The sequence below is a fragment of the Gymnodraco acuticeps genome, unplaced genomic scaffold, assembly GCF_902827175.1.
Source record: "Gymnodraco acuticeps unplaced genomic scaffold, fGymAcu1.1, whole genome shotgun sequence".
In the NCBI taxonomy this organism is placed as follows: domain Eukaryota; kingdom Metazoa; phylum Chordata; class Actinopteri; order Perciformes; family Bathydraconidae; genus Gymnodraco; species Gymnodraco acuticeps.
This window is the reverse complement of record NW_022990295.1, coordinates 4,847,615-4,991,793: the sequence shown is the minus strand read 5'-3', so window position 1 is coordinate 4,991,793 and position 144,179 is coordinate 4,847,615. Positions and strand designations below refer to the sequence as shown.

At 41.1% G+C, this 144,179-nt stretch overlaps 6 protein-coding genes across 15 annotated transcripts; 3 read left to right on the top strand and 3 right to left on the bottom strand.

The window, feature by feature from the left end:
* Nucleotides 1–42,670: 42,670 nt before the first annotated feature.
* Nucleotides 42,671–46,567, top strand: LOC117550167. Of its 2 annotated transcripts, none has more exons than XM_034222517.1 (6): nucleotides 42,671–43,144; nucleotides 43,625–43,758; nucleotides 43,915–44,062; nucleotides 44,519–44,767; nucleotides 45,484–45,751; nucleotides 46,204–46,567. In XM_034222517.1, the coding sequence occupies exons 1-6, from the start codon at nucleotides 42,786–42,788 to the stop codon at nucleotides 46,399–46,401; spliced, it is 1,356 nt and encodes a 451-aa protein (XP_034078408.1). In that variant the 5' UTR covers nucleotides 42,671–42,785; the 3' UTR covers nucleotides 46,402–46,567. The 2 variants fall into 2 exon arrangements, with proteins under 2 accessions (XP_034078408.1, XP_034078409.1); XM_034222518.1 differs by having other exon boundaries at nucleotides 45,484–45,725; nucleotides 46,204–46,423.
* Nucleotides 46,512–51,683, bottom strand: LOC117550165. Of its 3 annotated transcripts, none has more exons than XM_034222515.1 (13): nucleotides 51,406–51,683; nucleotides 51,201–51,281; nucleotides 50,774–50,977; nucleotides 50,375–50,613; nucleotides 50,154–50,266; nucleotides 49,558–49,766; nucleotides 49,254–49,451; nucleotides 49,074–49,160; nucleotides 48,536–48,786; nucleotides 48,064–48,192; nucleotides 47,720–47,860; nucleotides 47,312–47,423; nucleotides 46,512–47,123 (listed from the first exon to the last, which is right to left on the bottom strand). In XM_034222515.1, the coding sequence occupies exons 1-13, from the start codon at nucleotides 51,467–51,469 to the stop codon at nucleotides 46,903–46,905; spliced, it is 2,049 nt and encodes a 682-aa protein (XP_034078406.1). In that variant the 5' UTR covers nucleotides 51,470–51,683; the 3' UTR covers nucleotides 46,512–46,902. The 3 variants fall into 3 exon arrangements, with proteins under 3 accessions (XP_034078406.1, XP_034078405.1, XP_034078407.1); XM_034222514.1 differs by having other exon boundaries at nucleotides 51,201–51,320; nucleotides 51,406–51,661; XM_034222516.1 differs by having other exon boundaries at nucleotides 46,512–47,081; nucleotides 47,339–47,423; nucleotides 51,201–51,320; nucleotides 51,406–51,661.
* A 4,319-nt stretch (nucleotides 51,684–56,002) lies between these two features.
* On the top strand, nucleotides 56,003–64,919 carry LOC117549897 (sodium/bile acid cotransporter-like). Its single transcript, XM_034222021.1, has 6 exons — nucleotides 56,003–56,133; nucleotides 60,420–60,851; nucleotides 60,942–61,146; nucleotides 61,491–61,669; nucleotides 64,282–64,481; nucleotides 64,598–64,919. The coding sequence occupies exons 2-6, from the start codon at nucleotides 60,448–60,450 to the stop codon at nucleotides 64,660–64,662; spliced, it is 1,053 nt and encodes a 350-aa protein (XP_034077912.1). The 5' UTR covers nucleotides 56,003–56,133; nucleotides 60,420–60,447; the 3' UTR covers nucleotides 64,663–64,919.
* Nucleotides 64,920–65,021: 102 nt separating this feature from the next.
* LOC117550173 (sushi domain-containing protein 4-like) lies at nucleotides 65,022–71,679 on the bottom strand. Of its 3 annotated transcripts, none has more exons than XM_034222520.1 (10): nucleotides 71,435–71,679; nucleotides 70,657–70,798; nucleotides 69,806–69,997; nucleotides 69,426–69,617; nucleotides 68,901–69,092; nucleotides 67,860–68,051; nucleotides 67,402–67,596; nucleotides 67,176–67,308; nucleotides 66,708–67,090; nucleotides 65,022–66,633 (listed from the first exon to the last, which is right to left on the bottom strand). In XM_034222520.1, the coding sequence occupies exons 2-10, from the start codon at nucleotides 70,772–70,774 to the stop codon at nucleotides 66,608–66,610; spliced, it is 1,623 nt and encodes a 540-aa protein (XP_034078411.1). In that variant the 5' UTR covers nucleotides 70,775–70,798; nucleotides 71,435–71,679; the 3' UTR covers nucleotides 65,022–66,607. The 3 variants fall into 3 exon arrangements, with proteins under 3 accessions (XP_034078411.1, XP_034078412.1, XP_034078413.1); XM_034222521.1 differs by having other exon boundaries at nucleotides 67,456–67,596; XM_034222522.1 differs by having other exon boundaries at nucleotides 67,501–67,596.
* Nucleotides 71,601–109,136, top strand: fsip1 (fibrous sheath interacting protein 1). Of its 4 annotated transcripts, XR_004569583.1 has the most exons (11): nucleotides 71,604–71,991; nucleotides 72,077–72,134; nucleotides 72,224–72,393; nucleotides 72,510–72,591; nucleotides 72,668–72,757; nucleotides 73,400–73,539; nucleotides 73,745–73,861; nucleotides 80,719–80,880; nucleotides 94,925–95,077; nucleotides 96,681–96,909; nucleotides 108,443–109,136. XR_004569583.1 is itself a non-coding variant. In XM_034222524.1 (10 exons), the coding sequence occupies exons 1-10, from the start codon at nucleotides 71,836–71,838 to the stop codon at nucleotides 108,551–108,553; spliced, it is 1,236 nt and encodes a 411-aa protein (XP_034078415.1). In that variant the 5' UTR covers nucleotides 71,601–71,835; the 3' UTR covers nucleotides 108,554–109,136. The 4 variants fall into 4 exon arrangements, 3 of the variants coding, with proteins under 3 accessions (XP_034078415.1, XP_034078414.1, XP_034078416.1); XM_034222524.1 differs by lacking the exon at nucleotides 96,681–96,909 and having other exon boundaries at nucleotides 71,601–71,991; nucleotides 72,513–72,591; XM_034222523.1 differs by lacking the exon at nucleotides 96,681–96,909.
* Nucleotides 109,137–124,657: 15,521 nt separating this feature from the next.
* On the bottom strand, nucleotides 124,658–133,223 carry LOC117550137 (thrombospondin-1-like). 2 transcript variants are annotated; one of them, XM_034222475.1, is made up of 22 exons: nucleotides 133,070–133,223; nucleotides 132,889–132,972; nucleotides 132,032–132,591; nucleotides 131,827–131,905; nucleotides 131,574–131,663; nucleotides 131,369–131,478; nucleotides 130,942–131,067; nucleotides 130,426–130,519; nucleotides 130,151–130,324; nucleotides 129,880–130,056; nucleotides 129,612–129,785; nucleotides 129,240–129,520; nucleotides 128,936–129,154; nucleotides 128,738–128,845; nucleotides 128,218–128,377; nucleotides 127,988–128,106; nucleotides 127,565–127,799; nucleotides 127,206–127,433; nucleotides 126,849–127,120; nucleotides 126,651–126,748; nucleotides 126,407–126,546; nucleotides 124,658–126,310 (listed from the first exon to the last, which is right to left on the bottom strand). In XM_034222475.1, exons 2-22 carry the CDS (start codon nucleotides 132,950–132,952, stop codon nucleotides 126,303–126,305), a joined length of 3,516 nt encoding a protein of 1,171 aa, XP_034078366.1. In that variant the 5' UTR covers nucleotides 132,953–132,972; nucleotides 133,070–133,223; the 3' UTR covers nucleotides 124,658–126,302. The 2 variants fall into 2 exon arrangements, with proteins under 2 accessions (XP_034078366.1, XP_034078367.1); XM_034222476.1 differs by having other exon boundaries at nucleotides 130,151–130,321.
* Between the last annotated feature and the right edge of the window lie 10,956 nt (nucleotides 133,224–144,179).

Sequence of the window (144,179 nt, the reverse complement as noted above, 5' to 3'; positions counted from 1 at the left end):
GATGTCATCGGTCCCAGTCTGCACACTCACCAAAGTCACAGTTTTACACGGGCATGGTTCCAGTGGTTCCGTCTGTGTGGCCACAGTCACTGACTGCCCACGTTTAGTTGTGTGTGCCTCCAGTACCTGGGAATCATCACTTGCATCATCAGCACCTATGCAGGATGTATCTTCTGTCTGACAGGACAACAATCCTGCAGCAGTATGGACAGCTCGTTTGACCTGAAACAAAACAATATAAATATGTTACAGGTTAAGGTGAACTAGAAATATTCAAAAATCATGACTATGATAAGTTGGCCGGAAAAACCCCATCGCCACTATTTACCAATGTGATTATTCCATAATGGTAAAATAAAGAAACTGTTCATAGAAACCTAAGAATTAAAAGAACGTGATCGAGCCACCACAGCCCATCAGAGAGCAAACAATCAGCCTGAGCTCCATGGAGATGCCCTATAATTATGTAGACCTATGTGTATTTCGGCCGTTGGAAAAAAAATAGGAAAATATTTGTTTTTGAAGACTATTTAAGCAAACTCTCAAACTGTTATTACTCAGAGCAAAATATATTATTTATAAAGGATTGTGTTATTATTAAGCACATGTTCAGAAAATACTCAAGCAGGGCTAAGGATGGGCAGTCATTTTGATGAAGTATACTCCTACCACATGTACCAGTGGAAGAGAGAGAGGGAAACAGAATTGATGCGTTGTTTTTAAGCACAACAGTTGTGCTCCGGTAAATGAATATAGGCAGATATATCTAGTGACAAACGCTATGCATTAATTAATTAGCAAGCGATAATTAATTAATTGGTCGACTTCCATGTCACCAAACAACCACGCTCATTGAGAATGCATTATAATATTTATTTTTAAATAAAAAAATAACTAATTGACAAATGACAATGATATAAGATTATATCTATATGTTAAAGTATTATTAGTATTGTTATTATTTCTGAGCCACTGAAAACCCAAGTTTGCCTGGCTAGTTTAGAGTCACCTAGTCTCCTTAGATGGTTTGTGACGGGGTGTGTTTATCGCACAACCATTGTGCTGTAGGCCTATTGAACGGCGCGGCCAAAACGAACATGGCGCGGCCAAACTCAACGCAGCCCATAAGAACAGGCTGGGATACTGGGGTTGTCTAATTTTATTTTGTTTAATACTTGCAATTCCCCTGATAAATTAATAAGGTCACACTGTGTCAGTAAATACATGTGTGAGCTAGTAATCTGGTAGTGCTGCAATATTTACCTCTCTCTCGGCAGCTGAAGCAGCTCGTTTGGTGGCTCGAACTTCACGTTTGTTGACACTGGTGTCATTGTCTTACGCGGCCGACGTGCTGGGACGGTCGGTGTTCCCGACTGCATAGGATGAGAAATCGAATATTGTGGAAACAGATCCTGGCTTCAAATCCGATGTTTTGTATTGAACCAGGCATCCAGACTCATCAAACCTCATTTTGTGGACATAATCGTCATTTGTAAAGTGTTCGCTGCACACACGTGCGTACTGATTCAGCGGCGGATCGGACCGTTTGATGGAAATAACCCATGCTTTGAGCAGCTTCTCATCTTTTAGTGGAAGCCTATGGAAATGTACTTCTTCCTTCTTTGTATAAAAACCATTTGTGCAGCCTGGGGCAATACAATACGCTCCTGACGACGACCGTTTTCTTTTGTTGGAAACCACTGGTGCATTGTGCGGAAGTTTATGAAGAGAATTATGCAGAAGATGTGATGCAGCATATTTTTGGTATATTCATTTTAATCTCACCAATATATAAGAGGTGTATTGCATCATGTTATCCCTAAATATATGTGTGGGTATATACATTCCTGTGTATTAATAGTTGAAGGAACAAAATACATTTTTCCTCTTAAATATAGAGAGGTTTTTTATAGATTCCTGAAACAATGTTCCCTTTTTCTTTAAAGTAGATTAGCGCAATAGTCTTTTTCTTTCACTTTTACCCTTTTCATCAAAAGGGTGCTTTAGGCTATTTTTGAGGGGTAAAATGCAGAATTACTTGTGAGTTCTGTTTTGAGTGAAAAGATTACCCTTTTGAGTGTTTTTCTTGGTTAACCATTAGATATAGTGGCTAAATTCGTTCTAAGTTAATTATGCGCATCCTGCAGGCCTTGAGAATTTAGTCACACAGTTAAGAGAGACAATGGTCCTTTTAGACTAAGGGTGAGCTTACTTCGGGTGAATAAAAGTTCAGAGATGATTGGGGGGGGTATGAAGACAGTTAGGCGTTGTTGGTGAGCTAGTTCTGAGGATGTCATGGGATAATGACTGTTTTATTCCTAACAAGTATGGCTTTCATAAAGAAACACATGACTTGGGTGATAAGATGTGTTTTGTTGTAAAATGGGCCCGTTTGGTTTTCTGCTGGCCAGCGCTGGGTCACTGTGACAAAGCATATTTTGCGTCTGCCAATGAGAGGACCTGAAAAGATGACCAGCTGACCTCACCCCTTCCTTCTGTCTTCTGGTATATGTTCTGTCGATTCCTGAGTTCGGCCTCTCTTCACATGCTGTCAGGACCGGAAGGATCTCCGCAGCACGCGAACCAGGGCAGAAGTGGGCCGGCTACTTCTTAAAACATTACAATATGATTTTAGTATATTGTATTATATGGTATTGTAATGTATTATAGTGCATTGCATTATTACCTTTGATAATTAAAACAGATTGTTTAAACTGGTATCTGGGTGTTCTCTGTCTGATTTCCTTCCTGTTATGATTTTAAGCAGGACTCGTCAAAACGACACGCGGAGCCGAGTGGGGTTGTAAAAACCTCAAAACTCCAACAAAGTGGTGACCCCGACGTTTACGAGTGGGCGTTCAGAGGGAGTCACATCAGCAGCCAGCGGACGAAGCTGTCCAGGGGTGACACCTCGAAATACTTTCTGACAACTAAAAACAGAGCTCTATACAAAATATCAGGTAAGCACGGATACCCGTTACACTCAAAATCTGTGATTTGGCTATATTCAAATTTTTTAGAGTTGTCAGGAATATTTCTCAGTGTCTAGTCTTCACGCTAAAGATAATGCAATGCATATTTTAGCATAGGTAGGTAACTAACTAATAATAATAAGATTAATAAAGCAACGGTTAGGAACCTCGTGGATTTTTCAGAATCGCACGACTAACTCGTTAGCTCCACGTGAAGCGATGAGGACTGTAAGATGAAGGTGAAAGGCCCCGTGCGTTTTTTTCAGAAATCGATACGGCTAACTCGTCGGGGGAGTTCAGTGGTTTCTAATGATTCCATCCAGAACTAAATTGAATAATGTTTTCCAGTCTCATAGGAGCTGCAGTTGCATTATAAGTGAATCCAAGAGTAGATACGCAAATTTCAAATAACCATTTTGAAAGGACCGGAATCTCGTTCTCTTGTTCTGTGGGGTTAAATCTATCTGTGAAGTAAAAACTTCTTTGCAGCAATGTTGAGCCAATCATGAAATGAGTGAAACTGGATTCGCCTGTCAATACACTGATATTTATTGAGAGCCTCAGCAGCCGGAGATCATCCTAGTTTCACACTGTCCTTGTGCTCCACCAAGGTAATCTCTGAACCAAAAGACACAAAACATCTAACCAACACGAGGAGAGGCGGGCTCCCAGAAAGCCCGCGTATAATCAATAGCCGATGCGAGACAATGGTCTGCTTGTCTCAAAGAGATGCTGCCAGGTCAACCCCCCACGGACATAGGAGAAGCGTTTGACCTGTGACCTCAACCTACAGAAGAGTCTCTGACTGACTACAAGCAGATGTTTGCAGTATCACAGATTCTATAAAACAATAAGAAACTCTATAAACAGATCAGATGAAAATATTCTCTTACAGATTCACTCTTTTTATCAATCTATTGATAACCAATTAACACTAGTCTAAGAATATTTCAGTCAATACTTAAAATCAATAAGCGTCTTCAGAGTTGGGTGGGCTCAGATACATTCATTACATTAAAAATAGAACAAGATTGAAAACATTTCAATCACCCTGATTGAACACAGTCAATCATAATAAAAATCATCTCTCTTCAGTGCTTGGCATCTTTTGTCAAAAGGCACAATAATAAACACATGAAATACAACAATATTATAGCAAAATATATGTTTAAAAAATAAGATATTTTATCATTTATCACTCAGTTAATCTCATTCATCAAACACAAATTCTAAATCATCTTACATCTCAAAGATTTACTTTAAGGCAATTACTTATTAAAACACAATTAGAATTTAGGATTTATAATAAATCCAATTGAGGTATTAAATCAGAATCATGAGAGATCCAGCTAAGGTTCCTAGTTAAGGTATAAATTCACAGTGATGAATCGATCAATCTGTAATCTGTAAAGTTACAGTGTCCTCAATCTTTAACATTACTTTACGTTTACTTCATTACGCTTTATTCAAGAGTAAGGCATGATATTTAATTAATTACATTACTTCAACTATCAATCATTATGTCATTTCAAAATCTGAAGGGAAAGCTAAACAATTCTCAAAATGTTTAACAATCTGAAGAATCAAACATTTTATTGTATAACAACCTGAAAAGGAAAAAATCAAAACATCTGTTCTTTATTCAGAGCATCAACTGAGATCAACATCAAAACATCTGTTTTACCTGGTAATGATTAAGGATAGTAACATTGTCTGTTATAATATTAGAAATATCTTATTGTTCAATACCTTATAAATCTGAAAATATCAATTAATTAATTAGTTTAGTGTGAAAGTGTAATCTGATAAAATATATTTATCACCACTATTTAACACATCTGTTCATTGGGAATACAAAAACAATCATTAATTGTACATCTGTAATCATCTGGTCATTCAATTCAAATGTTATCTTTGTACGAGAGCTAGAAGACATGTTTTCCTCCTCTCTTTATGACACAGAATGTCTGGTGTGTAAAGGCATCCTGATACTGTAGATTAGCACTGAGGTGCTGATTGGCTCAAAACTCTTCTTCATCAGAGCGCCATATCTCAATCCCCCCCAATTGCTCTGCTTTTGTGGCTCAATTCAGTGAGCGCTTTATGAACTCCCAGTGAAACAGAGGCTCATCTGCCTGTATTCCTTCTGCTATCTGCTTGAGAGCAGTGCACCTGCCTATTCCAAGTGGCACATCCAGATGCCCCCCCCTGTGATGGGAGAGGTTATGAAAACATCTGCTCCTCCAAGAAACATGAAAACCTTGTATGACGACCTCTGAAACCATCGCTCGTCCTGCGAGCGAAAATGAAGAAGCATCCCATCTCATCAGAAAGTTGAAGATTAGAATCCTCTCATCTCGAACGACCTCCTTGCCCGTGGATAAGTTGCTCTCTGCAGCCGCAGAGTGTGATCCTCTCTCTCTGACCCTTGGCCTTCAGAGCTCTCCTAGTTATTGGGTTAACACTTGATAGGGATGTTTTCCTGAGTGCAGACAACTCAAGGTAATGGATTAGCACATTATCATTCAATTACAAAAATAGGATAGGCCCCCTCAGAATGATTTGGGAGCCTTCCTGAGACATGCACATTATAAATGTAAGGTTTGTGTTAGTCATTTAACATGCAAGAATCATATACTCATCAGTCCAAAGCAGAGAAATGTTATTTTAAGTTAAATGTGAGCTAGTCCCTGTGGAATAACCCTTTCTCAATGATTATAAATGTTATATTAATTCACCATTTACCGTTTGATCAAGGATTAGTTTATCAGAAGTACATTTCCTCTTCCATAAAACATAGGTTTGAGAAATGAATGTTCCAATATGAAATCAATTTCTCAATTTCTCAATATAATTTGACTCTTCCCCTCTTTTCTTACATATTGTCACATATGAAATAATAACTCAGGAGTCTATTTAAGCATGGTATTGTCTATATAAGCTATTAATCGAGAAAACTCAGAGTGAGTATGCAACTCGCAAATATCTCTCCTCCTTCCTATCCCTCTTTACTCACTTTCCCATCTCTTTCTCTCTTATTTCTGTTAGATATGAAGGAAAAACATACAAGTCCATGTAAGCATCTGAGTTACCACCGTTACCAAACGGTGTGCCGCGGCACACTGGTGTGCCGTGAGGCAAGTCCGGGTGTGCCGTGGGATTTTTTACTTGTCCTTTGGTGTGCCTTGGGCACAACAAAGTTTGGGAACCACTGGCATAAATGATAGTGGGCGTCTGAGGGTGTCATTACTGAGAAATGTCAAAGAAATTCAAAACCTTACATTTTAAAACAGGTTTGCATTCCTCCACTTAAGGTGACGTTATCATTGGAAACAATAAACCGAACTATTTTGATGTAGAATTTATAAATTGAATCGTTAGAGCAGAACAAAATGGTTGTATTGTAGCCTGAGTTCCGTGCAGCCCTAGTTTCAACAGGTGTAAACATGGTCCATATAATGTGAATACATGCAGAAGTAGACAGTAAGAGGCCCCTGACATCGTATTTGTTAAAATAGTAGGGGCTCTTCACTCTGCATAGCAGTATGAATAGCCTTAAAAAAACAAACAACCCACTCCGTGGTAACGAGAGTCATATTTCTGACCCATATGCCCTAAGTGAAGCCGTTAGTCTCATCTAACTGACCCAAGGGTTGGTGCTGGTGTGACAGTTCCAAGTGTTCAGAGCAGACTTCTAGCTTCCAGTTCATGGCTCGGTGGGGGGGAGCAGACCCACGTGAGACAGTGTCAATGGCTGTATTGTTCAGTGTGAGGAGCGTCATTCTCTCTGGGAGCAGGAAATGGTGTCCATTCTCGGACCAAACCATTAATGTCATGTAGAGCAGCCATAGCATCTCTGTGACTGCACTCAGCCGGACTGTAGCAGGGTAGAACTGGGTAACTCTTAGTGAAGCTGTCCAACGCCATTAGACAAAATGGAACCACGTGCTAACAAAAGGACACAGGGTCATCAATGTCTCTCTTTACCATTGGCCTAATCATAAACAAATTAGTGGGAAAAATGTGGAACACTAATCCATCATGTGGAATGTTGAGTTAATTTAAATAATTACTTATGGGTTGAAATCAAATTAACATTAACATTAGAACCAAAGTCAGTTAACAAATTGGACTTGCACAGATCAGTAATCAATACACCATTTTTCCAGCTCCGTGATGAAAACGATAACAGGCAGGGATGCAAACTTGTCATCAATAAAATATTATTGGGGTATGGACAGGGTTGCTAACTTTGGGTACCTGGCTGGAGTGAGATTTTGATATCATGGGTTTAATTACACACATGCGCACGAAGTGACTGCTATCGTGTCCGTAGCGGGACCTTAGCATATATTTAGGATATATATATATAATATATATATACAAATACACAATATTGGACACAGACTATAAAGGGCACACAGTTTCATTAAATAATGAAAGTCAAACACATGTTTGTTTCCACTGTTTTATTGTGTGCCTGTCGCGATAAGCAACTTATTGACTTATCGGCTCCCGAGTATTTGCGATATTTGCGTTGGGTAATCTATGGTAGGGCTAACCCATACAGTGGTGGGGCTCAAATCAGTAGTTGAAATGTAATTACATACACGCTATATCGCCCCCTTGTCAGTGAAACGCCACGCGTGAGGTTTAGAATATTTCCCTGTCTCAATCCTAATTGAACTGTATGAAATTAAAATAAAATAAAAACATTTGTCTTGTAGTAAATAAAAAGGCGACCTGGAGCCAATCCTGCCATTTCCTCACAAGTGAAAGAGTTGACATGCTGAAAACCCAACCCCCGCAGGGGGTCTGGGGGGATTCTCCCCCAGGAGATTTTTGAAATACTAACATAAAATACACATTCTCTCTTTTAGAGGAAAAAATAAATCCATCTATAACTACGCGACATATCTAAATGAAGCTGAAACTGCTGCTCCTCCCATAGGGAAGAGGCTGTGTGAATTACTTCGAATTACTTTGAAATTACCCCATTGTTCTTTGTGTCAAAATGGAAGGTTTCTGGGTACTCAGATCTTGTTCTTGAGTACAAGTAGAAGTACCAGAGTGTAGGAATACTAAGTTACAGTAAAAGTACTGCATTCAAAATGTTACTCAAGTAAAAGTATAAAAGTATTGTCATCAAAATATAGTGAAAATAGCGACAGTAAAAGTAGTCGTTCTGCAGATTGGTTTATTCCAGAATACTATATATGATATGTTTTATAATGATTGATCATGAAAGTGTTCTCAAAGCTCGTGAAGGTGCAGCTAGTTTGAATGACTTTGTATACTGCAGGGTAGCTGGTGGATTTACTCCAGGTGGAACTAAAGTCTGATTAAACACTTGATTAGATTTCACATCATTCATCCACATCTGAAAGTAACTAAAGGTATTAAATACATGTAGTGGAGTAAAAGTACACCATTTACCACTGAACTGTAGTGGAGTAGAAAAATAAAGCAGCAAAACATTTTAGATACTCAAATAAAGTACCAGTATCAACAGTACTGGCAAAATTATAAACTGACTGTTGCAATTAGATGTTCCTCTTTGTGCTGTGGTCATAAAACCCCCAATGGGTCGCGCCGTGGTCTGCTTCAGATTATCTTCTCCTTCCAGAGGTCACGCCTGTCTCTGACCCCGTGTCTTGCGTTTTATTTTATTTTCTTCTTCTGCAGCACCAAGCAGAGTATAGAAAAGGATGTTGAACTATATTTAAAACTGTAATTGAACTTCAACTCATATCCATTATCTGATTCCAGTGGCCAGTTGGAAACAGATAATGACAAAGTTTTCATTTTGCATCAATCGTGCAAAAAGGTTCAATCACCATTGTGTCTAAGTCTTGTCTTATCTGCTTTGTTTCGGAATGTGTTCAATACATTAGGTTTTTTTATTTTCATTATTACCATACAATACATAGATTAAGAATAAATGAAACAAATAATACAACATTGACCTATTTGAGCAGACAGATGACCCGCAGTTATGCCTCTGAGGTTCCCGGGTGTAAAACAGAGGTTTTTTTGCTATTTATTTTCCTTTTGCGGAAATTTAGATTCATTTTACCTTAGCTGTGGACTGATTCATTTATTAGTTGTTACAAAAACATGCACAAGACGGCAGGTATACAAACAAACACGAAACAATGATACAAACAAACATGAACCCGCAACAAATATCAGGTGACAGCTAAACTCATCCAGTTTAATTTTAATCCGAATTAGGGAAACTTCAGCGGGGGTAGGGAAATATCAGTACTTATTTTTACTTATTGTTTTTTTTTAAATGTATTTATTTATTTTTTAAACAAAATCCAATTCAATAATCCGTACATTTATTAAACACAGTGTGAATGTAATATTCTGCCACCACCCTTCCCATTTAATAGCTCAATTTAGTTATTGAGCTTATGGTGTGATTAACAGAAAATACAAGTCTGTGTTGTTAAACATTAATTCAGTTGATGAGCAATAAACTACCTTATTCTCAATCAAAACCACTATGCAAATGTAGTGGTAAAACTGCTCAACCGACCGAGAGCAGAGATATTAATTAATTTAATTAATTCTAAGAACGGAATCTGCTGAAGAGTAATAACCACATTATTCTCAATCAACAACCACTATGCTAATTTAGTGGTGCTCTGCCCTCCCCGATCCGGAGAGGCAGAGACTTTTAATGAATTCAGTACCCTTTATTTTAACAACAGCCAAATTCAACAACCCCTCAGTTTATGAAACACAGCGTGACGTAATATTTCGTATCACGTTTCCCGTTAATAAGAGTTCTGTTTAGTTCCAAAACTCATAATGGTGCGATTTAAGAAGATACGACACTGTGCTTTGTTTATCCCCGTGTGTGCTGCTCCCCACAGGGGGGAGGGGAATTACCCACACCCTGCACCCGCAGCAGCAACAGGAACATTTCGAGGCGAGTTGATTTAACTAGTTAAACCGTTGAAATCTCCAGAATTCGGCGATTCGTTTCAGTACAAATCTTTACATTGCTTTTAAACCGAAGTTCCACATTACTGATGCCCTCTTTAAGGTCTCTCCGAATATTTGCCGTGCACACACACAGAGGAAACCAAAAATATTGCATCTATCTGTTCCACAGGTAATTTTATACCGTCAATCACAGAGTCTGGCGAGGCAATGTCAAAATATAGATTTGAAATTACACTCACCAGCTCGACGATTTGTTGGTAACTGTTCGCGACGCCAATTGTGAAGTAAAAACTTCTTTTCAGCAATGTTGAGCCAATCATGAAATGAGTGAAACTGGATTCGCCTGTCAATACACTGATATTTATTGAGAGCCTCAGCGGCCGGAGATCATCCTAGTTTCACACTGTCCTTGTGCTCCACCAAGGTAATCTCTGAACCAAAAGACACAAAACATCTAACCAACACGAGGAGAGGCGGGCTCCCAGAAAGCCCGCGTATAATCAATAGCCGATGCGAGACAATGGTCTGCTTGTCTCAAAGAGATGCTGCCAGGTCAACCCCCCACGGACATAGGAGAAGCGTTTGACCTGTGACCTCAACCTACAGAAGAGTCTCTGACTGACTACAAGCAGATGTTTGCAGTATCACAGATTCTATAAAACAATAAGAAACTCTATAAACAGATCAGATGAAAATATTCTCTTACACTATCTGGCCAAACGTGACGATAAAGAGATTATGTTATCTGTTGAAATAAACATCGCACCATAAAGCTGGATAGACTGTACGGGGAATAATTTTCTGTGAATAATTACTAATAGATAAGGGAGAAAAGTCAGATAAAGAAATGCGTGGTCACCAGGGGTTAAAGAAAGCCCCCCTTTTTCTTCACAGCTTTCCTCTAATTGCTGAAGCAGCAGCCCGAAGTGTGACTGCTTGTGCTTCTTCTCAAAATGCCTCAAAAATGGCTGCTGAGCGTTGAATTTAAAACAAGGAGTGAATAATCAACGACTGGTCTGAAGTTGGAGTGAATAACATTGAAAATTAATAGATCAATGTGTCGTAGATATTTAAATAAATAAGAAACTATAATTTGTCGTTTTTAGCATAGTTTTTGTGGGATGCAGTTACGTCACATTGTGGTTTTCATGAGAAGTTTTGAGAACTGATTGTTACTATTGCATTGCATTGTGAATTTTGTGGTATTTGTCATTAGGGAGTTTTTGTAATATCATTAGTAGACATTAATTGTGTTTTTGAGTTTATGAAGAAAGAGTAGAAAGTAAACAGGAGGGATCTGTTAATGTTTAAACATGACAGAGGTGCTGCACGAGGCTAAAAGCCATCTCACACTGTTGGCTAAACACAGAGAGGTGATTGATGAGAGAAGCTTGTGCAGGAGCAGCTGCAGGGCACAGAGAGAGAGAGAGACAGGAGAAGTAGATGTTTTGGAATAGTTCAGAGAGAGTAAAACTTATATAAAGTTGACTACTAGTCTGAAGAATGTCATATTGTTTTGTGAGTGAACATGAAATAAAAATATATTTACTAGATAGAAGAACAACATGCTTATCTAGGTTGACAGAAAGCTGCTATTAACCAGTTTCAGCAGCTACTGTCCTATCTGTGTTCCAAAGAGAACATACGTTGCATTTACAATTCCTATTAGGAAAGTTCACAATTGATACCATTAAAGATCGTTTTGGATTAATAGGCCGTGTCTGTCATAAACATTCGTGCTCAGATGGAATAAAGTGTTGAGATGTTCTCAAGAGTGGGAGTTTTCACAACGCTTTTTAGTTTGTATTGAAACAATTAAGTGGTAAGGACAGAAAAACTGTTCCGTGATGATTTCTTTAGGTTTTAGCTTTAGTAATGGAGATTACATTTTGTGAGGAAACTTTTCCACCAATAATAAGGGTTCAAAAATATATATTCATTAACTGTAATCAGATTACTTGTTTTTCAAATATAGCGCTAAATACAGTTAGTTTTGTGTTCTGTTACAAATCTAACCTGCTTGTAACACAACTTAGATAAACAATTTGAAAAATAATATAATAAGCAAGTGGTTAAGGAGGTTTTCCTGTTTGGCTCATTTGATTTAGAACTGAAGTAAGGAAGAATAGTGTTTTATGAGAACTGTCATTCCTCATGGTTTTTAAAGATAAATCATCAGTTTGTTTGGACTTTGATGTAGAAATAGGATCATGGTGGAGAAGGAAGACCTTTTTTGGTTTCAAATTAAAGAAGATTTTAAAGATGAAGTTTATTTTATTTTTTTTCTGACTAGAATTTTAGAAGCAGGACTTCAACTAGACAAGATATTTTACAATGTGGTTTTACTACTTTTAATGGAGTAAAGAATCTGGGTAGACTACTGCCATTGGTTTGTTTTAACATTCACATGTTTCAGCATTCCTGACCATATGGACACTCAGCCGTTTTATTTTGTAACCCTTTGGGGGAGAGATTTAAATTTAGTTTTTCTCCAGTTGCTGATTTGCTGTGATTATAGCAGCACTGGATAGTTGCGCGCCACCTTTGGGTTGTACTCTGAATCAGTGTGTTGGTGAAGAGTTGCTCACTACAGAAACAGAAGAACTGTGCAAAGAACGCATCTCTGAGGAGGGTTTGACATTTTGCTTGGGCCTTGTTGCCGAGGCAACAGTGGTGTGAAGAGGAACTGCAGTTTTTGGGGATTCCTGCTGTGCAGAGGACAACGTGTGTCTGCTGATTGTACCACATTGATCCAGAGGTTCCTTCCCCCTCAGGACATCCCAGTGCAAAACAAGAGTTTCATTGATCCAATTCACTACAGCTGCAGAAGACAACGCATCACTGACTGTTCACATTATGACCGGGCTTGTCTCAGATCGTTCAGACTCTGAAGAAATTATGCGATGATTTTACAGCATAACTGTGCAAGAGTTTTCCAGAGGGTGGTGTACAACAATAGGTTTAGTGTTTGAGAAGGGAGGCTGATTGTTTAAACGATGGTCTGGAATACTGAAAAGATTAAAGTTTAATATCCTTGTTTAGCAAACAACACATCTGATTATTAGGTCACACCTAATAATCTTGACATATAAACTAACTATGAGTAAAAAGATGAATGGATTTTATATCCTAGAGAGGGTTAGTTATGTTGCGAATACTTCACAAGGTATTTGCTAATGTATTTTGAAGAACAAATAACAAGGACACAAGTCCAATTTTGTTTTGTTTTTAGGTTAAATTGTCCATTACCAAAACTGTTCACCTTATGTCTAGATTTGGACTTTGATGGTAAGGGAGTATTTAGGCTTATTTTTATACATCTGACATTTTCAAATATGTTGGCTATTCACTAGATAGACATTGGTTAAGAACTTTTCTGAAGATTGAATATTTGTTCCATTTCTAAATATTCCTATTTAAAAAGTAATTTTAGAGTAAAGAAGACTGATGCTGTAATTGGACATAATGTGAGGCCTTCAATCACCCATTGTAATGGTGCATATTATTGACGACTAATAGGGAGGAGGGGTCACTCGACCCACCCTGCAGTGGTTTTTAAAATCTTATGCAGCTTCACAGGAAGCGCACGGCACCAGATTATGAGTTTGGAAGACTAGCGTCACCACCTCCTAATGGACATTAATTCAGTTAGTAATTAACTGACATTTAGAGATGTTAAAGAGTAAAAACATACCTACCATAAGTGATAATTCCTAAATTTAGCTACAAACCATTGATGAAATGACTTCTGTTTTTAGAATCCTTGATAAAGGAAGGAGTGATTGTTACATATTCGGACACCCAAGGTTCCACGCACTGTTAAAGAGGTTAACATTGTTTTTAAGTGGACCAGATTTGAAGATAAATGAATATGAGTTATGAAATACATAGCAGAGCTTTACAGATCCTAGTAATGGTTTGACTCAAGATGATAATTATGTGCACAAGTTTCTGAAATAGATCTATTAGACATTTGAATATAGATTAGGTGTTGATAAACTGCAGTAGTAGTACAATAAGGAAGTGACATTTTTTGGCTAAACACTTTTCGGGGAATGTGGGAAGCAGCTGTCTCAATGAAAAGTTAGAGATATCTTGAACATTATAGTTGTAATTGTGAATTAATAAATGATGGCGCTCCATATATACATATTTGTGTAGACAAAGGATACTGGCCTATGCTGAAATGTCAAAGTCTCTGCAGAGCACGACACATGGCCAAAAAAGACTGAGACCAACTGACCTTTGACCCTGACCGACAGTGTAACTTGACAAGGCACTGTGAATGACTGACTCTGGGGTGGACCTGACCAAACTTGACTTTACAACCTGACAGTGTGAGTGTGAATGTGAGTGTATGTCTGCATGTGATCAGTGCAACTGCATGATTTAAAACAATGACTAATCAAGCATGTTTTTGGACTAACACATTTTTCTGGGCCTCAATAACATTCCACAGAATTGGAAAACCGCACTTGTGCACTCCCACAGGAGGTGGCAGTTTGCAGAATGTGGAACTCAAACTAAAACATGAAGATTCTGTTTCTTTTAGGACTGAAGGATGGAGAGAAACACTTCATTTCACTGGAGTGTTTACTGTGGAAATGATGGATGTACATTTGGGAAAAAATGTTTGATATTTTCTTATAATCCATTATTACCTGAAGGTTTTCTTCCCATACAGGATTTTGGTTACACATGAGTCATGTGTAAAAAGGGGGAGTGTACGGCTGCCCCAACTCGATTGTTCAATCTGACCATTGATTGACGGTTTTAGAATTGACCTGCTCCATATCTGGGGATAAGATACTGTTTGATGAATGTTGACATGTCTCTAATATTGATTGAGTTATAAAAGGTAACACAGATGCAGAATCAGTGGCCAAGGGGCTACTGTGAGAGATGTAATTCCAGAATGGAATACTGAAGAAGTTGACCTGTGAGTAATGTTTCAACAGGTATAAAAGTAACTGAGGTTTGAAATGTAGAAAGAACATATTACAGTTAAAACTAAAACATAGTAATGTAATGAGACATAATTTAATTTAGACAACATCATGTAACTAGCCTGGTAAAGAAGTAAAAGCCATAGACTTTATTGTTTAGGTCATTATGAGGATATACATTTCATCTAAATTTATAATAGAAAGACATTTGATGACAGTTTGTTGGAATTCTGTATTCATTTTTTCAGCGTGATAATATCTAAGCACTGACAGGTAGAAGCAGTATCACCAGGAAATCATTCACTTTGTTAGCATCGTGATTTTGGTTGTTTTTGAATCCATAACATTAGTGTGTTTCTTTACCAGAAACATTAGCAGTTCATATTATATTTGGATTTTAAATAGGATTTCATTTAAAAATAAACACAGATGCTTGTCAGAAATTCAGAGCTATTGAAATATGTTATTTAGTTTACCTAAAGATGTTGGGGTTCTTATTTAGTTGGCACAATCCAAGTACTAAGATTCTGAAGCTGTACTGGCAGATAGGAGGTCTACAATTAATTTAGAAAACCTGTTCACAGACGGCTGTTGTTTCAAGACACCCCACCAACAGGCTCCAAGTGGGTCAAAACAGCTGAGCGTAGGCTTGAGGGAGTTGTATCAGATTTCTCCACACAGGTTGCTGGCGCCAAAAGGGGGACCCGAGAAGCACGAGGCCGACACAGCGGTGTTCGTCTGGCTGAAAGTCATCAGGACAAAGTGGCTCAACCCCAGGCTCTCCGGCCCCGACCGAGTGACCCAGAGGACATCCCATGCCGTCCGCCTAGAAGGAAAGGGGGACAACTGGTACCACTGGAGCCAGTGTGCGGTCGGGAAAACCCCTGCGAGGACCCTAGACGACATCAGGACAGACCTGGCCCTCGTCAAGGCAGTCGACCCGGGAGGCATCATCAGCGGGCCGGAGAAGGAGAATCGGGAAGACATCTCTCCAGCATCGACCCGGAAGCCGCCATCAGCGGGCCGGAGGAGGAGGAGGAGGAAGACATCTCTCTAGCAGGCAGCCCAGAAACTGCTGTCAGCGGATCGGGGGGACAAAGACACGGCAAGCCAGGACGGCACAGGGGACTTGTCGAGGCAGCAGAGGAGTCTACTTCTCTGATCAGTTCCACCCGTGAAGGGCTAGCCGCATCTCCCCCTCCCTATCAGCTGCCCCTTGTTGGCGTATTCCTCTGAGGGGGGGGGGGCTGATGATTCACCACACAAGGAGACTGCACTAGCACCCAGCTGCCCCCTCATGGTTCCTTCACTGCCATGGAAAGTGGTGTTCTGTCTCCATGAAGGTTTCAAGTACTCTAAATACCAGCTTCGGATGGATTTATACAATGTTTGGGGGACGGACACAGTAGAAAAGAATGACAGTGGGTATATGTTTCAAAATGCCTTGTTTAAAGTTTATCTCTGGAGAAAGAGATAAAAAGGGGGAATTGCGGAAGTTTATGAAGAGAATTATGCAGAACATGTGATGCAGCATATTTTTGGTATATTCATTTTAATCTCACCAATATATAAGAGGTGTATTGCATCATGTTATCCCTAAATATATGTGTGGGTATATACATTCCTGTGTATTAATAGTTGAAGGAACAAAATACATTTTTCCTCTTAAATATAGAGAGGTTTTTTATAGATTCCTGAAACAATGTTCCCTTTTTCTTTAAAGTAGATTAGCGCAATAGTCTTTTTCTTTCACTTTTACCCTTTTCATCAAAAGGGTGCTTTAGGCTATTTTTGAGGGGTAAAATGCAGAATTACTTGTGAGTTCTGTTTTGAGTGAAAAGATTACCCTTTTGAGTGTTTTTCTTGGTTAACCATTAGATATAGTGGCTAAATTCGTTCTAAGTTAATTATGCGCATCCTGCAGGCCTTGAGAATTTAGTCACACAGTTAAGAGAGACAATGGTCCTTTTAGACTAAGGGTGAGCTTACTTCGGGTGAATAAAAGTTCAGAGATGATTGGGGGGGGTATGAAGACAGTTAGGCGTTGTTGGTGAGCTAGTTCTGAGGATGTCATGGGATAATGACTGTTTTATTCCTAACAAGTATGGCTTTCATAAAGAAACACATGACTTGGGTGATAAGATGTGTTTTGTTGTAAAATGGGCCCGTTTGGTTTTCTGCTGGCCAGCGCTGGGTCACTGTGACAAAGCATATTTTGCGTCTGCCAATGAGAGGACCTGAAAAGATGACCAGCTGACCTCACCCCTTCCTTCGGTCTTCTGGTATATGTTCTGTTGATTCCTGAGTTCGGCCTCTCTTCACATGCTGTCAGGACCGGAAGGATCTCCGCAGCACGCGAACCAGGGCAGAAGTGGGCCGGCTACTTCTTAAAACATTACAATATGATTTTAGTATATTGTATTATATGGTATTGTAATGTATTATAGTGCATTGCATTATTACCTTTGATAATTAAAACAGATTGTTTAAACTGGTATCTGGGTGTTCTCTGTCTGATTTCCTTCCTGTTATGATTTTAAGCAGGACTCGTCAAAACGACACGCGGAGCCGAGTGGGGTTGTAAAAACCTCAAAACTCCAACAATTGCAGCGCCATATTGTTTGCAGCTGTATTGAGCTTTGGCCCAGGAAGCCGTACCCACACAGTGACGTCACTGGGAAAGTCCTGGATCGATGGAAGCGCCCAAGGTCATTAGGCGCGTATTTCAAAAAATAAATTCGCGTATCTCGATCGTTTACTTTGGAAATAGACTAGATAAATACATTTCCTAATGGGAATATTGTCGCATGGAAAGCAGTTTGAAAAGTGTTTCCATTTCCCTTTAATCTATTACCTATCAACACAGATATCGGCAAAGCTATAGGCAGGCAGGGCCCCGGCATGTCCTGGGAAGAGTTGAGAGTGCCATACGCCCTTGAGCCTGCCCTGGCCCCAGCACATATCAGTAAGAGTTTGTTGCATTTTGTACACACACATCCTTATCAGGCTTCGGAGACTGCAGATGCTTTCTTGATGAAGACGGGGGAGATGGTGCGCGTCTCCGCGGTGATTTTGGTGGGCGTCGTTGAGGAGCGGGGGTAAAGGACATGCTGCCAGCCCTGCGTATCGCCTTAGTTTGGTTATTGAACTCCAGGAAGGAATCGGTGCCAACCCTCTGTATCTCCTTCATGTGATCTCCAGGAGGGTGGGCGAGGGTGAAAGGGTGAACGGAGTATCCTCAAAGGCGTTGACAGGGGGGGGGGGGGGGGGTGACGGGCAGTGGAGACTCCTCCATGTGTCTCATAGGTCTCCCATAATCAGAACATTCCTCAGGAGGGTGCAGTGATAATTCTTCAGGGTTTTCTGTGCGATGTGTTGTGTCTTTCTCCTGTTTTGATTCCTCTTGCCGCTTGTCCTTGGCAGAGGGACCAGATTGATGACGCAGGCAGTTGAATATGTTAGAGATAAACAATTTCACTCCTGACTTGTTCAGGCAAACTCCATTTGCCTTGAAAAGATGTCTGCGATCCCAGAAAAAGTTAAAATTGTCAATAAAATGAACAGAATGGTCAGTACAGGCCGTTGAAAGCCAGGTGTTCAGTGCAAACAATCTGCTGAATCTCTCCACTCCTCTTCTGACTGGCGGTAGAGGGCCACTGATGAACACCTCCGCATTTAGAGAGCTGACAGTTTCCAACAAACATTTAAAGTCTTCTTTCAGCACTTCTGACTCTTGTTTCACAACATAATTTGTTCCAATGTGTAGTACCACATTCTTCACAGTCGGATGTTCAGCCCCAATATGCAGGATCTTCTCAGCCAAGTCAGAGACCACATCCTTGGGAAAACAGAGTACTTTGGTGTTGTTCTTATTACACAGACCTTTTACATCTCTTACAGCAGAGTCACCCACAATCAGAGTTTCAGGCCCAGTCGTTAGCTTTCCCTCTAGCCTTTTACTTTTGGAGTAGCTATTAGTCCTTACCCTGCTGTGTGAAGAGGAAAGGTTATCCAGGCCATCAGAAAGAGATCTCCGGTTCTCGGTCAGCGGAGCGTATCTGTTCTGGATTGGCACACTTGGTGGTTTAGGAGGATTGTTTGTAATTCTCCCTTTAGCAGCTGTCCACTGCTGTTTCCTAGTATGAATAGGGGTTGAAGAGGCGCTCTTCCTGGGTGATAACAATGCAGGCCAGCCGATCGCATCACAGATTTCAGAGCGCTGGGCTCTGCCTGTTATCCGTCCTCCCAAATCCCATGGAAATGATTTACTCTTAGGCTTTGCACCCAGAGAGTTCCAGGGAGGACTACCACTTGTAGATTTATTACTCAGTACACAGCCCTCCTGTTCCTTGGAATCCTTGTAGCTGCTAACTAGCTGTGAGTTAGCATACCCTTCTCCATTATTTTGCAACACTGGTAAAGTGGTGTCATTCCCACGACATAGTCCATTCCCTTCCACGTTAACTTCCAACCGTTGCATTTTCATTTCCAACACAGCCATCTTCTGTATAAGTTTTGTGGAAGTAATCTGTAGAGAACGGAGGCATTTTGCTACCAACTAGCTTAAGCTAAATAGCATGCAGTAGCCTACCAGGCTTTAGCTGTTGCTAGGCCACGCTACTGTAAGACTGAGGTCGTCGTAAAAATGTTGAAATATGGCTGAAACCCTCCGTCTATTTACGAAGATGAACTGTCCCAGTGATAAGTTAATGTCCAGGAGCCGCTGCTCGAAGTTTTCAGAGAATAAGAATAGGAAAATCAGCATAAAAAGTAAGCAGAGGCAGGAGAAAGCAGAAAAGCGTCTGCACTGTCTTAGTTAGTAGTAAGGTAACATGAACTAACCAAAATGTTAAACAGTAAGAGTAGTCATGATGGTAAGTATTTTGTGAAACATTTGAAGAGTAGCCTATCGCCCCCTCCACCAGGTACTAAGGGGGCGGGAGGTAGGCTAACACCACATTAGCATCGGCGATCTTTTCTACTTAATGCTATCTGCACAAATGGTTAACATTAAACATTAAAAGATCAGGCAGTTCAGAGAGAGTCGAAGGAAGGCAGGCAGATAGGCAGCTTTGCATGACATTCTTCTGGACGTGTTTCATTGTGATGATAGTGAGGGTGAGTCAATCTGTTTGTTGGAAAGACAGTAGTTGAGTGATTACTGAGAGAAAATTATTAAAAGAGATAATTATTCAAAGTGTTGTTACTTTAAAGTGTTGTTACTGACCTTTTTCTCTTTTATTTTCTTTACCTCACCTGTAACTGCTGAGACCCTGAGGAACATGCACACTGGACTGACCTGCTGTGGCAACCTGATTTCCACTGTACGTAATAGTATTTGGTTATTGTAAAGGAATATTTTAGTCTTGTTAAAGTATATAGAGTTTAGTGACTTGTCCTCGGGAATCTGTTTAATGGTTAAAGTGTATTCCTGCCTGTAATGTGATCCATAGCTTCTCAGGAAGACACAGGTCAAGAGGTCATCTGATGTCTTGTGGGGGGAGAAGCTTGGCTCATGTGGGTTTGCAATGCAACGAGTCTTTGTCTCGACATCTGGCATGCATTAAAGGAAAACCCGCGTGTTTTAGGGCCCTCCTCTTCTTACATATAGATGGGTTCTTGGCGTTTTTGTCTTCAGAGTTGGCTGGTATCTTACATGAGAACTGTAGTATACTGTGATCTCTCCGGCCGTACGAATTCTCAATAAATATCAGTGTATTGACAGGCGAATCCAGTTTCCCTCATTTCATGATTGGCTCAACATTGCTGCAAAGAAGTTTTTACTTCACAATTGGCGTCGCAAACAGTTACCAACAGATCGTCGAGCTGGTGAGTGTAATATCAAATCTATATTTTGACATTGCCTCGCCAGACTCTGTGATTGACGGTATAAAAATTACCTGTGGAACAGATTTGTAAGATTTGTACTGAAACGAATCGCCGAATTCTGGAGATTTCAACGGTTTAACTAGTTAAATCAACTCGCCTCGAAATCTCCCTGTTGCTGCTGCAGGGAGGGTGTGGGTAATTCCCCTCCCCCCTGTGGGGAGCAGCACACGAGGAGAAACAAAGCACAGTGTCATATTCTTCTTAAATCGCACCATTATGAGTTTTGGAACTAAACAGAACTATTATTAACGGGAAACGTGATACGAAATATTACGTCACGCTGTGTTTCATAATCTGAGGGGTTGTTGAATTTGGCTGTTGTTAAAATAAAGGGTACTGAATTAATTAAAAGTCTCTGCTCTCCGGATCGGGGAGGGCAGAGCACCACTAAATTAGCATAGTGGTTGTTGATTGAGAATAATGTGGTTATTACTCTTCAGCAGATTCCGTTCTTAGCACTTGTACAAGTATATATGAGTAAGAAGGCACTCATATTAAACAGATATTTCCCTACCCCCGCTGAAGTTTCCCTAATTCGGATTAAAATTAAGCTGGATGAGTTTAGCTGTCACCTGATATTTGTTGCGGGTTCATGTTTGTTTGTATAATTGTTTCGTGTTTGTTTGTCTACCCACCGTCTTGTGCATGCTTTGTAACAACTAATAATGAATCAGTCCACAGCCAAGGTAAAATGAACTAAACTTTAGTTATCTCACCAAAAGTAAATTACTTGAGAAAAAAAATGCATGATGTAGGGATGTAGAGCAAAATTATACATTGTAATCTAAATTTCCGCAAAAGGAAAATAAATAGCAAAAAGCCTCTGTTTTACACCCGGGAACCTCAGAGGCATCACTGCGGGTCATCTGTCTGCTCAAATAGGTCAATGTTGTATTATTTGTTTAATTTATTCTTAATCTATGTATTGTATGGTAATAATGAAAATAAAAAAACCTAATGTATTGAACACATTCCGAAACAAAGCAGATAAGACAAGACTCAGACATAATGGTGATTGAACCTTTTTGCACGATTGATGCAAAATGAAAACTTTGTCATTATCTGTTTCCAACTGGCCACTGGAATTGGAGAATTGATATAAGTTGAAGTTCAATTACAGTTTTAAATATAGTTCAACATCCTTTATTAAACTGTTTCAAATTATTTCTAGTCAAAATCCCCTCCTTTTCTTTACTCTGCTTGGTGCTGCAGAAGAAAAAAATAAAATAAAACGCAAGACACGGGGTCAGAGACAGGCGTGACCTCTGGAAGGAAAAGATAATCTGAAGCAGACCACAGCACGGTGCGTTGGGGGTTTTATGAGCCTGAGCACAAAGGAAGATCTAATTTCAGCACTCTTTCTATCTGTATAGCCACTGGTGTAAAGTAACTAAGTTCATAAACTCAACAAGTACTATACTTGGGCACAATTTTGAGATACTGGTACTTTATTTGAGTATTTAAAATGTTTTTGCTACTTTATTTTTCTACTCCACTACAGTTCAGTGGTACATGGTGTATTTCTACTCCACTACATGTATCTAATACCTTTTAGTTACTTTCAGATGTGGATGAATGATGTGAAATCTAATCAAGTGTTGAATCAGACTTTAGTTCCACCTGGAGTAAATCCACAAGCTACACTGCAGTACACAAAGTCATTCAAACTAGCTGCACCTTTACCAGCTTTGAGAACACTTTCATGATCAATCATTATAAAACATATCATATATAGTATTCTGAAATAAACCAATGATCTGCACAGTGACTACTTTTACTGTCGCTATTTTCACTATATTTTGATGACAATACTTTTATACTTTTACTTTAGTAACATTTTGAATGCAGTACTTTTACTGTAACTTAGTATTCCTACACTCTGGTACTTCTACTTGTACTCAAGAACAAGATCTGAGTACCTAAGCTAACGTTAGCCAGAAACCTTCCATTTTGACATACAGAACAATGGTAAAGTAATTCACACAGCCTCTTCCCGAGGAGCAGCAGGTTCAGCTTCATTTAAATATGTCGTGTAGTAATAGATGGATTTATTTTTCCTCTAAAGAGAGAATGTGTATTTTATGTTAGTATTTCAAAAAATCTCCTGGGGGAGAATCCCCCCAGACCCCAAGCGGGGGTTGGGTTTTCAGCATGTCAACTCTTTCACTTGTGAGGAAATGGCAGGATTGCCTCCAGGTCGCCCTTTTTATTTGCTACAAGACAAATGTGCTTTTTTTTATTTCATACAGTTCAATTTGGATTGAGACAGGGAAATAATCTAAACCTCACGCGTGGCGTTTCACTCTCCAGGGGCGATATAGCGTGTATGTAATTACATTTCAAATACTGATTTGAGCCCCACCACTGTATGGGTTAGCCCTACCATAGATTATCCAACACAAATACTCGGGAGCCGATAAGTCAACAAGTTGCTTATCGCGACAGGCACACAATAAAACAGTGGAAACAAACATGTGTTTGACTTTCATTAGTGAATGAAACTGTGTGCCCTTTATAGTCTGTGTCCAATATTGTGTATTTGTATATATATATTATATATATATATCCTAAATATATGCTCAGGTCCCGCTACTGACACGATAGCAGTCACTTCGTGCGCATGTGTGTAATAAAACCCATGATATCAAAATCTCACTCCAGCCAGGTACCCAAAGTTAGCAACCCTGTCCATATCCCAATAATATTTTATTGAATCACACAAACGACCTATTTTGGATTCAAAACGGCAAATTTCCCCAAAAGATGACAAGTTTGCATCCCTGCTTGTTATCGTTTTCATCACAGAGCTGGGAAAATGGTGTATTGATTACTGATCTGTGCAAGTCCAATTTGTTAACTGACTTTAGTTCTAATGTTAATGTTAATTTGATTTCAACCCATAAGTAATTATTTAAATTGACTCAACATTCCACATGATGGATTAGTGTTCCACATTTTTCCCACTAATTTGTTTATGATTAGGCCAATGGTAAAGAGAGACATTGATGACCCTGTGTCATTTTTGTTAGCACGTGGTTCCATTTTGTCTAATGGCGTTGGACAGCTTCACTAAGAGTCACCCAGTTCTACCCTGCTACAGTCCGGCTGAGTGCAGTCACAGAGATGCTATGGCTGCTCTACATGACATTAATGGTTTGGTCCGAGAATGGACACCATTTCCTGCTCCCAGAGAGAATGACGCTCCTCACACTGAACATTACAGCCTTGATACTGTCTCACGTGGGTCTGCTCCCCCCCACCGAGCCATGAACTGAAAGCTTGACGTCTGCTCTGAACACTTGGAACTGTCACACCAGCACCAACCCTTGGGTCAGTTAGATGAGACTAACGGCTTCACTTAGGGCATATGGGTCAGAAATATGACTCTCGTTACCATGGAGTGGGTTTTTTTATTTTTTAAGGCTATTCATACTGCTATGCAGAGTGAAGAGCCCCTACTATTTAAAAAATAGGCCTAATGTCAGGGGCCTCTTACTGTCTACTTCTGCATGTATTCACGTTATATGGACCATGTTTCCACCTGTTGAAACTAGAGGCTGCACGGAACTGAGGCTACAATACAACCATTTTGTTCTGCTCTAACGATTCAATTTATAGATTCTACATCAAAATAGTTCGTTTTTATTGTTTCCAATGATAACGTCACCTTAAGTGGAGGAATGCAAACCTGTTTTAAAATGTAAGGTTTTGAATTTCTTTGACATTTCTCAGTAATGACACCCTCAGATTCCCACTATCATTTATGCCAGTGGTTCCCAAACTTTTTGTGCCCAAGGCACACCAAAGGACAAGTAAAAACAAATAAAAAAATAAAATAAAATAAAAATAATCTCAAGGCACACTTATTGTAAAAAAATAGCCCTTATAACACGTGTTATCACTCATATCATGTAAAATATCTGTAAATGTGCATAATTATTTACTAATGCCAAATAAAATGTGACAAAGACAACTATATTACGAAATATTTCCGAAATTAATTTGAAACTTTATCAAATTAGGCTTCATCAAAGCAGCAACACACTCATTTACACCAGACAGGTCACAAAATAGAAAATGAGGCAAAGGAAACTGAGCAGAAATTCAGCACAGACAACTGTCAATGCAAGGAAGCTGCATTGTCCATGGTCCTGAACTACAAATTACAAATTATAAATGTATTACTTTAAAAAAAAGTAATATATTACACTACTTCGTTATTATCTACATAAAGTAACTCGTTACTTTACTCGTTACTTTACTCGCCGAGCACGTACAAACTGCGCATGCGTGAGTGGCAATAACTTTCCTTACCAGCAGGCGGCGGTAGTCAAGCCCCCAGGAAGTGCGCCGGACTCAGATGAAAATATTCGTGCTGGCCAAACGGCGGTACTACACTTCCGGTTTGGTTGCCGGTCCCGGAAACACTTTTCCCATTGACTTACATGGGGAAAGAGTGGTCTGTAACTCGTTGGATAATTTTTTTAACTAAATAAACTACCCAGTATGAACACTTGTATAGCCCTTATTAAAAACATTCGTTCCTCAAGTTGTAATTTTTTTTGCTAATAACGTTATTCTGAGAGTTATTTCCCTCTGCATTATGAACGCGCATCTAATCCACGGGACCGCGCAGCCCGGCACGTTCATGTTACGTGTCCCGACCAATCAGAGCACACTGTGCTCACAGGGAGGGTGGGGCTGGAGCTATTGGAGCTACAACGAGCCGTTAAAGGCAGAGAGTGAAATTCAGTGAATACACGTAGTTTACAGAGATGCTGTATGAGGAACCAATGTGAGTTGCGTTTATCTTTACCCATGGATGCACAATGGGAACGGATCCATATCGTCTTACTGCCATCCCACGGAGCTGTAATAATGGATATATTGCACATGTTTGCTGTAATTCATTGTCATACTACATGGGCTGTATGATTAAATCTTGTACCGTAAATGTTGTATTAAATAGAGTTAATATTACCGATATCACTAGATCATTACTAGCTAGCCGCTAGCTGCTAACTGCCGCCTCGTTCATATCAAATCCATGATAACAACAATCCATTACCATGCTGTCATGAACGCGCGGTGCTGTTACGTGTACGCAAATTGACGTGCTTGATGTGAACGAGCATTTTGGTTAAAGTTGCGCATGCTCTATGAGTGCACATACGGGTACTTCTCAGGCATGCTGGGTAATCTGTGACGTTTCACTCTTTCAAAAGTTGGGCCATTTTATCATCATGCGCTAATGAGCAGCTCTCATAGGAATGAATGAGGCCCCGCCTCCCACGCTGTATCTAGTTCTTATTGTGCATCCATGGCGGTAGTGTGTATTTGTCATTCAATACAGGCAACAACCGGAAGACAGAGAAGAAGAACAGACTGCGTGATATAAAAATAATGGGCATACCTCCACCCCTCGAGAGTTATCGCTGACTCAGCCATGTTTATGCAGCACTGTACGTGGAGATGTGGACGCGCAAGTCGCGCAGATTACGTACATATAAACCTACAAAGTACTGATATAGTAAATTTAAAAAATAATTATTTTTGTGTAGTTGTATATTGCAATAATAATGTATGGTTGTCACAAAATCCCACGGCACACCCGGACTTGCCTCACGGCACACCAGTGTGCCGCGGCACACCGTTTGGTAACGGTGGTAACTCAGATGCTTACATGGACTTGTATGTTTTTACTTCATATCTAACAGAAATAAGAGAGAAAGAGATGAGAGTGAGATGAAGAAGAGAGAGGGATGAGAAAGAGATGGGGAAGTGAGTAAAGGGAGATGAGAGTGAGATGAAGAAGAGAGAGGGATGAGAAAGAGATGGGGAAGTGAGTAAAGGGAGATGAGAGTGAGATGAAGAAGAGAGAGGGATGAGAAAGAGATGGGGAAGTGAGTAAAGAGGGATAGGAAGGAGGAGAGATATTTGCGAGTTGCATACTCACTCTGAGTTTTCTCGATCAATAGCTTATATAGACAATACCATGCTTAAATAGACTCCTAAGTTATTATTTCATATGTGACAATATGTAAGAAAAGAGAGGGAAGAGTCAAATTATATTGAGAAATTGAGCAATTGATTTAATATTGGAACATTCATTTCTCAAACCTATGTTTTATGGAAGAGGAAATGTACTTCTGATAAACTAATCCTTGATCAAACGGTAAATGGTGAATTAATATAACATTTAGAATCATTGAGAAAGGGTTATTCCACAGGGACTAGCTCACATTTAACTTAAAATAACATTTCTCTGCTTTGGACTGATGAGTAAATGATTTTTGCATGTTAAATGACTAACACAAACCTTACATTTATAATGTGCATGTGTTAGGAAGGCTCCCAAATCATTCTGAGGGGGCCTATCCTATTTTTGTAATTGAATGATAATGTGCTAATCCATTACTTTGAGTTGTCTGCACTCAGGAAAACATCCCTATCAAGTGTTAACCCAATAACTAGGACAGCTCTGAAGGCCAAGGGTCAGAGAGAGAGGATCACACTCTCCGGCTGCAGAGAGCAACTTATCCACGGGCAAGGAAGTCGTTCGAGATGAGAGGATTCTAATCTTCAACTTTCTGATGAGATGGGACGCTTCTTCATCTTTCTGCTCGGTGGGCTCAGGCAGACAACTCTGCAGGACGAGCGATGGCTTCAGAGGCTTCATACAAGGTTCCATGTTTCTTGGAGGAGCAGATGTTTTCATAACCTCTCCCATCACGGGGGGGGCATCTGGATGTGCCATTTGGAATAGGCAGGTGCACTGCTCTCAAGCAGATAGCAGAAGGAATACAGGCAGATGAGCCTCTGTTTCACTGGGAGATCATAAAGTGCTCACTGAATTGAGCCACAAAAGCAGAGCAATTGGGGGGGGATTGAGATATGGCGCTCTGATGAAGAAGAGTTTTGAGCCAATCAGCACCTCAGTGCTAATCTACAGATAATTGAGTTATGGCGCTCTGATGAAGAAGAGTTTTGAGCCAATCAGCACCTCAGTGGTAATCTACAGTATCAGGATGCCTTTACACACCAGACATTCTGTGTCATAAAGAGAGGAGGTAAACATGTTCTTCTAGCTCTGATACAAAGATAACATTTGAATTGAATGACCAGATGATTACAGATGTACAATTGATGATTGTTTTTGTATTCCCAATGAACAGATATGTGTTAAATAGTGGTGATAAATATATTTTGTCAGATCAGATTACACTTTCACACTAAACTAATTAATTAATTGATATTTTCAGATTTATAAGGTATTGAACAATAAGATATTTCTAATATTGATTACAGTTGATACTCTGAATAAAGAACAGATGTTTTGATATTGATTACAGTTGATGCTCTGAATAAAGAACAGATGTTTTTCTTTTTCTTTTTCAGGTTGTTATACAATAAAATGTTTTATTCTTCCTTTTCAGATTGTTAAACATCTTGAGAATTGTTTAGTTTTCCCTTCAGATTTTGAAATGACATAATGATTGATAGTTGAAGTAATGTAATTAATTAAATATCATGCCTTATTCTTGAATAAAGCGTAATGAAGTAAACGTAAAGTAATGTTAAAGATTGAGGACACTGTAACTTTATAGATTATCTGTTTAATCTGATTACAGATTGATCGATTCATCACTGTGAATGTATACCTTAACTAGGAACCTTAGCTGGATATCTCATGATTCTGATTTATACCTCAATTGGATTTATTATAAATCCTAAATTCTAATTGTGTTTTAATAAGTAATTGCCTTGAAGTAAATCTTTGAGATGTAAGCTGATTTAGAATTTGTGTTTGATGAATGAGATTAACTGAGTGATAAATGATAAAAGATCTTATTTTTGAAACATATATTTTGCTATAATATTGTTGTATTTCACGTGTTTATTATTGTGCTTTTTGACAAATGATGCCAAGCACTGAAGAGAGATGATTTTTATTATGATTGACTGTGTTCAATCATGGTGATTGAAGTGTTTTCAATCTTGTTCTACTTTTGATGTAATTAATGTGAGTGAGCCCACACAACTCTGAAGACGCTTATTGATTTAAGTATTGACTGAAATATTCTTTAGACTAATGTTAATTGATTATCATAAATTGATAAAAGGGTGGATCTGTAAAGGAATATTTTAGTCTTGTTAAAGTATATAGAGTTTAGTGACTTGTCCTCGGGAATCTGTTTAATGGTTAAAGTGTATTCCTGCCTGTAATGTGATCCATAGCTTCTCAGGAAGACACAGGTCAAGAGGTCATCTGATGTCTTGTGGGGGGAGAAGCTTGGCTCATGTGGGTTTGCAATGCAACGAGTCTTTGTCTCGACATCTGGCATGCATTAAAGGAAAACCCACGTGTTTTAGGGCCCTCCTCTTCTTACATATAGATGGGTTCTTGGCGCTTTTGTCTTCAGAGTTGGCTGGTATCTTACATGAGAACTGTAGTATACTGTGATCTCTCCGGCCGTACGAATTCTCAATAAATATCAGTGTATTGACAGGCGAATCCAGTTTCCCTCATTTCATGATTGGCTCAACATTGCTGCAAAGAGGTTTTTACTTCACAGTTATGGTATATTATTTATATACATCAAAGGCACAATGCACCCCCCAGAGACACACATGTATTGAGTGTGATATTTTGCGTAGGTCATCTTTACATACTAGAAAACTGTAGGAGCGGCAACTTGTTTTGAAATTGAATTTTTAATATCCGATAATAAAGTTGATCTGTTTTCTTTATTCTTCTCTCTTCCCAGCTCCATCCATCAGCATTCTCTGTTCCTGCAGGTCCTGCTTGCTAATCAATGCTCATATTTTTTTGTCCGGCTGTCACGGACCACTATTGCGGTAAGCATGTTGTAACTTCCGGTTGTTGTCATCTCCGGGTATCCCGTGTGCCTGTTCTGTTGCTGATAGCTTATTATCTTAACTTAATCGATCGTTTTAAAACTCTTGATCACGGCAACTGCCTGACGTTGTAATCACACGGTACTACAGCTTAAGCACTCACAATTCTCCTTCTCTTAGCGACTGTAACTCCACAGTTGCCTACACTCTTTTCGGGTTTGCTAACGGTATCTACTTTAGCTTGATAGCTAGCCATGGCTCTTTCCCCACCCTCGGGTGCTATTTCCTGCTCTAACTGTCTCATGTTTGGTTACTTCCCTACCTCCTTTACTGGTACCGGTAAATGTGTTAAATGTAGTATAGTTGTTAGGTTGGAGGCGGGAATCATAGCCATAGAAGCCTGGCTCCGCATCTTAGAAAGTAACTCAGCTACAGTAAAGCCCATGTTAGCCGGTGCGGAACGGCAAAAGGTAGCTCCTATTAGCCGTCCCCCGGCAACTCCCGAGCAGCAGGGAGACTGGGTGACTGTTCAGAAGGGGCATAACGCGAAACCCGCAGGTCCCCACCAACCCGTTTACGTGTCTAACAGATATTCCCCACTCAGCGAGACACCCGCTGAGAAGCCAACTCTGGTTATTGGTAGCTCTATTATGAGACACGTGAAATTAGAGACCGAAGCCTCCACAGTCACATGCATTCCGGGGGCCAGAGCGGGCGACGTTGAGGCGCATCTTAAACTGCTGGCTAAAAAAAAAACGTAAATACAGTAGGATTGTTATTCACGTCGGTGGTAATGATGTTCGTATACGCCAATCAGAATGCACCAAACTTAATGTGGAGTCGGTGTGTAGTTATGCTAAAACAATGTCGGACACCGTAATCTTCTCTGGTCCCCTCCCCAATCTGATCAATGATGACATGTATAGCCGCATGTCATCATTTCAGCGCTGGTTGTCTTGGTGGTGCCCAGCAAACAATGTGGGCTTCGTAAATAATTGGACAGCCTTCTGGGGAAAACCTGGTCTGATTAAGAGAGACGGCATTCATCCTACTTTGGAAGGTGCAAATCTCATTTCGGCAAACATTTCAGGGCTTTGTGGACTTAATCCATGACAAACTGGAGTTGAGACCAGGAGGCGGAGTCGCAGTCTTACACGCTTCTCTGCGCTCTCTCCTAGGCAGTCATCCATAGGAATCCCGAACCCAATAAAATACCCAATATTAGCGGTGTGTGTGTCTGCCCAAGGACAATTTAAGGTAAAACCTAATAGAGGTGTCATACATAATAACCTAATAAAAGTAAATGTAACAACTACTACAGTGCAACAAAACAGGAATATTAAATGTGGTCTCTTAAACATAAGATCTCTAGCATCTAAAGCAATATTGGTAAATGATTTAATATCAGATTATAATATTGATGCTGTCTCACTGAAACTTGGTTGAGATATGAAGAATATGTCAGCATAAATGAGGCCACTCCACCCAGCCATATCAATACTCATATTGCCCGAGGCACGGGCCGAGGAGGTGGAGTTGCAGCAATCTTTGACTCAAGTTTACTTATCAATACTAAACCAAAATTAAATTATACCTCCTTTGAAAGTCTCGTTTTTAGTCTTACGCATCCGACCTGGAAAACTTTGCAGCAAATCTTATTTGTTACCGTGCACCAGGTCCTTATTCAGAATTCTTATCAGAATTCTCTGAGTTTTTTATCAACTTTGGTACTTAAAACAGATAAAGTAATTATCGTAGGTGACTTTATCGTCATGTTGACGATGATAAAAAATAGCCTTACTGTTGCATTTAACTCTATATTAGATTCTGTTGGTTTTCGTCAGTGTAAATAAGCCAACCCACTGCTATAATCACACTCTCGACCTTGTTCTGACTTATGGTATTGAAATTGAGCAACTATTAGTCGAACCGCATAATCCTGCTTTATCCAACCATTTCTTAGTAACTTTTGAAGTACTGTTACGAGACTACAAAGCATTAGTCAAAAGCTAATGCAGCAGAAACCTATCTGTTAGTGCTATAGCCAAATTTAAGGAAGAGATTCCACCAATACTTAACTCGATAGCATGTCTGCATGTAAGGGAGGAAACTTATACAAAATGTACACCACCCCAAATTGATCATGTTGTTGATAGTGCTACAGATGCGCTGCGAATAAAATTAGACTCTGTTGCTCCTTTGAAAAAGAAGAAAATAAAACAACATAGATTAGCTCCATGGCATAATGCCGAACCCGCAAAATAAAGCAAAAGTTGAGACAACTTGAAAGGATATGGCGTTCCACTAAACTTGAAGAATCTCGTTTAATTTGGCATATTACTCTCAATGAATATAAGAAAGCACTGCGTAAAGCGAGAGCAGCCTACTACTCTTCATTAATAGATGAGAATAAGAATAATGCAAGATTTCTTTTCAGCACTGTAGCCAGGCTGACAGAGAGCCACAGCTCGATTGAGCCTTCTATTCCCATAGCACTCAGTAGTAATGATTTTATGTGCTTTTTTAACGATACAATTGTTACTCTTAGAAACAAAATTAATGACCTCTTGCCTTTGACCAGTATAGTGTTATCAACAGCTCCCGGAAACGTAAGTTCTAATATTACACTAGATAGTAAACTAGAATGCTTTTCAGCCATTAACCTTGAACAATTAAATTCAATGATTCTCTCTTCTAAACCATCAACGTGTATGTTAGACCCAATTCCAACTAAGCTGTTGAAGGAAGTTTTTCCATTAATTAGCACTTCTTTATTAAATATTATGAATATGTCTTTATTATCAGGCTATGTTCCACAATCATTCAAAGTAGCAGTGATAAAACCGCTTCTTAAAAAGCACAATCTCGATCCAGAGGTTTTAGCCAATTATAGACCTATTTCTAATCTTCCGTTCCTCTCAAAAATTCTTGAGAAAGCGGTCGCAAAACAGTTGTGTGATTACGTAAAAAACAATGATTTATTTGAAGATTTTCAGTCTGGCTTTAGAACACATCATAGCACAGAGACAGCTCTGGTTAAAGTCACAAATGACATTCTAATAGCCTCTGACAAGGGACGTGTCTCTATTCTTGTTTTGCTCGATCTCAGTGCTGCATTTGATACTATCGACCATGATATCTTATTGCAAAGACTAGAGCACTTAGTTGGCATACAGGGAACTGCTTTAGGCTGGTTTAGGTCCTATCTATCTGAACGCTCTGTTTGTACGTGTCAATGATGAATCTTCCACGCAAACCAAAGTTAGCCATGGAGTGCCACAGGGCTCAGTGCTCGGACCTATTTTGTTCACATTATATATGCTTCCGTTAGGCAATATTATAAGGAATCATTCTGTACATTTTCATTGTTATGCGGATGATACTCAACTATATTTATCAATCAAGCCTGATGAAATTAATCATCTAAATACAATTCAAGACTGCCTTAAGGACTTAAAAACGTGGATGACCTTCAACTTTTTGATGTTAAACACGACCAAAACTGAAGTTATTGTACTTGGCCCGAAGAATCTACGAAACAAATTATCTAAGGATATACTAACTATGGATGGCATTAATTTGGCCTCCAGTGAGACTGTAAGGAATCTTGGTGTTATATTTGATCAGAATTTATCCTTTAACGCCCACATAAAATCAATTTCAAGGACCGCCTACTTCCATCTACGTAACATTGCAAAAATCAGGCATATCTTGCCTCAAAACGATGCAGAGAAACTAGTCCATGCATTTGTTACTTCAAGGCTGGATTATTGTAACTCTTTATTATCAGGGTGTACCAAGAAGTCAGTCAAGTCGCTTCAGCTGATTCAAAATGCTGCAGCTCGTGTACTAACCAGAGTTAGGAAAAGGGACCACATTACTCCTGTTCTGGCTGCCTTACACTGGCTACCTATAGAACACAGGATAGAATTCAAAATTCTTCTTCTCGCCTACAAAGCCCTTAATGGGCAGGCGCCATCTTACCTTAAATAACTCATTATACCCTACTGTCCTACTAGGGCATTGCGTTCCAAGAATGCAGGGTTGTTGGTTGTTCCTAGAGTCTCTAAAAGTACAATGGGAGCCAGAGCCTTTTCTTATCAAGCTCCACATTTGTCGAATCAGCTTCCAGTTTGTGTTCGGGCGGCAGACACCCTATCCGTTTTTAAGAGTGCACTTAAGACCTTCCTTTTTGATAAAGCTTATAGTTAGGGCTGATTAGATTCAGCCCCTAGTTTTGCTGATATAGGCTTAGTTTGTCGGGGGACATCTTACTTCTTCCTTCTCTCTGTCTATACCTGTGTACTCTCATGTTCCGATTAACCCAGCTTCCCCAAATTTCTTTCTTTTTGGTGTCTATATACGCCGGGATCCGGAGACATGGATGATCCTGCGGTCCTGTGTCCTGCATCGCGAGCCCTGGATCTTGAGTCGTGGCTGTGGTCCTGGATCATAGGTCCTGGATGGATATTCTCGTGGATTCATCTTCCTATTATACACACATGCATTTCCAAACATTTGGACTACCTATGTTGCAAATGTATTATCTTTTCAATTTACACACGGCATCTATTGCACGTCTGTCCGTCCTGGGAGAGGGATCCCTCCTCTGTTGCTCTCCCTGAGGTTTCTCCCATTTTTCCCTTTAAACTGTGGGTTTTCTTCGGAAGTTTTTCCTTGTACGATGTGAGGTTCTAAGGACAGAGGGTGTTGTATTGTCATACTGATATTTTGTACAAACTGTAAAGTCCACTGAGACAAATGTAACATTTGTGATATTGGGCTATATAAATAAACATTGATTGATTGATTGATTGATTGATATTTTTTTACACAATTACAAATAAAGTCAATGTATTGTATGACATGAAGTTGTGCTTCATTCTGAGTCAATAATAAATTCATTCTGCCTTCATTCATTCTGCCTTCAACTGCACAATGATTGTGGACTGCACCGACATCCATGTAGCTGCCCCCCAGTAAGATGAACCAAGCAAAGAGGGTCACCATTGTTAGGGAAATTATTGTCCTAGACTCCTAGATATGACGTACATGACCAACCCTGACGTCTGTTTATCTCCTTTAAGGAGATAGGCTGCTTCAGCCATAATGTTATTGTTCCCATTCTGTGACAGGACAACCCTAGGTCACAGATGGTCTATTGTTGTGGGTGCACTGGGACACTTCCTTCTTTGTTGTTTGTGGACTCCAAGGTATGAAATCTTCGAGGCCATAAGTGACGGACGCAAGTGACTCAGTGTGCCCAACTGTCTAAGCTATCTTATCAAAATATGTTGATTACTCTCTGTGAAACCAGTTAAATGGGCTAACAAGAGAGAGGCGCTCCAGAATTGACGTGGCCATTCTCCCGTGCAGTCAGATCGTGACTGCTGTGACTTGTGATGTGAATCCTCCGGCCGAAACTCCAAATAAACTCATCAGTGTTTGACATCAAAGCTCCTGCTCTTCCCGTGTCTCTTTCCTGAGTCGGTGACTCCCACTGCATTGCTACACAGAAGTTTCCCTTACAACCATCATGCCCAAGGACATCCAGCTGGCCCGCCGCATCCGCGGAGAGAGGGCTTAGACTGACCTGAGACCAGCACACCCAAACACAACGGCTCTTTTAAGAGCCACCTACAGTTTCAAAGAGTTGCAATCCTACTTATTATAATGATTAAACTGGTTCATGTATCACTTAGTTACTGAACCGTGATGAATGAAAGAAATTAGTGAGGTAGTGGTTTACTGAAGTTACAAAAGACATTAATATATGAGTAACAGGTCAGTGTAAACACAAGCTTCTGTCAATTATGGATCATTCAAACTATTTATATAAAAATATGTAATAAAGTTCTAAAACAAGTATTCGGTATATTCCTTGATAGCTTTTGGAGAAGGTTGTTTTTAAGTTTACTAAAATCTATCGTTTCAACTGTTTCACTTTATAAAAGGGAACAGGTGAGTAGAGCATAATTGAGTTTCTTATTCTGTCAGTAAATTATCCAAATGAATGTTTTTCATTATTTTAGTCAACCCTAAACAAATTGATTGTTACCTTTTTAATAATGACCTTACATGGTCGGCAAAGTTAAATTAACTTCAGAAATCAAATCTGTTCTGAGAAAAAAATAATAAATGTTTTAAAGATAGGAACTTGCCATCCCCACTGAAAAACAGTCCGTAGAGATTTAAAAGCGTAGTTGTAGTTCAGTCCAACGTTTCATTTGGATTCATTTCTCCAACAGTCAACTATTTTCAGAAAGAATATATATATTTTTCAAAGTCAACTTTATTGTCAATCTTACTCAATTTGTGTTTATAGACAGAGAGATCAAAAATACGTTTAAATAAAATAAAATTATAAAATTTACAGATATGTATACAAATATATATATCCTATATACACCATCATGTATAATGATGGTGTATGATGTAGAAGGAAGTGTGGTAGATAACAAGTAAATATAGAGTTACATACAGATCCATGTTACAGCAAAAGATGGAATAACTAAGAAATGAAGCTTAGCGCAAGTTCAGACAGGAAGACCTATCACTCTGTATTGCACGTCATGGCAATACTCGCTCCCTGCACTAAATGACAGGGAGCGCCACTCCTCAGCTAACCTATCACTCCCCTCCATTTACAAGCCTAATCATCGCACCTGTTAATCCCTCTATATATGCTCTCCCCTTTCCTATCAACTGTCTTCCAGGTGTCAACGCGCAAGCAGCAGCAGGGCTTCGTCCAGGCTCCAGGCTTCGCAGTCTCGCGGATTAAGCTACAGGCGGCGTCCCCCAGTCGGCTAGCGGTTCCAGCCGGCCGCCCCGCAAACCCGGACGCGGGAGGAAAAGACAAGGAAATCGGGCTCCACGGAAGTTCCTCCGGCTAATGGAAATGGGCTACTTCACGCAAACAATTGACGCACGCCTTCAGTCTCTCAAGAGGGCATCACCGGCATCAGGGCCGCTCAAATGCGGCGCTTCCGGCTTCACGCGGAACGGGTCCTCATCGCATGCAAAGCTTTACCCATTGGCTTCAACCACAAACCCTCCTGCAGGCAAGCAGGGCGTAAGCTACATCCCATTGAAGCTACTTCCTCCTGCGCCTCACCTCTAAAAACAGGAGTCAGGGTAGCGCTGGCAAGAGGCAGTTGCAACAAATTCACGAGATGTTTCGTATATCGTTATGACATTTGGGTCATCCAGAGTGAGATCGCTACCCCTTTGAGAGAGGGGTGTGGCGCGTGCATGTGTGCGCGGGCATGGTATGGTAAAGCGAGCGGGATACATGTTTTCTAGAAATAACGAGGCAGCAGAAAAAAGAAGGTCTGTGATCTTTCGAAACAGAAGAGCTAAATAAATGCAACGACTTCCCAAGAAGAGCTCGCCTCTCTCCAGTCTTTCCGATAAAATGGGTTATTGAACCCGAAGCGTGTTGCTTCTGCCCTGGGAGACGACAGAGAGTCATCCCCCCCGTTTCCTCGACTACGGTTTGGGAGCCGACAGGAAGTTCAACACTATGCATTGCTACCTTTAGTTCAGGGTTAGGTAAGTCCCAGCAGGCAGTGTTGGGTGTAACGTGTTACAGTATGGAGTTCAGTAACGTATTACTTGCATTACTAATGCAGTTCGGGTAATTACTACCCATTACAATGCTCAGTAACTAACGCAGTTTCAAGCTTCAACACAGTGTTACCTGAAATAAATGGCGTTTCGTAGGGCTTCTTTTCCTCAATGACCAAGTCGCTGCACATTATCCTGTTTATGACACGACCAGATACTAAATAAATTAGGAATTCACTCCTAATATTAATTTAATGATTATTGACTGAATGTCGCACCAACGGCTGTATCTGCGACAACAACATCTCCTCGGCAGTAGGGGTGCAACAACTAATCGACTTAATCGATTACCAAATTAGTTACCAACTAATTCAGTCGTCAATTCATTGGTGACGTCATCACGTGTGTTTTACGCGCCATTAAGTTCCAACGTATTGGTCTTTTATCGGTACCGGAGACATTTATAAAATATGTCATGTATTATTGCTAAAAAACATTATATCGCAGTCTTAGTGTCGCCAACTCGTTTCTAATATGCAAAGACAACAAATGCGTCTATGATGTATTTTCGATCAGACGAGATCTCTCTCCCCCGTCTGTGTGCGAGGGGGCGGGGCAGTTTACACACACGCAGCTGCTACATGCAGCGGAGCACACTGCGGAGATGGCGGAGAGAACGCGCTCCGAGGTGTGGTTAAACTTTACCTGTCTCGATGTGGAGAATACTTGTTACCATAGTGCAATAAGAGTTTAGCATGTAAGGGCGCACGAGCAATTTGTCTAAACATTTAGCAAAGTGCACCGCATGCAGACTGAGGAATGTACCGGGTTCGACCGTCTTTCTAGCAGCTCTGTAGCCCCATCCACGAGTAACGTTTCCACGTCAGGTGTTATGTATGCTAGCAGCAACACACGGAGTTAACTACATTATACAAACATGGGTTAATGATTAGAGGTAACTGAGTTATTTAGTTTGTTAAAATTTCAGCTATTCTGTTTACAATCTGTCATCAGATTATTTAATACGATTTGTTAAAGGCTCAGGGCAATCTCGATGACAAAGGTCAATGTTCCCCCCTTTCTACGCACGGAGATAATGTAATCTTAATAGTGTGCAGGCCAAGGCTGGCTCTTCAAAGCAGATATTAACGACGCGCTTTAAAGTTCCCATCATCGTTCAGCGGAACTCTTTCAGCCTTAAGCGGCAGTCAAGTAAGGAGAAACTACGTGTGCACCGGCTATTCGGGTAAATAATATTAATAGCTGTCTCTCCCCAGTTCAAATCACCCACTGCTCAGGGAGATCTCCTCATGCGTTGCCTTTACGCATCTAGTGTTCAAATACAACATTACTAACCTATAACTCCGCTCAACTTGGAAAAGAGAAGAAGAAAGAAGAAGAGAATCCTCCAGGAGCACAGCGTTCCTAATCATGGAGGAAACTATAGCCCAGTCACACACCTGGGAGTTCCTAGGCATCACATCAAGCTCATGTATTAACGTTCCTCTAACCAAACTGCGTGCATCCGCATAAACGTCTTCAACGACAGTTGCCTCTTCCTCATCGGGGCAACCGTACTTTACATGCGGATATTCTTCGGCACGCCATCATCTCCCGTTTCCTGGACGTGGCATCCGCCGGCCTCACGACGACCGGCGTTTCTTCCCCGACTTAAGGACTGCACCCCGCACATCCTCCGTTTTGGGGGGGACATCTGCATGAGATCATCCGCATAGCAGCACACTCAGATTTCCAACTATTGCTACACATTTATTATCACACCTCGCTGGATCTAACACTAGCGTCCCTCAGAAAAATAAGTCAATCTAAAAAGCATCCGGGGCCTCTTAGCAGGAGTGCAGTTTAACGTTCGCTGTTCCGATCCCGGCTTCCCAGCCTGTTTGCAAACCAGTCAGTCAAACTCATCCTCAAAGGTCTCATTAAAACTTTTCCCCTCGTCTTAGACCGGAGACGCCCTATTACACTCTCCACTTTACGCCTCATGCTCTCCAAACTTAGAAGTGGGTTATTCTCCTCTTATATCAATTCACTACTCAACGCTCTATTTCTCCTAGCTTTTTATGCCTTTCTTAGACCAGGTGAATTTACCACAGCTTCCCTTACATTCGATTCCAATCGAGACGTCAGCTTTCTGACATATCCTTTCACGCTAGCCACTTTAGCTTATATCTTAAACACTCCAAATGCGGCGGCGCCTGCTCTGTCATCGCCGCCCGCATCGACTCCCAGTTCTGCCCTTATACATCCATGATCAAATTCCTACAGCTTAGACCTACCTCTAATCCTCTCTCACCATTATTCCTTATCTCAGTGAATTTTCCTTTAACTCAACGACAGTTCAATATCTATTTAAAACAAGTCCTCATTAAATCCGGGTTATCACCCCTTCTATACACGGGGGATTCCTTTAGAATAGGCGCAGCTACTTCCGCTGCTAATCAAGGTGTCTCATCCTCATCCCTGAAACAACTCGGACGGTGGTCCTCCTCCGCTTTCTCATCCTACATTCGCCCTGACCTCAATGCCGTGCTGGCTATCCAAAGGTCTCTCCAACCTTAAATTGGTACGTATGCATATAACTGGTGGTGGTGCATGTCAGCACGTATGTCGCCCCGCGGTTCACGTTTATTCTGCATATCTAACCCTGTACGTCCAGGTTGTAAAACCTTCGGGTCTGTATAATGTGTCCCTGCTAAGGCAGGTTGCCCCGCACGTTCGGGAAGCCCTGCACGTTCCGGGCGCTCCGCACGTCGGGTCGCCTGGTGCGTCCCGCACGTCGGGTCGCCCGGTGCGTCCGGGATGCCCCGTTCGCCCGGGATTCCCCGTTCGCCCGGGATGCCCTGTATGTCCGGGATGCCCCGTACGTCCGGGATGCCCCGTACGTCCGGGATGCCCCGTACGTCCGGGAAGCCCCGTATGTCTGGGTCGTTAACCTCCGGTCCGTATAATGTGTCCCTGCTAAAGTCAGGTTGCCCCGCACGTTCGGGAAGCCCTGCACGTTCCGGGCGCCCCGCACGTCGGGTCGCTCGGTGCGTCCGGGATGCTCCGTATGTCCGGGATGCCCCGTATGTCCGGGATGCCCCGTATGTCCGGGATGCCCCGTACGTCCGGGACGCCCTGTATGTCCGGGATGCCCTGTATGTCCGGGATGCCCTGTATGTCCGGGATGCCCCGTACGTCCGGGAAGCCCTGTTTGTCCAGGAAGGATGCCCGGGAGGCATCAGATGTTTAAATTCTCACATGTATTAACCTCTCATTTCCATCCGTAGATTTCCACTGCATCCCACAAGGTAAGATCCTTCACGTTCAGTACTTCATACTTCATTCTTTTGGGGGTTCATCGGAAACGGTTCTTCCCTTCCCGATTGATATCCTCCAAAACCTGGGCCTAATCGCCAAAACACATTTCATTCACTTGTTATAAACTGTCATCATTATGTTTCATGTATATAATGTGACCGATAATAAATATGTATTCCATACATCACGTCTCTCCTGATTGAAATGAAGCTTAGCGCAAGTTCAGACAGGAAGACCTATCACTCCGTATTGCACGTCATGGCAATACTCGCTCCCTGCACTAATGACAGGGAGCGCCACTCCTCAGCTAACCTATCACTCCCCTCCATTTACAAGCCTAATCATCGCACCTGTTAATCCCTCTATATATGCTCTCCCCTTTCCTATCAGCTGTCTTCCAGGTGTCAACGCACAACCCTCCTCCACCCCTTCGCCTCCTGCTTTCAACTCAGGGCCAAGCTTAACCTTCTCCCTTCCAACCGGACCTAACCACTTATCACTACCACCAGTGTCTAGACCCAGGGGGGTTCATCGGAAACGGTTCTTCCCTTCCCGTTTGATATCCTACAAAACCTGGGCCTAATCGCCAAAACACATTTCATTCACTTGTTGTAAACTGTCATCATTATGTTTCATGTATATAATGTGACCGATAATAAATATGTATTCCATAAATCACGTCTCTCCTGATTGAACAGGGTTCATACACTTTTTCACCAATGACTTTTCCATGACTTCTCAATGACCTTTACCTAATTTTCCATGACCAAAACATTTTTACCACTGAAAATGGTTTATTTTAACATGGAACAGGAAAATAAGGTCTGCATATGAAACATGTTGAGCCTATCTAAAACAAATCAAATAGTAGGCTTACTAGCTTCTACACGCTAAAGCAACTGTAGTCAGGGATGCAAACTCATCAGGTATGAAAAAGGTGACAAGGATCTGAGCCCCCGACCCCACGGAATATCGGCTTTAAAATGAGGAATAACAGAGGATTTTAGTAGTCAGAACAACTAAAGCTGCAGGTATTAATAACAGAAACGCCAAAGAGTCACATCTAATAGAAATATATAAAAGCATTTATTTTAATTGTGTAGCAGTCAGTTTATAATTCTGGCAGCACTGTTGAGCATTTTGAAAATGTTTTTTCATGCCTCTGTGCAAAGCTTAGTCTTTCTATCTGTATAGCCACTGGTGTAACTAAGTTCATAAACTCAACAAACTTTTTAGTGTCAGGATGGAACACTACAGAATCTACCTACGGGTACAAATAAATAACCTGAACCTTAAGGTACATGGTGTACTTCGACTCCACTACAGTTCAAAGGTACATGGTGTACTTCTACTCGCTACAGTTCAGAGGTACATGGTGTACTTCGACTCCACTACAGTTCAGAGGTACATGGTGTACTTTTACTCGCTACAGTTCAGAGGTACATGGTGTACTTCGACTCCACTACAGTTCAGAGGTACATGGTGTACTTCTACTCGCTACAGTTCAGAGGTACATGGTGTACTTCGACTCCACTACAGTTCAGAGGTACATGGTGTACTTCTACTCCACTACATGTATTTAATACCTTTAGTTACTTCACAGATCTGGATGAATGATGTGAAATATAATCAAGTGTTAAATCAGACTTTAGTTCCACCTGGAGTAAATCCACAAGCTACCCTGCAGTATACAAAGCCATTCAAACTAGCTGCACCTTTACCAGCTTTGAGAACTATGGAGGACGGAACATGACTTAAGTATAAATAAATAAATGTATGAAGAAATACAGGAATAAATAAATAAATACGTAAATAAATAAATAAATACAGGAATAAATAAATACAGGAATAAATAATTGACGAAATAAATACAGAAATAAATAAATGTTGAAATGAATACACAAATAAATAAATAAAAGAATAAATGCATAAATAAATGCATAAATAAATATGGAAATAAATACATCAATGTATAAATAAATAAATAAAAGTCGAAAATAAAACAGAACATACGTTATTATATATCTTTCATTTATTTCTACATTTACGCGACATACATTTATTTATTTATGTATTTATGTGTCCGTATGCTAATGAGGTGGGCGGTCCTAACCTCAGTCTGAAGCAGGATTGGTTACAGGAGTGTGTGATCATTTCTGGCAGAGGGCTCTACTACTAACGCCTGGATAACCGCGCTGATTCGAATGCAGGAGCTTTACTGTTTAGCCCTTATCTTTATACATCCATGGTTTATCCACAGTTGTAAGGTTTATTTATGGATATTGATTTAAGAGCCATTGGAGATCATTTACGATCATTAGCGGACCATTTAGAGAATGGAGAACCAAAAGACTATGTCCAGTTTCGTGTGGAACGATGTATAGAGGACTTGGCTCAGCTCGACATGGATGTGGATGTTAACCCAGCTGTGTTTGAGAGTCTTCAAGAGGTTGCCCGCCAACTTGAAATCCTCTCGGAAACAGAGGAGGCGACCCTTGGGCGTCCATCTTACATGTTGCCCCTAAACGTTATTGAAGCACATCTTCGTTGGGGCCACACCGCTGGGGACATCGCGCAGGTGTTCGGGGTGTGCGAAAGAACAATTCGTCGGAGGATGACACAGAACGGGATACGGTAGGTTTAATCCGCATTCTTTCACGTTTTTTGTCTGGATTTCCTTACTTTTATTGTTTTGGCGTAGGCTATATCAGTGTACACATTTGTTAGACGCATTAACTTGTGTTTAGTAATGATAACGTTTCATTAGCCTACATTTTCTCCATCCAAATTAGCCTACTTGTTTACATATTTATTAAAATGGTAATAGGCCATTTATATGTTGAAACCAATACATCAGATAGACATGTGTCGGGGCAAAGATACAAACATGCTTTGTACACAAAGCAAAGGTACCATTACCTCAGACATGATGTAGGCCTAATAATAGTAATGAGGTTTAAGAGACCAGCTCATTTGTTTCAGATGACACCTACATCTTTCAATGCAGGTTAGTACAGAGCAACACACTCATTCTGATGTGTTTTGATTGTACAGTGCAAAAGGTGACTATTGTTTATTGTGACTTACTATTGTTTCGTTATTTTTGATGATCAGGGTCCAAGATCTATTAACTCTGTTAGATGACAACAGTTTGGATGAAACTGTTACCCAAATTCTACAGCATCATCCCAACTCTGGATACAAAATGATGGTGGGGTACCTGAATGCACGAGGGATACGCATACAAAGTAAGGGATTGTTATTATTATAATAATCCTCCATGCAGTGTTTTTTTTTTACTACTTGATAATGAATCACATTATTCTGGCATATTTAGGAATGCTTTACTTTTCATTATGTTACTTGCAGTACACCATATCTCTGCATTTCCCCGAATATAACAGGACAGCGTGTCCAGGAATCCATGCGGCGTGTTGATCCAGGTGGAGTCTTGATTCGCACTCTGCAGCTGAACCCAAGAAGGCGTAGGAAGTACTTTGTACCAGCACCGAACAGTTTATGGCACATCGACGGAAATCACAAACTGATTAGGTATAGTATAATCATTAACACTCAAGCATTGCTCAAACATCCACTTCACTACAGTTACAAAAGATGGGACCATCTAAAGTGTTCTTATAATCAATCAGCTTCAATGCAAACCAGACTTCAAGATTCAAAGGCTATATTGTCATATGCATGATAGCTTTTTTTATTGGTTGGTTATGAAAATCTGAAGTCTCAGTCTCCTCTAACAATGCAACATACAATATTCTGTAGACATAAAAACAAGTTAAAACACTGCAAGAAGAAATATAAATGAAATGTATCAAATGATTAATTGCACCAAATTCCTCTGCATGCAAATTACTTTTACTATCAAAATTAAGATGATTTATGTTTTGTAATTATAACTTTTAGTAGGATAAGGCACCTTTTAAAATGTGTAAATGTCTGTACATACATTAGTGGATTGACCTTAATGTGTGCCTATACATATCCCTTTAGGTGGCGTTTTGTTGTGCATGGTGGTATTGACGGCTTTAGTCGTCTCATCGTGTACTTGAGTGCTGCCACCAACAATCGGGCAGCAACAGTTTTAAGAAGCTTTTTGGAAGCCGCCAATGTCTACGGTGTGCCATCACGTGTGAGGTCAGATAAAGGTGGAGAAAATGTTGACGTTGCACGCTACATGGTGGCAAACCGAGGAGAGAACAGGAATTCACACATTGCTGGCAGGAGTGTCCATAATCAAAGGTACCTTAAACTTCAAGTCAAACTTTTATCAAATTAAGTCCTTGGTAAAGATTGCAATGTCAACTATATGTCTTTAGCTATTATTAATTGTATTTTTGTTCGTCTTCCTCTGTGAGATAAAACCATAGAACTAAAAAAGTTATATTTCTATAATACAAACACTATAATTATGACACCAACTGTATAATTTGACAAGAAGGATAACAATATTTTTCAAACATCTATTTAGTGGAAGTCCCAGCACGTTGCATGACCGGGCAAATTACTGTTGGAACTTGGATTTTGAATGTATTTTCCAGTCAAGAGAACCTTACATTAATATTGAACAACAACAGTTAATGTGGCATAAATATGGCATTAGTCCGTCTTTTTTTATACATCCATAGTATGTTCAGCTGATATATTTCCTGATCCAGTTTCAACAAAGCTTACAGTATAAAAACCTCACCCAAGTTTGATGAACTTTGCTCAAGCAAAATGATTTTTGCTAAATCCAATTTCCAGCTTTTTTCCAGAGGCATTATTGTGCACTTGCCACTTAATCAGGAACATTTTCCTATTGAAATCGGCAAAAATGTTAATACTTAGCTTCTAATTAATGTAATTCAATTCTAAATTTACTTACCATTTATGGTAGGTGAAAGGTGATATTTGTAAGTTTTTTTTGTTTTGTTCACTGAGCAGACTAAATATTTTCCTTCCTTTTTCCTCAAAAGGATAGAAAGGCTCTGGAGAGACGTTTATGTAGGAGTGCTGGATCTCTTCTACACAATGTTTTTCAACCTAGAGAGAGAAGGCCTTCTCAATCCTGACTGTGAAGTGCATCTCTATGCTCTGCACTGGTGCTTTGTGCCCCACATACAGAAGCACCTGCAGTTTTTCCAGCAAGGCTGGAACTGCCACCGACTAAGCACTGAGGGAAACCGGTCCCCACTGCAACTGTGGACTCGCCATGAGCGTGAGGCCCAGCAGGAACATATACAGGTTTGATTGTATTCAATAGTTTTATTTTGACTTTGACTTTACTTTCCTACATGGGACCATGTTAACACTAATACCCACTTTTTCTGTCATTACACAAACTGTTTAAAACAAATAATACAAGTGAGTATAGTTTCACAATGTAACAAATAGTGGCCTGTTGTCGAGGAAACTGAATGTGATGGAATTATTTTATTCTGCATATCATCGGCACTTTAAACACTTCTATGAGGTATTCCTAAAATGCTGTGATCAACCAGAACAAGCGGTTAAGGAAGATAATGATACATCAGGGCTTTCTGCTCTCTAATGATTTGATTGATGTCAGCTGTTCATGAGACATTAATCAGGAATTCCAGGAGATGATACAAAACGGTTATATAAAATGAATTAACTGACAAATATATTAAAACTTTGATTTTGGTTGACTCTAACTTTAGCTCTTGCAATTGCAGGTTGACATTGAGTTTGGAGTTGACTGGACTGGACCATGTGCTCATCGCCTGCCTCATGTTATGGTTCCTGAAGTTCAGCTGCAACGTTCACTGACTGACCAGGAAGTGGAAAGACTTCCAGACCCTGATGGCCCTCTGTCCAATGTGTGGAATGTCTATGTACAAACTGTGGGCTTATTGACTGAAATGCTACAGTAAATGTGTGTGTGTATCAAAAGTCTGTTGCTGTGGGAAATGTAGTCTTTTAAAGTTTCGACTAGGACGATTAGGTGACAATATTTGACTGAGTTACATGAAGACGCTGGTACCAAGATTCAGTATATTTCGATTTTAATACAATAAAAATTAGATGGTAATGAAGTTACGTTCAGTAGTCATTTGAAACATGTGTTGCACTGAACATATGCTTGTTGTGAATCAACACTTACTGTAATGCATCAAGAAATATACATTTGTTACAGTTAATGAACATTTTGTAACGAATATCAATTTAAAACTTTGAAAATATATAAAGATAAACATGCTTTCTTTGTTATGTGCAATAACAAGGAAAGCATGTTTATCTTTATATATTTTCAGTGTTACACAAACTGGCCGGAGTATAGGCATTAACTGAGTTTTTTTTCCTCTCTGAAAACATACATTTTTGGCCGGCCAAACAAAAGACAACAAATCTAGTACTAAGGTGTGTCCGTCTCTTCAGACCATCCCGAACCCAGTTTCAGTGCTCCAAATAGCAGCAAGAATGTCCCTTTCAAACATACAGTACTCTTTGTAATGTCCTGGAAGTTTCAGCTGGTGAAAGCATGTGGAAGAGCTGGGGAAGTTGCTCTCCACCACGGTCACATCCAGGCCATGTCTAGGAAGCACATTCCATCCTATCCAGAACTGCACAAGTTTCCCAAGGATAACGGGAGATGCTTTATAAAACAGAGAATAAATTCATTTTATTATAATTGCTTTCAGTTAATAGTTAAATAACAATAATGTTACTTAAATTACGCCTTGGATTGTTACTGTAGCTTTAAAGATAAAAACAGAGGAAGCGCAGCTTTCGTTATAATAATTACAAACTTTCAGTAAACAAAGCTTGAAGACGTTGTTTTACCCATCTCAATAAATGTGCGCAGGAATCCTGTGAGCCTACAGGAATCCTCCAAAGAGACTTCACTGTCTTCATCCTCATCCTGTGTGGGCCAGTTTATCTTCTCCAACACCATCTGACAGATTTCGTTTTGAAAGGAGCCCAGTGAAAGCACAATAATAAACAGAACATACAAGAAACTGCAGGTTTTGCTGTGTAGCAGCAGAGTAGTCTAAAGATACAGTTGTTCTATTGGTTTAGCTCCTTTTAAGCAGCAAGTAGCATCATTTCATTTCAAAATATGTTTGCGTAGGTGAATGTTTGTTTTAATAAACTTAAAGCAATGTAGGTCTGAGAGTAGTAAATAAACCCAATTTCTAACTCCTGTGAGTTAGGAGGAAGGATTTGACTGAGCAGCATGAGATCACTTACCCGTGGTGTGCACTGCAAATCAGATGCTCTTGGAAAGAGAAGGGGAATCGTGTCTTTCCTCTCCGTCAGCAGAGGCCAGATCAGTGTCTCTTTTAAACCCCTTCGTAACTGCTTGACTTGTCTGGAGGTTCTTCCAAGGACCTGCACAATATTTGCATCACAGTAGAAAAGCAAAGCAGCCTGATTGATCTAATAGCCCAATAAGCATGTTTTAATACACTATTAACATCCAAATATGTATTTAACAAAAAAGCTCAAATGTGATATGCCAAAATGAGGTCCTACTTCAAAACTTCAACTCTGATTAGTCAGTCTGATTCATATGACCTGTTAAGAATACTCACAGCATGGAGGATCAGTTTATCAAATAGCCATCTCCTGTTGTCACATGTGACTAGAGGCAAATCCCAGGACAGTGCCAACTCATTGATGAGCTTTTTTTCTTCTGATGATAACTCTGCTGTTCCCTCCAGCTAATAATGGCAAGTAGAATGAATTTGATAAGAATCGTTAATTTCTCAATACTTGTATAAACATTCAACTTTGATACAACATAAGAAGTTTAACTTATAATCAGCATGTTAGTTGGTAACCTGTAAAAGCTATGTTTTGTCAAAAAACATCTTATAGGAGGACATCTGTAAGTGTTCTAATGATATTTAATATATCAGTGCATGGTGTTTTATAATGCTTCAGTAACTCCTGCTGGTGCAAAGTGTAGCCACTTGATGTTAACAGTATCTGAAAGTAGATCAGCTAAATAAATAATATCCAAAGGTTGAATAATAAAATAGGTTAGAAAAACATTGAACATACCAACTTGATTGTCTCACGGATATCAAGGTCAACACAGTCCTTAATATCTATTGTGGCTTCTTCTGGGGATCCACCAAAGAGCACATGCAGGACAGCTGGGCTCAGTCCACCTAGGCATGGCCCATCATGGAGGAATGAATGTCCAATCATTCGGCCAGCAACAACAAAGAAGTCACTCTCCAAAAGGAGATGAGAAGTGGAGGGAATCAGATGATCTTGTTCTCCTTCAAAAAGAAGAGTTCCTCCAGGCACTGCAAATATAGGAAAACAGTCAAAGTAAATTGATAGTAAAGTAAAGGACATAGATATTCAACTATCACAAAGCATTAGTAAAGGAATGATCAAACCGCCACTGGATACTGGTTGATCCTGTAGAAACCTACATGTTCACAGCAGCTACAATCACATCAGGTTTTAGGAATACGTTTTGTTTTCTGGGGTTAAGGGACAGATCTGTGTTCAGCCTGGAACTGGTACAAAAACACACATAACTTAGTGGCTGAGACCCAGCGATCAGCCATAGTAAATATTTACTTACCAAACTTCATCTCAAAACCAGCCTGAAGTTTTGACATGATGGTTGCAAAGAAATGCCGAGTCACACCATCACCAATGGCTGGATCTCCTTAAAAATGTAAACACACACTACAGACATCAGTTTAACGAAAATATGGTTTGTTCATTTTTTTATCTTGGATTTTGTTTGTAACCGAATTACCCTTAAGTGTGCATGTCAAGGGGCAAGCCCACTCAACATTTGCCTTCTTATAAAAAGTAAGGACTGCTCTTTCCCTTTCCGCTGCACTGTCTCCAAGATCCATAGTAAGACACAAGGATTTTCCAGTTGCATGCTGGCTTAAAATGTCTTCTTTAAACATCTTTGCTGCCTCTGTGGGATCTGGTGCTATTCTCCAATCTAAAAATAGTTTAAAAGGTTTCCAAATTAATATTGGATCAAGTGAAATGTAGAGAGCAACAACTTATTGCAATACATGATGTACTTAATAAAGGATGTTACACACCAGAGAAGCCACTTTCCTCAGTGGGATCGATGTCAACTACCTCAGGAGAAGGCAACATTTCCTGAGGTGGCACCGAGTGTCTTGTGTTCCTGGCCCTTGTTGTCTCATTTCCCTGTGCTCCTGTGAACGTGCTTTCAAATCTAACTTGACTTCCGGAGGCCCTTTCAGTTGTCAACTCAATCTGTACCTCACCGCTGCTCTGTGATGGTCTAGTGTAAAAAGAGGTTATTTCTGTTATTTGGTCTAGTATACTTTACATTACATATCACACTCTAGAAAAAGATGGGCATATACATAGAATGAAAAGTAAACCAAATGTTACTTTTCCTCAAAACCAACATCCAGAATGTATATCTTTCATATTTAAATGTATTATAGAGGACAGCAGAATATGGTGTTACAGAGGGATTGTTGGAACAAAAAGTACTAATATCTGGCCCCATAATTATAAAACCTCAGATGTGCTGATATGTCAAAAATATTTTACATCCATTTGCAGCATCCCACAGCCTTATGCTTATTGGTTATTGTGTGTCTACACATGCAGTTGCAGTGTGCCTGGCGAATGTGATGTTTAGTTCTGTAGAGAGTAATACCTCGTGCAGTTATTGCTGTGATCCTTGATTCTGGAAAAGGGGAACTCCTCTCCACAGATGACACATTTCTGATTTGGTCCAATTAACACGTTGTCGCCTTCTGATCGACATGCCTGTAAACAAAATAGTTTTAAACTACATCACAAGCGAACAATTATGTTACTGTAAGTCACAGATTCCACTTTAATATTGTGACACCACTATAGAAGTGAGGAACTTACAGGGTCCAAATTCAGGGTTCTTTGCATTGGTCTAATGAAAACCGTAGAATGGCCAATCTGGGTCTGAGGGTCCTTCAAATATCTGACATAGTAACCCTCATTGGGACAGGGGATCACAATCAAGTGGCGACTTCTCGTAGTGCCAGATATTTTTAGCAACTCGAAACCGCCACCGTTCCGCAGTTTTGGATAGGCATCCATCAAGAATTCGAGGAATTCATTTGAATCTGTATGGCTGCCTAGAAATAGATGATACACATAAGAGATCTAACATAAAGATAATGTTATGATTGTAAGGGTAACTCAATATATTTATATATCACAAATGTACATTTACCATAAAAAATAGACAGAAAAGGAAAGAGCGATTGATAATCGTCATTCTAATGACTGACAGACCTTTAAATGTGAGCCGTTTTTCACCAAAGCCAGCAGCAGCGAGTCTTTCTTTGGCGTATCGGTTGGGGACTAAGGCTGCATTCTTGTCCTCAAGGCAACAGAATAAATGGGTATAAGAATGCAGGTGTGCAGGACCAGAAAGGGTTTGCCGCCCTGCCGTCCTCCTCCCTCCCATGTAGGGGCCAAACAGTCTTGAAACTTCGGCTAGGATCAAGTTAAGAAGATAAGCAATATTGAGTGCAAGGAAATAATGATTCAACGAGAATCCAGGGGGGAAATGTTGGTTAGCGTTAGCATCACACACTATAAATATAATGATCCCTTCAAGCTGGTGGACAGAAACTGAATCAAATAACTTGTCATTGGCGATATAAACTTAGTAAACTGATCGGATTTGCATTACAAATAATTTGATGCAAAGACCTACCGTCCACTGGGTGTCTGGGAGTCCCGTTATGTAACGGATGAGGAGGAGGAGACGAAACTGGCGCGTTAGCGGTCCTTGGTGCTGCACAAAACATAACATAGCGCCACATTGGGTACAAAACTGTACATTGGCATTTTAACACACAGATCAGTTTTTTTACATTGTCATATCAGTCTTACACTAGACCAAAACATGAGTCACTTACAGTTTTCAAGCTGGTTAGCCGCATCCCGCAGAAGGTCTGCCAGCGCCCTTCCAGCCGAAGCCATTATTAGCGAGTTGCCGACAATGTACACAGAATGTACAGATGTGACTTGCCACGAATCTATTGCTTCTGCCTGGCTCCAACAATTGGCGAATCCTGCTTCAGACTGAGGTTAGGACCGCCCACCTCATTAGCATACGGACACATAAATACATAAATAAATAAATGTATGTCGCGTAAATGTAGAAATAAATGAAAGATATATAATAACGTGTGTTCTGTTTTATTTTCGACTTTTATTTATTTATTCATTGATGTATTTATTTCCATATTTATTTATGCATTTATTCTTTTATTTATTTATTTGTGTATTAATTTCAACATTTATTTATTTCTGTATTTATTTCGTCATTTATTTATTCCTGTATTTATTTATTCCTGTATTTATTTATTTATTTACGTATTTATTTATTTATTCCTGTATTTCTTCATACATTTATTTATTTATACTTAAGTCATGTTCCGTCCTCCATAGAGAACACTTCCATGATCAATCATTATAAAACATATCATATACACTGAACAAAAATATAAATGCAACACTTTTGTTTTTGCTCCCATTTTTCATGAGATGAACTCAAAGATCTAAAACATTTTCTATATACACAAAATAACCATTTCTCTCAAATATTGTTCACAAATCTGAAAAAATCTGTGATAGTGAGCACTTCTCCTTTGCCGAGATAATCCATCCCACCTCACAGGTGTGGCATATAAAGATGCTGATTAGACAGCATGATTATTGCACAGGTGTGCCTTAGGCTGGCCACAATCACGGGATCAAAAGATAACTTTTCTCTCTCCATTGACTTCAATGTATAATTTTCCGCTTCCGGGGTCCCATGGAGGCTCCCGGAAAGGGAGGGACTTCGCCTCTCTATATATTACCCGGACAGACCAACGAGGAAACTGATGGCCGACGTTAGATAGACTAAGAGAGATGCTACAAGCTAGCTTCAACTTAGTTAGCCTTGTGCATCATTTGCATTCTTTCACACACACATACGGGTATTGGGCCGAGGGCGACACCGTACTTCCGGTATCCGCCATTTCACACGAGGTGCAAGCAGAATATCATAGTCTATTGCCTTAATCAATATCTAGTCAACTCTAAAATACCACATATATTCAATGGCATGATAATATTATTGTGACAAGTGGGGTATTCACCTGGTGTTTCCAGAAATTAGACGTAGATGCAGCCAAAATCGACGAAGGCCACTTTCGAGGGTCGTTTTTCCATACATCTGCAGGCAGTCTGTAAGGGCAATCCGACAACCCACACAGCTCTAGTTTACGCTGGTAACGACCTAGAGCACACCCCTCAAGTCCAGAGATGTAATGTAAAAAACATGCAGCGATTTCTTCGGTGGTTAATTCAGAAAAAAAACCTAGTGCGCTCTGCCTGGATACGTTAGCTAGCTGTTTATATTTGCACCTCCAGGATATTTGCACCTCTAGGAAAATGGCGTATTTATATATATATATATATGGCGCGCGTTGCATTGTGGGTAGCTCGTGACGTCACTGTGTGTGAAATAATTTGTCCCCCGCAAACCGTTACGGTACTCAATACTACTCAACCGGGTCAGAGTTCGTAATATTACTTGAACTGACATGCTATTTAATAAACGGCTACTTATTTTTGCAGTGTGCATCACGTATGCATGTCCATTGGATACTGTTTGGAAAATAACATTGGACAAACACACATTATATAGAGGACGACCAACTTCAAAGGTTGATTTAAACGAATGCCGCCTTCCGCGCGCTGTTCTTGTTAGTACTTAGCTAGCAAACAATAGCCTTCTCTGCTAATCATGCACGATGCTAACGTGAAACACAAATGGGCTGCTTAGCTCACATTAACCAGCTCTGACATTAACATACAACTGTCGCCGTGACGCTTAACTCATTGCAGACAACAGATAACAATTATTAACAATATGGAGCTAAACATCATAGTGCTTTACTCTTAGCTCCTATGTTAGCTACAGCTATCATCAGTAACCGACTTCCAGTGAGTAATAGATGAGAACAAACTTAAATTCCTTGTCTAACAGTGAAGCAAGCAGACAACAAGTCTTGTGATGAACCTAAAAAAACGTGAACATTTATATGTAGGACATGATAGACAGTAATATCTTACCTTCCAACATTTCCACATACCAGGAGGGAGGCGCGAAAGAGAACCGTTCATCTGGCCGCAGACGCATGCGCAAAGGGGCAGTGTGGGCCTAATGTCTTCAAGTAGATTTTACCCAGATTGTTTGTGTTTCAGTTGGTACTGTCAGAAATTAGGTAGTGTAGGTAGAATTTACCCATTCATATACTAACAATGCTCACTTATATACCTTGAGTACAATTTAAATGATTTGCTTGGATAATATATACTACCCCCTGTAGAGGGAACTTCTGTGTAGCAATGCATGGGAGTCACCGACTCAGGAAGGAGACAAGGTAGAGCAGGAGCTTTGATGTCAAAACACTGCACGTCAATTCTAAAGAACTCTACCTCAGACCCATGTATTTAACTAGTTCTGAGAGCATCATCAAACTGCTGCATAACAAGATAAAATCATAACACCTCTATCAGCTGACGTCAACAGGCAGGAACATAGAATCATAACACCTCTATCAGCTGACGCCAACAGAAAGGAACAGGGAGACAGAACACTGAGAGCACAGCAGCCAAGGTTACGAGGTGCGTGTGCTCAGTCAGGACAGTTTGAACTGATAAACTGGGTCAAAGTTATGGGCCTTGGAAAATATTCCACAACACCCCCCATCCTTTTTTATAGTGTATCTACGCCGGGATCCGGAGTCGAGGCTGATCCTCTTGCTGTAGTCCTGTGTCTTGGATCCTCTATCCTGAGTTCTGGATTAAGTCGTGGACTTCGGGTCGTGGCTGAACCTGTCTCTGCAGTCCTGCCTTGGGTCTCGTCATGCTGCTTCCCTGATGGCTTCCACAGGATTGTAGCTGACATCCTCGTGGATTCATCTTCTTATTACACATGCATTTCCTAACATTTAGTCTATATGCTGTAAAATGTATTATCTCTTCGATTTACACACGGCATCTATTGCACGTCTGTCCGTCCTGGGAGAGGGATCCCTCCTCTGTTGCTCTCCCTGAGGTTTCTCCCATTTTCCCCCCTTAAACTGTGGGTTTTCTCATGGAAGTTTTTCCTTTTACGATGTGAGGGTCTAAGGATAGAGGGTGTCATTTTTCTCATACTGATATTCTGAACAATCTGTGCTGTTGTATTTGCTGTAAAGTGTCTCTACTGTAGGCTATTTTTATTATATGTACAGCACTTTGGCTTGACCAAAAATCGTTTATAAATGTGCTATATAAATAAAACTTGATTTGATTTGATTTGATGACTTCCTCACCTGTGCAACGGGAAAAGTCCATCAATCCAGCAGTAAAAAAACTTGTGAAATGGTTGTGTTTTTGCACACAGAATACAATCTGTATTATATTAAATGATGATGTCTAAAAATACATCTTAATAAATTAAATAAATTGGGAGAACCAGGGATTTATTGTGTGTTTCCTCACACAATTAGGTTTTCCAAATGCTGTCCACAAGTTTTAATGTGTCAATCAATAGGGTTATGGAACTATCACAGACATACTGCATATCGGAATACTTTGATTGCCTTTTACACAATTGATTCACTTGAATGGGAAACACTTTTAGATGGTGATATTCAACACAATGCTTGGATCAGTTACATCTGATTTTCTACGATTTTCTATGAATTCTAGGATTCAAATGTATAGCTGTAAATTATATTTATCCTCATAATTTAATATTCTCCGTTTGCTTTTTATCAGATGGAAAATATTCATAAATACTTGCTTTGCTGTACTTTGATTGTCCTTAATGCCTCCTTAAATCTCAAACAACATCTATGACTATCAGTTGTATCTGGTTTTGTTGCATAATATTGTTTAACCAGACATCTATGCATGTGGAAGCAGCAAGTTAACATAGCTAAAGCTCATGATCCTGTAAGAGACTCCATTACATGTTAGCACGTGAGGTGCATTGAGATTTAAGAAATGGCCCCTTCAGTTTAGACACATGCTTCAGAGATTAAGCCAACAAAATGTTAGCCTGCTCAGCTGTGCAAGTTGTAATTAAAAGTTCTTGGTGTACAAAGCACCCAAGTCTCACAATAAAAAGGGGCCCCTTTTGAAAAGACTGACAACTCTGCCAGGCAAACTGTGTCTGCCCCGTTGCACAATGATAATTGGGGGTCTGTTTACACGTTTGAGGCCAAATGCATAAAGTGCCTTTTTAGAGGTACAGAAGCAAGTCTATTCTGGCCAACGTTTCCCAAAGTGCCCTGAAAAACTGGTACCAACTCCTGATGTGTTGGGCATGACTTCCAGTAATCGGCTTAAAAGCTGGATACATTAGAATTCTGTGTAACGTGAGAATAAAAGCAGCGGTGCGAGGAGTTGAACTATAGGTTCGGATGGTTTGCTTCTGGAGTTGAACGTGTTTACACCGACCATGTTGCCATGAGTCCATGTGACAGCGAGGGGAGGGCACAGTGGCCAAAAGGAGTTAGGCACAAGAATGTGAGGAGGAGAGATGGAAACAAGAGTGAGAGTGAGTACAGCAAAGTTACCGAAGCTGGCTTGAAATTAAGGTAAGAAAATGATCCGCTATTTCTTATTTATTGTCATTATTACATTTTTGCTTTTCACAAGGTAAGACTGCAACTATGGTATTCCTAAATTATCACCAGTCATTTTTATGAAAAGACCAAAATAGAACAAATTCATTATAAATTATTCTGTATAACAGCCTGCTAACCAACTGTTAGAAACATTAAGATGCATGTTGTTTTCCAAAGTTTACACTTAAAATGCAGGTCATATATGCACCATCAATTAAATCAATTGAAGTTAATATACGTACATGTTTGTTGTTTATATATAGATATCGCTTTGGATAAAAGCATCAGCTAAATGTAATGTAATGTTATGTATGTACTGTGTTAGGCTGCAAAGACAATAACTGAACAACTTAATTGTTAGATTTTTTCTCATAAAGAAATGTATTGATTGTAAGGAAAATATAAAATGATGCAATTGATTTTAAATGATCTGTAATTGATTTAGAGACATGTTAAAAGCCTGAAGCTTAGGTCGCAGTTACACAATCAAATAACATCAATCATTTAAGAACAAAACAGTGATTTAAATTAGAGAAAATGTTTGGAGTAGTCTGACATGTCTTGTGAGTGTACAGTGTGGACGAAACAACAAGATCATAAAGATATACACAATGAAAGATGGCTGAGGGATGGCACAATACTCAGCAGTAGTAGAGGAGAAGGACATAATGTCAGATTACACAGACTTCAGTTGTAATGCTACTTGTAATCGTTTTTGGGGTTTACCTAAAGTATGTTTAAATTTGAAGACCATGTGTGTTTTTACTTCTTTTGCTGTGTGGTTTAGTCATTAAGAGATATATTTATAAAATACATCATACATACAAACAATTAAAAATAAATCGTCTTAAGATGCAGTCGTTTTTTCCCACAAAAAAGTTAAATTATCTTTTTAAAAATCCAGAATAAGCTGATTTGTTGAACTAAAAACATATACGGATATAACATGTCTTAACACCAGTGTCAGCTGCATTCTGGACCGCAACTGGCTTCCCAACCATGTGATGACAAAAAAAACATAATAATAATAATAAATAAACATAATATTAGATCACACGTTGTAACGGTACTTATAATAGTTTTTGGGGTTTACCTAAAGTATGTTTAAGTTGGAAGACCATTTGTATTTTTACTTTTGCTGTGTTGCTTAGTCATTAAGAGATAGATTAATACAAATAAATCATACTGTAAAGTCAAACAGAGCCTAGGCTTTAATAAATACAAGAGTAAAAACAGACTACAAGTAGTCAGAAAACAAGTCACCAATTAGTAGGGATATTCAACAGGTGTAAATGATCGCAGGCAGTCCTGCCTCCTCTAGCAAGCTGGGTGCAATCACCCTAATCAGAGAGCCCCAGCTGCAGTAGGAAGAAGGTTTGATTGATTGAAAAGTTTATTAACAGCTTGTATATTGGGTACAGTACAGTACAGTACAGCTCAAAACATACAATTGTTAAGGGGATGCAGACCAGAGAAAGACTTTCGTCTTGTTTACATCAGGGTCCCCCATTTCCAATTCATCCAAGGTATTTAAATAGTTGCTGTGTGCGATCCAGGGAGACGGAAGCATGTAGACGGGAGGCATTTTTCTACTAAGTCAGGACAGGCAGCCGGTAAGAGCAGATCAAAAATGTTGTGTAAGAGCTCCGCAGAGCCGCTGATGTTATGTTCTGTTTGGATTGTTTGCGTGTGTGTCACGTGTCTTGTCAAAACTCTGCGCAGCATTGTGGGGGGCATTCTGTGCTTGGACGCTCTGTTGGTTATCTTCGGAGGGATAGGTGGGAGAGAGAGAGGGATTTATATTTGGAAAGTTTAATTTTTGATTTACTTAGAATCCTGTTGTTTTGACCCACTGAAGAGTCCTGCTAAAAAGGGGAGTAAGTTATTCATTCATGTTCATTTTGTTTGTTAGAAGCATTTGATAGTGAGGTTTATTTACATGTTTTGTTTGTTTTGATCACTAAAATGCACCTTTCTTGTTTAAAGGTTTTTCACCTGAATAAAACTGCTGAATAAAGCTGCTTAATAAAGATGCTGAATGAAGCTGATTAAAGCTGCTTCATGAAGCTGCATAATCTACTAAATAAAAAGTCTAAAAGAAAAGCTGCGGAGTGGAATCCTGTTATTAACGTCCAGTAGATGCCTCGAGTCCCTTTCAAGTGGGGAGTCTGCAAAAAAACAGCGAAACTTGACACATACATAGATACATGAAAACAATAATGACTTAAGATGCATTCGTTTCTTTCCACAAAATTGTTAAATTATCAATATCTTTCACTGAAAACATATATGGGTAGGATATAACATTTCTTAACACCAGTGTCAGCTGCATACTGAACCGCAACTGGCTTCCCAACCATCTGTGATGACATAAAACATACCGGTACATGCTGAGATTCAAGGGGAGCAAAGAGAAACTTTCCCTCTTCAACAAGTCAATGTGGAAACAGCATCTGATGTAGACTCTGCACGTTCATCATACTGCAAAGTACACGTCAACCATTCAAATGAAGCAGTACACATGATGTTATTACATATGCAGGTGTAAACTCTGGCTTCTTTTACATTTTTGCTGATTAATGGTATGCTGGACTTTGACTGAACTCTAAAAGCTGCTGCTGTCCTGGCTTCACATTGGTGATATTATGCATTCCTGTTATAGTATTATCAATCAACACTAATCAAGTATTTGATGTAATTTGCCCGAGTTTTTAAAATTCCCCTGTAGACAACTAAAAGAATGCAATCCAATTTAAAAGTTGGGCTTGGAATAAAGCAAGTAGGCTGGAAAACTGTGTGGATAAACCCATCCATCTTCTCCCGCTTATCCGTGGTCGGGTCGCGGGGGTAGCAGTTCCAGCAGAGAGCGCCAAACTTTATTTTCCCTGGCGACATCAACCAGCTCTGACTGGAGGATTCCAAGGCGCTCCCAGGCCAGCGAAGAGATATCATCCCTCCACCTGGTCCTAGGTCTACCCCTTGGTCTCTTCCCAGCTGGACGTGCCTGGAACGCCTCCCTAGGGAGGCGCCCAGGTGGCATCCTAACTAGGTGCCCGAACCACCTCAACTGGCTCCTTTCGACGCGAAGGAGGAGCGGCTCAACTCCGAGTCCCTCCCGGATGACTGAACTTCTCACCTTATCCCTAAGGGAGACACCAGCCACCCTGCAGAGAAAACCCATCTCGGCCGCTTGTATCCGCGATGTCGTTCTTTCGGTCATGACCCATCCTTCATGACCATAGGTGAGGGTAGGAACGAAAATGGCCCGGTAGACAGAGAGCTTTGCCTTCTGGCTCAGCTCCCTTTTCGTCACAACGGTGCGGTAAGGCGACTGCAGTACCGCTCCCGCTGCTCCGATTCTCCGGCCCATCTCACGCTCCATTGTTCCCTCACTCGAGAACAAGACCCCGAGATACTTGAACTCCTTCATTTGGGGTAAGGACTCATTCCTTACTTGGAGTGGACAGTCCATCGGTTTCCTGCTGAGAACCATGGCCTCAGATTTGGAGGTGCTGATCCTCATCCCAGCCGCTTCACACTCGGTTGCGAACCGATCCAGTGAGTGCTGAAGGTCGCAGACCGATGAAGCCATTAGAACCACATCATCTGCAAAAAGCAGTGGTGCAATCCTTAGTCCACCGAACTGCAGACCCCCTCCCCCATGACTACGCCTCGAAATCCGATCCATGTATATTACAAACAGGATTGGTGACAAAGCGCAGCCCTGGCGGAGGCCAACCCTCACCGGAAATGGGTCCGACTTACTGCCGAGGACCCGGACACAGCTCTCGCTTTGGGAGTACAGAGATTGGATGGCCTTGAGTAGAGACCCCCTCACCCCATACTCCCGCAGCACCTCCCACAGTAACTCCCTGGGAACTCGGTCATACGCCTTCTCCAAGTCTACAAAACACATGTAGACCGGATAAGCGTACTCCCAAGCCCCCTCCAGGATCCTTGCGAGAGTAAAAAGCTGATCCGTCGTTCCACGACCAGGACAGAATCCGCATTGTTCCTCCTCAATCTGAGGTTCGACAATCGGCCTGACCCTCCTTTCGAGTACCTTAGAGTAAACTTGGATAAACCCAACTAAACTCAATAAATAGCAGGTTAAATATTAGTAATACTCAATTTATTCTCAAATGAATACTGAAATCAAATGCTAGATGCTGAATTTATGTGTATTGACGTCTATTGAATGCAAAAACAAACTGTTGCCTTAGCTGGTAATGTATTTAACTTGCTTTGTGTGCCAGGTGAGAGCCGCAGCCCAGCCGTGTTGGGATGAGCGCCACAATGAACGTCACATTAGTCTACAAGGGAATAACTGACATTTACAATGAGGCAAACGTCTCTGGCAATGGAAGTGGTATGGGTGTCTTGAACATCCCCCCTTCCCTAAACAAAGCCATCAACATCCTCTTGGTCGGCATCCTCTTCATCATCATGATATCTCTTGGCTGTACGATGGAGATTTCCAAAATAAAGGCCCATCTCTTTAAGCCAAAAGGAGTATCCATTGCTCTGCTGGCCCAGTTCGGCATCATGCCCCTGACTGCTTTCTCTCTAGCCAAAATCCTGCAGATGGAACCCATCAAGGCTGTGACTGTGCTCATCTGCGGCTGCTGTCCAGGGGGAAGCCTGTCCAACATTTTTTCCCTGGCTATGAAGGGTGACATGAACCTCAGGTGAACCCTCATTCATGTTTTGATTCCAGGTAACAACATTGAAGGCAGGTCAGCCTAACAAAGCTTCTTCTCTCTCTAACACCTCCACAGCATCGTGATGACCACCTGCTCCAGCATTGCTGCTCTGGGTCTGATGCCGTTGCTGCTCTATATCTACTGCCAAGGTTTTGACGGTCTGGAAGATGTCGTACCGTACGTCGGCATCATCTCTGCTCTCGCCCTCACCCTAGTGCCTTGTGCCATTGGCATAGCCATAAACCACTACAAACCCAAATACTCACCGTTCATCAAGAAAGTGAGACTGAAATTTGAAAGCAAACATTTTGGACTTGTCATATCGGGAAAACCAGCATGCACAATACCAGAAAACTGAACCATTGAATTATTTTATACACCTGTGCTTTTACAACTGGAAAACATAATGAAAAAGGCCAAGTTTCCTTGAAAAGTCATCATGGCATTGGTGTAATTTGGTACAAATAAACAGGAAGTCCTTTAACTCTGAAAGCAGACCTTGAAGCCTCCAGATGATGTTTGCCACATTTAGAATTAGGCAGGAACAAAGTAGTTTTTTTTCAGTACATTTCATGTTGCGATTCATTAACTGACCCTTGTAACATGTTGTTGCTTTCTCCTCAGGCTGGTCTCGGCATCCTGACAGTTGCAGCTGTCCTAGTGTTCGGTCTGTCTTATTTCGCCATCAAAGATGTGTTATGGCTCGTCCTCACACCGGATGTGCTGGCCGTGGCGGCTCTGATGCCTCTGATTGGATTTACACTGGGATATGTGATGTCTATGATATGCAGACTCGGTCCAAAGTAAGTGAAAAAACTCTATAATAGGGTTGCCTTCATTGTTTTGTATGATGTGAGGGGATAATTGGTTGTATACTTGATTAAAAACACACAATAGAAACAAATAAAGGTTTTTTGCAACCCTTTGGTTTAATCTTAAGGGCCTGATCAATAGCTATATAGTGAATATAATTACTATAAACACTATTATACAAGTTTATACAATATGATGCTCCAACAGAGGAAACTGTAAAAAGTATAGTTATAACAGTAAAAGGCTACTTACACATTTATGCATCAGTGTTAATTAATAAATAGGTAATAGTCAAACCTTCACAAGAGCCGTCTTTTACTTTTGATACTAATTAAGCAAACATTTCATTTTAATTAAGGATCTAAATCCCGTCTCAAAGTTTTATTTTAAACCAACCTACAGTGTTAAAATAAGTGAAGAAAAACTAGATTCAAAATCTGGGGAAAATCATATTATTTCAAGACAAAACCCTGAGTACTGTCCTGGATCTGCATGCCTCACTGAAATCACGAACAGTCAGCTTCTCCAGCTCAGCCCCTTGGTTCACTTCAGAGTTACGTAGCATGAAGGCAGCTGGGCGTGTACTCGAGCGGCATCTCGCACGATCTGGACTCACTGTTCACAGATTAGCCTATCAGGAACATCAAAAAACCTATTCAAAGTCACTCAAAAAAGCACGGTCACAGTTCTACTCATCAGTAAAAATCCTGGAAAATCCAAGCAGCTTTTCTCTACTGTTGATCATCTCCTCAAACCACAAACTCACACATCGACAGAAGAGCAATGCAATAACTTTGTTACTTTCTTCAGGACAAAAGTTGCCACTATTCGCTCTCTTCTCTCCACCCCTTGCGCTGTGTCTGTCCCTACTGTTAACCCACAGCATGGGATTTTCCAACCGCTCTGCTGCTTCGCGGAGATCTCTCGGCAAGAGGTTGAGGACATCATCTGCAAGATGAAACCCTCCACCTGCACACTAGACCCTCTACCCACAGCCCTTGTCAAATCGAACATCTCGGCTATAAGTCCCATGATCAGCTCCCTCAAGGCTGGTCATGTTCCATCGGCTCTTTACAACGTCATCAGACCCCTTATCAAAAAACCCACCCTAGACCCAGATGTCCTCGCCAACTACAGGCCCATCTCCAACCTCCCATTTATAGCCAAGGTGCTGGAAAAAGTACTTGCCGCTCAGCTTCAGGACCATCTACAACTAAACGGCCTCTTTGAGAAATTCCAGTCCAGTTTCCGTTCCGCCCACAGCAATGAAACGTCTCTGGTCAGGGTCACAAACGACCTGTTAATGATGGTTCCCCATCTCTCCTTATCCTCCTGGATCTGACTGCAGCATTCGACACTGTCGACCATAACATCCTCCTTCAGCGCCTCGAACACACCATCGGACTCTCTGACTCCGCCCTGAGCTGGTTCCAGTCGAGTACGTCTCCTTGGGAGGTCCCAGACACACCCTGTCACCTGTGGTGTCCCTCAAGGGTCGGTCCTCAGGCCCACTCTGTTCACCCTGTACACTCTTCCCCTTGGCCGTGTCATCAGCAAGCATGGAATATCATTCCATTGCTACGCTGATGACATGCAGCTATATATAAAGACAGACCCTATCCCACTGCTTCCTCACTGTCACCATCATCACCGTTCTCATCAACATCCCTTAACACCTGCATTGAGGAGATAAAGGCTTGGATGCAACAAAACGTCCTGCAGCTTAATAGCTCCAAAACAGAAGCTATTTTAGTTGGCACACCAAACCAGGTCCAGTCATCCCACATTACCTTTTCTGGCCAAAACATACCCCTCTCCACAGCAGTTACCAACCTGGGTGTAAGATTTGACTGACATCTGACCTTTGACACCCACATCTAACACCTGTGCAAAACATCCTACTACCACCTCGGGAACATTGCAAAACCCCGTCCCGCACGCTCCCTGTCAGATGCTGAACAACTGGTCCATGCCTTCGTCTCCTCAAGGCTCGATTACTGCAACGCTCTCATCGGGACTCCTAGCGGGAGCATTCAGAAGCTCCAATACGTACAGAACAGTGCCGCTAGGATCCTGATGAGGGTGAGAAAATACAACCACATCACACCCGTTCTTCATTCCCTCCACTGGCTTCCTGTCTCATTCAGGATCGAATACAAGATCGCACTACTGACCCATCAGTGCATCCACGGGAACGCTCCTCCGGAGTCCATACCTGAAAGAACTTCTCACATCACAAACCTCCACGCGCAACCTCCGCTCCACAACCAACCATCGGCTTCGCCCCCCGAGGACCAAACTCCGCACAATGGGGGATCAGGCTTTCTGTGCAGCTGCTCTTCACCTGTGGAATTCCCTCCCAGACCACCTGAGGACTCCACAGACCACTGACGCCTTCAAGAAAGACCTAAAAACCTTTTTCTTTAAAAAAGCCTTTGATTAAACTTTTGTTTCTTTTGTTTTTATTATGCCTCCTGTAGCACCTTGGGATTGCTGTTAGCAATGAAAGGTGCTTTACAAATCAAATGTATTATTACATGTCAATACAATTGGTGCATTTGAGTATGAAATTACTAATGCCAAGTAACTCACCTCTCTTTAGATGCAGCAGGACAGTCTCCATGGAAACAGGGTGTCAAAACATCCAGCTGTGCACTACCATCCTTAAAGTGGCCTTTTCCCCCCAGGTCATAGGACCCATGTTTCTCTTCCCGCTGGTATACTTCACATTCCAGATTGCGGAGGCCCTGCTGCTGACCCTCTGCTTCAGATGTTACCGAGCATTCAAGCCATTGGCCGAGGGTAACTGTCACAGCTGTCCCAGTGTTTTTGTACAGCTGTGTCCAGCACACAGACATTTGGAGCTATTGGTGTTTTGAATTAGACTATTAAAATGTAAATGTACCTCTCTTACACAGACGGTGATGATGTTAAACAAAAGGGAGGTGAAGCGGCCATGATAGTGCCACAAATCACCGCCTAGTGCTGGAGCGAGGAGCCGAATCCTACCTAGTGAAGACTCCATAACATGTTCTACACTCAGGCCTGTGATAGGGAAGACTGGTGAAACAAGGGCGACTAATACTCTTAATACTGTCTACTTAATCAATTCTATAAAATGGTGACTATATGTACGGTTTAATATGCCATGATTTAAAAAATATATATATATATTTTGTATTTATATTTTTGTACTTAAAATGTGCTAATTTTGTGACTTACAATTTGACAATAAATGAATTTGTGGATAAAATATATTGATGTGTCATGTGGTCTTTTGAGACTGTTGAATACTTCAATTAATTCAGACCAAATGAAAAAGAAGGATAAAGGCAATTTGAACATCTCAAATAATATTTAATCAAAATAATTGTATGGTATATACAGAGTAAATTTAACTTAATACATTTTACATATATTAAAATTACCATCTTCACAGAAACACAAAAAAAAAAATGAATTCCTCAGTCCAAAAGTAAATGTAATGGACAGTCAAACCAAGTGAACACTAACATTACACTGATCTGTACACTTACTCACGTGTAGGCGCGTCCAAACAACATTAACAGTGTCACTCAGAACATGTCTGCATTAGAATCAAAACTAAAGCGGCAAAGTGATAAGACTTTCTCCAAGAGCTGTGAAAGCATTAAAAAGAAGACATGGCTGATCAACAGCGTTGTGGGCACAAATAAATACACATCTTAAATTTCCCGTTTACACTCAAAACAGGAATTTACAAGCAGCCTGAATAAATTAAGAGAATAATATTTTCTGGTGTAGAAGTGATGTGTCTGACAAAGCCACACATATCACTAACGCAGCGTCCACACGGCGGCGCGCGTTGAAGCTTGCCGGCAGGCGTGTCTGAAACTCGACCAACAACCAATCACCTGAATCTCCCGCCCCGGACACACAAGCAGCGGCTAGAGCTTGTACTGGCATATGATTTGATTGGCTGACGCTTCCGCCGAAGTTTCAAAAGTTGAACATTGCTCAACTTTTGAAGCGAGCAACGCTCCCACAATGCAGTTCGGCAAAGTGTGACATCACCCCATTCAAAGTGAATGGGCAGAAGCATTGAAGCTTCAACGCACGCCGCCGTGTGGACGGGCCATAAGCTGTGGAGGCATTTAGCTGACATTCATGTTTCAAATTCCTTATTTTTACAGAATCCTGTGCATAGAAGTGGAAAGCTAAGGCCATTGGGGGCAAGAGTTGGAATATGAAGAGAATACGTCTGAAAGCTTTGCGAGAGTGAAATGTGCTTAATGCAGGCCTGGGAAAAAAAGTGTTTGCCCTCAATCCAATGAAAAATGCAGCTGAGTGATCTCTTGGGGGGACAAGTTACCTTAAACTGTACAGTGACATGTGGAAGGACATGAATAATAACACCTTAAGTAATACTTTCTAATCACAAAAACCTTGTGAAGACAATGCTGTGAGCGTAAATGACTTGGACAATAATCTTGATTTCCTTCTTTCATGCATCTTCACCGATTCTGGTGCGAAATGTGGGTAAAGAAACAGTGAACAAACACTGAAGAGATTATTAGCTCTCAAACTGAGTTCCCCCACTAAACTGAAATACAACAGGCATTAAGTCCAACAGCCTGTAAGACACACTGTCTTCATTTTTCTTCCTTTCTGTTTTTGTTCCACGTTTTCAAACGGAGCTTCAGACATTAGACGTACATACATAGATAAAGAATTCTTATGAAAAATGTAAGCATGTATGTACATGTGAATCCCTTCTCTCTTCTCCTTTGGGATGGGCCGAGGAACTACTCTGAGTGACCCACAGCTTCACTCAGAGCCTCGTCTGTGTTGACAGCTGTGTTGACAAACTCTCAAGAGTTACCCGCTCACCAGTGCAGGTCAGGAGCAACGCTGGTTTCCTCGAGTAAGTACAAAGGCTGTTGCATTTTTCAGGCCTCCTTCAACAATGGCATATCTGTAGACAAAAGACCATTATTAGCAAAGAGGGGGTTTTAGGTAAGTAAGAAGTGTGTTTGAATTGGGCTTCACCATCAGAGTAGTCCATCTCAGAGTCCAGAGACAGGTTGTGATGGTCGCTGCCTGCAGACGGCCTTCTTTGAGAGTATGATGGAGCTGCAGCACCTGCGTGCTCCAGAACCCAGGTGGAGGATGAGGGTGAAGGTGACGAGGAGGACGGCACAGGGTGGACCACGGCCATCTCTGACTGCTGCTGTTTGAGGGAAGAAGGTCGAGAGGGGCCAGCCTCTGGCGCTGTGGCGTGCTGACCCTCAGACAGCACTATCTGGACTCGAGACTCGGAGCTGAGGGACGTGGCTCCACAAGTATTCACAGCCTCATCGTACGAGGGCAGAGTCACCTGGACTCCTTCCACCATGATGGACACGGGCTGTCCGGACACTCCCTGATCCCGTCTAGGTGTGAAGGATGAGAAGACAGTTAGTTACCACTAGTTTCTTGAGTGTAAAGTGCTTTTCCGTATTTTGAGGGCAGACTCACCGATGGAGGGATTTTAGTTTTGGCTGCAGAAGAACAAACAGCACCACCAGGAGCAGTATTAGGGCCACTGAGCTGGCTGTGGAGGCCACTATGGACAGGGCGGGCATCCCCAATGGTAAAGTTGGGTTGTGGTCTGTGAAATACATAACAGTTGACACAGTTATGTGTACAGAAGTTAATTGAATTATTTATGTAATAGTACAAAATGTGTAATCTATTTGTGTGCCTTGCTCCATGAGGCAGCTGAGCTTCATTTGGCTGTCCCATTCTCCATACTGACAGGTAAGGTATTTATAGTCTCCCTTCAGGACATAGCCTTCCTCACAGAAATACTCAATCACAGTGCCCTGAGAAAGTCTTTGGCATGGGGCGGGGTGGCAGGTGTAGCCCCCATTTGCTGGCTGAAATGGAGGCTGGCAAACTGTCGACAGAGGAGAAAGGAAACAATAAATACATAAACTCCACTGCTGTATGTTATTACTTGAATTCTGTTAACAAGCAATAAACTGTTTACATTTGTCTTGTGTTTTATTAAACGTTTTTTGCGTGAATCTTCCCTAAGTGTACAAAAATGACATGTGGAGTTCCCTAAGTCTCCCCTCCTGGTGCCTCTTTAGTTCAACTGCTCCCACTAGCTTACATTATTTAAAAACGACTTCATATCTTCTGGAGGTCTGTCTTTACCGTCACTGCGTATACAGCGGGGAGGTTCAGAGGACCAGTGTCCCAGTGCAGAGCAGGTGAGAAAGCTGGGTCCGTCGGGCAGGTAACCGGGGTCGCAGCTGTACTCCAGTACGGTGCCCACAGGGAACGAGCTTCTGTTGGTTTCTGTCAGATTAGTGGACCCGTGCTGCACCGTAGAGGGCCTTATACAACCTTAAAAGGGGGTAAACAAATACAGTTAAAAGCTGAATTTACAACAAAAAAACATATACAGGCTTTGTCTATAAAAGCACTTAAAAGGACGTTTCAGCTATTTGCGCTAATAGCTGATACGTGTCAGTTAATCTATCTATACCTTGCTATGTAAGGCAGCTGCTCGACATTAGTCTGCCCCATTTCCAATACTGACAATAACGGAATTTATAGTAGGCTTCAGATTATAACCTTCATCACATAAATACTGAATCCCAGTGCCATGAGGTAGCCTTCCACAAGTGAGCTCCTGTTCTCTGATTGATATTGACTGTGGCATACTGTCGATTGAAGAAAGGGAAAACAATAAAACACAAACTCAGATGCTGTATCTTGTTTCGCTCCGTGTCATCTCAGTGCATCTGTTTGTAATAAAACTTGCTTTGTCTCCATCCAAGGATATTCGGAGTATTCAACAATCTGGGCAGCGCATTGATCATAACTCGTCTGTTTTTGTTATTGCAGTTGCTGGATGTTGATTTAAGAGGAAAGAAGTTTTTCTCTGATCTCTTGTGGAGTTGGTTTGTATGATCAGCCCCGATATGTCTCCGACTGCATTTACAGGAAAACACTCATGTTGTTTTTGGATATAAACAAACTGTTTGTGTTACGAACACAGAACGCTGAAATACATAGGGAAAATGCTTACACTAGGTTAGAACATTAAATGGAAAAATACACAGAATACATAAATATATATTTTTTTTAAACAAAAGAAAAATCTCAAACTATTTACTAAAACTACATGCTGTAAACAGGTTTGAAGGGTGGTGAAAATGCAGACTGTATTAAAAGGGGGTTTGTTTTTACCATCACTTCTTATACAGCGAGGAGGTTCAGAGGACCAGTGTCCCAGTTTGGAGCAGGTGAGGATGATGGATCCGACCGGCAGGTAACCGGGGTCACAGCTGTACCGCAGTACTGTGCTCACAGGGAACAAACTCCTATTGGAGTCTGTCAGATTAGTTGAGCCATGCTGCACTGTGGAGGGTCTTACACAACCTTAAAAAGGGGACAAATAACAGTTAAGATCTCTAATTAGCTTAAATATATTTTGTATACAGCACATTTGTTACAAAGTGCTAAACTGGTCAAGTTAAAACTAAGTTTAGTTTTTTCTTTTTTATGATCTATGGCATTACAACTTGCACATAACAGATATTTTTGAGAATACTTCTAGCCAGGATTATGCTGTTTCTATAGAAATGCAGGTGATTATATAATCCAGTGAAAAGCAAGGCCACAGTCAGTCAAATTAGGAGCCATGTGCGGTTCAGATTGTTCTGAAAAATGAATTTATCTTATTGATACATCTCAGTTTGAGGACTGACCAACCTTGGCTCACACAACTGATCTGCATGGGTCCGTCCCACTGTCCGTCCTGGCAGGTCAGGTAGTTATAGTCTCCACTGAGAAAAAAGCCATCGTCACAGAAGAACTCAATCACAGTGCCGTGGGAAAACATCCGGCAGGGCGCTGGGTGGCAGGTGTAGCCCCCATGTTCGGGTTTGAAGAGGGGTAGACATGCTGATGGAGGAAAATAAAACGTAACAAATAAAGCAGCAACAAGTGCATGGTGTTGTTTATCTATAACCATAAATCATTACAAATAATTTACAGAGAGAAGATTTTAAATGAGGTTAGCTGCTCACATCAGACACATTCTACGTTACTTTGTAGATTGGACAAAGACTGAGGTAGACTAAATAACTTACCACCACTGCGTATACAGTGAGGAGGGTCAGAGGTCCAGCGTCCGACTGTGCTGCAGGTGAGGATGCTGGGTCCGTCTGGCAGGTAACCAGGGTCACAGCTGTACTGCAGTACTGTGCCCACAGGGAAGGAGCCCCTGTTGGTTTCTGTGAGGTTTACCCAGCTGTTCTGGACCATATAGGGCCTCACACATCCTGGGAAGAAAAGACGAAACAAATGAGAAATTCTGTGAAACTGCGCAGGTTTTCAGCAGAATTAATACAATAAATATTTTGAGCCGTGTTTGATACATGTTACCCAGTGAAGCCACCAGTAAGTGACACACAATATGACCTATAATAACCATCTGCATTACAAGAGCATGGCACCAAATGTGTCCAGAAAATGTCGAAGCTCTAATTCTACCTATTACATAAATTGCAATATTGTATGGTTTGGCAGTGTCATGGCTAATCCCATCCTCTTAAATCGGGACATCTGTACTAAATTATTTTATGTTAAATATTCACTTCACTATTGCGTAACAATAACATGTGAATATCACTGACATCATAATGGATGGTTTAAGTGCTTTTTTATTAGGTCTGCAGGATTACTGAAAATAAATCTGCTTGGATAAACTGTAAAATGTTGAAAACAATGTTAGGAAACAGTCACTACGGTATCCCCTGTGCAGTATGACATGCAATACATCCCTTCTTTGTCAGGATTGTTTGATTTTAAACCATTGTGTGTGTTATAGATAACAAAGCTGAATAATACTATTAATATTCGTAAAAGAAAGGTTAACGTACAGATACAATCTAAAATGCTTAACATTGTATGAGTGTTCGACCATCATTGTGCTCCTTACCTGACCCTTGCCCAGTGGACACTGCAGTCAGTACCAGCAGCAACAAGAACAACCGTTTAGTGGATGAGCGGTGGGCCCACAAGGCAACTGATGTTGATTGTATCATTCCATCGCACATCTTTCCCCGCTGAGTCAACTCAACCTGGTATGATCAAAACATATTGTAAGCACAAAAAGGCTATACATAATATGATGAAAACGCAATCACCCAGAGCCTTGACCACATGCTGTCACCTGGCTGGCGCAGGTACTCTGCAGAGCTTGGACAGCTTCCAGCGAAATGGGTGTGATTTTGGTACAATGACAGCACTGAGAAAAAAAGCCTAGCAAAAACCATTTAGCAAGTTAGCGTTTTTATTGCGAAACCCATGCCAGTTGCTCCCTTTAATACCGTTAATTATCTAAACGAAGCGACGTTTTTAGCTAACCATGTCACCCACACGTCAAATATAACCATGTTCCTGAATGGTTCTATCGCAGCAGCTACACACCCATTTTCGGTGCTTCCTTGTTAGCCTTAATAGCTACGTTTGATAACGTTACAGGGAGCAAGGCCAAAACAAAAATAAACCACTGTTATACACCGAGTGTACAATGTGGAGTATACTTAGCTAGCAACTAGCAAATGTGCAGACACCTATCGAATATGTATATTCAACGAAGCACATCACAGCTGGTTTGATTGTTAGGCTAGCTGCCTTGGACAATCAATATTAGCCTTCAAAGCTGGCTAACGCTAGTAAGACATAAAAAGGGCTCGTTGTTTGGCGTTACCTACCACAAAAACACGGCCTCGAGTCCTCCACCTTCACGTTCTCACACTGTATACATTTATTAACACTATCTCAGCTTCACTGACGACATTTGACGTTACTAATTAAACGAAGATATCATTTAATAATCTAGCGCAGCGGTGCAGCTACAGCTAACCCCTAGCTAGCTCCCTACTAGCTAGCTTGTTACCCGCTACGCTAGCTAGCAGCATCGATTGAAGCATCAGCTTGGCTGCCTCAATTCCGTCCGGGAGCCATAGTAACACATGCATATTTCCATAGTTACAACATCCGGGACTGTTTGCGTCCATAGTTACCAAAACACAAGGAGACAAGTTGTTTTACTTAGGCAACAGCAATTTAATAATATATATATTTTTGACGTTTTACTTCTTGAAATCGCACCATGGAAATCATCAAAGGTACTTTGGATGACATTTCTCGACCTGCATCGAGTGAGCAGACAGGCAGCCGTGTGTCAAGCATGTCATATGGTGACAGAATTGGTACAACTACTCCATTTGCTCTGGTTGTTTTGACTAACGATGCTGCTGATGTTCAGGTAATTTAGTAAAAAGCGATACATTCATGGTTATTGAATTTGACAGAATTAGATTTCAAATAACGTTCAGTCGTTCACCCTGTAGATCCAGAGCCGTTATGAAGAACGTTTAATCAACTCCTCATCCAGAGGTCTGGACAAAGGTAATTACATTTTTTCTAATGAAGAACTACACTGTTTTTTTGTATGGTCCCATTACTCAACACTCTTTATAATATTTGTGCAATTTTAGGCCAGTGTCCCCTTGAAGTTTCCGATGAAGAAAAAGAAAATCCCCGACTGCAGAGGGCCTTTGAGGAAATGAAACGACTTGATGACATACTTTCTACAAAGACCTGCATTGAAAAAGAAGTCAAGCGTCAAAGGAAAGAGCTTCAAGCTAAACTCTGGCAAGAGCTCATGGTAGACAGTGTTTGCATTCGCTCCATAAACATTACCCATACAATTCGGGTTTTTTTTAAACCTAAAAATTGATCACTCATATCAAGTATGGTATAATCTAACACTTTTTCCTGCAGCAGAATAATCGTGAAGGTCACTCTGAATGCGCCCAAGAAGCCATGAACACAAGGTTGTTTTTGGCTCTGGAAGCACCCACTGGTAAGCAAAGGCATGAGTATACAGATCAGATGCAGTCACTGTGAGACATCTGAAATGTATTTGTTTTATCTTACAGTAACAGAAGGGGAGGACAACTTTGTGCCTGTGTTTGAAACTCAAGTTCCTGACTGGGAGCAAAGCCAAGATAGCCAATACTTGGAACAAAGTGAGTTAATAAGAATCGAACATGAAATCAAAAGCAGAAGGCCTTTTTCCAAGTTATGATCTCTGAAAAGTATTACCTAGATTGGGCACATGATGGCGCCCTTAGTTAGGGAAACTAAGCCGTTCGTTTTTTCTTTCAAAGTAGACTGTGGCAGATAGCAGTGCACTAACTCAATTTGCCAGTGGTCAATGTATAACACTTTACCCACTATGCAACTCATGAACAATTTCCTGATCAAGATCTTGTGGCTTTTGGTGATATATCGATTCCCTAGGGAAAATAAAAAACACCTTTCCCCCCCAAAAAACAGCAGATAAACCTAATGTTTTTTCTCTGCCTAAATGCTGACATTTAGAATGATTGTCCACTTGTTATTATACAGGCTTAAACCTCTTACACTTTAGTTCAAGCATGGTTTCACACCCACTATGCTGCCTTGCGGAGCTAGCATTCAATTAGTAGGCTACCTATTCATATGTCACCATTTCGATATATTTGGGCAGCTGCAAACTTCAATCATGTGGATCAGATAATGGAATAAAACTCCATTGTTTAAAAATGACTAATAGTAATTCCGTGATTTCTATCTGAATTGGCTGAAATAAAAACCTTTGGAATCTAATGTGTGGCATTGCCTGACAGGTGAAAGGAGGCCAGACAGCTCAACAGACTTATTTGAACAAGACCGCGAGGAGACTGGGGAAGAGCAATTTGAAGGCAGCCACTGTGGAGCTTCCAAAGGCAGGAGAAAACAGAAGGACTTTGTGAAGAGAAACATTGAGGTATGTAAAAGTTCACATTGGGCCAAATGCAGTGCTGGGGTAAATCGCATGTCTTAGAGCAAGTACCTTAACCGTTTGTGTTTCCAATGAGTCAATTATTTGTCTCTCAAGAGAAAGAATGGAAGCATAGTAGGGCACCACAGCAAGAAATACAAATGTTTATTATGAACTGATTCCATTCTCTTTTCCCCCCCAAATCCTCTAGTTAGTAAGTGAGGGGGACCAAGTGCTTTTGACTCAGGCTGAGTTCGAGCGTCTGGCCGAGCTCCTTGGAGAAGTAGAGGAAGATGAAGAGGAGAGTGCCAGAGGTGCAGACAGCGAGGTAGGGTGACATGAAGCCCTACACCAGGGGTAGGCAAGTAAGTTTGGCCGTGGGCCAATTTTTTGCTGAGCCGCAAGATGGCGGGCCAGAACATAATCAAAGCCTAATTCAAGGAATTGATTTTGGTAAGAGGGCGCAGCGCCCCTGTTCAGAAAAAACTCTTATATCGCTGATAAGCCTCCCCATCAACACTCTGATGCGCAGTCAGATCCGCTGATTGGTTCACTGATGATATAGGCGACCAATCCAGAGCCTCTGGCTAGACCCGCACAAATGGAGGCTCGTCCTCTCTAGCCCCATTTCAGTCCCAAAGCCAGGGCTATTATCTGTATTTTAACAGACTTATCTTTTAAATTGAGGTGTATTTATTGTTCTCTTCAAAGTCTATTTTTCTCTGAAATTGTAGGGAGGATGGTCCTCCCTTTCCTCAATGGACGAGCCTCCACTGAGTAAAGTAGAGTTATTAACTAGCAGTGTTATTTAACATACTTTTATTCTGATAAGTATTGTCAAGTTCTCTGGGTTTTTGGCATTTATTTGAGTGTTTGCCCACATTTGAGAGGCTTGAGGGACAACTGGAATCCTTTTTCCTTTTCTTTATTTCAACTTTTCAAGAACACATTAGGATTCTTTCAGGTTGAAAACCTTTAAAAAATACCAAAGGACAAAATAAATCAATTACAGCAGTTTTGCTTTGCAATTTCATATATTATAACCAAAATTAATCAGTAACCAAGTATTTTACTCAAACTCAATGTATTTAATAGTTAAATAAGTACTTTAATTGACCTGGTTCCGCCCAACCACACATTTGCCATATGTGACCCGCTCTATCGAAATCAGTCGAAAGTCGCAACGGCTCATTTCAAAATAAAAGTGGATTTGCGTAAACAAATAGTTTTTCGGGGATCGGGTGTTTTGTTTGATTTTAAATAAACAAAGTCTTGGCTTTCACAATATGACATTTTTATTTCCAAAATCACACGATAAATATATGTTTGAAGCTTGTAAAGGGAAGATGACAGCTCTCCCTAGCCACTCTGCTCTTCCACAGCGCCGCTTCCCCTCCCTCCGCTGACATTATGAATGTAAGCTGATAGCCTATATCGGGACAGAATTTATTTTACCGGACACATTTGAAACTTACTGGTCATGTTTCAATAATAATAATAAGAATTGTGTAGCAGAGTTTCCGTTAGCAGGTAATAATCACCGGACTAGGACCGGATATGGATGCTGATGTTTAAAACTCAGTTAATGGGGCTCATTTTTATATTTCTTCAGTTTATAATCGTTACAGATCAAAAAATTCAGATTCATTTTTCAATAAATGATTCCACAAACAACATAATTATTACATTCAAACAAACTACTTGTAGTAGATGAAGTACATTATTCAAAAGTTTACATTAACTTTGAATAATAACACGGGAGAAACCTTTATATATACAGTCTATGGGAGAAACGGATGCTCTCTTTTCCCCTCTCCCTCCTGACTGCCCGTCAGTTTCTCATGCAGCTCGCTAAACAGTGGGCGGGGCTTCAGGTGATCATGCAGAGCTGCGTGTCTCCATCAGACTCAGCAGCTGATCTGATCTCTCTCTCGGGTCCGGTTACACTTCACTCGCGTTTATGTCCATATCGATCAGATCCAGCTCTCCTGATCGGCCTTTATAGAGAGCACCGATCAAACTATTAAGAGTGAATATCGGCCGATAATGACCGGCGGCCGATAATGACCGGCGGCCGATCGATCGGCGGCTAACGGAAACCCTGATGTGCGACTGTCGGTCCTATGTTGTAAAAAAATAAAAAAAATATCAAAATAATATTTTATTTTTGATTCTCAAAATTACGGGCCAAATATTATTGCTGGCGGGCCAACAATGGCCCGCGGGCCGCCTGTTGCCGACCCATTCCCTACACCATGTGCTGCCAGATGAGTTTCTTTTTTAAGTTCCTTAATACTTCCCCCTCATGTCTATATGCGAGAAGCAGATGATACTGATTCTGCTTATACCAACATTTTGATCTAATATAACATTTTTAATTAATTATTTGAATAACCAAATGTTCATTTCAGTCCACAACCTTTTTAAACAATTTCAGTTAAGGTTTATTTTATTTTATCTGTGTTAGAATCTAACATTCCGCTTTTCAAATGCTGTTTTTAACACAGTATAACTTTGGAGCAGCACAAAGAGTACCATTGGTCAGGCGTTCATGTTTTAATGGTTGCTTGGCAGCTCGGCAGCCTCTGGGCAGAAGATCCTGACTCCTCAATGCAGTTCAGATTACAAACCAGATGTCAAGTGGCATATGAAGTTCAAATGGAATGCCGCATGTCATAGATGAATTTTGTTATCACATTTTCATAACAATTCCCCCTATGGTGTTTCTGTGAAACCAGAAGCCAGGATCTTTCATATAGCCCTAATATAAGCTACAGTTGCTCTCATTAAGAGGGTGTGCTGATAGAGTTCACAGACTGAGGCCTCTTGTTTTCTTTCATGATTCATCTGAGGGCCCGTGCCACCTGGAGCAGTAGACTATTTCCCTGTGAACCCACCTACGCCATTCTCACTTCAAATGTTTTTTATTTTAAGTTTTCATTTAATTTAACAGCCCTTTTGGCAGGCAGTTTGAAGTCAAATGAGATAGAGCCTGTTGGGAACGAGAGGGAACGTACTTACCTTTCACATACGGTTCCATTTAGCCTGACCCCGACAGTTCTACATCCGTGGGACAGCTTGCCAGAGTTTGTCTTGTTTGTGTCTTGCTGCTCTATTTATGATGTTTGCCTTGACTTTCAGAACAATACTGCAGTAATTGTGGTGTCAGATACCAAACTGAGGGGAGCGCCGATGCTCTGGGTTCTTTTATTGGTTGGAGGAAGGCTTCCTGTTATTGCAAGGCGTGCTACTGGTACTGGTGAAAACGGAGCGAGCACATTATTTATGTCGACAGGACTCTGGCAGTGATGCATCTTCTATTCTGTGGACTTCACTTATATTTTAGCCAAGACACATCAACCACTTGCTGCTGCTTACTGTTTGTCTAACACACTTTTGTTTACGTTACCAACTCTTATTCTAACAAGTTCCACTGTTTTCTGTTGCTCTGGTAACTCGAGGCGGCAAATCAGTAGCTGTCACTTGATGGAGAACATTAGTGGATTTAATCTCAAAAGGAATCAAAGGAAGCTTTGACATGGGTAACACACTTATTTAATTGCTGTCAAGAGTTGATAAGAAGATTGATCCACTCTTGAGAGTTTTATGAAAACATCAAGATCATCCAAGGGACAATAAGTTTACTGTAGCCTTGCATAAAGACTATAGGAACAGCTAACCTGGCTCTGTCTGAAAGTGACACAATCCTTCTAATATAGCAATTCCAAAGCTCAGTAATTACCAATCTATTAGAGGCTTATTAAATCTGTAAAAATAACAAGTTATTGTTTGGCAGGCGGACCCAGGCTAGCTGTCCTCTCTGCTTCCAGACTTATTGCTAATCTAAGAAAACCGGCTGGCTATAGCTTCATATTCATCCCATAAACAAGTGTCTTTAATATTCTCATGTAACTCTTAGTGAGAAAAAAAAGTAAGCATATGTCCTTAAATGTCAAATTCAAAATGTTTTCCACCAAAAACGTTATGTTCTCCGTTCAGTTTGTTCGTAGGTTTGCTTTTGTCCATTGTCAGAAATATTAAGGAACAAATCCAGGCCGAAATCTTATGACACTTGGTGGAACGGTGTAGCAATCGACCAGAGAAAAAAACATGCCATGTTTGAGTCACAAAACAGATACAACATTATACCTTACTTATGGAAACTACGTTGGTTGATGTCTGTACTCTACGAATGCCCTTCTAGTTTTAGATGGATTTATTTGTTGCGATTGTGGCATGCTATCATTCTGTCCTTTACAGTTTTATATTAAAAGTCCCCTATTATACTGTTTTTCATCAATATATTATAGGTCTCAGATATATACAAAACATGTCTCTGACGTGTTTGGCTTGATATACCAAACAGATCATGCATTGTACACTCTGAAAACGAATTCAGGCGACCTTTCACCTCCACTTAATTAAATGCATGGTTGCAAGATAAAAATGTGAGTTAATTGATTTAGATACACATTTTAAGTTGCAAACATTCATTTATAAGTTGTGTTGACGTAATAATGTTGGTAATTACATCAACTTAATATTGTGTGTAATTTGAACTCTGATTTCTGCGTTAATTGACTTAAAACAAAATTCAAGTTGTAGTAAGAAATGCAATTGGCTTGATAACTTCATTGTTCTCCACCTTGAGTTAAGGATTTCAAGTCCACTCCCACTTAACATGCCTGGACAAGTTCCGACAGTTAAGACAAATAGAAATATACAAAGGACATTTTAAGGTGAGTGTCATCTTTTGTCATTCAAATACAGTAGATAGCCTTGTAGTTGCACTGTATAGGCAAACTGCTTGACAAAAATTAGCAGCCTTTGAACTGTGAATAGTTCTGTGAGAGGATACAAAGTAGTAGAGGCTACTGTGAGAGTAAAAATACTTTGGTTACTATTGTGATATCTCTTTTTATTCAAAATGAATCTCGGTGAAGCAGACCTAGGACATGCTTCTTGAGGTAGGATCGTTATTTAGAGTTGTCATTGAAATGCAAGTTGTTGGCAGTCACCCATTCAGAATATATTCATTTAGGTCATTTCTCTTTTTTTCCTTTTTCAAAAATAGCACAATACAATTGCAGTACGCAGAGAACTATAGCCATCCGCTGCCTTGTCGTGTACCTTGGAGAAAAGGAAGAGGACCTTTTCAAGGAGTTTAGCGACGTAATTACAAATCTTGAAATAAAATAAAATCCACGGGCACAGTGACACAGGACAAAAGCACTGCTCTCTGTCAGTTACATTTTGAAGCATATTGCACTTTTGGCCACACCCCAATCAATAATATCTTAGCAACGTTCAGCATGGATAGGTGTTGACAGCAATGGCATGGGAAAAGGATTGTGTACAATTTTGAAAAGTGGCTTCTGCTCTTCTGCTCCAGTTCAAATATTGTATGGAACCTGCAAAAAAGATGAGAAGATACACTAAAACTTGCACGGTTGTGATTGACAAAATCTGTCCACATGCATTTAAACACTAGGCAAAGTACTCAAAACCACCTCTGTGTGTCTTCAGGACCACATTGCCATGACGACACACACATGCAGACTCAATAGGTGAAAACAATAGCAGCGTTGCTTTAGCAGCTGGTAATAATGGCTCTGAATTAGCTAAGAGGGACAGTTTAAAAAGTATGCAATTACCTAATTCATTATCTCTAATGCGCTAACCTATTATTTAATGTGCTTCAAAAGGACATGAATATCGCCTTCATCAGTGACCGGTCCACCCCAGGATCTGACCATACGATGGCAACCATCGTGGTCGAGGGAAACAAATAAATGAGCAAGCATTCTGCGTTAAATGTGTTCATACTGTTTGAAATAATGACTGTCGGCAGTGTAAACATCTTTGTTACATCTTTTGTAAAATGGATGTGTGTGATCTGCAGGTTGGTGGCCATTGAGAGTTTGTTTCTGTAGTTTTACAACAACTTTACAGATGTTACATATTTGGCATTGGTTTTAAATATGCAAAGGCCTCTAACTTCGTTGTGATGGCAGCATGTATTTGCTGTGTCCCCATGTCCCATGGTAATATGGCTAATGTGTTTATTTATTATTTGTGGGGCAATTAAAATGTGTGTTATTTATCTTTTTTTTCAAGATTTAAATGAAGCTCAGCGCAAGTTCTTTCAGGAAGACTGGGTGTATATACATTCACTCCGCAGCTGCATATAATCAGCTCATCACAGGCGTTCTCTTTAACCTATTACATTTCACCTCATTCTCCAGCAGCCAATCAATGTGCTGCAGCCAAACTATAAAATGGTTCTCCTCTCTCCTGCAGTCAGCTGTGATTTCAGGTGTTCATGCACCTTATCATATGGCATGTGTCAATAAATGTTCAAACTAAATGAATTCTCTCCTGATTGAAACATCATGTGTTGAAATAAACAACTGCAGTTCAAAATAAACCTTGGTAGTGTATTGCTAATGGTTACACAAGCCAAAAATCGTTATGACATCATAAAGTGGCCAAAAATCTGATCAGCTCATTTTCAGACAGGTTTTTATATAAATGGATCAGGACAAAAAGTGAGTGAATCTTTTTTCCTGAAACATTCAGAATTTCTATACACAGAGGGGACACATGTTGAAAAAGTGGATTTTGCATATTAGGTGACCTTTAATCTAACAACTGAAATATTAAAGCAATGATCAGAAGACTTAAACACAAAGGACAACCCGAGGCCCGACTGAAGTTGAGATTGAGGTTTTCTGACACATCCAAGTAAACCACTGCAATGGTTCAAATCTCCACCAGAATATATCTTGCAAATTGTTGATCTCATTTGTTAATTCTTGGCTCTGTGTGGTGCTCAGCCCAGTTGATAGAACCTTCTGTTTGCCGTCTTCAAATTATTGCAAGATGTTATCATCACTAGGCTGTGATGTGCTCACCACAGACCCACTGTGTCCCAAAGGACTTCAGGAGTGTCCACTGAGGGGGAAAGTTTGGGCTTTTATTAGAAGACTGATCAGAAGCATGTTCCCCATCAAGAAGTGTATACCAAGTGCCAGATCAGACTTGTAACTCTTTCCCATTTTATACATCACTGTCACAAAGTTGCCAAATAAGCAATAGATATTTGTCAGTACCCTACTTCACTACATAAAGCAGACTTAAAACTCTATGGGCCATGACTGATTTCAGCAATAATTTCCTTTCCAGGGGGATATGTGGGCCGTGTCCGTCCCGACAGGCCAGGGTTACATCCCTGAGCCCTCTGACCTGGAGCAGCTGATTGACATTGACTCCAAAATGCGCCTTCTCCTTCCTGTCGAAGAATTTGCCTCAATGAACAGCTCGTACAGAAACCTGACCATGTCCCAGGTATGTATCCGACTGCACTACTGTCTTCATTATTAGTTTATATCGTTTATTTAGAAATCGAAATGCCATTGATAATGCGCTGTGGCAAGGTTGTTAAGTCTTTTGCAAGGTCAGCTCTGTATGGCTTGGATGGCAACCTCTTGTAATTGTGTTTGTTACTCCCTTATTTGTCAGTGGGAAAAAATAGTATTGTGTAAGCTGCTGTAATTTGGAGCTCAGGGTTGCCTTACTTTTCCATCCTCTTTTTTCCATATAAAGTTTATATAAAGCTTCTTGTGCATTATATGCTCCTTGTAAATGTAATGTAAAGCTTTTGCTTTGACCATTGTTTTATTATTGTCATTTTCCATATGAGCAATGGCAATTTGTATACATGTAGGCATTTCTAATTAACCAGATTTGTTTGCCCATAAAGAATATTTTTTGATGCTGGGATTTCTATTATTTGGTCATCTGAGTTATTCGTATATATTTATACAGTCCGAGTTAAGTAACCAACTCAAGTAAGTAAGTTTAGACTATGATCTGATCACGACCACATCAGACGGTGGAGAACCAACTTGATATCTATAACTGTAAAAGATTTTCCATGCCTGGGTCCTGGGTTCGGGCCGGCTCCTAGACGTGAGCTCAGAACCGTATCTAACTGCATTTTAAAGGCCAGATGGCGTGCTCATCATTTGCATAACCTGCCAGTGGAAAATTGTGTTTTTGGAATCATTAAAACTTTACAATGCAGTTTTGCGAACTCAGGTGCCATTTTCACTATCACTACTGGATGTAGACAAGGAAAAACGGCAGTACATCAATCCTGGTGCTGGAACAGTAAATGATCTTTGTCATGTCTGGAATATGGCCGGTCTAATTACTTTCCCTACATTTAATGTGAAGTGAATCTTTGGCCTAATTAAATAGTACAAAGACTGTTATATGCCTTAGCAGCTGGATGTGTTGGACCTACTTCACCTCCCTTCCCACACTTTAATCCTCTTGTCTGGTTAAAAGAGTTTAGGGAAAGTAAAATTCCCCATCATCCATCCATCATCTGCTCTGCATTAGTGCTGAAATGGCTAATGCATGCATTCCTTGATAAAAATACGACAACTGTTTTGTCACTAAAGTAATTATTAGCAGCTTCAACTTCATATGATGAAAAATGTAATGTAGTGTTTTCTTGAAATGTAAAGTGAGAGGTGGGTAAACCTCACACCTGGAGGACTTATAAATAAGCTTTTCTACTACCCTTCTTTAATCCTGCCTCACTGGTGTGGCATATATTAGAGATACTCTGCACTGACAATAAATCTCTTTCAGAGCCAGCCATTCATTCCACATCAGTGCCTGTAAATCTTAAAGGTGGCCATAAAAGAAAATATGCTTTTATTTTGCGGTTACCTTTCAACTCTGCAGTAGCTCGAACCAGTCAGATGTGCTAACTGAAACCATTTGGACTAAAAATCAGGAACCTGCGTATTTGCTTGCTACAGGGAAGCATCTAAAGCACAAAAGAGATCAGCATATCTTAACGCCATTGAACGCCCCTCCATAATATTAAATCACAACCCAGATGTCCAGTTTGCTGTTCTCTCTGGTTTTCTGTGCCCTGTAGACCCTTCACTTACTATATGGATGAAGGAGTTATTCACCTCTCTTCTCCATTCAGCACTCGCTCAAAGGATCAGTCATGGCTTGAATCTGTGATCTCAGAACTTGGCGGGATCTTTTCCCAAAAAGCTATGATTGATATTTTGAGTCTGTGCATTCCTTGTGCAGTCCTCTTTGAAAGTATCCTTTCTGCCTGTGCGGGTAGAGGCAGCCTCGTGAGGCCTGGCACCAGCTGGGATACTGCCACAGAGGAGAGTCAGGCCCCCCCATCGCAACCTAATTACATAGCTGGTGAGGGCAGAGGAGTGCCAGAGCAAAACAGGAATAAGGCCTTGCCTTTCATCTAGAGATATACAGAAATGCTCACTACATAGATAGGACAGACTGCTGTTTAGTGGGTAGAAAGAACAATAACTTACATATTGCGGACAATCATTTTTCTAAAAAGGGGGGGATCATCTCTGCATTAAATGTTAATTTTGGCACCTTTGTTGTCTAAAAACTGCTAAATGGCTGTGCCAAACATGCCAAACTTAAGGCTGCAAAACAAACCGATTGTTGACATTACGGTGACCATTTCCACTTCCCATATACAGTCTAATATCATACTGATTGACTGAATCATAAGGCACAGAGAAATCCATGTCATACTGCCCCGAAACATAGAATCAGTATTTGTGAAAGCACAGTATCACTCATTACATTACCACGAGGTGAGTCATGGTGAAACTCTGGATTAGACAAAGCCTTGTTTTCTTTGCCTCAGGTCATACTTGATGAAAAGGTCAGGTAGATCCTCCTTGAACGATCTGAATGGAATCAAAACACAATTTGAACAGTGTTTTCATTGGACCACTGCTTTGGCATTCCTCATTTTTTCCCCCATTTTCTCAAGGCTTCAGCTGAAATAGCCTTTCTGTCATTAAAAACATCTGTTTGCACATAGGATTAACGTACAGTACCGTACAGCCTTCCTACTGTACCACTGTGGGAATGCCTGCCCCACCCACAGTCTGATCTCCCAGAAGAGAGGGATTCTGTCATAGAAATCAGCTGGTTTTGGGTGTTGGGTGACACTGGGGTGTAATTGTGTGTGTTTCACAGATCAGAACTAGGCTATTCTCTCAAATGTGTTTTTTTTTGCAAGTGTGGTTACAACAAAAATGTCTCAATGGCATTATACAATATGGTTTTCAGTCACTGTCGCACTACATTTGAAAGCAACTGAACTCTTCTAATCAGCAGGGCTTCAACTTCTTCTGTGTCTGCATAGTAACAGCCCAGCTGTGTTTTTGTTGTGTATCAGTGGCTATATTTTGATGTATAGATGAGGTAATTTAGTCACATTGTGTGGTTGCTGATGAGCACGCATGATTTAAACTACAACCAATGTTAAGTGAGAGAGCAGAGTTTTGGGCAGAGAACGCCCTTTCGACCAACACAATGTGGTCGGCAGAAAGTTAGCAAATTTATCTTATTTAGTCCGGGTCATATAATTAAATGGCAGCGGAAAAGCTTTGGTCACGTTATGTTCCTCTAAAATGTAGGTTAGTGCCTATTTGACATCATCAAGAGAAGGCTGTGTTAGAATCCAAGATAGACAGTCAGGATACAAGCTAACCTTAACATATTCATCAGGTTCAAACGTTTGATGAAGAGAAACAAAACAGAACTAGAAAGTAGAAGAAAAAAAAGTAAAAATGTGTTTCTTTTTAGTAGCGATGACAACAGGAAGACAAAAATAACTTATCCTCTTTGCTATAAGGAAGACGCTGTCCTCACTGCAATATGATGTTCATGTCCCTACTGAAATATTGGAAATATGATAATTCACAACAGAAATGGATCTGAGAAGTTTGGCTCCAGCACTTATCAACTTGGTAACCAACTTGCCAGTGAATTTATGCGGGTTTTTTTCAACAGTGCATTACGGTGAACAAGTTGGAATTCAAATATATGCTGGTATGAAAGTTTAATATCATCCTTGCAGCCTTTGTGGCTCACATATTTTTGCAGTAGTCTGGCTTTACAGCTGCACGGTGAGAACTAAGATGTCAGGTTTGTCATGTGGCATGCTTGCTGTTTTTCACAAGGTTAACTTGGCTGAGAAGAATTGACTCCACACCCTTCCCCACCCTATAATTCCCATGAGACCCAGTTTATTGTCATCTTATAAACGCCTCTCCCATTGGTGTTATCCACAGAAGCAGTAAGTGGTTCTAAGAGATTTATTTTCCTGTTATGGTTGAAATCTAACTTTCAACTGTTCCACCCATTATGACACTAGTAGATTATTCAGTCAAAAATAATCTGCTAACAATAAAATATGCTTAAAGTATTCGCTAATATTCTGCCTATATGATCCAAAAAATGTAACATTCAAGCCTTTTAGAATCACAACCCATTATTATTTGTAAAAGAATGCATGTTGTTGCAAGTTGTCAGCAGTGCACAGTTCCATATTTGATCTCTCATTACAAAAGCATTGCCTCATTGTGCAAGACTTTTGGAAGCTGAATTGTTGGTCAAATAGTGTGCCTGACGAACAGCATGTGTCACTCAGACACAAGAAGTAACAAAAACAACTTATGAGGAAAAGATGGTTTTTCCCTCCAGATGCTTCCGATAAATATTTACCATGGCGTGCTTCTTAAGCTCTTTGTTCACATTTATTTTATCTGTGTCATTATTTGGCGAACCCTTAAATGACCTTGTTTGAGCAAAGAGAGGTTGTGTGGAGATGACCAGATGAGTTTCTCTTAACCATAGTAAAAGCAATAGACTGTGGAGAATTTACTATCATTTGGAGGAATCACAGATGGAAGACTTTCCAAACCCAAGCAGTGAAAACTTCAAACAGACAGAAAAAAATGTCAACCTTTGATTGCTCTTTGCATTCTGCTTAGATACTGAGAACACACTGGTGGTGTGGAAATGTAAACCCACAATCACATTCAACATGTTTTTTTAATTGAAATGTGATTGCTCCAGACCACCCTCAGTTCTTTAAAAAAAGAATAAAGTCCAGATGAAGTGAATCTTCTAATACTTCAGGAATGTTAAGCAATCATCAAGTTATCAAACTCTGACCTACTCAGATGTAAAATCATGAACTCTGGAGGAGGAAAAAAGAAAGAGATACAAACATATCTGGGACATTTTCTAAGATGGTGGAAGGAACCTTCACGTTGTCTTTTATGAAGCAGATTAGACACATTTTAGGTCTGGCTTTAGGCCAAAGAATAACAGTGTTAAAAGAGTTAAGTGGTACAGGATACAAATGATTTGCACAACTTTGCACTAAGCATGCAGGTAGGTATATCATGTCTATGGCAGACATCTGTGTTACAGCACCTTTGTCTCAGAACTTTGCAGATGTTCGGAGGTCATAGCTGGGCAAAATGTCAGTCTGAGAGGTGGAGAAAGAAATAAGGCAAAAAGAAAAAAGTCGTGATCTCTCAGCTTTAGCTTCCGAACAGCTTACCGCTGAGCTCTCACAGGGAGTGCTCGTGGCGAGGCATGTGGACAGGCCTTGGCAGGAAGCCTGGGTCCACGTGGCACAGCTAGAGCTCTCCTATACTTCAGATTTGCAGAGAATAAGAGAGGAGAGAGAAACAGAGGAAAAGAGGGGAGCGTGTTGTTCTGAACAACACCGGACATCTGGGCCTGGCTCTCCTTCATCATAACATCAGTGTCCCTCTGCAATGCGTAGACAAGGGTCATTGACAAGACATACTGTCCGCAAAATAAGGGAGGGATATTTTCCATATATATATTCAATAGGAATCAGTTTCTGAAAAGTCAGTCTGTCAATCAGTTACCAATAATATCATGAAGTACACAACAGCCCTTCATTTGTGAAGTTTGTAATGTTCCTGTTGATTCGAGCAGTCGACTGCACTACATTTTATTGTAAAATTACATTTTGTTCTCTGTTAAAAGTGGATTTTTGTAATTCAATCAATACCTCAGTTAAAAACTATAAAAGAAAAGAATAAAATGGATGTTTTATTGGATTTTATTAAGTTACCAAATAAGATAGTGAATAACAACATGCTGTTTTCATCATTTGCGTAGCCTGTTTTTTAATGATTGGATGATTTAATGAAACCAGCAGACATGTATCAATACAACAAAGGCCGCCAAAGTCAAGACCAATGAGACATTTTGTAGCTATACTTATAATAAAACAAGCTGCTGTTAGAAATTGGCTAGCGTCCACATCACAAGGAAAAACCCATTAAGTGTTTTTCCTTTTGTTTGAATTGTGCAACTCTTTGCATCATGTTTACAAAAATGTCTTTCTTTCCCTTCAGCTTGTCAATTTATATTTGTTTTTAGCTACTTGAAGTTATAAAGACCTCGTTGAAAATGACACATGTTGTATGAATTACTTTGGAGTGTGTAGTAGCGTTCATAATTGAACTGTATACACTTCCTTGGATAAGCTGTCTTAGAGCATGCTGCCTCTGTTTAGCTCGTCCTGTGTGAACAAGTTCATCAAACTCTTTCAGAGGTTTTTGCTCTGGGTCAGGCAGTCCACCCAAACACCTCATGTAAGAGGGAGGCTGGAGTACAGCTTTTTGCCATAATTATACACATAAGTATTGTCGCTAGGCTAGATTTTTAAAGTAGTGAGTCCCGGGAACATTTGAGAATATAAAATGTGTTTTTTTTTACCCACAAGCTGATCTAATATGAGGTCTGAAAACTAAATGTGTTATAATACAAAAAATGAATTAAAATCTGAAATGATGTAAACACAACCATGAAACCTGAACAAGGCACTGGTAAAAAACCTACACTCAGAGTTTTAGGGTTGAAATTAAATGGCACAAATCGATGCCTTAAGGGCATTCACACACGGTGCTCTGAACAAATCAGTGTTGGCGATTGTGCAGAGAAGAAATTACCGTAAAAATGGTCTGGTGTTATCAGAATCAGAATACCTTTATTAGTCCCACAGAGGGGAAATGTACGTTGTTACAGCAGAAAAAGAGCCACAGACAGCTTAATGTTACATATGTTACATGCATTAAAAAGTAATAAGTAAAAAAAAAAAATGATGATATAATAAAAAATATAATAAAAAAAATACACATCCTGTAACAGTTCTTAGGATTTAGTAGCCAGGTATATATTGCACCAGGTACGTGCACTGCACACAGACATCCTCCGCTCTCCACCCAGCCCTCACACACCTGGACACTTATGGCGCGTTTCCACTACAGCGCGGAGCCCCGTTTAAGAGGGCTGTGACGTCAGCGGCCCGCTTTTGGTTGCGTTTCCACTTGGCCTAGTACCGGCTAGCGGGTCCTAATTCACAGTTTTTCTGGCCCCATAAAATCGGGGTTCTAGGGCCAGGAACAACCAGGCTGTGACGTCACTCTCGACTGCTGATTGGTCAGAGAGAATCGTCGCAATATATATATATATATATATATATATATATATATATATATACTGTATAGCGAAGCTTGCAGAATTTTTATAAACAGCATTTTTGTTAACAGAGGATCAACAAAAATGGCAAAGAAAAGCACACCGTGGTCCGCCGAGGAAGTTACGACGTTCCTACACTTTATTGCAGATGACAAGATCCAGCGGGAGCTCGACTCGCAATATTTAAGTATTTCAGGAGGTCTCTACACTGATGTGCGGAAGCGGTTACTCGAGGACTGTCAGTGTCTTGCAGTGTAGGGAAAAACTGAAAAAGACGAAGAGTGAGTATCGCGTAGTGAAGGACAACAACAAGCCGATTGCTCCGACCTACACTGCGTTACTATAGATACTACCCCAGTTCCTAAACTGTAATGGAGACGCGCCATAAGTGAGCCAGTCCTAACGAGCGAGGCCGTGTAGTGGAAACGCGCCATAAGACTGACACTACAGTAAGACTAAGACTAAGGACCCATATGTCAGAATGCTATAGACTTCAGCTCAGCATTCAACACCATCATCCCCCAGCAGCTTGTACAAAAACTTACAGACCTGGGCCTCAGCCCATCTCTCTGTAACTGGTTCCTGGACTTCCTCACAGAGAGACCACAAGCTGTACGGGTCAACAATAACACCTCAAACACCCTCATACTGAGTACGGGGGCCCCCCAAGGATGTGTGCTCAGCCCCCTTCTCTTCACTCTGCTGACCCATGACTGCAAACCCATCTTCAGCACTAACCACATCGTGAAGTTTGCAGACGACACTACTGTGGTGGGTCTCATCAGCAACAACGATGAGACTAACTACAGGAAGGAAGTGAACTAGCTGGCCCTGTGGTGCCAAAATAACAACCTCTTCCTCAACCTGGAGAAAATAAAGGAGATAGTTGTTGACTTCAGGAGAACCCACCGTCGGCCCCCTCTCCCTCTGACCATCAACGACGCTGCTGTGACGCAGGTGACCAGCACCAAATTCCTTGGGGTGACCATCACTGATGACCTCACCTGGAAAATCAACACCACCGCACTAGCGAGGAAAGCCCAGCAGCGCCTGTACTTCATCCGGAAGCTCAAGCGTGCCGGAGCATCACCCCCCATCGTGCTGTCCTTTTATCGAGGCGCCACCGAGAGCATCCTCAGCAGCTGTATCACGCTGTGGTTCGGAAGCTGCACCGCCGCTGACCGCAAGAGCCTGCAGCGCATAGTGAACCAGAGGATCATCGGTGCCTCGCTCCCCTCACTACAGGACATATACAACACCCGCCTCACCCGCAAAGCACTCAGCATTGTGGGTGACTCCACCCACCCCTCCAACAGCCTCTTCATAATATATTATTAACATTTCCCCGGTTATAGGCCCTTTTTTTTTTTTTTTTTTGTTTGACGTATGTATGTCACACTAGGACCTTGAGAAACGATATTTCGAGATTTCTGGATGTACAACATGTAGAATTCTTGACAATAAAGTTGACTTTGACATCAAAGTGGGCTTGAGCCCCTGCCCTTTTTCTTCCTCCAGAGAAAGTTTTTATTTTAAAAAAAGAAAAAAAGGATATATATCTACTGCTGTTAGCGCACAGTTTCCAAAAATATATTAATTGAACACAAAAATAAAAATATCAGGTCGGGAGATTAGACTGTGAAGTTCCGACGCTTTCTCTACCCTCCCTCCCTCCCTCCAGGTCTCGCGCACAGCGGTGTGGACATCCGCAGTCACTTTAACAGACAGGTAGCAGCACCTCCCACTTTACTGTCCCAGGTTATGCCGGCTTGTCTGAAGGTGAGTGGTGATGAACAAATGACTAAACTGCCAGTGTCTCAAGTTTACAGCTAATTAGCCAGAAGACAAAAACAAATATAGTTAACTTAGGTAGGCAAATGGATAAGTTAGCTCAAGGTTTAGCTATGGTATTTATCATGGGCATACAGGCTAATGTACTGTACTTAAGGGGAGACGCCAGGGCCGTCCCTCCCTACAGGAAGATCACGCAGACTGCGTGGGGCCTCACCTTGCGGAGGGGGCCTCACCTGAGACGCAAATGCGGCACACCTATGTGTTTATGCGGCGCAATTAGTGTTGCGCGGCACGGTTCCGGCGCTGCGAGGCTCCACTAGTGTTAAATGCAGATTAGCTTAGATGAATTCAGACATGGTAGTAAAACGAACACCATTTATATATGTTTTTTGGAAGTTTTCTTTCCATTAGAGTGAAAGAAAACATGGAAGCAAAATAGACCAAAATAACAAAATGTATAGGCCTATATGAAAAAACGATATTTTTGCCTGTAATGTCCTGCCTTAAACAGTAACTTCTTAATTTTGATTGGTGGCTGCTCATTTAATAACTATTAATTTGACTAGTTTGTTATTTGCTTTTGTGCATAGTGAATACTAAAGAAGGCCATTGTCTCTGTGTTAACTGATTATTTTGTAGAATTCTGTTGAGTATTGAACAATTGTGTGAGTGTGAGGGTATTCAAATAAATTGGTCAGTTAGTCAGGGATGTGTATATTTAACTTTTAGTTTTACATTTTTTTTTATAAATGATTATGGGAAGTGCCCTTTTTCTCACTTGAGCTCCCGCCCCCCAAAATGTCTGTGCACGTCCCTCTATTGCACAGTTATTAACGGCATACATATATATTGCACATATAGCACATATTGCACATAGTTGGTTGGTGTGTGTGCAATGGGCAAGGGGTGTTATAGTCTGTGTTGTTGTGTGTGTGTGTGTGTGTGTGTGTGTGTGTGTGTGTGTGTGTGTGTGTGTGTGTGTGTGTGTGTGTGTGTGTGTGAGGGGGGGTCTACTAGGGGCTGTGTTGGTTGTATAGTCTAACCGCTGCAGGAAGGAAGGACCCACGGTATCTCTCCGTGAGACAGCGATGTACAGTGTCCTACAGTGTCCACCCCCCCTCCCACACACACTACTGAATTGAATAACGCCTTGGATGATCAGAAACAAACAAATGTGATGTGAATGCGTCACACGCGTACCTCACAACATCACAGACACATTGCAGAAGAACACTTATATAAGAGTTACCTAATTGCTGGTTTTCATTACTTGTCTTGTTTTCCTGATGTATCTGAGAATACATCTGCCTGAAAGTATCCAGCTGTTATAATTATCAAATCGCACCACAGATACAAGCACATGTTAGATGATCATTTTATAGTTGAGCAGAGAAAACATTTCCCTTCAACCTTATTCTTTTGGAAATCAGCAGATCATCAATCAATAATCAAACGTTGCAGATGTGTCAAACAACCACTTAATAAGATCATTCTATTTAGTGGTTGTCGTTGTTAATGTATTCCTGCAGAGAATCCAATCAAAGAATGTATCACAAGATGTGAATAACAACTTAATCAAATGCATGCTTGATTAAACTTATCTGATCTAAACAGTCTTCCAATGATGGCTTTGCTCACAGCAATTGGCAAATCATTCCTGTTTTCTTATTGTGGGCAAGTAAGTCAGATCCTGAGGTGAAACAAGGACAGCTCTTCGGGCGTTGTCATATCACGAATGAATGACCTTTTCCTATTTTTCTTAACATTCATGGCACACTTGGCAGTCAGCGTAATAGCAACAATGATGCCTTTTACATCAACTCGTGGCACTAATGCAAACTCAAAGTCTAAAGCTTACACTTAATATTTCATCACTAGAATGGCGTAGTTTTGTCTCAAAAAGGTCATTATGTTTGACAAGTTTTTCAATCTGGAAGAAAACAAAGTCTAGATCTTTGTGGCCTCCCAGCAGTCTTGTGAAACAGATAGAAGGTAATGGGATCATTGCCTTAAACATCATATCAAGTGGCAACTCTGAGGAGAGCCAATTACCAGCGTTTTGCTGATGTTCAGATATGCTTAACCTTGGTCTCTGCTGGAAGTCACTCTGTGTAACCTCATCCAGAGTCAAAGGTATCGCACATTCAACAAGAGGAAGCTCAAGAAACTGCAATTTATTGGGACAATCACTGAAGTCTGTAAAGGCCAAGAAACATTATTCCCTAGTATGCTCCAAGAAGTGAATCATTACTACAATGTGCCAATGCCTTTATCTAAATGTGTTTCATTAATTTATTATTACTGATTAATCCTTTTTATATTTAGGAACACTGTGAAAAAAGTACTGCAAATAATAACTTATAAGCTACAAGTCTTCAGTGAAAAAAGAAAATGAACCCTGTATCAGGTTAACGCTTATGAGCTCATACAACTTCCAATTGTCAGTTGTCAAAGCAAGTACACGAACATAGCAGTATTATAGGGTTGCCAATAATATCACATCTGTTTTATCTTGGCATTTCATTTCAAGCATTGGAACCAATATGTGCTGCAGATCAACCTTGCATGAAACTTTTATATCCATCCATCCATCTTCACCCGCTTATCCGTGGTCGGGTCGCGGGGGTAGCAGTTCCAGCAGAGAGCCCCAAACGTTCCTTTCCCTGGCGACATCAACCAGCTCTGACTGGGGGATCCCAAGGCGCTCCCAGGCCAGCGAAGAGATATAATCCCTCCGCCTGGTCCTAGGTCTACCCCTCGGTCTCTTCCCAGCTGGACGTGCCTGGAACACCTCCCTAGGGAGGCGCCCAGGTGGCATCCTTACTAGGTGACCGAACCACCTCAACTGGCTCCTTTCGACACGAAGGAGGAGCGGTTCAACTCTGAGTCCCTCCCAGACGCCAGCCACCCTGCGGAGAAAACCCATCTCGGCCGCTTGTCGTTATGAAACTTTTATAACAAAGTATTATTTGCTGTGGCAACAGGGATGGCAATATTGGTAGTTTTGCCTCTTTGGTCCAAACTGAAAGCGCCTCCAATATAAAGGATTTTATTGTTTTCTTTTTAAATATTTTACGAAGATTCTGCTGTTTTTATTTTAGTTCTTGATCTTTTCAATAGCCTCTATGTCATGTGACAGTGAACCCAAATCAATGAGGCATTTCATGACTAACCTGGGCTATATTTTAGGCCACCTTTTATTTTATATTGATATTGTATTGAACATTTAGAAAGTTTATTGTAATTCTTTTAGCATAATTCCACATACATAGCAGCTTAGCATGGAGGTTTTGAAAATAACGTGGGTTTTGTGGCATTCAAACAGTAATTTATTGATGGTCCCGAAGTGAAGCCCTGTGGTCCAGAGTGAGTGCTCGGATGTGAGCTAACCAGCCAATGACTGCTGACAGTCTGTGAAACTGAGTAAGAAGACTCTGTAGAATTTCCAACCTAAAACTAACTTCACCACGCTCTTCCTTTGCTGTAATTAGGGTCAAATCAGTGAGGTTTATACAAAGAGCATGTGGACTTTCTCCTCACACTCACCAGAACTCACGGGGTGTTCATTTAGCCACAGAGAATTGGTTTAGTAAGAAAATATGTGACATGCCAAATTCATTCAAACATTGGTCAGTGATATCTTTATCACTGCTTAGCCCTGAAGACAATTTTAAAGTTTGCCATCTATTGTTTTTAAAAGTAGGGCAGCTGTCGTTTCCAAATTAAATAAACGGTTTCTCCCAAAGATTTGGGCTTTTTAGAAACGTGCATTTAGTGGTGTGAGGACGGTGGTAAAGCTAGACTTTAATTTTAATTTTCCTGGTTGGAACGCCGCGTTTTTCATTCTGGCGCACGACAGGAGTCTGATCCCGATGTGGTCCTGTCTTTTGTAGTCTGGATGAGGGAATCCTAACTGAAGGGCTTGAATAATGACCACTTGAAAGAGTCTTCAGATAGAAGCTGTCATTATTTCCCTAAAAGGAAGACAGAGGGCACTGGTAGGTGAGGCCACACGCAGTAAGGACAAATCTTATTTTTATTGCCAAGGTTTTAATATTGAAAGATAAGCCTAAAGTCTGTGTAAATGCAACATGTGGCATTAGTGGAGTAGGCATGTCTGTTTTTCTTATTAACAAGGGCTGAATCATTTATTTAGGCAGCTTCCTCCCAACATCCTGGCTCCAGTTAACCAAACTCACCCCTACCCCGGTTTAACTAAGATTACATCCCATCATAAACATGTCATAATAGATTTAGTAAATCAGAGCTTTTAGCTGGGTGCCGCCGTCTCCGATAACCTACTATTTTTGCTGTACGCAAGTTGATTTTGAGATGTGGACATTTTATGAAATATCCGTCATTTCCACATTATCAGATCATGCATACGCCTGCCTGGCATCCAGACTAACCAAGAGTGATGGGGATTCCAACCACATGGCGCTGGGCTGACACTCCAAAAGAGCCCTGCGGTTGGCAGCATCCTCCCAGACCCAACCATCTTTTCAATCTAGTTGCTGCTTTTATAGAGTATCTGTATATTTTTAGAGGAAGAATTGTGACTGTACCACAGGTCGCTCACTGGTCAGGTTCGACAGTGTTGTCCTCTTCGCCATGTTTTTCCATCATTAGGATGTGAACATTTGACGTATCCTTTTAGATTTGCAACAATAATGCACCTTTTCCATCAGCTGCTGTTCATCATACTAAGTCTGCAGAGCTATTCCTTCTTCGAGGCCTCTCAACCATCAGCTGTCTGTGGAAGGCCCTCCACTGCAGCAGGACTCTCCCATTTCCTTCTGAGCCAGTTTAAAAGTTTGCCTTGAATGCAGTCTTCATTTTTTAAACCTAGTGCACCCAAGCCAAAAATGTGTGATTTATGTTGGACCCCATGTGAACTGGAGCTGTAGTCGAGGTATTGGGCTTTCTCGTGTCTTATAACGTGCTTGTGAAATCGGTAAAAAAACAGGAAAGAAGATTGTTGTTCATCGTTAAAACACAACAATGATGGTATATGGACTTCTTCAAATGGCACATTTTCACTTGAATTGATCGTGATGAACTGTCATATGATTTTGATTGCTATTTAAAAGTTCCCTAGAACAAACTGCAAGTGAAGCTCCAGGAGAGAATCCAATAAACCCGTCTACATGTGATATTAGATGTTTGTTCCCTTTGAGAACCATTCGTGTCTGTTATGTGTCAGGGCTGTGGCTCAGAGGTTGGCTGGAAGTGTGATGGGGACCCGCAGCCAGGAGAGAAGGCCCTGCAGGATATAAAGGAGAGGAGAGGGCAGGAGAGGAGGCTCCAAGAGATCCAACAGCAGCTGGAGTTCCTGGGCCAGGGCCAACATATGACTGTGAGTTCAAAGCAGCTACATACATTCAGTCACACACACACACACACACACACACACACACACACACACACACACACACACACACACACACACACACACACACACACACACACACACTGTTTGTGTTGTCGTTATGACATGTGTGTGACAAATTATTACAAGTGTACAGCCCATTGTGTCATTCTCACAGAAGGAAGATAAAAGGAAATGAAATATTTGCAGGCCCATACTTTTCCTCCACTTTTCTTCTCTCTTATTGAACCAATAAATTCAACTCTTGTTTTGTTTCAAATGCACGATTTGATTTACATTTGTTTTTAGAGAGGAGATAAATATCTCTGGTCTGATATGAGGGCGAGGACGGTCGTATACTCCACTGATAGCCTTTTGTTCTCCACTGTGTTTCATTGCTTTCTATCATTCTTTTCTGAGATTGGATGTCCGCCCTCTGCAGTGTTTCCTAGAAACCATTGAGCTCAGTCTGCTTTAAGGAGCCTCTGCAGAGTTACAGCCACAGAAGTCTTGTTCTTTCCCCCCATAGTCTGTAGCTAAAGACACAACACAAGAATGTCCCGGGAACAAAAGCTGGATAGCTCTATTTCTGCTTTCTCTGACATTTATGACTTTATATTTTGTGCGAAAGAGAGGAAAACATTTGAGATTGGTTCGACTTTGTCATTGTACCAAAGGCGTAGCTTCTCCCCGTCATGCACAACTAAGAACATGTTTGCTTTTTCACAGTGCTGCTACACATTTAAATGCGTTATGCTTAAGTTCACCAACACATCAGTTCTCCCAGCAATGAACCGCAACATGATGCATATATTCCTAATATAAACATAAAAGATGCTTACAAAGAGTGTGGTAATAAAAACTTTAAGTGGCAGCCACACCCTACATCAAACAAGGCACCATGCCAGGCAACAAAACCTATTCCTGGCCCAACTAACTTTTTGCGTTAATTAAGCCTAGCTTTGTTTGAGGAAGCCGTTCTCTCATTATGATCACAAAACATCAAAACCACCAGTGTCTTAACCTATACAGTGAGCTGGTGTCTCACTGTATTTAAAAACTGTCACTCAATGATTGAACCCAGCAAGGGACTGCAATGTAAACAGCACACTCGCTGTGTGTATTGCTTTGTGCCACCGGGCTTGTTTTGTAGTTGGAAAAGATGTATTCGTACGGGATTTGTCTGGGAGGGCATTCTTGAACAGTTTCACACTGCCCCAGTTTACTCATAAAGTTGATTTGTGTAACGTCCTTAACTCAAATGTCTTCTCACAGACTATTAGTACCTGACGTTTGTACAATCTGTACAGACTTTGTGGATGGTTCCCCGATGTATTTTAAGAGCATGATTACTAAGAAAAGATCAGTTTTTGAATTGAATAAGAAGAGGTTCTTATCTTCTATCTTTTTAAAAGACCAATGACAGTCCCATTCCATTAAATGATTTGAACATTTACAAAAAAAAGAATAATACAAGCTTGCCCTGAGAATGCCATTTGTTTTTTTCAAGAAGTAGTGTCTACTTGCAGTCGGTGATGACAAAAGTCCAGAATTTGTTAGAAATAAGTAAAAGAAAATGTTTACGTTGTAGAGCTGATGAACGGGAGTCAGAGGCGGTGTACGCCGTGGGAACGACGTGTAGAGGAGAGGCCCAAGGACTGTCAGAACGGCGGACGATACCCAGGCGTTCCATGGTTGAAAACTCCGCCCTCGCTACTGCAAGCATAGAAGGGTTCAACCGCCGGGCCCTGGCGTAGACTGGGGGACCCTCGGTGGTGACGTGGTGCTCCACCCCATGCTTGGTGGTGAGCGCGGAGAAGGTGGGTAGCGTCAGGTCTGGAAATTCAGCCAACAACCTGAGAAAAATGTCCGCCCCCGACAGCCCGTCGTACGCCGCCTTGCCAAGTGTACACACGAGGGAGGAAAACGTCAAGGCATCAACCAAGCGTCCACCAGGAGCCCGTGAGCACATAAAAAGTCTGCCCCGAGGAGGGGAAAATAAATGTCTGCCGTCACAAAATCCAAGTTGAACCGCTGTCCTCCAATACACAAACACATAGGCTTCACGCCGTACGTGCGAATGGGGCCCCCATCGTCGCGGTCCATGTCCCCCACGAGCGACGTCTTCCCTCAACGCAGGAACAACACTCTGTTGAGCTCCTGTGTTACACCGAAACAAGCTTCCTGAGATTCTGTCGCTGGCGAAGAGAAGCCTGCTCGTGCCGCCAACGCTCAGGGCCACTACTGAGCGCCGGCTCCTCCGTTTCCCGGAGGCTTGTAACTGCAGGGAGCGACACACTTATTCGCCCCGGCCCCGAACCGCACGTGGTAAAAACACTCTCCTGTGTCCCCACGCCGGCTTGGCACCGTCACGTCCAGCCTCCCCCAAGCCTTCTTAACTGTAGAGGGGGCGCCGAGCGTCACAGCTAGCGCCTCTGCACCGGACTGCTGGGTAGCCAGGAAAAAACGGTCGGTCTCTTCAGCCAAGGCACGGGGCTCCGTAATGGACGTGTTGGCTAGCGCCGTCTGAACCCGGGAAGGCAAGTTGCGCAGGAACGTCTCCATGAAAAAAATCCGGGGATCTTCCTCCCCTAGCAGATTTAGCATTTTCTCCATTATCTGAGATGGCTTGCTGTCTCCTAGGCCTTGAATGTCAAGCATCTGGCGGGCCCTCTCCTTAGCAGATAAGCTAAATGTCTTAAGGAGAAGGGCCTTAATCGCCTCAAATTTGCCATGGTGCGGGGGGTCCGCGATACATCCCACCAACCTGGATGACGTGGAGCTTCCCATCGCTGCTACCACGTGGAAATATTTCAAATCCCCGTCACGGACTTGTCGGCAGGCAAAGTGTGCCTCCACGTGTGCGAACCACGCCGCAGCGGCATGTTCCCAAAACTCCGGCAGCTTTACAAAAACATCGCGATCAGCCATGTTCATTGAGTCTTCGGAAACTTTCACGAAAAACGTCAGAGTCACCAGTGTAGAGCCGATGTCAGAGGCGGTGTATTCAGAATGGACTTCCACCCTTTATTATTCATTAATCAAGAAGACGTGAGTACATGTGCTGCTCTGTGTAACCAGCTAGCATGAATGACGTCCAACCCCGGTACCCTCACTAACGGGTCCGGGTTGCAACACACACGAATCACACGGTGAATTATATACCAATAATGTGTCACCACAACGTAAACACACAGGCATATATTGGATATGAGATTTTTTTCCCTCCAAATTGAAAGTATGCAGCTCTATGTTTAGTCTGGCCTGCTGCTGGAGTGTAGCACCTACAGTAAAAATGGAAAATGTTAAAAGGTTGGTCTTATACTGTAACAGTGACCACAGACTCTCTGCTCTAACTCAGTTTAATTGATTCCAGCGTATGATGTTAAGATTTCAAGTGTTTCTTTCGAGATCTACCTGATTTACCTTTCAGCAGTGATTTGTTAAAACAAACGCACTGTTTGGTTGGATTCAGATCTAAGAGCTGCTATTCTGTGCGTCATACCGGCTTTGCCTTTCTCTCAATCCAAACAAAACTCTCATTCCAGTGAAATCCTCTCCTTGCCAAAGAAGGTTTTTTTTTTCCCTCTCACTGTTAATAATATTTGCCTGAGCAGAAAGGCCTTAGATATTTGTGTTAAGACTTACTCCTCTCTTTAAATAAACAGAACACATTTCCAGAAAAAAAGAGATCACTACGGTTATGTTCAACTGGTAAAGCTAAACTGTGATACTTAACAGCTGATCCGGTGCTACTTTTCCTGAACCCTCATTTGGCTAAACTCCTGGATCCGCTGCTAAAGGAAGGACAACCCAACATTTACAGTAAGGCCGGATGGTTCCAACAGGGCACTCCTTGCTAACATCATTAATCATGCACTCTTTGTCAGTGCACTTTCCCTTGTACATGAGAAATACACAGTATTTTTAAGCTAAAATATATTTTCACTGACTTCTTCAAAAATATCTTGGCAATGTTTGAACCCTTAAGATCTGCTTGGATGATATTTTATATTAAAAACAATAATAAGTACAGTAAATAATAAACAACTATTATATCTTTGTTTAATACAAAATGTTAACATTAAACTTTGTAAAGACATTGACACCCATACAGTCTAAATGTGTTGGGTTCAGGTCAGGTTTACCATAAAAGAGAAACCCTGAAGAAAAGAGATCTTTCTCTCTCAGCTTCTCCCCCCCCCTCTTCTCTGCTCTTCATCCCACCTTTGGCTACATGGCTTTTAGCTTGTCACACTGTCTTCTCTTGTTTGCCACTTTATGATCTCCTGAAATAGAGACAGTATTGTGTATGGTTCTATACAAGTCTCTATGTGTATTGTGTCACTGTGTGTGGTAGAGACCAAGAAGTGTTTCCACACATGGCCATAGATGTTTATTTTATTAGAAATATGGTATTGTGATATGCGGTAACTATGACCCCCCCCCTCTATACACGGCTATAAGAATCGTCTGTCCATTGATAAAATGTTACATTTTAAAATGTAGACTTACCTACAAGCTGCGCTTAACTTAGCACACTATCATGTTGTATCGCCAGAGCTAAGGCTGTTCATAACCTGAACAAACACAACTTTTTATCGTTGGTTTTCATTTAGCCATGCGGCAGCGTGCGTTGCTTCAACGGAGACGCTTCCTATTCATTTTGAATGGGGTGACGTCAGGCTTTGCCAAACTGCATTGTGGTTCCGTCGCGTCGCTTTGCCTCCGTTGCTCGCTTCAAAAGTTGAGAAAAGTTCAACTTTTCAAGCTTCGACGGAAGCGTCAGCCAATCAAATCATATGCCAGTACAAGCGCTAGCCAATCAAACCGTGTGTTTGTGTGTACGGGGCGGGAGATTAATGTGATTGGTTGTTGGTCGAGCGCCAGACACGCCCACCGGCAAGCTTCAACGCACGCTGCCGTGTGGACGTACCGTACATACCGTAAGTCACATCCATATTTGTATGTGAAATGAAGGGTTGAAGTTTGAATATTGGAATTCAGCCAGGAATATTATAGATTGGCATTAATATGAAATGTCTTGGGCAAATTATAATCTCTATTATCCGCATTATCTTTCATTTGACAACGTGTGTTTTTGTTTTCTAACCTTGATGCATTTAAGGTGATGAGATCAGTATACTAGAGGAGAAAGTGTTGCAGACTTGCCTTGTGAGTTGGTCTCAACATCTGAAGTGTAATGAATAGAATTCCTTCCTACACTGGTGGAAAACTGGCCCTATTGGTCTCTGGCCGATAAAGTGAGGTATGTGACTGATGTCAGTGACCTTGCAAGCTGAGCAGCCCACACTTGTGGTAAGCCTGCTCTGCACCTTGTACAGGAGCCAATGGGGAGCTGTACAGAGGTGGTCCATTGAAACACAGTTCTGGCTTTGTCAGAATCGTCTCCAAGTGGGAAACTGATATAGAACAGTGAGCAGTGTTATGCTGTGTTCGTTATTCTCGCGTCCAGGAGAGAAGCTTTAAAATGAGACTAAATGGAGTCTCTGAGAAGGTTCAAATGGTACTTTAAATAAAAAAAGGCGCGGGTATGTTACAAGCAGAATATTGTTCAGTGAGGAGAGAAAGGCTGCAGCTTCCTCTCGCAGTGGTCGGCCGTGGAGAAGAGACCTCACAAGCCTTCGTCTTTCCCGCTTGCTGGCTGTTTGCTCCTCCTCTCTAGGGGCTGTGGTGACGTAGGAGACTTCCCCCTCGTTCTTCTGTGTCCGATATTGCGTTAAACGGAGCATTTCGACATTTTAAATTCATTGTATAACTAGACACGCCTCTTCCCCTCCTAATCTCTTTCATGACTTTTCATCTAAATACATTTCAAACGCTGAAATCAACACTCTAAAAAATACAGGAAATACTTCACAGCATTTTGGTTTCCGGTAGTTCCGGATGTTTTCACATGCTACCCACGTCTGTAAACAATAACGTATTCAAATAAACTGTACCTTCATTTAATATTCAGCAATAATAATCTCTTGGTTCAATTAGTTGTAGTGTTAAATCAGTAGGTTTCGGTGTGCATCACTCCATGTCATTTCGCTGCTAAATTCACATCTATAGGAAATGGTATATTAGCCACATGCTAAATGCTAACCGGAGATGAAGGATTTTCAGAATAAAAGCTTGGTATTGAGAACTTCCGGTTTTTTCCAGAGTAAAATAGCATTTAAACTGACGGTATGTTTAAGCTACATTATGCTATCAAACATTGATTTTAATTTCTAACAGCAGGAACCTTGATCTTGTACGGAAGGTCAGAAGTTTACCCACCCTACCATTGGTTGTTGGGAGAAGAACAGGACCCCTTCCTGTAGGCTATAGAGGGCAAACGGAGCACTAAACTCACAGGCAACATTGGTGCCATTCAGGTCCAGAAAAGGAAGAGGAGTGACAAATTACGGTGTTAAGGTCAGAATGGCTGCACTGTAAAGAGTTGCTAAATAGATCAGTGAACGAGGTTTTCCCTACTCTCTCTGCACATGGCTGTGTGTGGATACAGGCCAGACTGAGACTGATACAATAAGCCCGCAGGGTCTGGACAGCAGGTGGGAAAGTTACAGCATGGGGAGCAGTTTGAGACGTCTGGAGCTATTATGCTGGCATACTGACAATAACCAGATATCGTGCTTATGGATTTAGTTGACCCCAACTTTATCTGACTCACTGATTTCAGTGATTGAGTCAGTTCAAAACTGATGTGCCTGGGGCAAAAGCTGTTCTGATCTTTGTAAAATCGTGATAATAGTAGTATATTATTTAATAATGTGCCAGGTTCATGAGCAGCCACGTCAAATCTGTTTCCTCTCAATGATGCATTGTTGTTCCGATTCAATCAATCAGAATGTACTCAACTCTGAGCAGCAGGGAAGCATTGCAGAAAGTGAGGGAGCAATATTAGGGGGAAAACGTTGAATATGCAGCAGTGTTCGAATGCACTAAAACAAATACAAATTATAAAACTGTTTTATCCTCATGAACAGGCATCGCTTTCTGCTAATTTAATACGTCCCATACATCCGTAATAACTAATTGTTATTTATATCTTAGTAAGTGTTAGGTAAGTTTGTGTATGTATAACATTGGCGCTAGTGTTCTGTTTTTCCATAAAGCTGTCAGAGGCCCCTAACTTTCCTCAACGAGAGTTGTCAGTGTTATGCGAGTCTATAGATTCTCCACCTCCAGCTTGTATTTCACACTTTAATGCCAGAGGATGTTTGGGAGTAGCACCAAACCAGCCCCAAGTGCAACAGCTCACAAAGCTACACACTTTCCTACCCCCCTATAAAAAAAAACCTTAGTGTACTGTATGAATGTGTGTGTACATTTTCTCTTGAAGTGCGTTTGCATGCACAAAAGCCACTTACGGTACGTCCACACGGCAGCGTTGCGTGGTTCAACAGAGACGCTTCCCATTCACATTGAATTGGGGGACGTCACGCTTTGCCGAACTGCATTGTGGTTCCGTCGCTTTGCCTCCGTTGCTCTCTTCGAAAGTTGAGAAAAGTTCAACTTTTCAAGCGTCGACGGAAGCGCCAGCCAATTAAATCATATGCCAGTACAAGCTCTAGCCAATCAAACCGCGTGCTTGTGTGTCCGGGGCGGGAGATTAATGTGATTGGTTGTTGGTCGCACGCCAGACACGCCCACCGGCAAGCTTCAACGCGACGCTGCCGTGTGGACGTACCGTTGGGGCAGATTAAAAACAGAAGCTTTTCCAGTTCTGGTAAAAGTTTTATCTTTTCCTGCTCTATTCATCTGTTTCCTAAGAATTAGCCTGATGATAATGTTGTGATGACAAATTTACAACAAGGTTCAACATTGTCTCAGAGATAAAAGGGTACTCTCTGGAATCACCTCAATCAAACATCATATGTTTGCTTTGGACAGCTTCCCCGTTTCCACAGCCCTTTACTGTAATAAAAAGGGTGTCCATTAGGAAGCTGAACCCCAGTACTGTCAAGAGCAGAAATAGCTGAAACACGTTGTTAAACTGACTCATTAAAGAGAAGACAGACAGAAAAAACATATCTTTGACCTCCAAGACACCCTTGGCCTCCATAGATTTAAGGGCACCTGAGGTCAACCACTTTAAGAGTGGCAGCATTGTGTCACGGCAGTTAAAAAACATTTTCTTTCATTTATCTCTGGTGGAGAGGAACTTGTAGTTCCTAACTAACTAGCTAGAACTGGTTAATGGTATTTCTGGCCATCAAAACTCAGTCGGGCACTTTTTTATTGCCTGGTTCACAAAGACTAAAACACTGACCTGCCTGGAATTGATCATTGATTTTTTTTGTTCTGAAGTTCTCAAGTTGCAGTAATGGCTCACTTATAGTTGTGGGAAATGTATGTTACAGTTGCAAGCTAAATATGTTTTTCTGTTAGTGGAGTGTTGATTGTAGTGTATTCAAGATGTGGTCTTCTGTCCATAGGTCATTAAAGAGTAACATGGCCCAACCTGTCATGACCTTCAGGGTGTCATTACTGTACATGCAGAAGGGCTTTGAACATGGAAAGGATTTGTCTGTGAGAGTTGTCTGTCAGGTACGAGGGGCTGGAGACTGGAAAGTCTCAGAGGGCGGTCTGGAGGAGGAATACAGATGATCGATGAAAAGTATTAGCTGCAGCTAGTGGGAATAGTTGAGCGACAGGAATGTGATTTTGTTTCGAGTGATGTGGGGAAGAGGTGAAAATAACTGCATGGGCATAATACGTATTCCCTCTGTCCCAGGACAGAGTGGCTGAGATCAGCCTGCACCGACGCCCAAAAACAGTGTATTAGCTCATATATATATTAAAATTAAAATTAAAAATGCAGTTTTGAAATAAACTACTATAGTAGTTTATTTCAAAACTGCATTTGTAATACTTTAATATAAAATTAATAATGACACATTAAGGTAAATATGATTGTAAACTTTCTTGTAGAGAATTAGATGTGCAGATCAATACCATTACATCCAGTTGCTTATTTAGCAATACATCTGGAAAAGGGGGTTAACCAACCAGCCTGATTCTGTCAAAGCTAACTAAATCCACCAACCAGCACCTCTAAAGCCATCAATTAATTAACATGCAGGATTAGAAATTAAGATGTTTTCTAACCTCCTTCTGTGGCAGGTCATTAAACATTTCTACTGGCCACTCTATTCATTCAGTGGTACCATTGAGTAGAAATATAGATTATATTTTGTAACCTTAATCCCTGACAATTCTAAATATAGGGATTGCTCTTAAAAATGTGAGAGAGAGATAGAGATGAGAGAGAGAGAGGAGAGAGAGAGAGAGAGAGAGAGGAGAGAGAGAGAGAGAGAGAGAGAGAGAGAGAGAGAGAGAGAGAGGAGAGAGAGAGAGAAGATCAAATCAAATCAAGTTTGATTTATATAGCACATTTATAAACGATTTTTGGTCGAGCCAAAGTGCTGTAGGCCTACATATAATAAAAATAGCCTACAGTAGAGACACTTTACAGCAAATACAACAGCACAGATTGTTCAGAATATCAGTATGAGAAAAACGACACCCTCTCTATCCTTAGACCCTCACATCGTACAAGGAAAAACTTCCATGAGAAAACCCACAGTTTAAGGGGAAAAAATGGGAGAAACCTCAGGGAGAGCAACAGAGGAGGGATCCCTCTCCCAGGACAGACAGACGTGCAATAGATGCCGTGTGTAAATCGAAGAGATAATACATGTTACAGCATATAGACCGAATGTTAGGAAATGCATGTGTCTGTAATAAGAAGATGAATCCACGAGGATGTCAGCTACAATCCTGTGGAAGCCATCAGGGAAGCAGCATGACGAGACACAAGGCAGGACCGCAGAGACAGGTTCAGCCACGACCCGAATTCCACGACTTAATCCAGAACTCATGATAGAGGATTCAAGACACAGGACTACAGCAAGAGGATCAGCCTCGACTCCGGATCCCGGCGTAGAAGAGAGAGAGATAGAGAAGAGAGAGAGAGAGAGATATTTGCGAGTTGCATAAGAACTGGTAAAATAGCAGGGTTTCCCACACAGAGACTTTACTTGGGCGGGCCGCCCAGGTATATTAACGGCCGCCAAAGTATAATTCGCGAGCCATTTAGGTTTAATTTTTTTAATCCGTCCACAAGCATGACGGCATCTGCGATCCCTCGCTCTACCCCTTGCTATCGCGTGAAGGGTCTGCTTTATGCGCTCCGCACAGTAACCCTGCTGCGAGGCATACAGGGAACAGCGAACAGTTCATGAGCGTGCTCACTAGCGCACCTCCCCCCGTTCATAAAGTCAAGTACCCCTCAGAAGGTCCGGTTTATTTAATTGTAAGGATGCGCACCAAGCAACATCTCCAGGTGCTACTTTGAGAACCAGGGCAAAAGGTCATGTGCACCCCTGCCTAAGCCATGGTTGCAGGTAAAGTAAAATTGGTACCTTTCACAGCAAACATAAACCCTGTATTTGTCAGGCGCTAATTTCATTCCTTTGTAACATCATATCATGTTTGTTAAATTAATACAAAAGATAATGTTATTTAGCTCTTTCACTCTGCTTCGTGTCTATTTGCTAAGGTAACTTAGCACAGCTGCAGCGGGCAGCAGTTTTACATACCCAGCAAGAACCCAGAATTGTCAATTAGCAGCTAGAGAGCCAGATATCTCCCTCAGGAGTTGTTGATCAAAACAGAGCTAAACTACACTTGGAAACATAGTTTGCCAACACTAATGTATACTGTAGAAGAACCACACAGCACGTTTTCCCAACTTTGCATCGACTTACTTCAGTATCTGATATTGTGACATGACTAACCGGAAACCAAAACAGAAAATTAAATTAAATGTGATATTCAGGGGTCCTCATACTGCCACTGAGTTGTGTGTAACAATTTGGCCACAATTTAGAACATTGACTGAACATGGTCCAGGCTTGTACACGTACGTGAGTGCACATGATCAGGATGGTAACACCTACTCCTCAAATTAGGCCTGGAAAAATCTTGGCTAGACCTTTCTCCAGCCCTGGCACGAGAAAGGCCAAGTTAAGAGATAGGTCTGGATATGCAAGACTTAAGACAAAATAACTGGAATAGGACTTCTCTTCCTTAAGGCCATGGGACATTCTGTTCAGTGATGACAGCTAGAAACACGAATGCACATGCTGAGAGAATGATGACGATTATGATTGGACTCGGTGATTCCTGGATACGTTTTTAGATATAATGCTCATGTCATGAGTGAATATGGGTTGATGATTCTGGAACAAACTCACTGTTGGGTTGCAGCTGTCTAAACAAAGTAAAGCATTCATATACCAAGAGATGCCAACTCTCAATAAGCATATGTTTACAGGTGAATTAGTCATGTCTAACTTGTTATTATGGAAAAGGAATTTAAGTTTACAAACCGATAATAATTAGATATAACAGTCTGCCAGATAATACATCAGTCCCATCACATGGATAGATATTGATATTTATTCAAATAGTGACATTCTTTCCCCCTCGTTACCTACTTTAAGAAGTTTGGCTTTTCTCCTTGAACTCACATGCCCTCCCTTAAGGCTGCCTGTGAGGAGTCGGACTTATCAGAAGAAAAACAAAAGTTATTTCCAACTGGAAGTGTTTATCCCCGAACGGCTTCCAACTAGGCACAAGGGAGGAGCAAGGAAATAGATATGAACTGCCACTGTTATTACAGGTCATACATTCAAACACATTGTCTGTATATGTCAATAACTGAGTATAAAAATAATTGAGAAAAGACCCCTTAAATTATGACTTCTGGTGATGTTAGAGGGGGGGGGAGGACAAATTGAGGCTTAAAAATATGAGAAGACTGATCAATACCTCCATAATCTTCAGTGTGGTTAGCTATGAATCTTCCAAAACTTCCAAACACCTTGTCCAGGACATAGTTTCTACAGTATAAACTGTGCAACAGTACAGTGGGCCCACACAAACTGCAGAACACCGGGGCTTTGGGAACACTCAAAATTACTTAAAATGATTTAATTCTCATTTAACCTGTTAAGGGGCTTTTCCCCCCCGTTTATTTTCTCACTAAACTGTGTCTCAGGGCTTCTTAAAATGTAATAAACTATTCATGTGTCCTACTCATTTAACGGGAAGAAACTCAGCTAACTGATGATATGAACCATGTTTACCGAAACAAAACACAAGTCTCACAAGAAGCGTCTAAATGAGCCCTGAGCGAAAAAATGCTAACGCGGCTGAAGGTTAATCCATAGGTTAATCCAATGTGTCTGTCACTTTGAAAAAATTATTGATACTCCATAATTCAATTTTTATGTCAAAAACTGAGTTTTCATATTAGCTGCTAATGATAGCTTCCAGAGTGTATGACAGCTTCCTGTTTTGTCTCCTTGGATACGAGTCCAAACAACTCACAGACTGCACCGGGCGCTGACGTAGGCGCCCTGTGACCATCAGATTTGACGACGCTGATTGGCTGAAATTATGTTTTGGCGGCATAGTTTAAAGATAGCAACAGTTGGCTTCTGCTGCACTTGCTGCTCTCTCGTCTGGGCGCTGTGCATAGCGCCCAGACGAGAGAGGGTAATGATACACGGGCAAGGCCAGGCAGGAAACTTATGTGACTTATCAGTAACTTTAGACATCGTAACACAATTTTAAACGAGATGTTATTGTAGATTATACATTTTACTGATACCAATTATATAATATTTACCTTGTTTATTAAAAAAAAAAAAAATTTTTTAATATATATATTTAATGTGGGAAGAGGGGGGGCGGCGCCCCTAGCGCCCCTACGGGCCGGCCGCCACTGATGACATGTATTATGAAATATATTCTATTGTCACTTCTGTAATAATATATGACCCTGATGCTGCCAGAGGTCTGCTGCATGTGTCTGATTGGTCATAAAAGAACAGTGCGCTTTGTACAGATTTCGTTTTTTTACCTTAGCATGAAACACTTGAAATAACTAAAGGACAAGTTAAACAAGAAAGTAGAAAGAAAGGGAGGTGATAGAAAACTATTGCTGCTAAAAAGTTAGCAATGATTGAGAGTCAGACCTAAACATTTCTGATGTGTGTATCTCACACTGCACTGTAACTTTTATTCATGTATCTTTGCTTTTAAATGAGTGTTTTTAAAAGCCATTTTATATTGTTGCTTTTAAATGAGTGTTTCTAAATGTCATTTCATAATATGTTTCTTAATGCTCTTAATGTCTTTCATTTTTGTAAAGCACTTTGAATTGCCTTGTGTTGAAATGTGCTATATACATAAACTTGCCTTGCCTTGCCTTATGATCTCAAATCATATATTTTTAAAATCACACATTATGTTTGTGTCTTTTTGCAGATTGAGTCACCGGACCTTATTGAGGAGCAGTTACTATTTAGTCTGCTGGATGAATGTGAGTTGACAGACAGTTGGACCCAGGATCTTGAGACAAACGCAACAACTGATTGAGACTCAAACAATCTGTATGTTCCAATACCCAGACTAACATACTATGGAGTATGACACAAACAAATGTAGCATGTCCATTGTCCACAATATATAAAAAGTAAAAAGCAGTAAGCCGAAAAGTCAGCATAATTTTCTCACTATGTTGACCCACAATTCTTGGAAGCTGCAGTAGCTACTTACTAAAAGTGTTTTTTAAAGCATGCAATGTTTAATGCAGCCAAAGATGCTAACAACTGGAAGCCTTACAATCAGAACGCCTATCAAGATGCATCATTCCTGGGACAGCACTATCTGGCTACTAGGGGGTTATGAGAAAAACATTACTGGATCTAAACATATTTAACAATAAATTCCTATCACAACTGATATTCTGAATTTAAAAACATCTGAGTGAAATTGTAGCTTTTCTAATTATGTAAATATAACTAACCAGTGTTATATTTGTTTCAATGTTCTACTCTAGAGCAGTGTTTCTCAAACGTTTTCATACCAAGGACCACACTTTGAGAAGCAGAGCAGTGCTTTTCACAAACACCCCCGCCACACATTTACCGACACAAACATTTGTATCATCTGTTGTAGACCCAAATAAATACAATAAAATAAGAACTCATTCAAAAAAGATAAACGCCATTCTTAAAATGTATAAATAAACTATTAGTTAGATTAATATTGATTAGAGTGCACAATAGAAATAAAATAATTGAGAGAAGAAAAAGAGATATGTTATCTATCAAAACCCAGTTAGATTAACATTCATTGGACTGCACACTTTGTTTGTTTGTGTGGAAAATGTAGCAAATTAACATTTTAATAGCACTTAATGACTGACTGAAAGGAAATGACAACAAATGAAAATGTAAAACGAAAAAAGCGATCATGAAAATGTTTCCAATAAATGAATAAAATGATTTTTGACCACTTTGTTGTTCAGATATATCACATATTTGTAACTGAATGATACATTAATTGAAACAAAACACTGTATAAACTGAGTTGTGACTCCCGTGAGTTTCATGTTTTCTTCACTCCGCTGGGAAACTGCTCTCATGTCAATAATTAACAGATCAGTGCATGCGCTGCATCCTCCAATCAGTGAGCGATACACAGTAAGGGGGCGGGGCGAGTGTCTGAGGATTTCACCGGAGGATGGTCTGGTGCAGAGCCCTAGAGAGATGAATATACTTTATAGGGATCCTATTAATATCTAATAATAAAATAATACAATTCAATAACGTGCTTTAACCACCAGGTGTCCCTTTCGATCAGCTCTGCACCGTTATGGTGTAAATACAGCCTATCTACCAATTGGATCAAATATAAAAGTCAGCCGAATTAGTGTTGATACTGCAAGGAGATGTATTGTGTGAAAAGAAATGTAAGATGTTGTTTAATTACTTATATATTTATGATCCACGTCACGTATTCAGTTTTGGCGGCAGTTCTCCTGTTTGTCCAGAAGTCTTCTCATCAGGGCTCTATAAATAGAGAACTACGGCAGATATGTAATATTTAATGCAGCCGAACCGTGTATTATAATGCCATTATGTGATGACTTTCAAAGAGAAAAGCAAGCACACTCGGAATAAAGTATTATTTTATTTTTTAAAAATGTTTTCAGATTTCACATCACATAAACACCAAATCCCAGCATGCATTGCGGCTAAACCATCCAATCATCGAGCTGAGGATCTTGCCTATGTCTGTTTCCGGTTCCACATCCACACACATCGATTTAATACATGAATGTAGCCTTTGTTTCTGCTAAAATAGGTGTCGACCAAGCTGGGGCAACAAGAAAATCGGCGTAATCGAGTGTGACTATTAAAAAATAAATAATTTCGTCGGGGTAGCATTTGCTTGGCATTTCCGGTTATTTCTCCACTGGTTAACATGGGTTAACAATACCGTGTAACTCACGTTTGAAGGGACGAAATCGTGACATCTTCACGTCTCCCAGCATGGTAAATCGTCACATGTGATGATACCGGGTTGGTTTCTCAATGTCGAGGACGCTTGCTTGGTAGCACATGTCTTCCGAGTCACTTGCTTCGAGGCAAGAATCCTTCCTAGCCTCGGAAAACGAAGAATTGTGGAACAGGCTAACAGGTGTGCAGGTGTGCGTCATATGTGAGGCCCCGCCTTAAATGGAGCGTGATTTCCATAGATATATATAAACACTAGATCAGGGGTACTCAAATACAAATCTTAAAGGTCCAAAATAAATGTTTCAATAAGACAAAGGTCCGTTTATTACGGTCATTCAAACTTTTAAACAATTGCAACAAGATTCTTAACACGAGGTTGCAAAAACAAAAATAATCTGTATGCAGCAGTTTTCATTGTTATTGTGTCTGTGCTTGACCCCTCAGAGTCGCAGAGCTGCACAGTTATGAATAAAGGCAGCTGCACCCTCTTTCATTCAGCATTCCCATTATTGCTTTATAAATGTATTCCCCCTTGTGTGTCCACTGAGGTTTGTCAGGCCCAACACATCTTCAACAAACTCCCCCTTTGCCTCATCATAACAACTCACAAACACCAGCAACTGAGCATTGTCAGTGGTGTCAGTGGACTCACCCACAGCTAAGGAAATGCACTGTGCATTTTTTATTCCATCACAAAGCTGATGAATCAAATCACCAGCCAGTATTTATGTTCTTCTGGTTGCTGTGGAATCTGAGAGGGGGATTTGCTTGATTTGACCTGTTATTTCCTCTTTTGTTTGCCTTCAACATGGTCTCCATCACTTCAGTCATGCATTCTTTTATACTTCAGTTATTATCCAGTGGAAAGTCCTTACCTACTGGCCTAGTTCAATCAAAGTGGTTACTTTTTTTTGGCTGGGCAGTGTAGTTTTACACACCGTCTTATTTGACTTTCTCAGGACTTAAAACAGTTTTTTGGGGGCAGACCCCCTCAAAGAAAAAAATATATTTACACACGTAAGGTCATCATCTTAATAGTTGTGTATGCTCATCCGTGAGCAGAGCATCAAGTTGGCATGTCTATTACAGCTGAATGCGGCGATTACCATTTTGTTCAGCAAAACGCCTCACAAACGTATTAAGATCAACAGCTTCAGTGCGTTTTGATTCAATGCTGAGTACAGCCAAACTGACAGTCTCTTCTCTGTCATTGTAGACCGCAAATACCTCATTCCTTCAGCGCTTGGGTCCGAATGCTTCTCGTTTTGCGCCGTCCAGTTCAAAATGAAATCGCCGCCAATCGTATGTCCACGCTCGTGCCAGGGCCGGGGGAGGGGTTACATGACGTGCATCTTGTGCTGCATTCACTTGCACTCGGACATTAGAGACTTTCTCTCATAAATGTCCGATGAGCCACAACTTTTCTTTCAAAACAAAGCTGCCAACTGGGGTGGCAGCTGGGGTGGCAAGGCCTATTTTTAGGGTGTCAGTTGCCACCCCGGTAGGTGAAACTAGGCTACTAGCTACAGTACAGATGGAACTAGATGAGTTGTTAACTCTCGCTCTGAATTTTTTTTTTTAAATTCTCGCTCTGACTTAGACAGGTTGAAAGAGACACACACATTTTTCCCACCCGCAGTCCGCGAAGACCCGCCCTACTGTGCCTCTGATTCGCAGATTGTTTGGGGGGAAAAAACGCAGACTGGTTGCTGAATATGATTGGACCAAAGCGTTGACAAACACAGGTGGAACACAGTGGAACAGTCAGACATGCAGAGCGCTGTTTGCAGTGGACATAGCGGAGAATTTTGACTCGTTGCGAATGCGTTGTGGCGATGTCTCACATATAATACAGAGAGATAATACATATGAAAAGTATAATTTGCTCAGAGTCCGGAGACAGTGGTGGTTCGGTCCGGATCCGGACCGGAGTCCGTAGTTTGAGGATGCCTGCACTAGATGACTCACCCGCGCTGCTGGCCAATGGAGACCGACGTTGCCACTTGGCCGCCATCTTGCTACAGGGAGTTCTCTCATTCATAACATTATGGTTTACTATTTAAATAACCATAGCTTGCTCAATTTTCAACCAATTTTCAAACGGTTTGGTTTTTTATAAACATCAAAGATGTAGTTATGATACTGCATACTTATAATCATGGACTTTCATATGAAAATAACATTAATCAGATAAAGCAATAGCTATACACACACACACAAGGTATTTATATTAAATATTTGCCGGTGTATATATTTCCATTTATTGTATTATATTGTTAATATTTAAAATAAATTATAAAATTAAAATACATTTATATTTTATATATACAAATCGGTCTCATGTTACCACTCTGTAAGCCAAGAGTTGTTAATTTAGCAATGCCTTAGCTTTAAGAACGGACACAACTAATGACAATAGCATGGTATATTATTTAGATATTCACACCTTTATCAGAAGAACCAAACCAACATAAAATGTGCTCACAGACAGGCCAGTTCTGTCTAATTTATCACAATTATTTTTGACATGAGATCTTCATATTACTATACTAGTTTTGTATTTAGTTTCTAGATTTGTAAACAAATCCAGAACCTTTGAAATATGTTATTGAAAAAAGACCAAGAATAATATAAACTGTACCATGTGTCCTTTTGTGTCCTTCTGTAGTCCATTTGTGGTTTGTCTTGTCTCACCCCGGCTGATATATCACAAAATCCACTGTTTAAATTGTTCCCTATATTGCCCCTATGCCCCTGTAAGGTGTCCTTGGGTCCTTGGGAAAGGCGGCCTCCCAAAATAAATGTATTATTATTATTATTAAGAAGAACAACTTGGTGTGGTGTGGAGGGGATATAGGAAGCAGGAGCAGGTGGGGAGAGATGGGGCTTCAAGGTTCAAGGTTATTTGTTTTAAATGTGTCTTGGAGATAAGGACCAGCTGCACACAATAAAATACAGTATAACACAAAACCAATAAGACACACGGTGACACATGTCACACCAACAATCAATCATCGTCCAGCCTCAGCTTTGGTATTCTTTCACAACCATGTTATGGGTTTATTAGACTGAGCAAACATAAACATATGTGGGGAACATAGTGCTGCGTCTCATGGAACAGATGCTAGGTGGCGATATATGCTCTTAGTGGTAGCGATTCGCCATTAAACAAAGAAGAAGAAGAAACATCAGGGGGAAAGAGAGGGAGACACACAAGCACCCACTACGGCACGTAACACATGTTGTTACGTTCCCTCTTGGCGAGGGGTACAAAGGGAAACGACACGACCAGAGTAGAATTGGTATGTGTTACCAGCGGTTTATTTGTAACTGCAAGTAAGTAAAATGATATGCACAACAACGGGTCAAACTGTTACTGTCCTGTCACAGGAAACAAAACCGTCCCTTCTTAGGGCGAGTTCCCACTGCCTCCTCCTCTCTTCGGTTTTGGGAAACCTTAAAAACATGAGAAAGGTAGCCAGATATATAAATGATTGTCAACATTTTCCTCCCTTCTTTCCTTTAACATTAAGGGTAAGGACAAAAATACACACCGAAATTATCATATTTTTGGTATGCATGTATGTATAGCCTACTTTAAGAATAAGACAACCACACTAAGAGTCATAAAAAAGGTGTCCAAAAGAAACATTAAATAATTGTGTAAAGAAATGGTAACAACATATTCTAAAGAGGCTGGGTCAACAACAATCTTGCAATATTATTATCTCACATAGCCCTACTGATCCTGTGTAGCAGGACTTGTAATGTACATACATCCACTAAGTAATTAACGATTATCCTAATTTTAGTCATAATATTGTCATATCTTACACATGAAAGGTGATCCCACAGGTTCTTGTTTGCAGACTGCGGTGATTAGAGCATCCGTAGGCTGCACAAAAGTCCGGCATAGTCAGGTACTTCTGTAAACACAAAGCCAGCAAATTCCTGTATCATAATGCAAGATATTTTTAACAAGCCAAACCACTTGGAAGAAATCATGTGTAACTTAAGTATGTTGAAAAGAAAGAGCAGTTCTGCCTCTCCCACTGGTGTAAAGTTGCTGGGTCAACTTTGTAATACTAGGTCTCACTCACAGCCTCTTGTTATTAGCCAGCTAATAAATACAACCACATATACAAAGAAAAGCTGCAATTTCAACATGTCCAAGCATCCTGTATCATAGCCATGCTAGAATGTGTGCATCTGGACCCGGTGACGACATTACCTATTGACGCAGCAACCACTGTAAGTTATATTCTTGTTTAATTAGACTTCTCTGTTTCATTTATTCGACTCTGTATAATTGTTATAGCTTAAACGGCTAAATCGCTTTTGAGAGATTTTAAATCTCAGATCTGCTCAGGCGAAACCTGCTTCACAGGTCTCAGCACTCAATCCTGCATTAATATAGGCAGGGCCAGTCTATTGATTGCGTGAAGTACAACCGCGTGACTCAGTCATTTTTTACCTAAAAAAAGCATTTAAATACCGCATTTAAAATCTGATGAACTCAGTGTGCATCTGGACCCGGTGACGACATTACCTATTGACGCAGCAACCACTGTAAGTTATATTCTTGTTTAATTAGACTTCTCTGTTTCATTTATTCGACTCTGTATAATTGTTATTGTAGCTTAAACGGCTAAATCGCTTTTGAGAGATTTTAAATCTCAGATCTGCTCAGGCGAAACCTGCTTCACAGGTCTCAGCACTCAAGCCTGCATTAATATAGGCAGGGCCAGTCTATTGTCGCCCATCAAATGTGAGAACTGAGCAATCAGGCGTCCATTTTAGGTAGCTCTTTCCTGGAGCGTCAGCTTCAGCGTCAGACAGCCGAAGACTGACAAAGACATTGGAGTCCTACGGGAGTAAGACTGACAAAGACATTGGAGTTCTACGGGAGTCACGAGGGTGGCAAAGAGGAGGCAAATTCTACTCTGATTGAGCTGGTGTCTTATTTCTCTTTTCTTTAGTTTTCTAGCCCCTCATACTATAATCATGTGTATTTTCTCCATTCCTGTTCATGTGTCTTCTCGCAATTATCATTGGCCCCGTGTATCTCCTAATCGATATAACCGGCCTGCTCTCGTCTATCCCACGTGCTCCACTGAGATCCAACATCTAGTTTCTGGTGGCCTGTGGAATTGCCAGTCAAGTGTTCCTAAGGCTGACTTCATCTCTGGCTACGCCTCCCTGCAGTCTCTGGATTTCCTTGCTCTCACTGAGACCTGGATTACTCCATCCAACACATCCACCCCAGCAGCTCTCTCCACTGCATATTCCTTCTCCCATACACCCAGACCCACTGGCAGAGGAGGTGGCACTGGTCTCCTGCTCTCTCCCAAATGGAGCTTTTCCCTCTTCAAACTACCTAATTTCACTCCTTCCACCTTTGAATTCCATGCCGTCACAGTAACCCATCCTATACAGTTAACCATTGTTGTTCTCTACCGTCCACCAGGCGCCTTGGGGGACTTCTTGGAGGAATTAGATAATCTCCTCTCACACATCCCTGAAACTGGCCCTCCCGCTGTACTTCTCGGAGACTTCAACCTCCAGACGGGGAAGATAGACGAACTAACATCTCTGTTAACCGCCTTTGCTTTCTCACTGTCTCCGTCCCCACCGACTCATAAAGCTGGCAATGTCCTTGATCTCATATTCTCAAGGAACTGCGCTACTTCTAACCTCTCTGTAAACCCGCTCCACACATCCGATCACTTCTTCATTTCATTCTCTCTACCCCTTTCCAAACATAACAAACTAATCTCTTCTCATCCTGCACTTGTCCGCCGTAACCTTCGCTCCCTCTCCCCCTCTACCTTTGCCTCGTCGGTGCTCTCAGCCCTCCCTTCCTCTGACTCGTTCCAACTCCTGCCACCAAACTCTACTGCAGAAACTCTCCTCTCTACTCTCTCATCCTCTCTGGACTCTCTCTGTCCTCTCACATCTCGGCAGGCTCGTCAGTCCCCTCCTACTCCCTGGCTAAATGATGCACTGCGTGCTAATAGAACCGTCCTTAGGGCAGCAGAGTGGAAACGGTGGAAATCCAAACACCGTGACGACCTCCTAACCTATCAGGCTCTCCTCTCCTCTTTCTCTGCTTCGATCTCTCAGGCAAAAAGCACTTTCTTTCAAGATAAGATCCAATCTTCCTATTCCAATCCTAAAAAACTATTTTCCATCTTCTCCACCCTCTTGGACCCTCCAAAAGCCCCTCCCCCCTCCTCACTTCTGTCAAGTGACTTTGTTACCCACTTTGAAAAAAAGGTTGATGATATTCACTCTTCTTTTTCTGACTCACCTATACTCACCGCTGGGTCACCAGACCTTCCTTCCACCAACACACTAACCTCCTTTTCCCCTCTCTCTCCAAGTGAGGTTCTTACCCTCATTACCTCTGCCCGCCCTACCACCTGTCCTCTGGACCCTATCCCTTCAAACCTCCTTCAGACTATCGCTCCTGATATTCTACCGTTTCTCACCCATTTCATCAACACTTCTCTAACTTCTGGTCACTTTCCAAACAGTCTCAAGGAGGCAAGAGTAAACCCTCTCCTAAAGAAACCCACTCTCAACCCGTCTGATGTTATAAACTACAGGCCTGTCTCTCTCCTCCCGTTCCTGTCTAAATCACTTGAACGCGCTGTCTTTAAACAACTCTCCTGTTATCTCAATCAGAACAACCTTCTGGATCCGCACCAGTCTGGTTTCAAGGCAGGTCACTCCACAGAAACTGCTCTCATTGCTGTCACGGAGGAACTGCACACTGCCAAAACTGCATCCCTCTCCTCTGTCATCATCCTGTTGGACCTGTCTGCTGCATTCGACACGGTGAATCATCAGATCCTCCTTCGCACTCTCCAAAAACATGGAGTTTCAGGCTCTGCTCTTTCCCTCCTCACCTCATACCTGAAAGACCGTACCTACAGGGTGACTTGGAGAGGGTCTGAGTCCGACCCTTGTCAATTAACTACAGGGGTCCCTCAGGGCTCTGTTCTTGGTCCCCTCCTCTTCTCCCTGTACACAAACTCGCTCGGATCAGTTATTAGCCCGCATGGTTTTTCTTACCACTGCTACGCTGACGACACCCAATTAATTCTGTCCTTTCTCCGCTCAGAGACCCAGGTCGTTGCACGCATCTCTGCTTGTCTAGCTGACATCTCTCAGTGGATGTCTGCTCACCACCTCAAGCTCAACCTTGACAAGACTGAGCTGCTCTACCTCCCGGGAAAAGATTGTCCCACTCTTGACCTAACAATCAACATCGGCACCTCAGTTGTTTCCCCGACTCAGACTGCAAGGAATCTGGGTGTGACCCTAGATAACAACCTGTCCTTCACTGCAAACATCGCTGCTACAACCCGTTGCTGCAGATACACGCTTTACAACATCAGGAAGATACGTCCCCAGCTGACACAGAAAGCGACTCAGGTTCTGGTCCAGGCTCTCGTCATCTCACGCCTAGACTACTGCAACTCCCTCCTGGCTGGTCTACCTGCATGTGCCATCCGACCTCTGCAGCTCATCCAGAATGCAGCGGCTCGTCTGGTCTTCAACCTTCCTAAATTTTCCCACACCACTCCGCTCCTCCGCTCCCTTCACTGGCTTCCGGTAACTGCTAGAATCCACTTCAAGACACTGGTACTTGCTTACCATGCTGCGAATGGATCTGGCCCTTCCTACATCCAGGACATGGTTAAACCGTACACCCCAGCGCGTGCACTACGCTCTGCATCAGCCAAACGACTCGCTGCGCCCTCGCTGCGAGGGGGACCCAAGTTCCCATCGGCGAAAACACGTGGGTTTGCTGTCCTGGCTCCAAGATGGTGGAATGAGCTCCCCATTGACATCAGGACGGCAGATAGCTTGCACATCTTCCGGCGCAAACTGAAAACTCATCTCTTTCGACTCCACTTCGAGCGTTAGAACTATTAACGAAGCACTTTTATACTAATAAAGGACTGGCTTACCTAAAGCCAGTTGAGTAGCACTTGAAATGTTTGGCTCTATGAAACCTGATGTACTTATATGATTCTGTTTTCTTCAAGGTTGTGTCTTCCTGGTCGAATCTACTAATTGTAAGTCGCTTTGGACAAAAGCGTCAGCTAAATGCAATGTAATGTAATAATGTTTATAATAAACCAAACCGTTTGTAAATCAGTCAAGATGTCAGCGAGTTAAGAGTATTTTTGTGCAGATCACTCACCTTACAACAGCTACCATAACGCGAATCAGAGTAACTGTTAACTTTAGCAAGATGGCGGCCGGTCAGCTACGCTGGAAAATCTCCCATGAGCCATCTAGTGTTTATATATATCTATGGTGATTTCCGCCAAAGATTTGGAAATTGGTCCGTGCGCAAAGCATTGTGGGGATTTTAAGACCGCGGAGTCTACACATGTGCAGCCTCGAAATTTCCCGCTACGAAGTACGCCGGCCTCGGTAGAATTCCAAGTATGCTGGACATTGGCGTCCTTGAAATAGTGGCTCTGGAGCAGCCTTCCTCGACATTGAGAAACACCCAGAGTCTTTATTCCAGGAATGGGGGCTCCTTATATTCATTAATTGACTATTGATGAAGAAAGTATGTCGTCCATTGTCGCTGGGTGTGCGGCTGAGCTTTGCAGTTGTGGGTCGGATGAAATACAAAATAGTGCTAGCTCAAGATTTGCATCAGAGCTAATAAAGTCCGGTTACAGGTGCTAGGTAGCAGCTGCTGTTAGCTTAGCCAAAACCTTATACCAAAACACGACATTTATCTTAAATTAACAGCGACTGTAACTCACTATGTTTAGCCACTTTATTATCACTCTTTTAATCGCATTTATAGTAATAACGTCGTCACACAGAGAGATGGCCAGGCAGCATAGCACTAATGATGCTCTCACACACACCTGTTACTCCCGCCCCCAGCCAATCAGCAACTAAGCAGTATGTCTGACCAGGGCCGTTTCTAGCTTTTTGGGGGCCCTATGCAAGATGCTGTTTGGGGGCCCTAGTTTTGACAGTTTTTTTAACTACAATGGGGGGGCTTCCGAAGCCTTTAAAGGTCCCATGTCATGGCCATTTCCACTGATCATAATTCCATTGTTGAGGTGTACTAGAATAGATTTATATTGTGCAATTTTCCAAAATCACTTTGGTTTCTCATACAGCATCTCTGTAAACTACATGTATTCACTGAATTTCACTCTCTGCCTTTAACGGCTCGTTGTAGCTCCAATAGCTCCAGCCTCCACCCTCCCTGTGAGCACAGTGCTCTGATTGGTTGGGACGTTGTGAATCGAGCTGAGCTCCGTGGAGGTGTGGTTTCCTTGTTTAGCGATACACAGCGAAACACAGCCAAACTCACCCTGAGCACACACAAAGTCACAGCCGAAGTAAAAACAATAAGTGTGGCTTGATATTGAGTAAGAAAAAGGTTGATAAACGCTGTGAGAATGGGTCTGCAGAGAGAATTTCACCGCGATCCCAACTGTCTGTTATCAGCCTGCAGCCAGGGAGGAGAGATCAGCAGAGCTGCATGCACTGAGTGTGTGTGTGAGGAAGTCCGTGGATTGGTCAATTTGGACCAATCAGCGGGGGCTTAACGTAACGGCTCCGCGGACGTAACGTAACGGCTCCACGGATTGGTCCATTTGGTTCCGGGTAACGCATGACATCATGAGTTACCCGGAAGAATCAATGGACAGTGACGTATCTCCAACGATGCGTTTTGGGGAGGTATTTTCTGTGTTAGAGTTTTACTCCCTACAGGGTGTACTTTGAGGGTTTTGACTCTGCAGACCGTTTACATGCATAAAAACCTTCATAACACACAAGGGGACGGGTAATAACCGGAAAAGCATGACATGGGACCTTTAAAATGATCTGTGGGGATGCATCAATCTGTTACACTTTAATAGGAAAACAGGCTAATTTCACGAAAACCAAGCAATTGAAAATGACAAAAAATGATATTAAAAAGGTAAACAATAAGGCTCCTCTATGTCAATAAATGCAAGAGATGCAGCATTTTCTCAGCTGTCAGCCCAACGATGATTTGGACTTTATTACCCCAAAAACCCAAGCCACAGCTTTGCTATCATTGCAGTTTAGTCGTGTTTATATCCTACATTGGATTTGTAAGCATATAATGCTTCACCGAACACTCACAGGAGGGGGCTTGGCTGTCTGCAAATAAAGACGGCTCATTTTTAGGACTGCTTGTTGAAGAAAAACTCAATTGGAAGCACTATATAAATTATGTACAGACTAAACTGTCAAAAACATTACAAGTATTATGAATAGTCTGTGGTGTTGGTAAATATGAACACACAACTAACAACACATATTTAAAAAAACTCAATCTATTAAAATGTGTTGAGATAGTACAGCTTAAAACAGTACTGATTATGCACAACATTTTCCATAACAAAATGCCTAATAACATTCAAAAGCAGTTCCAAACCACAGCGTGAACATATGAATGTAAAAAAAGTCACTTGAAAATAAGTGTTCATAATGTTTATATGCAATTATGCATATATAATTATTATTATTCATTTGCCAGTGCATGTGTACCTATGTATATATTTATACATAGTATTTTAATTTCCAAAAAAAGATAGTTGAAACTGCTATTGACATGTGCAGAAAATGACCCTATATCTAGTTTTCGTATATATATATATATACATATATATATGCATTTATTTTTTTTCCTGCCCTAACTTTTATTTAATTTTTTCTCCTGTTTTCTTAATTTTTTTGTACTCCTTCATTTCTATACGTTTTTGATGCAATAATGCCGCTGTATTAGGATGATGCACGGGAGGGCTACTTTCCACAAGCTATGCTTCAGCCTTCCCGCTTCTACTAATTTTGTTCATCTTTGTGTCTATGAATTAAACTTTTTTTCTTTTTCGGATGAATAAAAAAAAAAAAAAAACTTTCAGCTTGGGCTACTATGCCCCCGCATAGTCTGCATATAGGAAGAAACGGCCCTGTGTCTGACTTCTAAAGGCCGCTACACACCAACCTGAGACCAAAGAACGCGTACCGAAGGCGTCCCGACTTTTACGTCCGCTACGTCGCCTGCGTCGGCTATGCCGCCCGCCTACGAACACACCGCAAAGACTTCAGTCGACGAGTGGCAATAACTGTCCTTACCAGCAGGCAGCGGTAGTGTGTATTCGTCATTCAAAAGAGGCAACAGCCAATCAGAGTGATTTCTTTGGCCGACTTTCTTTGGCCGATTCAACATGTTAAATCGTCCGCGGGAGGTGTGAAAATGTGCCGTAAAGCAACGACGGTGCGGGACACACCAACCTGTGTAGGGCGCCGCGAATGCCTGACGGCCTCTGACTCCCAAAATCGGGTAGGTGTGTCAGGGCCTTAAGAGTTAGCCAGGGGTCGGCAACCTTTTTGATATGAAGTGCCATTCAAAAATAATTATTTTATCAGCGTGCCGACGATCGTGAATTATCAAATCGGGGGGGTTGTGAAGAGCTCGATGCTCGTGAACTGTCAACAGGAGGGCGGGGGAGCCTCGCTGCGGGGAAGCAGTGTGTGGACCTGTCAGCGCAACTTACATGATGCCGAATTTAACAAACACATTTAAATAGGCCTAATTGGTTTTAACGGCATAATAAGGACGATCGTCCGTTCTGTGATTCTCCAGAACACACATGGCCAGTCCGCCCCTGTGTAGCATGTTATTTCGATGAGCAGATTGCCACTGGGCTTTCAACTAAAGACACAGCCATGCAAAAACTGCAGCATTTGTACAGCTCCTTATGGGTACTGCAATTTGTGAAGTGCTTTCCTCTGTGGTGAAACGATCAGCACTGCACCACGGAGGAAAGCGGCAGAAAGTCGCCTGGAGTTAAAGAGAGCGGGGCTGCGTTGCGTGCATGGCTTCCTTCTGCAGGTAACGGGGAGACGCGCTCTGGCGGCGGTCTCGTTCAGGATCCGAAAATAAAATGTTAATATTTTGCACACTTATTCCACTTATTCCTAGTGTGCCACTGGTTACGGCAGGGGCCGGCAACCCCTGAGTTAGACTGTAACAAACAACAATATTGGATGTAAAATTAAGCAGGCTTTTTTATATCTTATGTCATTGAAACATAAAACATGGGTAGGCATAGATAATGGTAGAAATCTGTCCAAAATATTCCGGTATACAGTGATAAAACAAATAACAGATTGATCATTCTCCAGTTCACATGAGGAAAGCTTTAACACCTTACCATGTTCTCTGCACCCTCGGTGTAAGTGTAAACAATGTATTTTTAAAACAAACTTCTTCCATGTGAAATAGTTACAGACATTTAAACACCATTACGTATTTCATAAATACACACATAGGAACAAGAACATTGCCTAGTTTAATAAAAACTAAATTACATTTAATACATTGTCCACAATGTGTCACAACTGGAAAAAAAATTGTTTGAACTTTTGGCATAATGAATGACAGCTGTTATTTTTTAAATCTTAATTGGGCTCCATGTTTTCAATATGCAGCTGGATTGTCTCCCATTGTTTTTATCTGTGTTTATGGCCCTGCATGAGGAAACAGAAGCAGCAGGGCCACCCTTTGTATTAACCAAAGTACCAAAGATTAGAACAGTAAATTGCTGTCATTAAATCTAATAACCGGGTACAGTGGTCACAGGATGTTCTACTCCACCCATAAACAAGTACACACACTATATTGTATTAACTTTAAGACCTCTCCTATAAAATACAAGATATCTCTGTTGATAATGTGTGGTTGTTAATGAGGACAGAGCAATGATGTGTGCTCCACTTGAGTGACGGTAGGATCCACTTTAGCATTCCTTTCATTCCTGCCTCTATAGGTGATCTGCTTCAGAGTAGGCCAGATTAGTAGGATCCTCTTAACCCTGTGTGGCCTCTTACCAGCTTCATTTTCATTTAAAAAAACAGGATTCCACCTGAGATGACCAACTTCAAGAGTGATGCTTTTTGGTTTGTTTGGAAGATTTATTGAGCTTTTGACACAGTTATCCTGCTTGCACAGTGTCTGCACCTGGCTGACCTCAGCCCTGCCTTTCTCTGTCCCAGGACTAGACACCTAAAGGCCTGTTCACCTCTCTCTTCACCTAGCTCACACATTCTGACCCCTTCTAAACGACAGGAATTATCTCACATTCCTCTAGACAAAAAATATGTTGGCCAGGTGAGCCTCCAAGGTCAAATCCCTTCAAGGGCCCTGCTATCAGACCTGTACAGTGAGACCTGTATATCTTTATCAAGATCTCAACAGACACCACAGCACAGGTCCAAGAGCACATGCAAGCACTTTCCAGACTGACACCACTTGATTATAGTACCATGCTTTTCTTATAACCATTTAATAGATACACATGTAGCATATGTATCAGTTTGTCCTTTTACTAAAACCATTTATGTAATTGACGCAAGATATCTTCAATAGGGACAATATGCTGCTCATTTGGGGTAATGGAAACACAGTGAGCTCAGTGTGGTAAGAATGAGGTCACTTCTAATGTAAAGAGAACCACGGCATTCTGAGACTGTCTGGGTTTTCTGGCACGACCCTCACTGGTGCCTTAGATTACAGCTCTTTCCAGGCCCTGTTAAACATCTAAATTAGCAGTCAGAGTTCTGCTTGCTGATGATATACCCTTGCATAACAGTCAGCGAGTGGTAAACCCAGTCCACGGATACCTCATCTGCTTTGATACGTTTTATTAGGACACTTTAAATGCACATTGTTGCTGGCAAGAGTGAAGAACAGCCATACGTTTTCATCCCCAAAAACAGTGAATTTATCACTTAAGAGTGCAAAATTCCATATGTCTGAATCTCACATGGAGTGTTGTCGTTTGAAGGTGTAAGGCGAGCTTGTGTCATGTGTAATCAGATCTGTATGGATGAGCTGTGTAAGTGGGCTATACTTCATGTTGGATTTTCCTGCTGTTGACTCCCAAGGATACTCCCTTTCTCCAAGGCTTCAGCAGACTCAATAATGGATTCCAGTTGCTCGACACAGCATGACTTCACTTCTCTTACTTTTCTAGGGAGAAGACCTTCATCAGAGTCTGAAGTAAAAAAATCACTGAGAAAGAAGTTCTTGAGTTTTGAGACAATTCAACTGAATGTTTGCCAAAAAAGAAAGAAACTGTGCGAGATCTTCTTTTTATCCTGAAGTGTTTATTGTTCACTTGACATTACAAAATACAGGTAGGAGTATACACAGCACTTTGGGTAGAAACTATAGTACAAAGTTTATAGAAAAGCTTCACTAATAATAACAAAAAAAACATACAAAAAACGAAAATAACAAAGACATCCTCATGTCAGTGTGCAAATATGTTTATACAGACAGAAACGCTTCCATATGAGGCTCCGCTTCTAGATAAATTATTTAAATAGCATATATCTACACAAATGAAATAACCTCCACATAAAACAAACAAAATAATTTATCAAAACAAATGCACAGGAAATACACATAGCAAAACATAGTCAAGAAAACATTTCTTTAATCCTTTACGATCCTGCTTGGGCTTCTACAAAAATATCTTATATACAGCATATGAATGATACTAAAGTCTTGCTTAAAAAAGAAAAGAAAAAAGAAGCCAAACAATTTATACTCTGTTGCTAAGACAAATGATTCTTGTCTATCGCTGACCTAAATACAAAAGGAATTAATGAGGTAATATTTGTACATAAAGGATTTCCTTTGATTTTACCTTGTCAGAAATGTACACACAAGCTCAGGCACACCAGTCATGCACACTGTGCAGCATCATTACATTTTTTACTTTTATCGGCCAAATGAACCGCCTAATCTTTGCATAGGCAGATATTTTATTTAAAAAAGGCTAAATGTAAGGATGCAGAGATGAATGAGAATCAAAGCCTTTAAAATGTGTAATCATACAAACTTACTATGGTTTACTCATGGAAGGAAATAGACTGGCCCTCTCTGTCCCTTGACACATTCAATACAAATTTCAGGTATTACCATAATATTTGCTAATTATTGCTATTCCAAAGCAGTGGTCAGTGCCCCTGCTTTGGGGCCCTGTGCTGTCCTGAATTTTGTGCTCTCATTGTTTCTTCTTGTGGTCTTTCCTGAGAAGATTCATATTTCGGGCCAGACCTAAGCCATGACACCTGATATACACAGGTCTGCGAGAGGGTGGGGTGGTGAGTCGTTGATATAAATCGAAATAAACAATTGACGTGGTTGTCTTCATAACTATGCTTCTTGGGTGGCACACATGCACAAACACACAACATCATTCACTCTCTTTGATAGTAACAGTCAGTCCATACTGTCCATGATCCCTCAACAGTTCCTTCAAGGGGTATATAAAACCCGGCCTAAGAAAGTCCTCCTACTGCTCTCTTTTCATACTGAAAAAGCATCTTTGAGTCCAGAGCAGATGTATATTAATGCTCAATAATAATAATACTTAAAAAATAAAACATGGAACACTCTTCCCTTTGGTCCCTCATCCACAGAGGAAAACCTACAACCGTTCAGGTGTGCAAAGCAATAACATCTAGGCCCCCCCTTTAATGCTGACCATAGCAACAAAGTGAGAGGGCCAATTTCTTCTGAGCAGAGCTGCGCTCGCAATTTTAAGTTTGGTGCAGAATCATCATTGTAATTTCATTTGGCTTATAGTCCTGAGGTCAGTTTACCTCACATTAGCTCACTTGTTGATCATTCCTCCAATGTGCAGTTTCCAAAATAAAAAAGTTGACGAGATATCAATCCAGGTTTTGTACTATATCTTCATTCTGAGTAGTCTGAAGTCCAATTATGTGTCTGAAAGAAATTAAACAAAGAAAACATGTTACAATTACAGTCTAAGGTGATGTGAACACTCTTTTTTAAATTGTCAAACCAGGTTTATGTGCTTACCTCTGCATTCGTATTTGAGATCTGAGAAGTAAACCATCTCCTGAGAGAAGACGTACAAGCCGAGTCGCCCACCAGCATATGTTTTGTCGTAGATGTTTCCAGAATCAGCCATGATTCTCTTTCCTTCGTACATGACCACTCTGTTGGAGAAAATGTAATCACATGAGCCCATTGCGAATTCTAATATATATGATACAGATTTTTAATTGAATGAAAGGGCATTCTCCTGAGGCATTGAACTCACCTTATCAGTCCAGTCTTGGGTCTGTGGGTCAGATGCCATCTGTAGGCGGTGAAGTCTTTCCAGCCGATGTTCTTTGGGTCGTGCCACAGAGTACGCACCTGAAATGGATGAATTGTAATGGTTAAAATTAGAAAAGCTTCAAACATTAGATAAGCGTCAAACGATGTTTCCAACCTAAGTCAATAAATGTTCTCTCACCTGTCCTGCGGTGTCTCCGGTGTGCCACAGGGCGTTCCTCAGATGCTCACCAGGCCCGGTGGTAGAGTTGACCACTTGGATTGTCAGGCCAGAGTAGCCTTGAGCTCTTGTGGGGGTGTGGGACCAGTAGGTCTGTGTGACCTGTTTCCACATCACTGTGTAGAAGCGTGAGCTAGACTGGTAGCCAAACACGAACCCAGCATAGTCATCATCTCTGTCTGTGTTGATGAAGAATGTTCCACTGAAGTCCACCGCGCTGAACTCATCAAAACCTGAATCAAGATCAAAGACGGGTTAGCAATTGTTCGGTATTTCTTTGTGTCCATGCAGTGAGATGCCTGTCTGTGTATAACATACCAACAGCAATGCCAGGGTCGCAGTTGACAGTCTGCACCAACTCCTTGCCCTGATGCCGGACCACCCAGTTGGGGTCAATCTGTGAGGTGCCCTTGGGGTCCAGAGGAACCATTTGGAATCTGCGGAAGTCTGTTTCACTAATGGCAAAGTTCTCAGGGCACACGTCATGGATGTCCAGAACATTGTCTTGGTCAAAATCGTCTTTGCAAATATCACCCCGGCCATCACCTGAGAGGAAAACATGGACAAGGTAATCACAAAGATGGACGAGGAGCTACAAACAATTAGCTATTTGTCAGATAAATAGCACCAATGTTTCAAAATACCACATGTGAGACAATATTGGGAGACTAACTCACCATCAGAGTCCAGCTGATCAGGGTTAAATGCCAGCCTACAGTTGTCTTTGTCATCAGGGATGCCGTCGTTGTCATCATCATGGTCGCATGCGTCACCCTTGCCGTCCTTGTCGTGGTCTGCCTGGTTGGCATTGGCAATATAGGGGCAGTTGTCCAAGTTGTTCTGGTGACCGTCCTCGTCAATGTCCTGGTTGTTGTCGCACTTGTCTCCAATGAGATCTGAGTCAGAGTCGATCTGTGGGAGAACGGCATTCCTTTATGATGAGATTTCCCACTCACAATACAGACCCTTGTCCTCACTTCAAATAAATCCTGTAACTGTTTTCTTTGCCAGATTCAATATGAGAGGTGCTACTGATTTAAATGTAGCCCCTTGTTAAAGCAATATTTGTTACCAATGATGGCTTGTAAAGGAAAAATTACCTGATCAGGGTTGTGCTCCAGAGGGCAGTTGTCACAATGGTCTCCCACCCTGTCCCTGTCGGTATCTCTCTGGTCCTCGTTGTAAACATATGGGCAGTTGTCGTTCTCGTTCAGAATGCCTGTTTAATCAAATTATACAGATCTTAGCCTTCAGGGCAATGTAACAACTTTTTTACACAAAGTTAAGCCATGAAAAGAAACTTGCATAGAATTTGTAGAAAAGCACTTACCATCGCCATCAATGTCAATAGCACAGGCATCACCCTCTCCATTGTTGTCAGTGTCGGTTTGGTCAGTGTTCGCCTCGTGCACACAGTTGTCACAGCTGTCGCCAATGTCATCTCTGTCTGCGTCATACTGCCCGGGGTTGTACACTTTTGGGCAGTTATCCTAAATGTTTAGAGAAATATCAAATTGCAATTAAATTACTTGAATGGGTCCTTCTCATAAATTATATTTATAGGAACAAAACTGCTTTCCATGGCTTGTTTTCCCTCAAACTTGTGCTGGAATGTGATATTCCACTGCAAGCAAGCTGGTAATTTTTTACCACAGCATTTTTCTTGCCCAACTTTCCAAATCCACACTAAGAATTATGGGCAACAGGCCACCTCATCTTCAATTCTGGCTTTGTACTTTGCTACATGTTTTTCCTACTACCCAAAGGAAAGATGGCTGCTGCTGATTGCTATGTTTGGTCTCTGAGGAAAGCGCACTTTGGGGTTAAAATAAACTGATGTCATGACTCACCCTATCATCGGGGATCCTATCATTGTCATCATCATTGTCACATTCATCACCCAGACCATCTTTGTCATGATCTTCCTGTCCAGAGTTGGGGAGGTTGGGGCAGTTATCCTACAAAGGAACAAAGGAGTGGTTAAGGATGGAATCATCACAATAATAGAGTGAAGATGGGTAAAAATAGCATTTTGTATTTCTGGCTACCTTCTTGCAGTGGTAGGTGGCGTTCTCCACACAACGCAGGTCAGTATTGGGCCATCCATCAAGATCACTGTCCTCTCCGCAAATTCTGCCATTTCCGGCGTAACCTGGCCTGCACTCGCAGCGGAACATGGTCTCGGAGAAGACGCCCAAGTAAATGCAGTTTGCATTTTTATGGCAGTCGTGGCTACCATCTTGGCAAGGGTTACGGGGTTTGCAAACCTAAAGAAAAGAACAGGGAATTAAGAAAAATGGCAAACAGCTAGCCTATTAGCTACACGCACAGAGAGCAAGTTATTATACCAACCTGTTTCTTAGCAGTTGCCTGTTCCACCCCTCTTCCAAAAGGCTGGGGACCGGAGAAGCGGGCGGGGCAGGGCAGACAGTTATAACCAGGCTGAGTGTTTTCACAGCGATGGACTCCGTTATGTGTGTGGCAAGCATCAGAGACTGCTTTACACTCATCAATGTCTTTGCAAGCGACGCCATTCCCAGTATAGCCAAGAGGACATTTGCCGCACTTGAAAGAGCCGTCGGGGAAGCTGGTGCACTTTGCGCCAGGAAAGCATGGGCTGGAGAGGCAACCATCTGCAGAGGAAAAGACATTGAATGTTAAAAAGGTAATCTGTTATGAATAATGACATATTTATTTAACATTAGTAAAATCCTAAATCCTTACCAATTGGGCAGGCCTTTTTGTTGCACAGTTGGGAACCAGTAGCATCACCAACACACTCCTTTCCTCCATATTGGGCAATGGGATCATTGCAGAGACGTTTGCGGGTCTGAAACCCTCCACCACAGGTAACACTGCAGGTGTCCCAAATTGACCAAGGTCCCCAACTTCCATCGACTTAAAAGATTCATAAAAACCACATTCAGTATCCTCCCTTGAATTAGGACACATTACAATTCTGTAAATACTTTGATACTGAAATTTAACTCACTAGGACAGGGGGACTTTTGGCAGATTTCTGTTTGACGTCCATCTCCCTGGCAGTCCATGCCACCCATCTGGGGTGTGGGGGAGTTGCAGAGGCGTATCCGGGTGATGACCCCCTCCCCGCAGGTCACAGAGCACGAAGACCAGGGTGACCAGAAGCTCCAACCACCATCCTGTTTGACTGTGAGCAACACATACACAATTAATTCATCATGATCTCAAACGGAGAATATTTTATATCACAATGGCTGTGGGAAGAATGCAGAGTGACTTACAGCGTTTGTCACATTCCTGGGGGTAGCAGTCACGGGTCTGGACAGAGGTGCCCTCACAGTTGTTGTTGATGCGGTCACAGGAACGTCCGCGCTGCTGGATGCCCCGACCACAAGTCACAGAACAATGTGTCCAGTCAGACCAGGGGGACCAATCATCCTCTGCTTCGTCGCCTGCTTTGTAAGGGAAGACATAAAGTTACCTTGGGATAAGATTTTGCGAAGGAATTAAACAACATTTGGGTAAAGGTTACGAGCAGATTTAAAAATAGGCTTACGGTCACAGCGAGGGCAGCACTCTCCGTCGGGCACAGTGGCATTGGCGCATGGGAGCAGAGGGCAGGAGATTTTGCGACACACAGTAGCAGAGTTCTGGATAGAGGAACAGTTGAATTAGTACAAGAATAATGAGTGAGTTCACTGGTTGACTGGCTACAAAAAACAGGCTTTGCTGGGGCTAATCCAAACCTAATTGCTATGTTTCCCAATGGAGTGAGCTTTATCACTGACATGACACTTCTGTTGTGGTGATATAAAACATAATCCTTACCAACAGTCTCACACTAACACTCAACTAATTACACAACCTTCACTAGCCTCTTGCTGCTTTGTTGCTAGTTGAGTTAAGTGTTGATGACATTTAGACAGTAGCGATTTGGCTCAAAAGGGAGGTGCTAACATAAACACCATAATCACTTCATTACCCCTGGGATAAAGGAACACAAAAACGTCATTCCTCGACTGACTTTTGACTTGTTTAAGTGTTGCATTCCAGCAGGTGTGATGACACTTACCTGGCAGGTGCACTCGGTGCAGCCATCCACAGTCCATTCTTCTTTGTCATTGTGCACGATGCCGTTGTGGATGCAAATGCCACTGCGGATTTTCATTTGGTTTCTGATGAGATTGCTTTCCTCAGACTAAAGGAAAAGAGAGAGAAAGAGTTGCTCAGGATGGAAAACTTCCCTCGCCAAAGTTCCAATACAAATGAATCACCGACCGACACCGTGATTATGACATTGCTTGAAACTAGTGGAGCAGTGCAAATGCAAACGACGGCCAAACATATTTGTGTATTCACATGGGTCTCATTAAGAACTTGGCCAGGGACTGCCATTACAGCGACAAGTGGCTATACACTGGGAACGTGTTAAATGGAAGTGGAGGGGAAGATGGAGATAGGGGTAAAGAAGGACTAAATGACAACCTGATGGCCCTTACCACTTTGCGCAGATCGAAGGTCAGCTGTTTCACAACCAAACCGAGTCCCTTGAGCTCCTTAAACATGCCGGTGATGTCGTCACAAGAGAAGCCGCAGACAGACTGCACATCTGAAGGAAAGAAGAGTCCAAGAAATGATTTCACTTCTTAAAGATTACAACTGAGGAAAAGAGAGGGGACACAGTAAGGGGAGGAGAGGTCTCACCTTTGGCTTTGTGCCCGGTGTAATCAGTCCTAATGGCAGGGCTGGAGCCGTTGACTGGGTTTTCCAGGGTCATGACATCAGTTAAAGTAGCTGTAGGGGGGGAAAGCGAGGTTAGACACATTCATTTCTGTTGACTGAAGCACAATTAGTTGGTCAATTTGTATCATTATATACATTTGCTTAATATGCACTTGAATAGCAATCACTTGGTTAAGAGAAATTAATATATATCTGATCTATTTTCAAGACTTACCTCCATTCTGGCATCCCTTATTTCTCAGTATGGCATCAATAGTGGTTCCAAAGACAAAGCGCACATTTTGAAGCACTCCCTGATGGGACAATACATTCCAGTTAAGAGAAATATAATTGTAATAACCCTATAATTTCATCCATTACTTATTCTGTAAGCACAATATATCATTTTCATCATTGAGCTAAAACATTGTGTAACTTACCATAAATCTGTCCCTTACAGCTCCTTTTCCAATCCTGAGCTTGGCAATGTCTGCCACCTCCGGGGTCAGCACTTGAGAGATTGGCAAATCCATCTCTGATATATTGATCTCCACACAGCCGACAAAAAGCTGCACCCGGTCATCCTGAACAAACAGGGTGATGTTCTTCCATTGTCCGGTGGCCAAATCTGCATCCTCGATGGACACAACCTGCTGCTGGGTCACGGTGGAGTAGACCACATCCAGAGTGTTGGCCTTCCCGTTGGAGATGATCTCAAATACAGGTCCAGATCCATCGTTCTTCTCGATGGTCAAAAGGCTTCCCCTCGTTTTCTTGAACTGCTTCAGGTTGACCAGGAGGAGGAAGCCCCTCTCAGCCTGGATGGAGTCGAGGAGGTCCCTGAGGGAGCTGTCAGGGACTTGGGGGATCAGGTCTGGGTTGAGGACTTTGTATGCAGGGCTGTAGGGATCTGCACCTTTCACTATACTCACTCCATTGTGTCTCTTGCTTACCCGGGCCAGATCAAATAAGTCATACACACTGCTATCATCTGGGCTCTCTGCAGTCAAAGAAAAGAAAAGAAAAAAAGCATTGTTACATTTTTCATCAGTGTGCATGAAAACGTTTGGAAAAAAAACAAAGAAACCCCAAAGTCACAAGGGAAGAAATATTGACTATAATCCAATAAAACCTTACAAAAATACAGATTTGTTATTATATTTTTGATTTATGTATATGTTAATAATATATAAGTATCATAATTTCAGTTAAAGTCCCTGCAGTAATGACTAGTGTAAATATGGGATTACTTAACGTTTTTACAGGTGAAAATTAAGTTCACGTTTTCCATCCTCACCTGCCAATCTGGCGCTTTCACAGCTCCAAAGCATCAACAGCAAGAAGATGCCACACAGCATCATGTCGATATCTCAAGTGATCCCTATTGAAACCAAGAATATCAAACACGCCGTTAAGGGACACATCTAGGCTGCATCATCATCAATAAATAATGATAATAATGAAAATAGTCTACAAACCTTAAAAAGGAAAATTCTCTCAGAAAATAGTCAATAAAAAAGTCCTTGATTGTCCGATTATGTATCCCGTTTTTCTTCCTTCAAGTCTCTTATAAGCTTTTCGTTTTTTGTAGAGGTATCTCTGTGAGCTCCTGTCCGGGATTTATTCCGTTGCTTTGACTTATTCTACTGACTTATCCTCAGATACTGCTGCTATTTAAACATGTTGAAGACATTCCTGGAATCCGCCTGGACCAATGGGATAACTGCAGGAGAAAAAATAGGGACGGACTTATTTTCTTACCTCACAGCCAGTCAGAGTAACTTCCGCGACGCACACACTCAGGGGAAAAATGCATTCCTGAGCCCTGTTTCCATCACCGGACAAAAATCTCATACACGCTCCACAGCCAAGTCTTGGTCGTTTCCGGTCAAATAATAAAAGTCTACTGATTCGTCTAGCAGTCTTAATTTGTCATTTTATACAAAATAAGAAATAATATATAGGCCAATATATTCCTTTGTAATATGATCCAAAGTAAGTTGGCCAATTATTTCAGTAGACTGGTAATACAAAACCACTTATGAGTGGATTTAAAAGTCATATAAAAGATTCAATTATATTCCATAACCCTAAAGTTATGTGTTATTTCCAGCTCATATTTAGCCTTTAACATACTTTTTACTTGTTTAATATGGTGTGTTTTTACTAAATGCTTTTCCTACTCTGGCCGCCAGGGGACTCATTGAGTAATGAATGCAATGAAATGCTCTTCAAATGTGAGTTAAGATGAGGGATGCATGGGTCTGGGTTCCTGTATAATAGTAAAGTGTAGAAAGGGTGGGGGAATACAACGACATATACATGCCCACACCATGTTTTTTTTAAGCTTGAAATATAATTATACAATAAAAAATATACTAAATACATAAACGACATTGCTGTGTTGTGGCTGTGTTATAAGAAAGAAAGCAAATAGGTGGAATAACCTCAAACAGTGAGTGGGAAATAATGAATTTTATTGAGTGTGTGTGTTGAAGATCATGGATATATCCAAACATCTAATCCATATTATCATTTCATTTTAATGTTAAATACAGAAAGCCAAAGATATGACATGAATGAGAAGCCTTCCTATACAATTATGTGCTTTTGTTTAAAACCCTTGGTTAGAGCCCCTACTAAAGGGTCACAGGGCAAATGTAATGTGTGACATGATTAATGTGGTAGAAAAAGGACAAAATGTTCTCCTATCTAAACTCTTATTTGTAAATAATTGAACACTTTATACCTATTTTTAACTTTAATATTTAATTTAATGAAACCATATGGGATGCATATTTTGACTGGCCATAAAAAAAGGGGCCATGGATAAAAGGATTTGGAAACACTTTTTCGAAATTTTAAACTGAAAGTGAACTACTAATGTGGCAAAAAGCATGACATGTTGTACCTGAAAACAGGTTATTACGTGTGTAAATACGTACTCTTAACAAAACAAAAAATATCGAAACGGTACACAATTCATTTACTTTGCTACTCTCCACCACTTTTTATTCAATTAAATTGAACTGTGTATTTCCTTGTATTTTAAAATTCTCATGAACTCAAACATTTGCTCAGATTCTGTCAAATCATGACATCACCAGGCAGATGAGGTCTACTATTTACTGCTGAGCATTAACCTATAACCTCTCGTTCTCCTTTCCAAAACCACTCCTCATTACAGACTTGTGTCACGTCAGCCCCATGACCAAACATGCATTTGGGCTTTTTTTCCTAACTTTTTGAATCACGTCAGAAAGCAAACTTGTGGATAAAGAAGGAAGTTAAAAAAGAAAGTGAGTGTGTAACAGAGACAAAAACAGGGAAGGGAAGCCCAGAGGTGCCTACATGCTTTGACGACTTTCCCTCTTAAATCCAGGGACTGTCTAAAAATAGTTTGGATATATGGACCTCAGACTTTTTTCGAGACTCAACATCTGGATACCTGTTGTACAGCCAGTGTACCACAGGAACTCTGATTTTGTTATGATCTCTGTGACATAAAGGATTTACAGTGTGTAGGGCTCACCTTGGTGAACCAAAGGCCTGCAGGAAGTCACGAGGCAGTAATGATGCTTTACTGCTCCAACTGTCCTTCATATGGAAAATGGCTTCATAGCTGTGAAATGGGATGAAGGTGGGATCAGAATCTTTGGTCTCATGGGAAAAGTTTTTGAGATATCATAGGAAGGTGTGACTGGTCACATCGCAGTGGGCGTGACCGTGAGCTCACAGCGTGGGAGGTGTTACTGACAAGACTGTGTTGGAGGTACAGAGACTTGCCAAGCTCTGATGAATACCCACTGCAGTGAGCCAAAACTACAGCAGAGACAGATAGCAAGTGTTTAGTTTCCAACTGGGGGCGCTTATACGCTTGTCAGTGAGTGGGAGAGCTCGTTTGTGTTTAATCGCAGAATTTCTCTGCTCCTTCCTGCATGGGCTTGAGATAAAACACTTAATACTAACAGAAAATGATTACATCTTGTAGTTTAGTGTGTTTACAGGATAGGATGTCCCAGAATATGGAAAATAGGAATTTCATAATTCATTTATAAAATTCATTTCTGTCTGTCATAGCTCAAAAATCTTTTATAATATGTTTTAAACACAAAAAATGTGGTTGTTTATAGATTAATTTAGATTGGAGCACCGACAAAAAATTGAAAATAGAAGGGCTGTGATGTATCTGCTCCAAAATGTAATGGGTTCTTTCCTGGCAAATACTACACCATTCCACCAAGTTACATGCAAATAATGTCAGTATTTCTTCCGTATTGCTGATGATAAACAGACAAACAAACCAAGAAACCACACTGAAAACATAACCTCTAAGTTACGGAAGCTACCTTGGCAATGCAAACCAATAGAATAGCAAAAACACCTTCACAGAGATCAATGGAATATCTCGACATATGAGGCATAATAAGATAAGCTAACTGTCTTCTGGCAGTACATTAATATTTATTGCACAGACAAAGTGTTATCAAAATGATCATCTAACTCTCGACAAGAAAGCAAACAAATGTCCAAAGATGTCAAACTGTTTCTCTAACTCCAGATCTTCAAGCGATCTTCAACATGCTCAGGCACAAACAGATTTGATAGACCTGATATTTCTAATATGAAAATAGGGCACCCCGGGGCACATTCAGAGATAATTCTTAATGATGTGGATTGATACAAAGAAAATGCGTTGCCAAATAGGCTAGTTACTGGCAACAGGTGTTCAAAACATCTAAACCCCATCTAAAAGGAGTGATACCGACAATAAGGATCAACAAAGAAGGAACTCTATGGCAACGTTAGATTAAAGTTAATATTAAACATTGCTATTTACTTCGCCTCAGGCTTCAGATGGTTGAAACAGCTGGATGATCGACAATTGTAGGGTAGTAGGCTGAGACACTCACCAAAATATGGGGTTATAGAAGGGGATTTTGCATGTGTCAGCTAAAGGACACAAAGTAATCAGGCACTTAAGTGCTTAAGGAATGAAATAAAACTAAGCCTCAGCGCTGTTAGTGCTTTTGAGTGCTTAACAATTGTTATGGGCACTAAAAGCAAATCTCATGAAAAAATATAATTACACTGAAATAACAGAAAGTGAGAACGATTGATTTTTAAGTTTTCTAAATGCTAAATCTGTGCTATTTTGTGGGCTGTTTCTAGTTAATTTCTTCACTCCTAACTAAGCCAAAATGTATTTTTCCATATGTAAAGCTGCGTCAGTCTTGTGTTTATGACAGCATGGTAACAGCACACTGAACTGGAACAACATCTGAGGATGGGCAGTTTATAGGAATGATATGACGCAGCAACGCAGTGTTATCTTACAGACAGGTTAAGACTTTCTCCTGAGTTTTACCATTAATTGCAATGACTAATACGTCAAATATGTAAAGCCTGTGCCACCAGCAACCTGGATAGGCTCCATTGTGATGTCCCCTGCAGCTGTAATTTCTAACAGCAGAATAGCATGTGTATTACCAAAGAAAGGTGTGTATGAAAGAGTAGCGTGTATTAACCATTTTTATTTGACAAGTGGGCCTTGTTTAAACTCATTCTTATCTGCCACACATCAGCCCCGGGGGAGAGCAAGCTTGGGTAAATCATGTTTTTTTGGGAGCAAAAGTGGAAAGAGTGAGTAAGAGGCATATATGGCTACTAGTCACGGACAGAACAACATGAGTCACTAAACAATCAGAAGGTCACCAGCAAAGATCATAACTGATCACTGATCATCTTTTATTTTGGGAAAACTGCTGTTTTGTGTTAAAGTCACTGACAATAATCCATGAATCCAGTATGGCCACCAAGACTATATTGAACTTTGTGTGTGACATTCTTTACTAACAGTAACCAAATCCAATCTCCCAGCGTGGCTGAATACTCTCCAAGGGAATTTGGGAATCAAAAGATATCATTTGTGAAAGAGAAGCCCTGTGTTGCCAGATTAAACACTTTTTCTATTCTTTCAGCTGTTTTGTGTAGGCGCATGCCAGATGTCTAAAATGACTTGGACCAGTTGTAAATCATTGATCGTAATCCGCACTTCGCCTTGGAGGGATAAAAGAGGGAAATATGGATATTACCGGTGGCTTTGGAGCTGGCGTAGCATGGCGAAAAATGATGTCCTGTGAAACAGCATTAAAAGAACCTCAACCTGCTAATATGGTAAAATATAATCTCAAAATATGTTCTGTGTAGAAATATGTTCCAATATTTTGCACTTATATCTTAAGCTACATATACAAAGAACATTGTGAAAATGTTCTTTTCACTTGAGGTGGCTTTCAGTTAGACCATGCTTGGATGTTGTCATGGTAGAAAATGATTAATTGGTAGCAGTAAGTCTGCTCGATTCCGGCAAGTGATGTCAGAGTCTGATTATGTTGGACAGGCGCTCTGAAAGCTGGTGTTCTCTTAGTGTTTACGGACTGACACCAAGTCATCCATGGGGCTCCTCGCATGCCAGTTGTACAAGCACCGAGGAGGGCTGCTGCTCTTCTGAATGATGCCGGTAAATGCTCTCTACGGTTCTGCGACATTTCTCCATGTAAATGCACACCTTTGACTAATGAGCTGACAGACCACACGCCACTCTAATGTAAAAAAAACTGTACGCAGGAATGTTAAAGGTCTTTTAAAAAGCGGCAGGAGCAAGTGTTTGTTTTGTGAAAGCACTGAGGCTTATCACACTTCAGTTCCTGATGACCACACAAGTGGATAATGACTTTTCGCGTCGTGTTTCTAAATGGTTCGACAAGTACCGCTATTACTTAATCCACTTTAAGAAAATACCAAGTCAGGCTAATATAAGAGCGAGAGGCAACTGTATTCTTAGAAATGATTTAAGAAAACGTTGTGCTCATGGTTATAGAGTAAAGGGGGTCAATCAGTTTATAGATGCTAACGTGTAAGCAAACAGTTGCCTATTTACACATCCAACAGACATGGAACAACATTCATCTGGAGTAATATTTCTGACCCCCCAACAAATGTGAGTGAACTTTCAACCTCTTTTTTGGTCTCCACCAACTTCTTCTATATGTATCTTGCTGTTAAGTGGCAACATCACAATACTAAGCTAATTGCTAACTTTGACAGGCTATCAAGTGAAGAGGCTCAAGGTTTTATCTTGATACAAGTTTAGTGTTTGGACTCTTATTTCATCACAGGGAGACATGAAGATTCAGTCGCAGAAAGCTGGTGACGTAACATTTAATTGTCAAATAAACGTTGTGATGCAAAAATGGAAATATTCAGCTGCAAGTCGTAATAATAGACGTAATTGGTACTTTCTTCAGCACAGTAGGCCTACAGTAAAGTATGTTCAGTTTAGTCACTACGATTCTTTTATCTGTAATCATGAATTATTTGGAAGACATCTGGTCTACTGCAAAACAGATTTCACTAAGAATAGTGTCTTGTATCATTGTTCATTTTTGTTTAAGGAGGACCACCTGAGAATTTTTATTATTTCCTGATTCATGTGGACTTTCAACACACCTACATGGTTCCTATGGGTTATACGTCTGTTGTCACTGTGGGAATGTAAGAGGGAAGAGATCCACTTCAAACCCTTCTCACAGAGCACCATCAGAGCCCGGCTCTCCCACAATTCCTAAGAAAAAGGAAATAGCTCACTGATATTGTGCACTGGGCTATACAAAACAAATTAAAGTTAATGGCACTAATTCATTCTCCAACACACACATTTACAGTTTAGTTTGCTATGAGCCCCTGTTTTCTTTGGCTGTCTTCTAAAATTCCACACCGATTTTAGGAAGTATACTCCCTCCATGTCGACCCTGAAGGATATTAAACTCATAGTAAAACAGCCTTTAGTGATGGCAGCCAGGTGAGGCCAGAATTATCTGTGCTGCCACCTTTTCAAAAACTAAACAGCTATTATTAACACAACACTACACAGTCAGTAAAGTCAGCCACTTTGTATCTTTCCCATGAGCTAGTGATGATGCACATGGTCTAATTCTATCAAAACAACTTCATGGAGTTAAGTAGGGAGTCCTGCTGCTCAATGCTGCCTTGGCGTAACGTTAAACAGCCCAAGTCTTTTTTATTTGGCTCTTTACAGGAGTGCTGAGCTTGTGCAAACTAAACTGATTGACCCTTGACCTATTTATTCATAGACCTGATAGAAAAATAAAAGCTGAAAAGCAAATATGTAAAAAAGAACATCCAGTACTTCTTTAACCCAACTGAAACAATGTGTCAGTCTAAAGTCATGCAGTGCAGACAAACTTTGTTCAAACCCTCAGAAATTTGTTTTAAATTCAAGTGGAGCGGAGATCCAAAAGTCCCAAAATACCAAACACCGGAAAATATACTGGAAATGTGAGTATTAAAGTATGCGGAAGTCGAAATGACGACGTATATTTCCATTAGATGGGTGAGGCCATAAACACTGGGTTTGAATATTTCACTCATCGTGAACATCATAGCTTCAGTATATGGAAAGAACAAAGTATAAAGATGTCCGAGTATTGAAACAAGTCATTTTTAAACAACAAAAATGTGTTTTAACTTAACTTTTTGTAAAAATTAGGGTAGGTTAAGTCTGAACCCAACATATTGTCACAAATCTACTAAGTGCTCTTCTTTCTTCACATGGAGTTGCTAACTGTTTCAGTCTACTGAATGGCAGATGAGGGAAGTCTTGCTTCAGCTGTAAAAATTTTTGACGGTTGATCAAAAATTGCAAAACTCTCTCTGCAGGTTCAGGTGATAGTGTGTGCCTTCATCACTTAATGACCATTCAGTATTTGTTCTATTGTTATCACCAACATTTCGATCAGTACAGCTTTAAAGGAAACTTAGGTGAAATAAAAACGGTGAAGTGGCTTCAAAGAGTATCTCTTGCAAGTTATGCAGAGGTGGAAGAAGTACTCAGATCTTATACTTAAAGTGGACCTATCATGCTATATTTGAAACATATATTGTAGGGCCATACCTATATAAAACATGTCTGTGAAGTTTTTTTTTTCAAAATACCAAACAGATCATGCATTTTAGCCATGCCTCATTTCACTCTATTTGTTCTTTTCCAGCCCTGTTTTTGCAAGGGCTGATTCTGTGAGAAGTCTTCTTCACTGCTTTTGTGGCAGACTACAGCGCCACCTACAGGCCTGGCATATGTACTACAGCGTCTCCAGCGCTTTCGAGCGGCAATGGCAATGGCCTGATAGGTGGAGAGTTGCCCATATAGGCGGAGCATCCCTTTTCTGACGTCAGAAAAATTCAAATCTGTATCAGTTCCGTTGCAGCCCCGTTTTTAGAGATTTGGGTATGGAGGAAAAGAGAGAGGGTTGTGTTGACACTTGGTGAGTTCCCTGACACACCGGGGACACATATTCATGTATAAAAGACGTACAAAAGTGCATTTTGCATAGGTCCCCTTTAAAGTAGAAATACCAGAGTGTAGGAATATTCTGTTACAAGTAAATGTCCTGCATTCAAAATGTTACTCAAGTTAAAGTACAAAATTATTACCATAAAAATGCACTTAAAGATCCAAAAGTACTCGTTATGCAGATTGGCACATTTCAGAATAATATATGATACGTTTTGATAATAATGATTGAGCATTCAAGTTTATCAAAGCTGGTAAAGGTGCAGCTAGTTTGAATGACTTTGTATACTGCAGGGTAGCTTTTGAATTTACTCAAGGTAACTAAAATCTGATTTAAGTGTTGATTATAATTACCATCATCAATCCAAATCTGTAAAGTAACTAAAGGTATTAAATAGATATAACGAAGTAAAAGTACACAATTTACCTCTGAATTGTAGTGGAGAAGAAGTACAAAGTAGCATAAAATGGAAATACTCAAGTAAAGTATGAGTACCTCAAAGTTGTACTTGAGTACAGTACTTGAGTAAATGTACTTAGTTACTTTCCACCTCTGACGTTATGATATGCCTTATGTTCATCCTTCATGCTCTTTTAGCAACATATATTTACGATGTTGTGCCTGAGCACCAGTGGCATCCCATATGTTAGGACTTACACACATATGCTTGAAGATAACAGGGTGTGAAGATCAGGTTCAGGGCATGCTTTGAAAATCTTTATCGCTCTTGTACAGTATGGGCATTTCGTTTTTTTTATTTTAGCGCAAAGATCATAGACGATGTCCCACTGAGGCATGTCAGAGACATGAAACTCTTCATCCTCAATGTAATGGTGGACTTTTGGAATGAAATGTAACATTTACGTTCCTTTTACAGATGACTATTTTTGTGTAAACAAGCCACTGATTCAAATGACTGATTTATGATGCAAAAACTGCCCTATCTTTGGAATTCTTTACCTACTTGCAGATGTTTTTGCTGAGCAGAACCAGCTGGGATTTGAATATTTTCCAGTAGCTTTATTGCACACATTCGTCATAGGGTATGGGTCTGTATAGGTTATACACTTCTGCATGAGTGTCCCAGCTTGCACTGCATGACCGGGTGGGAGATGGGAGCAACTTTAAAACTCTATTAAAACATATTGCCAATGCCAATTCTGTGGCATTTACTTGGAGGTTTTTTCTCCATTTGGCATCACTTTAAGGTCTGTAAATATACCATACAGTATTTACAGCTGATTCAAAACAGTTGGCTGTGTAGAGCATGTGTCCACGGTGTTCTGGGAAGTGTGCCATCGAAAGCCATTCCACTGCTCTTCTCCTGGAAACAAATTGACAGTCTGTCAGTGTCACAGTGAAAAAGAAACCTAATTAATAGTAGCATTTTATTCGATCATCTTCTCTGTGCTTGATAAAGACGTTTGTATTTACTGCCACTTGTGCTGCTTCTTCCAGTCAAAGGCCAGCTGTCTGCCAAGTGTCACATGAGAAGTTTCACCAAGTTTAACTCAAAAAAGTTTCTTCTATGGCAAGGGATTACACAACATTCACAAATGGACCCTCACTCGAGATGTACGTGACATGATCAAAAGCTGTTCTTTTCCATTTACCTCCTATTTTTTCTATTATTCCCTTACTTAGGGAATCTTTAAATTGCCTCTGTATTTTGAATACACTTGGCAAAGCCAGTTCAGTCTCTGAGCCTCACCAAAGCTCCTTTCAGAGTCTGGAAATGCTGCCTAAGAATGTACCAAAACACAGATATATTCTTGGCTTTTTCCCCCCTCAGTTGAATCTGTTACTATTCAGTCTGCAAGGGCCTCTAACAGCTTGGAGAGTAGTTAAAGGGAGTACTGACTACTGTTTTAGTCCTTACATCTTGACAATCTATCACTGCACCTTCCCTAGTGTTCGTCCTGGAGCTGCGTGTTTCTTTTTTAAAGCTGAAGGTTCTCATCCGTAGGCCTAACGATGAGTTATTGCAGCTTCTTGAAAGGTTTCATTTTATTTTGGCCCAGCGTGGTTCAGCTTGTGTTACTGTAGAACACTGATAAGGGAGAAACAACCTGCAGACAATTTAACATGACTCTAACACATTGAGCCAAATGGGTCGAGTAAAATGTGTAAATGATGGTCTTAACACATCTTACATCGTTACAATCAGCTTAAGTCAATATGCGTGTGATAATGCCAAGTACAACTGGTGAACTGCTCACACAATAACTCATCTAAACATGATTCCCGTTCAGTAGCAGCCCTGGGGTACAAGCTTAGCCTCTGTTGTCTTGGTTGCTCAGGAGGGCTTTTAAACAGACCACACCTAATGATTTTTGGTGGTTTAACATCATTGAACCACCACACTGTATTTAAAATACAGCTGTGCAATAAATATAGAGCTTAGCACAGATATTTGGTCATCAATCAAAATCATATGGCGTGAATCCATTTAGCAGGGTAAATATATTCCCGACACAATCGACAGGTACTACTTAAGACCATGACGTTGTAAAACGTTTCCCAGTCAAGTGTCTCATTGGATTGCTGTTCTCTGACTGTTCTCAACTACATGGCTATAAAAGTACATTTGAAGCATGAATTATAGGTTCTTGTTGTTGTACATCAAGTCAGTGAGGCCACTAGGTGGATTGTCTGCAATCTGGGCAACATGCATGTTGTGAAAAGATATCAAGTCCAACGTCCAACAGAGGTCTCAGAGGGAATGTGCATCACACAGTCATTCGTAATACGGGACACGCCAGCACAGGCAGATGTTCACTGAAAGGCTCACAGCTCTGATTTATGTACATAATGTACAAAACATCACAGACTAGTATGTTGAGGGTTTTTTTGTTGATAAATGGGACTTAAAACAGAAGGAATTGAAGACATAGGGGAAATAATTTCCCCTCCAGTACTAGGTCCATTCTATACGTCGTCAGTTACTTGAAAAAAACAAATTATACTAGTAGCCAACAGCAGGTTGAGAATATGCACAAATCCACAAAGTGAGGAAATCAGGTCAGAATGAAACTGCTTTCCTTTAATCTAAACGTGTGGCTTTGGTCTGTATTGACGTTACCCATCTGTGCATTGCTGTGGCACTTTTGTTAACAGGGCCTGTACCCTCCGGGTCTTGTGTTGGGCTAAATCAGTGTGAGTTCAGCCAACACAAGACCCCACCCCGGGAGTCACAGTGGGCTGATAGAGA

What these genes read in the sequence shown, in the direction of transcription:
- LOC117550167 (XM_034222517.1), top strand. Translation starts at nt 42,786, where the DNA reads ATGGATATTGATTTAAGAGCCATTGGAGATCATTTACGATCATTAGCG. An exon ending in ATGACACAGAACGGGATACG is followed by an intron (nt 43,145 to 43,624) that starts GTAGGTTTAATC and finishes TTTGATGATCAG; the next exon opens with GGTCCAAGATCTATTAACTC. An exon ending in CCCAGCAGGAACATATACAG is followed by an intron (nt 45,752 to 46,203) that starts GTTTGATTGTAT and finishes TTGCAATTGCAG; the next exon opens with GTTGACATTGAGTTTGGAGT.
- LOC117550165 (XM_034222514.1), bottom strand. Translation starts at nt 51,469, where the DNA reads ATGGCTTCGGCTGGAAGGGCGCTGGCAGACCTTCTGCGGGATGCGGCT. An exon ending in TCCCAGACACCCAGTGGACG is followed by an intron (nt 50,978 to 51,200) that starts GTAGGTCTTTGC and finishes ACTTGATCCTAG; the next exon opens with CCGAAGTTTCAAGACTGTTT. An exon ending in CTTGACATGCACACTTAAGG is followed by an intron (nt 49,161 to 49,253) that starts GTAATTCGGTTA and finishes TACATTTTTAAG; the next exon opens with GAGATCCAGCCATTGGTGAT.
- LOC117549897 (XM_034222021.1), top strand. Translation starts at nt 60,448, where the DNA reads ATGAGCGCCACAATGAACGTCACATTAGTCTACAAGGGAATAACTGAC. An exon ending in AAGGGTGACATGAACCTCAG is followed by an intron (nt 60,852 to 60,941) that starts GTGAACCCTCAT and finishes ACACCTCCACAG; the next exon opens with CATCGTGATGACCACCTGCT. An exon ending in ATTCAAGCCATTGGCCGAGG is followed by an intron (nt 64,482 to 64,597) that starts GTAACTGTCACA and finishes TCTCTTACACAG; the next exon opens with ACGGTGATGATGTTAAACAA.
- LOC117550173 (XM_034222520.1), bottom strand. Translation starts at nt 70,774, where the DNA reads ATGTGCGATGGAATGATACAATCAACATCAGTTGCCTTGTGGGCCCAC. An exon ending in TCGCTGTATAAGAAGTGATG is followed by an intron (nt 68,052 to 68,900) that starts GTAAAAACAAAC and finishes CCCCCTTTTAAG; the next exon opens with GTTGTATAAGGCCCTCTACG. An exon ending in TGAGATGGACTACTCTGATG is followed by an intron (nt 66,634 to 66,707) that starts GTGAAGCCCAAT and finishes TTTTGTCTACAG; the next exon opens with ATATGCCATTGTTGAAGGAG.
- fsip1 (XM_034222523.1), top strand. Translation starts at nt 71,836, where the DNA reads ATGGAAATCATCAAAGGTACTTTGGATGACATTTCTCGACCTGCATCG. An exon ending in ACGATGCTGCTGATGTTCAG is followed by an intron (nt 71,992 to 72,076) that starts GTAATTTAGTAA and finishes TTCACCCTGTAG; the next exon opens with ATCCAGAGCCGTTATGAAGA. An exon ending in GAAACCTGACCATGTCCCAG is followed by an intron (nt 80,881 to 94,924) that starts GTATGTATCCGA and finishes GTTATGTGTCAG; the next exon opens with GGCTGTGGCTCAGAGGTTGG.
- LOC117550137 (XM_034222475.1), bottom strand. Translation starts at nt 132,952, where the DNA reads ATGATGCTGTGTGGCATCTTCTTGCTGTTGATGCTTTGGAGCTGTGAA. An exon ending in TGATCAGCTGGACTCTGATG is followed by an intron (nt 127,434 to 127,564) that starts GTGAGTTAGTCT and finishes TTTTCCTCTCAG; the next exon opens with GTGATGGCCGGGGTGATATT. An exon ending in CCGGAGACACCGCAGGACAG is followed by an intron (nt 126,749 to 126,848) that starts GTGAGAGAACAT and finishes CATCCATTTCAG; the next exon opens with GTGCGTACTCTGTGGCACGA.